The 135,495-nt window shown below is 45.6% G+C and overlaps 3 protein-coding genes and 1 long non-coding RNA gene across 5 annotated transcripts in view; 2 read left to right on the forward strand and 2 right to left on the reverse strand.

The window, feature by feature from the left end:
• Positions 1-31,308: 31,308 nt before the first annotated feature.
• LEO1 (LEO1 homolog, Paf1/RNA polymerase II complex component) lies at positions 31,309-55,812 on the reverse strand. Its single transcript, XM_083586561.1, has 12 exons — positions 55,570-55,812; positions 51,313-52,089; positions 50,345-50,449; positions 47,158-47,252; positions 45,928-46,073; positions 44,726-44,810; positions 42,771-42,865; positions 41,468-41,602; positions 39,920-40,055; positions 37,315-37,501; positions 36,898-36,995; positions 31,309-31,593 (listed from the first exon to the last, which is right to left on the reverse strand). Exons 1-12 carry the CDS (start codon positions 55,625-55,627, stop codon positions 31,486-31,488), a joined length of 2,025 nt encoding a protein of 674 aa, XP_083442687.1. The 5' UTR covers positions 55,628-55,812; the 3' UTR covers positions 31,309-31,485.
• Positions 55,813-58,770: 2,958 nt separating this feature from the next.
• LOC310749629 (tropomodulin-3) lies at positions 58,771-117,047 on the reverse strand. 2 transcript variants are annotated; one of them, XM_083586914.1, is made up of 10 exons: positions 116,935-117,047; positions 98,535-98,740; positions 95,264-95,420; positions 77,978-78,100; positions 77,490-77,579; positions 73,773-73,903; positions 72,754-72,861; positions 71,733-71,876; positions 69,539-69,683; positions 58,771-63,088 (listed from the first exon to the last, which is right to left on the reverse strand). In XM_083586914.1, exons 2-10 carry the CDS (start codon positions 98,658-98,660, stop codon positions 63,054-63,056), a joined length of 1,059 nt encoding a protein of 352 aa, XP_083443040.1. In that variant the 5' UTR covers positions 98,661-98,740; positions 116,935-117,047; the 3' UTR covers positions 58,771-63,053. The 2 variants fall into 2 exon arrangements, with proteins under 2 accessions (XP_083443040.1, XP_083443041.1); XM_083586915.1 differs by lacking the exon at positions 58,771-63,088 and adding an exon at positions 66,800-67,192 and having other exon boundaries at positions 116,935-116,968.
• Positions 99,524-100,267, forward strand: LOC310749064. The gene is made up of 2 exons (XR_014541474.1): positions 99,524-99,935; positions 100,144-100,267. It is a non-coding gene; the product is annotated as an uncharacterized lncRNA (long non-coding RNA).
• Positions 117,048-127,588: 10,541 nt separating the features above from the next.
• The window catches only part of TMOD2 (tropomodulin 2), a 55,897-nt gene continuing 47,990 nt past the window's right edge, over positions 127,589-135,495 (forward strand). Inside the window, exon 1 of the mRNA XM_083586930.1 lies at positions 127,589-127,772. The gene's annotated coding sequence lies outside the window, so the exon portion shown is untranslated. The remainder of the gene's footprint in view (positions 127,773-135,495) is intronic.

Raw genomic sequence — 135,495 nt, forward strand, 5'->3', positions numbered from 1 at the left:
CACACACTTACAGAAAATCTAGAGAGAAAGCCTAGAACTTTGGCAATCCTATAATTACCTACCTTGAATTCAACGACACTTAATACCCTCCAACATTTCTCCAACAAGCCCAAAGCAGAAAACATGATAACATTATTAATGTAAAGACCTGTCATTGGGGGGGAAAACAACATGGATTGGATTGTGATTTGTTATGAGAAATGCAAGAACAATGAACTGGTAGAAAGACCTTTCCTTAATAGATACACATTGCGTCAAAACTGACAAAAAAATTACATCCCTACATAGTAATGGGAGTGAAATCTGAATAAATTCCTATTCAGAAGCACTTTCTGAAACATTAGGTGAACTGAAACAACAGCCAACCTTCAAAATTCACACTTCTCCAAATTTGGCAGTCAAGTTTTCTGGTCAAGTAACATGTACATAAATGGATATACTAGGATAAAATGTGCATATAAATGCATATATTTGTGAAAATAATATAAATAAATGCATTATATTAAAGAAAATGACTGCAAAAAATCTGCACATTAGGCAAAATTGCATGTGCACATTGAGATTACACTAAAATGCCGAAGAATTTTCATGAAGATTTTTTTTTTAATGCAAACTGATATGGTAATGTGCAGAACTGAACTTAATACTGGGAAAAATGAGAAAGGGAGACAAACAGAAATTGATAGATTCACTCATCCCTAGAGTTGCAGTTCAACATGTGGAGAACATCACTGGCTACCCCTGCTACAAATTCTACAAAACCTGCTGCCATCCATCTTTGCCATCTGCCTGGAAACAAAGCGAAGCAGGATGAAAAGAGTTACACTCAATTGTTGGCCTTTCGGTCAGATGCGAGTGATGTATTTGTTCAAACACGCCGACGTGTGTCGCTCCCAGGCAGTGACGACATACGTGTGGCTTTCTGTGTTTTCTTTTTGCTCTTCTGCCTGCACACTAGAGTGAGCTATTTATGAGACACCAGGTGTTGCAACAGACAGTGTTTGCTGTTACTGAATTAAAAAGGAAGAGTCCAGGGTAGGTTTGGACATGTGACTGGGCAGAGGGAATGCTGCTAGCTGACTTGCTGGCGTCTTGCCTGCCCAGGCAGCCTCCTTCCCTGTCCAATAGGAAGAGACATGACCTTGTGAAAACCTGGCACCAGGAATCGTGCACATCATTCATTTTATTATTTAGGCCCTATATTTCTATACTGCTTTTCTCCCCAAGCCCTCAAGGCACTTTCACAATTTTTTAAAGGATAGCATTCAAAATGAGAAATGCATACCCAGTACCAGATTTACGTATAAGCTAAACAAGCTATAGATTAGGGCCCCACTCTTTTGGCCCCCCCCCCAAAGGAACCATATAACACTGGTGCTAAAGGATCTTAGCTGGCTCCCGGTACTTCTCCGAGCACAATTCAAAGTGCTTTTGCTGACCTTTGAAGTCCTAAACGGCCTCGGCCCAGTAGACCTGAAGGAGCGTCTCTGCCCCCATCCTTCAGTCCGGACACTGAGGTCCTCCTCCAAGGGTCTTCTGCTGGTTCCCTCCCTGCAAAAAGTGAAGTTACAGGGAACCAGGCAGAGGGCCTTCTTGGTAGTGGCACCTGCCCTGTGGAATGCCTTCAGATGTCAATGAGAAAAAGAACTACACAACTTTTAGAAGACATCTGAAGTCAACCCCGGATGTTTGATGTTTTACTGTGTTTTTATATATGCTGTAAGTTGCCCAGAGTGGCTGGGGAAACCCAGTCAGATGGGCAGGATATAAATAATAAAATTTGTTGTTGTTGTTGTTGTTATGTACTGAAGTTCTCACCCTGGGCCAGCAGGGGGATGCTGTAGATAGTTATGCAAATGAAGGATCGAAAGTAATGTTCAGTGATTGGATAGTTTTAGAAAGTTGCAACAGTTACGCTGTTCTGGAGCTCTATATAAGCAGGCTGACTGAGCCCTTCAGTTCAGTTCTGTTCTGGCCTCCGAATAAAGAAGAGCTGTTGAAGAATCGCTGTGTCGTCTGATATGTTCGCCCACAACTTAACTACTATTATTATTATTATTATTATTATTATTATTATTTTAGCCAGCTCAAATGAATCCCTCCAGTCATCGTTGGCATTAATGGAAGGCGAGGAAATAAAGCTTCCCACAATGTCAAAATTCTCTTAAATAAATAAATAATACTCCCCTGTTGTGACTAGAAGGTTGGCTGAAGATAATTGATCATAGGGAGAAACAAACAGGAAATTACCCCGCCTGGTATAACGGATACTTGGTGTCTAGCATATTCAAGCATAAATTATATATGTGATGAAGCACTTCCTGTCTTCTATTAGAACAATGAATGGCTTCTTCTCCCACGGTGTTTTCTAGAGACGGCAACTCACATTTCAGCCCACTGTTATTATTACAGTGGTACCTCGGGTTAAGTACTTAATTCGTTCCGGAGGTCTGTACTTAACCTGAAACTGTTCTTAACCGGAAGCACCACTTTAGCTAATGGGGCCTCCCGCTGCCGCCGGAGCACGATTTCTGTTCTCACCCTGAAGCAAAGTTCTTAACCTGAAGCACTATTTCTGGGTTAGCGGAGTCTGAAACCTGAAGCGTATGTAACCTGAAGCGTATGTAACCCGAGGTATCACTGTATCTGGGATTACTTTGAGGTGGGAGCAGGCAGAAAAGAGTTATCCAGGATCAAGACTGTCTTCAAACAGCACCCATTTGATCTGGAAACCCTTTTAAGTGCTCCAAGGTGAACATGGAATAAGAAAATCCCCACAGGATTAGACCAAAGGCCAGCATTCTGTTTTCCAGAATGGACTACCAGATAGCTCTGGAACAGAGGAGGCTCCTAAGGCCGGCCTTTCCAACCATTGACCTCCTCCAGTCGCGCACGTGACACGCATTGCCACATGTCCACCGAAGGCCCAGCACTCTGTCACAACCCCTGACAAGCCCAGAGCACCAGTGCCAGATGGCAAGGCGCATGGTGCTCATCAGCAGGGTCCTGCCACAGTGCTAGACCTGCCTCAAAAGCGGGACAGCCTGTTGAGGACCGAGTATGCTCACGGGGTGCAGAATACTGACTGTTGGGGTGTGACTGGCATGTGAGGGAGACACACACACACACACACACACACACACACACACACACACACACACTAGAGCATGGGTAGGCAAACTAAGGCACGGGGGCCGGATCTGGCCCAATCACCTTCTAAATCTGGCCCGCGGAAGGTCTGAGAATCAGCGTGTTTTTACATGAGTAGAATGTGTCCTTTTATTTAAAATGCATCTCTGGGTTATTTGTGGGGCCTGCCTGGTGTTTTTACATGAGTAGAATGTGTGCTTTTATTTAAAACGTATCTCTGGGTTATTTGTGGGGCATAGGAATTTGTTCATTATTTTTTTCAAAATATAGTCCGGCCCACCACAAAGTCTGAGGGATAGTGCCCCCTTGCTGAAAAAGTTTGCTGACCCCTGTGCTAGAGCATGGGTAGGCAAACTAAGGCCCGGGGCCGGATCTGGCCCAGTTGCCTTCTGGATCCAGCCCGCAGACAGTCTGGGAATCTCCTCGTGGATCTGATCATTCGGGCTGCTTCAGTGTGCACGTTCGGCAGCACCTCCTCCTGGCTTTTCCCCACCTTGCCTAGAGCCGAAATAAAGAGGCTGGGCTTTGTTGGTGCCAGCAGCAGCAGCATTAGCGCTCGAGTGGTCGCCATTTTAAGCAGGCTCAATTCGGGCTTTGTTGCTGCCAGCCCCTCTCCGGAGCCCTTTCACGTGCCTGCTTATTGTCCCCCCGCCACCAGCCCTTGCCACTTGCAAGACACAGGTAAGCAGCCACCAGGGCTTGTCTCGTGCTGTGGAGAAGGGAGGGGAGAGTCGTGGGGTGGGGTGGCTTACCTAAGTACAGGTAGGTAGCAGCGTTGGTCTGCCGTAGTTGAAACAAACAAACAAACAAAAATTCCTTCCAGTAGCACCTTAAAGGTAAAGGTAAAGGGACCTGACCATTAGGTCCAGTTGTGGCTGACTCTGGGGTTGCAGCGCTCATCTCGCTTTATTGGCTGAGGGAGCCGGCGTACAACTTCCAGGTCATGTGGCCAGCATGACTGAGCCTCTTCTGGAGAACCAGAGCAGCGCACAGAAATGCCGTTTACCTTCCCGCTGGAGTGGTACCTATTTATCTACTTGCACTTTGACGTGCTTTCAAACTGCTAGGGAAGGCAGGAGCAGGGACCGAGCAATGGGAGCTCACCCCGTCACGGGGATTCGAACTGCCGACCTTCTGATCGGCAAGTCCTAGGCTCTGTGGTTTAACCCACAGCGCCACCCGCAACACCTTAGAGACCGACTAAGTTTGTTTTTGGTATGAGCTTTCGTGCGCATGCACACTTCTTCAGATACCATCAACCTAACAATGAACCAATCTATGCAAGAAATACATTTTTTTTGGACACTACTATAAAAATATAGGATGGGCGTATAGACAAGTTACCTAAGTAGAATGTGTCCTTTTATTTAAAATGCATCTCTGGGTTACTTGTGGGAATTTGTTCATTTTTTAAATCAAAATATAGTCCGGCCCCCCACAAGGTCTGAGGTGCAGTGGGAAGACCCCCTGCTGAAAAAGTTTGCTGACCCCTGCGCTGGAGAGAGAAATGGCACCCTAGGGAATGGAGTATCCTGGAAACAGGCTAGCTGGCATCCTGTCAGAAGCACTCCATGCTGCGACTTGTTTCTTCACTGCTACCCTAGCTGTCTTCCGGCACAGCTTTGGGAATTACTGCTTTCACAGTTGCGCAGAGGAGAAAATTCCAGCAGATGCTGCCTTTTGCAAGTCTCCGTGACAAACGGTGCCTGCCAAAAAAAACCCCCTCTTCTCAACATGACTGTGAACAAGGCACTGGGGGCTCTTGCCCACCTTGACATACGGGGAACACTAGGAAGTAAATCCCCTTGTCGCAACAATTCGCGCCACCGATGAGAGAAATCGCAAAGAAAGTGCTGTTAAAGCAGCATCTGATGTTGAGTACCCTCCTGTACAGAGTTGCTGGGAGAGCCATGTTCCCCTCGCGGATGCCTAGTTCTCCAAGTGCCAAATCCCCCTTTCCAGAGAACTCTGGAAATTGCGAGGGGACGAGGTCTCCTAGCAAACCCTTAACAAACTACGGTTCCTCTCATTTTGGGGAGAACCTATGACTATCTGAGAATTGTAGCTATTTGATTCTCTGGAGGAAGCTGTAGCCGTTTAAGGCAACATGATACTGCTTTAAAAGTCTGGTGCCGATGGGTCTTTGGTTAATTGTGCATCCGCTCAAGGGGTTTTCAAAATCACCTTTGCAAAAATTGCCCTTTATTTGTGTCCCCCCCCACCATTTTTTAAAAAAAGTTGGTGGGGATGAATAGGGGGACAAAGAAAAGGGGGACCCTCTTGGCCCATACAGGAATTGAAACTGTGGCTTTGGGCTCATGCTCTAACCCATGGAACTACTAACCAGGCCTCATTTCCCTCGCAGAGGCCTTATTTTACTAAACAGGAAGCCTCTGTAGGTGAACCTGTTGCTAGGCAACACAGGCTCATACTGAGCATGTACCACAGCATACCTGGTCGCCAACCATAGGTTAGAATAGGCCAATATTATTATTATTATTGCACTTAGAAAAAAAAGTTTTTATTAAAGGTTTTTTTTGTGTTACAGAACAAACAGATAAACTGGGGAAGGTATACCTATCACCTCTACTTTCAGTTATAGAGTCTTTTTCACACTTTGTTTACATTTAGTGAGAGACACTTTTGTCATAGGCATCTTGAGGTTGGGGGAAAAGGGAGGAGGGGAGGCCCGTGGTGTGTGCAAAAACACAATTAAAAATCATACAGAATTTAGCACCACATATTACAATTACTGCGAGGCATAAAAAATGATTAAGTTGTCCCCCAAGACCCTCAGCAGTTTTCAAGCAGCGCAGGCAGCAAAAAGTTTGAGAACCACTAACTACACGAAGAGCATGTTCACAGGAAACAGAAGTGCAGGAGCAAGATGGAGAGAGGAGCAGGGGGTGGGAAGGCAGAGAAATGCTATTCCATTTCCACGTCAAGGTGAACCTACCTGAATTGCACATCCCAAACTGAAACACAGCCAACCCTTCAAGAGTCGCATGTCACCGAATTTTGCAATACAGTTCTCCAACCAAGCAACATGTACAAAAATGCATCTGCTAAGGTAAAGCGTGCATTAAAATGCGTAATATATTTTTTTAGAACGATGTGTAAAATACATAAAAGGTGTTATATTAGGCAAAATTGCTTTGTAAAAAATGAGTATATCATACAAAATTGCTTACTAATGTGTATGTTAGAACAATGGCATAGCATGGGGGGGCACAAGGGTGGCTGCTATGGGTGCAAAATTGTTAGGGGCCCAGATTTCAACATCTGGTGCTACCTCAATACATTTCCATCGCTGGGCTTCATTGAAAACAGCTTCTCCATTCGAACCAGGAAGTGACCTCTCCACACAACAGAACCACTTGTATTTTCTTATCTCTGTGGCTGCTATCTCCTGGGTGACACTGAAGCCATTAGACAGTTGAATGCGCTTGTGCATTCTGTCCATTTCCCTCCCTCCCTCCCTCTGCACGGCCCTGGGCTCTTGCAACCCATGCTATACCACTCAGTGGCGTAGCGTGGGGGGTGCAGGGGGGCCCGGCCGCACCGGGCGCAACATCTGGGGGTTAGGGTTAGGGGGTGCAAATCCATGGGTTAGGGGGCGCAAATCCACGGGTTAGGGGGCGCAAATTACTTGCCTTGCCCCGGGTGCTGACAACCCACGCTACGCCACTGATACCACTGGGTTAGGATAAATTTTCACTAAAATGTTAATGAATTTTTAGGAACGCAGGCCGATGAGGAAACATGAAGCACCTATTTTAAGACTGAGAAAAAAGAGAAACTGCAAGGAACCAAAGCTGAGAGAGCCACCCATTCCTGAGAGAGAGAGAAATTGCAAGGGTTCTCAGGGATACACACAAATAGAAGCAGGAAGACTTGGGGAAATGCTCCCTAATTGACTTCAGTGGCCGGACTTAACGTTGCCTTTTTGTGAACACAATAGCGGGTGTGAGATGTGGACATGCAAACAGTTCTCAGCTAATCAAAGCGTCAGCTTTACTTTACCCACTGAAGAAGCTCTAAAATTAAGCCAGCTGGTCCGTTTCCAAAACCATGCTGCGGGCGAGTACATTAGCCGAAGTAGTCAGGAAATGAAGTGGCAGGAAGCAAGTCCGTTGATACTGCAAGGATGGATTCTCAAAGAAACAGGAGAGAAGAGTCAGAAGTCCAACAGGGGTTGGTGTGAGAGCCAAACTAGTTATTAAAATGAATGAGTGAACGGTCACATTTAAGGATCCGAGGGGTTGATTCAGTAGACCTTTAACGGTGACTATCTAATCCACACTTTCAGAAACAATATGAGAACCCTACACAGAACCATCCTTCAAAAGTCACACTTACTGAATTTTGCAGGGTGGTTCTCCCCCTACCCCATGTTTACAAAAAAGCATGTATTAGGGGGAAGCATGCATTTAAAAAAAATAAATGGGACACGGGTGACGCTGTGGGTTAAACCACAGAGCCTAGGACTTGCCAATCAGAAGGTCGGCAGTTCGAATCCCTGCGACGGGGTGATTTCCCGTTCTTCGGTCCCTGCTCCTGCCAACCTAGCAGTTTGAAAGCACGTCAAAGTGCAAGTAGATAAATAGGTACCACTCCGGTGGGAAGGTAAACGACATTTCCGTGTGCTGCTCTGGTTCGCCAGAAGCGGCTCAGTCATGTTGGCCACATGACCCGGAAGCTGTATGCCGGCTCCCTCGGCCAGTAAAGCGAGATGAGCGCCACAATCCCAGAGTCAGCCACGACTAGACCTAATGGTCAGGGGACCCTTTACATTTACCTTTATGCATAAAAATGAAGATATAAGCACAAATGACTAGGTAGCCTTTGAGGCCCCTTCAACTAGAGGATTCTCTGTCTCTCTCTTTCAGTCTCCATTCATTGAATGGACTGTTGATCAGTTTCAAAAGCTGCACTCTGGAAAGCTGGAGGGAGCAGCTGGTACCTCAAAGCGATTCACCTGGCCATTACCACACAAAGCTTCCTTAATGTCAAAAGTTCATCCCTCTTGCATGCAAACAAACCTTTCAACTCCACTTGATATTTAAAGGGCACACACCCTGCTAAATTCATTTATCCCTTGCAGATTGAAAACAACAACAAATGAAAACTTAATCTGCAGGGGGCGGAGGAATAGCTGATGGGGTAACTCTTAGTCATTGCCCAGACACCACTCCTAGCAAAGACCACAGGTTTTGTCTCCATGTGCATCTACACTAACGTGCCCGATTGCTTTCCGGTGAGGCAGCGGCAAGCCACGTGACAACTTTCTGTTGCACTGAGCATCTGAGTTTTTGCCTGGAAAGTTATTTTCCCGTGCAGTTTGCTTTAAGGCATTCATTTGTTTCTGTGACTTCATTATTCTTGGCATATTTCTGGAGACTAGGTGTGGCAATTATCCTTTCCCTCTCTTAAATTCTGAAAGCAATTGTTTGGAGAAACTGTCAGTCAATCGTCAGTTCTTTATCCATTAAAAAAAGAGAAAGCTTTGAGCACAAGCTGGATGAGACCAAAGCCTACCTCAGGTGAACCTGAGATCTGAGGCTGTCCTCCAGACCTATGTGGCCATTGGGACTCTCCCCAGACCACATCCCCTCTCCACATTGGCCCAGCCCCACAACCACCATGAGGGTTTCGGCCTAGCTGGAATGTGTCCTTACACCCTGATATTGCCTCCTACTTGCCGAGATGGAGAGGGTATGAAAGTCTGTGTAGAAACCAGCCTGCTATACAGAGGTAAAATTTACATTTGTTGCTCCACCCACTTTTGCTCCTGGCTCCACCCACTCCACTGCACAGCCAATCAGAATATGAGTTACCTCCGCAAGGCTCATGGCATTCTGACTAGTTGGTGGCCACAGCTCCTTGGTTGGCTGTCAACAGAATTAACCCTTAGGATATTAACTGAATGATCCCTGCTGCTGTTCTTTCAACGGTCTGCCCTGAGACTTTTAAGTATATAGCAAGATCCCTGTCTGTATTCCAAGCTCATGCCTGACCAGTCACCCAAGGTCCTTTCCCTATTTTTTAGCGAGGGGTTGAGTTCAGAAAATAGGACGCCTATTTACCTCATTCAGTCACAGCATGACCTTTGTTACTGGTGTATGCAAGATTGGGGTGGAGAGGTGTAGATAGGAAAACAAGATCAGCTGCAGTGGGAAATGTGACATTTCTGTCAATTGACCTCATCTGAGTTAATGACATCCACTAGCAGCAGTGCTTAAGTATGAATAAATAAAGCCACCTGAGAGCTACTACTCTGGGCTGGTATCCGCCAGTTCAAAACACCATCTATCTTGTTTTTTTAGGGATTCAGAAAGAAACAAGGCAGAACGTTGCTGTCTAAGTTATTACCCACCCATTACCAGCAGATTCCAGAACAGGCTAACATAATTTAAGGTTCAGTATTAAAAGCAGTGAAAACAAATGAGTCACAAGAATAGGGTGGATGCCTCTTTAGTATTCTGTCCATCCCAAACCTCCCATCATTCAACATCTTTGGACATCCAGCACTATGAGCAGGGCTGGCCCAAGACATTTTGGCACCTCAGGTGATCCACAAAATGGCATCCATCTCCACCACTAGGGAAGGAAGAGTGAAGATCTACACCGGGAACAAGGAACGGAATCAGATCAACCTCACCAGGCGGCTGAAGTGGGAATCAAAGGCCGCCGCAGTGGGAGCGGGAAGGGATCCACTCTGAATTATGCCGGGAAGGTGTACACCCCAGCAGAAGCAGAGCTAGCTCCTCTGGCACCCAGAGCGGTGCACATACTGTGCACCCAGGGGCAGGGCCATGGGGACGGGACGAGCGTCCCGGGGGGCACCGTGGCAAGTTTCCCAGGGGGTGAGACGCCCATGGGGGGTGGAGCGAGCTGCCCATGGCATGCTGCTTCCTGGGCAGGGGGTGAGAGCCGCACCACTTTGCCAGCAGCCTTCTTCCCTTCCCTCTTCCTTTTGACAGCAGGGAGGAGGCCTTCTTCCCAGGAAACAGTCCAGGAGTGGGGGCGGGGGGGGCCATTAGCACACCGCCCGCCCACAACTCCCAAGCCTCCCCTGAGCTGTCAAAATGAAGGGGGAAGGGGGCAAGGCAGCACAGCTCCGTCACTTCCCCCGATGGCTCGGGGTAGGCTTGGGAGTCGTGGGCAGGCAGGACGCCAAATGTCACCCCTTCAATGACATCTGGGGCAGAACGCCCCCACTGCCCCCTTCCTCAGCCCCTGGACCCCAGGAGACCCCAGAAGGAGCTGCTGAGCAGCAGACAGATCTGTCCTCCAAGGAGCACATCACAGCCATCACTGTCATTGCGGCAGCATCAGCATCAGTAGGAAGTGCATTCCTTGGAGGTTGGATCTGCTGCCCCTGTGGATTCTGCCACCCGAGGCGGTCTTCTCGCCTTACCTCATGGGTGGGCCGGCCCTGATTATGAGATTAGGGAAGGCAGAACGTTCTTTGTCTTTGTGAAACCTTTAGCGTCTTGTGTCCAGTTCTCTACCCCGCCATAGCAGGGAAACGTTGGTCTTTTGTTTAAAATGGTTTATATGAAACTCTCCACCTCTCTCCCCCCCCCACCCTAGTTTTTCCTCAGCCTCAGCAAAGACTATGAAACCTGCCCTTGACAGATACTGATCTGGGGCGACGCCAGGTTGCTCATGCAGATGGAAGCTGCCTTCACCTCTCAGAAGCTACTGGCTGCCTTCCCTCCTTCTCATGTGCAACAAGGCATAACTCCAGCTGCTGACATCAACTGATTCAAAGGTCCCAGTTTAGACGCAGAGAGGAACGCTGCCAGAGGTGTCGTGGCAAATGTTGAAACGCAGGAGCTCACCATGACAGCTCCTGTTGTCATGTCCCCAAGGAGAATCTATAAATGCAGGTAGCTATGTTCATCCATTTCTGACTCTCCTTCATCATACATACACACCCTGCCAAAGAGAAGTAATACATATCATAATACCCGGTGTGTTAGGATAAGAATGACCACAATCTCATGCCTAGTTTCCTGGGAGTAGACTACGTTAACCTCTGTGGCACTTTCTTCTGTTCTGGCTGGAGAAGTTCCACTTGCAAAACACACCGAGCTTTAGGAAAAGATTTTCAGCCAGCTGAAATACAAACTTTAGAAATGCAAATGACCTTGCAAATAAATGTTCTGTGAAGTCGGACACCCATCAAAGAAAATGAAAGAATTTCCCTGCCTCTGTTTGATTGTTTCTCTCCCGACTTCCACTATGCTAATTTGCCACAAACAGACTTGAAAGTCTCATTATCATCACATTCATTTGACAGATCAAGGAGGAGCCATCAATCACCGTGGAATTCTGCAAAATGATGTCATTACTCACCTGACCCACTCACCTGTTTCTTTTCCACTATACAACTGAACACTGCAAGTTCTTTTTTATTATTATTGATATAGCGAGAAGGAAAAAAGAGAAAACACAGATACAGAATTACACACAGGAATAACAATAAACACAAAAGTTTCTTAAACTATAAAACATAAGTTGGTCTTAACACTATAGACCCGACCTCCCGTCTATTCCTTATTTCAATTTCATATTACTTAATACACTGTATTATATACTGTATACACAGTATATAATATTATATACTGTATATTATATATTATATATTATACAGTATATAAATACTGTATACACACTTTTATCATAATCTAACTTTTTCTTAATATATCTTAACTCTTATGTCTAACTTGCAGCTATTACTGAAGTTCCTTGAATGCTGTAACAGAGTTTAAACTACTATATTTATATTTCAAATATTCTTTGAAAACCTCCCATTTTCAGACAAATTCCTGTTTTGATTTATTTTTTATTTTTTCTGATAGACCATCTAATTCAGTCAGCTTTTGGATCCATTCATGTATAGAGGGAATTTCAATACTCTTCCATTTTGCCGCGATAAGAACTCTCGCTGCCGCCGTGGCGTATAAAAAGATACCCTTCATTTTTTGCGGAATATCCAAATCTGTAACTCCCAGGAGATAGGCCTCTGTGTTTTTTTTATTAAAGAATACTGCAAGTTCAAAGGCTGGTTAGGAATCTATATTAGCCCATCTGTGTGACAAAGAGCTGAAAATTAAAATACAAGTTCCTGGAAATGTGGAGAGATGAATCAAGGATGCTGGCAACTAAGAGTGTGCAGCAGTGGTTAAAATTCCCACAACTTGGAGTTTACTTGGAGACGACATAAGGAATACAGAAAGCTGCCTTCTACAGAGTCAAACTAATTGGTCCATCTAGATCAGTACTGTCTCCTCTGATTAGCAGCAGAATGCAGGTTTTCAGACAGGGTTCTTCCCCAGCCCTACCTGGAGATGCTGCAGATTGAAATTAGGAACTTCTGCATGCAAGGCAGATGTTCTACAGAGCTATGGCCTTTCTCACTCACTAAATCTCACCCCAGCCAAACTCCCAAGGTTGCTAGGATAGAACTGGGTAAATCCATCTACCATGTGCTGCTTCTTCGGAGCAGAGCAGGATATGGATAGATGCAAGGGAATCAGGGATAACATAGATCTTTTGAGATACTCAAGTGGTACCTGCAATGAAAGGTCACTTTGTGGAGTGTTCCTATTCAGGATAGGCAGGTGGCGCTGTGGTCTGAACCACTGAGCCTCTTGGGCTTGCTGATCGGAAGGTCAACGGTTCGAATCCCCACAACGGAGTGAGCTCCCGTTGCTCAGTCCCAGCTCCTGCCAATCTAGCAGTTCAAAAGCATGCCAGTGCAAGTAGATAAATAGGTATCGCTGTGGCGGGAAGGTAAATGGCATTTCCATGTGCTCTGGTTTCTGTCACGGTGTTCCGTTGCGCCAGAAGTGGTTTAGTCATGCTGGCCACATGACCCAGAAAGCTGTCTGCGGACAAACACTGGCTCCCTTGGCCTGAAGCGAGATGAGCGCCGCAACCCCATAGTTGCCTTTGACTGGACTTAACCGTCCAGGGCTCCTTTACCTTTACCTATTCAGGATATTATACAGGATATTCCATTCCACCCCCACATCCAATTTTCCATGGCTCCCTCTCAACAACCAGTTAGCACTCAGTGGCCACTGAGAATGCTGCTCAGTCCTCAATAAATGGATTCCAAGGGCATTGTTGTATATCACAAAAAAAACCCAGCTCATTGAAATCACAGTGGTCTTCTGCAATATTCTAATACAGTGTGCCTACTTAAACCACATCCAAAATGTATGCACATAAATCATATGCAGGACTCCATCTGCCATCAGACCCAGCTAGCGTGGCCAATGTTCGAGAATGGTAGGAAATGTAGAATAGAAACATCTAGAGGGCCACAGGTTCTTCACCCCTTATTTAAAAATTATTTCCAAATTTTAGTCTAGTGTATGGCGATTTTTGGAAATTAGCGCTCTCCTTTCCTGTAAACCATTTTGTATTTTCTTGGCAATGCCTATGACAGTCATCCCCAACCTGTGCCCTCAATATGTTTTGGCCTACAACTCTCATGATCCCTAGCTAACAGGAACAGTGGTCAGGGATGACGGGAATTATAGTCCAAAACATCTGGAGGGCCAAAGGTTGGGGATGCCTGGCCTGTGTGGCCAGCCTGTAACCATCACCTCAAAGGGGGCCTGAAAACATTGGAAACCAGTGCGGTCAGTATCACAAGATAGTTATCTGCTTAAGGAAACCCACCACCCTTGTCCCCAGCCCCAAATTCTTGCTGCTGCTGTCGTATGTGACACTGCCCCAGTTATCTTGACATATTTGCTTTATGATCTAAGAAGAGGAGTGAATCTGAGGGCAGGGAAAGAGGAGATCAAATGCTGAGCAATCAAGAAGTCCTGGGGAGAGAGGAACACAAGTCAGTTTCGCCTACGGGGAAAAACAGATTAAGGATTGGAAAACAATATTCAGAGAGTTGGCAGGGATTCCACCCACAGTGGAAAACAAACACATTTTCAGGGATGGAGGCTAGAGATAGAGCTGGCCCCATCCAACCAATCCTGCAGCCTCGGAATGATGACTCGCAGAATTGGGCCGGTGGAAGCAGCTTAGGAAACACGCTTCAAAGGACTGACCTACTAAGCAAGGTGTGCATTTCCAAGTGGGTTAGATTTGCATTTCGGTTGCGTTCCAAAGGGAGCTGCCCAGGCTTCGAAGTTGGGAAATCGGAACGGATTCAGAAGAATGGGAGCAGTCATAGAGGCTTAACCAGCCAACCAGCATCCCCAAGTGACTCAATGGTTGTTGGCATCCATCTGTCTCGAGAGACAATGGAGTGCACCTCTGAGGGTGAAGTCAAACTGCTGCATTAGCTGCACTGAAGTGACCTCCTTGGGGCACAAACCTGGGCAGTGTGTCTGGAGGTCCTGGGCTGTCCAGACAACAAGGCCCCCCTCTTGGCTTCACTGATGTGGTCAAAAGGAAAGCAGAGCAATACGTTTGGCACCAGCTTGGCTGCAGGAGTTGCCAGAAAGAGGCGCACCAGGCGCCACCCAACCATCTTAGGAAATCTATTCCAGATTTGTGCAGGGTTTAGTCCTTAGCCTTCTCTTCTCTTAAAGATAGCCCACAAGGCAGCAGCAGCACAACTCAAGGGCAGGGAATCTCATTTTTCCAATATTAAGTTCTGTTCTTCACATTTCAACATCAGTTTGTGATTTGTTTTTTTAATGTCCTCATGAAAACCAGCATCTCCTCATATACACATTTTGTGTGCAACATTGCCCAATACAGTGGTACCTCGGGTTACATACGCTTCAGGTTTCAGACTCCGCTAACCCAGAAATTGTGCTTCAGGTTAAGCACTTTGCTTCAGGATGAGAACAGAAATCGTGCTCCGGCGGTGTGGCAGCAGCAGGAGGCCCCATTAGCTAAAGTGGTGCTTCAGGTTAAGAACAGTTTCAGGTTAAGTACGGACCTCCGGAACGAATTAAGTACTTAAGAAGAAGAAGAGTTTGGATTTGATATCCCACTTTATCACTACCCCAAGGAGTCTCAAAGCGGCTAACATTCTCCTTTCCCTTCCTCCCCCACAACAAACACTCTGTGAGGTGAGTGGGGCTGAGAGACTTCAGAGAAGTATGACTGCCCCAAGGTCACCCAGCAGCTGCAGGTGGAGGAGCGGAGACACGAACCCGGTTCCCCAGATTACGAGACTACCGCTCTTAACCACTACACCACACTGGCTCTACTTAACCTGAGGTACCACTGTATACACAATTTTTACAAAAAAACCCCTCTCCTATAATGGATTTTTGCATGCTGCTTTCACCCATATATGTATTTTTCTACACATTGCTTGGCCGGAAAACTGCCTTGCAGAATTCAGAGAAGCATATGGGCAATACCTGGATCACAAGAGTGATCTACTCACCCATTGGACTAAATGAGCAGTGTGACTTTAGAGAATTACAGTGGCTACTTCTCTGAGCGGAGCTTTTCGTTCCCTTATTTTTCAGTTATTTCTACCCCACCCATAAAACAAGCTTCCCCAGATCTCCTTCACAATAAAAATAGAGACACAACGAAACAAAACAAAGATAATAAAATTCATGCAGCTAAACAAGATCTGTAACGAAAGCTGAGCATCTTAAATACCAATCAGCAGAGACTTTAAAAAGCCTCACAGTTAAAATGTCTGAGGAGAACAAAAGCAGCCCTTGGCACTGAAATAACCTCACGACGCTACAGGTGTTATACAAGTTTCACCAGGAAGCCTGTTCCACAACAGGGGGCCATCATTCTCTTTCCAAGACTCTATTCATCTGCGACAGAGGGGGCAAGAAAATCTCAGTGCAGAATAGAGATATATATTGGCTTTCAGCGCTTCCTGCTCAGAGAAGTATTCCCTGGCAGTCTTCCACGAGTGCCTTCTCTGATACTGACATTATTCAAAATATCAGTGAATACCTTTAAAGACCCCAATAGCTTGGTTTCAGGGTACCCGAAGGATTCCATTCTGCCTGCTCCCTAAGATCAAGAGAAGTCTTTTTTTGTGTTTCTCCCTAGGGTGGAGGCCAATTGTTAAGTTGTGGGTGAACATATCAGACGACACAGCGATTCTTCAAACAGCTCTTGTTTATTCACAGGCCAGAACAGAACTGAACTGAAGGGTTCAGTCAGCCTGCTTATATAGAGCTCCAGTACAACGTAACTGTAACAATTTTCCAAAACTATCCAATCACTGAACGTCACTTTCGATCCCTTATTTGCATAACTATCTACAGTATCCCCCTGCTGGCCCAGGGGGAGAACTTCAGTACATAACACCAATGATGATTAGTAACGCCTGAACCTAGTGGGGGTGGCTTGTGGCCAAGCAGTTCCTGTGGATTCCTGTCTCTGCTCTGTGTATGTTTCTTCCTTTTCATCATCCATCACATTCCCAGCCTCCAGTACCTCCCAGCTCATTCCCTCCTCTGGGGTGCAGTCAGTTTCCCACCACTAGGAGCCTGGGTCCAGATCTTCTCCCTCTGACCTTTCCCAGTAAGGTCACATGGGTGGGACGAAGGAGGTCCCATGGGTGCAGCCAATTTGCTCTGATTTTCTTCCCCTCCTCCGTTGCAAAGGGGTTGACTCTTTGACACCATCTGCGCTAGGCAGTGGCGTAGCGTGGGGGGTGCAGGGGGGGCGGCCGCACCGGGTGCAACATCTGGGGTTAGGGCAAATCCACGGGTTAGGGGGCGCAAATCCACAGGTTAGGGGGCGCAAATTACTTGCCTTGCCCCGGGTGCTGACAACCCACGCTACGCCACTGGCGCTAGGCATTTGAAGCATTGTGCTCCGAACAGTCGCGGCTTCGCTCAAAGAATCATGGGAACTGTAGTTTAAGGGTTTTGAGAGTAAATCAATCCCTCTTCCCAGGGAACTCGGATATTGTAGCTCCGGAAGGAAAACAGCGATCTCCTGACAACTGTCAGCTCCCTTAGCAAGCAACAGTTCCCAAGATGTTTCGACTGTTCATGTGATATAATACTGCTTTAAATGTATGGTGCAGATGTGGCCTCTATTATTCAAGCAAATGAAGCTTAGCCATCAAAAGATTGGACTCAGGGATAGGTCCAAATAGAATTAGGATGTGTGTCATTTGTCTGTTTCTTTCCCTGTAATGTCAGGTCGGTATTGAAAGAGAGAAGGTCAGACAAGGATGGTCAGCTAAACACCAATTCATTCACAAGACAAGAAAGCATCCTTTTAAAACCAGAATATATTTTGTTCAATAAAAATAAAATAAAAATCCCTTTTAATTTGTCTGGCTTAGCCTTTGCTTTCACTAAGATTACTACATAACCCTTGTTATTTTCATTCAGCTTTTCCAACTGTTACATAAATGAAGCCTGAGAAAATCCTGTATGAAAGCAGCCAAGCCAAACTATGTATATATTGGCCAAAGGATTAGCCCTGTGCTCAGCAAAGGCTTACATTTTAAAGCTTGAATAACTGATTGCATAAAACGTTTTTCTTCCATCCAACCCGGTGAGAGGGGGAATTAAGGGCATCTGACGGAACAGACAAACAAACTGAAGCAAAACCCCAGTCATTGAGGATTCCAATATTTCCTGGGCTCAGGCCTTTTTGTCATTCAGGGGTCGAAGACAAGGGCACTCGAGTTGAAACAAAAAAAAAAAAATGAAATAAAAATCCACCACTTCCAGCAGCTGGGTTTATTTTCTAAATTATTATTATTAGCTGCAAAATGGCTAGGTCAGCTTTGAGCAGCTGTACCTGAATAAAGGAGAGGTTCTGTAGTTCAAGATCCCTGACTTCAGCATCTTGAGCTGAAAACTGGGGCATCAAAGCAGCAAGCAGAGGTTTTTGGGGAACTGGGTGTCAAAATGCTCTTCATTTCAAACAAAACACTCTCTGCACCTACAAACCTTTGCCTATAAGTGAAACACCTAATCTAGAACCTATATGTTTGTTTTCATATGGAATAGTACATGATCCCTCCTCCCCAAATTCAGAATGCAGCAATAACTGCACCACCCCACTCTGCAAAATCCCGACTGTAGATTTCCATTTTCGTTTTCTGGTGCTTTGGGACATGACAGCAATGAAAAGCTCTAGCAAACATCAGGTCTTGATCACGGCTGAGATGTTGCAGAGTCAAGATGCCTCAAGGATATCCTGCCAAGGTGGCAAGTCTAACAGCTGGGGCAGAAAAGCGACCTACTGCCAGAAGTTCCTATTTGGAGAAGAGAGTTTAATGGATTTTTGGTTTGCCAGTACTGCTTAAAAACAAAAACCAGACCCAAAAGGTGCTGTGTGTTTGCTGCAGGAACCTTCCCTGTTCTGCTGCCACCCATTACGATACACTGAGAGTCCCTGCACACTTTCTCTCTGTACTCTGAACATAATGTTCTATTGTTAGATCAGATATGAGCAAGTTAAACCCTATCTGGGCCATTTTAAACAAGCTCCCCTCTCTCGCTGTTCAGAACAAACCTTTCCCATATGGAGCAAGGCCAAGCCGATTTGTAATCATGTGAGACAGAAGCAAGTTTTCTAACTTCCCAACAGCCGGCCTGCGACCCTCTTTCGCCTTCCAGAGGCTGTCAGCTCCACCTGCAGTGCAAGGTAGAGCAAGAGGAAAATCTGCTCTGGGATTGGTGGTATCAACCCCACTTGCTGCATTTGGAGTGGCAAGAAGCCAAAGACTCGCCCTGTAAGATTCACAATTTCCAGATGCATTGCAATCACTTCCAGAAAGGCATATTTCTCAGGAACCCACCCACAGCTGTTTTTGTTATTGTTTAATAAGGAGCAGTCCATTTCCATCTAATCTAGTTGTTATAAGAACCTTGAAACATTAAGGATTGACACCCTAGTTTGCTTTCTTTCTTCTTCCCTCCCCATCCCTTTTTCCTTTTCTGCTGTGTCTTTTTATTTTGTAAGCCTGAGAACAGGGATACTGTTATTTTCATTGATCTTTTTCGCTGGTTGAAAAAGCGTTTATTGCCCCTTCTGCCCAGTCACGTACACCCCACTTGACTGTTGATATACTTACAATGGTTTACATTTTTAGTGAATCATGCTGCAGGATTTATGTATGTCTAGACTGACCTTCCCCCTCCCCAAATGCTATTTTCATGGAGGCTTAATCTCAAACCTGAAACTGAGCAATACCTCATGTGGCTTCGAAGTCTAATTTGCAACAATTAAATTAAAGCCCTTGGAAAGTATGCATAACCTGAAATTGCTGTGCAATTAACTTTCTACTTTCTCTTGGTAATGCAGAGTTATCTGTGGCCCAGTTACAGGAGAGAAGAAAGGGAAATGGGTTCAATTAAAGCCTATTTTGAAAACAGCCTCAGCGGTTTCCCAAGAACGCACACCTTCTGAATGACAAAAAGAAAAGAAAAAAGTCGTGAACGCTTTAGGAATCTCATGAGATCAGGTCTGCTTAAGCTCTCTCAACATTCAGTTGTATGTTTTCAAGGTAACATTTGCTCCTATTTCCAGTGCAGGGGGAGATTTAAAATTATGATCTGCCAAAAGGTGATTTTACAAAAGCCCCCAGCTTGGAAATGAGCATCATTATGTGCCCATATCAATTAGGAACAGAAACACTTAAGAAAATGGAAAGCTGTTTTATATCACATGCTTGGTCCATGTAGCTCAGTATTGTCATAAGAGGAGCCCTGCTGGATCAGACCAGAGACCCATTGAGTCCACAATCCTGTTCTCACTATAGCCGAACAGATGTCTATGGGCAGCTCAAAAGCAGAGCCTCAGCACAAAAGCATCTTCTCCACCTGCAACTAGTATTCAAAGGCACAGTGCTGTCTCCAACAGTGAAGGTAGAACACAGTCTCATCCACACTGACTTCTGTTGTCCAATAAAAATTGGCCCAGTATACCTGAAGGAGCGTCTCCACCTCCATCGTTCTGCCCGGACACTGGGGTCCAGCGCTGAGGGCCTTCTGGCAGTTCCCTCCCTGCGAGAAGCCAAGTTACAGGGAACCAGGCAGAGGGCCTTCTCGGTAGTGGCACCCGCCCTGTGGAACGCCCTCCCACCAGATCTCAAAGAGAAAAACTACTACCAAACTTTTAGAAGACATCTGAAGGCAGCCCTGTTTAGGGAAGCTTTTAATGTTTAATAGTTATTGTATTTTAGTGTTCTGTTAGAAGCTACCCAGAGTGGCTGGGGAAACCTAGCCAGATGGGCGAGGTATAAATAATAAATTATTATTATTCCGCTTTAATACTAACACAAAAACTTCCAGAGGCCAGATTATGTGTTTTGCATGACTCCCCGAGAACCATTGTTTGGGGGTGACTGATAAACAGAACAAATATTTCTCCGATTGGCCTTCCGCAATCCTGCTTTCTGCAAGTCTGCTGCCAGCTGCTTCTGGTGAAGGGACTTCAGAGATGCAGATTCCTGCTTGAATACCTTGCGATTTCTTGAGAAGGAATCATAAAAGCAGGGCCGTCTTACGCATATCCGGTGCAGTGGTGCAAAGCTCCCTCTGGCACTGACCCCCCTCGTTTCCCAGAGTCTTTTTAGGGAGGACGGCGCTGCCGGCAGGGCTGGAGGAGGCGGGCAGCGGCTGGAGGGTGGCTCCTCCGGCGGGGAAGAGGTGGAGAAGGCTCTGGGCGCAGCGCTGCTTCGGCGCGGGCGGCATGGCGGAGGCAGGTGAGGGTGGCGAGCTGATGCCAGCTTCCGCCTCTTCCTTGGCACCCTCCAGGCCCTGGCACCCTGGCGCCACTAGCCTCTGTGGGTAAGATGGGTAAGACACCCCTGCATAAAAGCCACAAGGGACTCCACCACTTCTGCCTGAAGTTAACCGGATCAACTTGCTGTCCTACAGTCACTCGATGGGAAAGGGCCAAAGTTCAGGGGTCAAGCATCTGCTTTGCACCAAGGAGGTCCCAGGTTAAATCCCTGGGTTCTCCAGCTAGGGCTGGGAGAGATCCCTGCCTGAAACCCTGAAAAGTATCCAAACAAACCCGTGTTGCAAAAGAGAACGTCAACAGTGTTTAGGCAACACGATGACCGTATACATACGTAATAGACAATCTTTATAGAATTCCTTCAAACAATAACAAGTTCAAAATGAAATCTTAGACTTAAAGTCTCTGAAAGTCTTTGAATGAAGGGAGGCACCAAACTTTGTATGATGAAAGATAAGCTGTGAAGCTTTGTGTGTTCAGCAAATACAATGTCCAACACTGAACAGAGATTCCGGATATTGACTGCTGTTTTGTAGATCTTCGTCAGCGTGGTGGGAGACTATAGAATTGTTTCATGAACCCATCTTATTTTGAATGAACATATGTGAATGAAAATATCAAATGCTGTGGAGCAGTGCTCATGTAATAATGTACCACACTGACAGAGATCTACTTGGGCTGCAGGTAACCGACTCTGCCACTGTCTCATGCCTGATTTTCAGCTGCTTTGCACCAGGAGGTTGGACTATATAACCCTTGGAATCCCTTCCAACTCTACTATCCTATGATTCTATGGTTTTCATGATTAAGAATAGCCATTCCCACATGCCTGAAGTCAGCCCATGCCTCCTCTAGAGCACGCCCAAGTCCTCCACAGTCTTGCGGCCCAATGGGGAAGATCAATAGTGGCAGGCAGGCTGACTTTTAGGAAAACTCACCTGCCATTAGTGATCTCATGGAGGAATCTCCAGTCTTCTTCTTCTTTGGCAATCACTCATAGCTGAGTAAGATGGTCTTCCATGAACTCAGTTTTAACAATGAGTCCGTAAGTGACTGTGGAGACCAATTCTGGATCCACACGTCCTTCTACAGTGGGGGGACACTGGTTTCCAGGTGAGAGTTGATCACAGTATGGATTTGCCAAGCGTGCCTTCTTCTTAGCACGTTTCTCCCTTGCGTCCTGAGTTCGAGTGTCTTCAAAGCCCATGAGTCCTTTGGTAAAGGCTGTTCTCCAACTCCAGTAGGCTTCTGAGGAACACCAGGTTTGCTCATTCAGAGAAAACCACATACAGTTGGAAAACCAGTGTGTTAGGAGATCTGGAACTGGCGTGACGAACTGTTTCAAAAGGACTGGAGCAAATTTATATTTTATATGAAAGAAAACTGTAAACATTTGAAAACGTTTGTAGGTTTGAGTTGAAATGTTTGCTAATGTGAAAATAAGGAGCTGATTTACATATAAGGAGGTGAATGTCAAAAGAAGCTATTAGGTAAAAAAGTGGCTATAGAAATGTGAAGAATTTGTAAAAGATGTTTGGAAGTCAGAAAGAGGGAGGGAAGGAGGTTGATGCTTTGTTTGAGCAATGCTTTAAGTTATGGGTTTGTGTAATGAAAATGTAATGAAATATGGAAAAATCAATAAAAAATATGTTTTTTTTAAAAAAGGAAAACCAGTGTGTTAGAAAATGTCGTCCAATCTTTCCCCAATTGCTCACATCAGTACAGAGATTCTGTGAGTTGAAAGATTCGTGAAAGATTCGCTAGTGTCTTTTTCAGCTCTACAAAAGGCCCACTTGCTTGTGCGGAACTGGAAAACATCCTTATTGGGTTGTGTTATGTACTGAGTTGAATAGGATCCAAACTGCAGCAGTCTGATTGGTCCTAGAACAATAGGCTCCAAAATGCAGCAGTCTGATTGGTCCTAGAACAATGCAGCAGTATGATTGGTCGGCAGGAGCCACCCAATCCAGCTCCAGATAGAAGTGAATCCACAACCTGATTGGCCTACAGGAGAATTCCGGAATTAGCCAATCACGTGCAGCCCATAGTGTAAATAATGTATATAAAGCAGATACTTTGAGGGGACTTTCATTCATTCCTCCTCACCACTATGAGCTGAATAAAGAGCATGAAATCACTTTGCGACTCTGAGTATATTTCAGGTTGACGACCTGGAATTCATGCAGCTGAGCTCCCCAGAGTAAGTTTTGCTTTGGCATTTGCTCTTTTTCTCCCATCCCAAGCGATCATACAAAGGGGGAGGGGGACAGGGAAGCTGGGCAGGGCAGGGGGAGGCGGAGAGAATTGCCATAGTTAAGTTGGCTTGTCAGCGCCTTTCTTTCTCCAAAGACGCACAACTCCTTGTTCAAAACGCAACATGACCCATCAGAATCTGAACAACACAGGGAGGAAAATGGCACCTTTGTACACTTCTTAATGGCAAGCATCGCACGGTTGGGACCAAGGTGCCAAGACAGAGGGAGCGTTGAACTTGTCTGGCGCTGAAATTCAACCCGATTCAGTGGGGCTCGGAGATACTCCAGCAGCCTTAAGCAAATAAGCTTCCTGGAGACTTTTTATCTTATCACTGCAGAAAGCATCATAGATGGCTAATCATTATGCTTTAATTTAGATAGGATGTTCTGCCATCCAAATGTCTTGGACAAAGTGCAGATTTCTTCACTTTAAGGAAGTTACCTTGATTTTTCTTATCGAAAACAATGCTGTTGGAACTCCTGATATGATATGATACCCGCAGCCATCCTCTGTCCCATCAAGGTGCATCACCTTTATACAATCACCTGACAGGCCTTCTTGAATGCACATCTTGAGTGAACCCCTACACTGGTTTCTTGTCCACTTCAAAATCCTGCATTAGGAGATTGTGTCCAATAAAGGGATGGAAAGATCCATCAGTTTCGGTTTTCTCAGTTTCTCATTTTTCTAGTCATGATTTCAGTTGTCCAGGATTTCTGCAGCAATTCACAATTATTATTATTATTATTATTATTATTATTATTATTATTATTATTTTATTATTATTATTATTATTATTATTATTATTATTATTATTATTATTATTATCATCCTCATGGAAACTCATCAGTGTTTTGGTCAAATTTCCGCAAATAAACACATTTTTGTATGCAGTTTTGACTAACGTACACATTTTTGCAAGCAATTTTCTTAATGTGATGCATTTTTGTATGTTATTTTCACTACTACATTCATTTCCATGCACCCTTTCCCCTAATACATGCATTTTTTGTAAACAATGGTTGGTTGGAGAACCAGATCGCTAAAGTTGGGTGACGGTGAATTTTGAAGAGTGGCTGTGTTTCAGTTCTCATTTCCGAAAGTGCAAAGTTGATAGATTTACCTTTAAATGTGAACTAATCCATCCACCTGGATAGCTCAGTTGGTTAGAGTATGGTGCTGAGAATGCCAAGGTTGCAGGTTTGATCCCTGTACGGGACAGTTGCATATTCCTTCATTGCAGGGGGTTCGACTAGATCAGCAGTTCTCAACCTGTGGGTCCCCAGATGTTGTTGGACTACAACTCCCATCATCCCTGAGCTCTGGCTTTGCTAGCTGGGGGTTATGGGAGTTGTAGTTCAACAACATCTGGGGACCCACAGGTTGAGAAAGGCTGGACTAGATGATCCTCATGGTCCCTTGCAACTCTCTGATTCTATGCTCTTTCATCCCTAATCGTCTGTTAGTCCTACTTAGATTGTTGTTGTTTAGTCGTTTAGCCGTGTCCAACTCTTTGTGACCCCATGGACCAGAGCACGCCAGGCACTTTTATATGCCTGTTGTCTTTGTCCATGGAGTTTTCTTGGCAAGGATACTGGAGTGGCTTGCTGGTTCCTGCTCCACCTACTTAGATTAAAGGTAAAGGGTAAAGGGACCCCTGACCATTAGGTCCAGTCGTGGCCGACTTTGGGGTTGTGGCGCTCATCTTGCTTTATTGGCTGAGGGAGCCGGCGTACAGCTTCCAGGTCATGTGTCCAGCATGACTAAGCCGCTTCTGGAGAACCAGAGCAGCGCACGGAAACGCTGTTTACCTTCCCGCTGGAGTGGTACCTATTTATCTACTTGCACTTTGATGTGCTTTCGAACTGCTAGGTTGGCAGGAGCTGGGACCGAGCAACGGGAGCTCACCCCGTTGCGGGATTCGAACCACTGACCATCTGATTGGCAAGTCCTAGGCTCTGTGGTTTAACCCACAGTGCCACCCGCGTCCTACTTAGATTAGACCCACTTAAATTAAAGGACTTGACCAACCTAGATTTTAATTTCACTAGGTCGACACTGCCCAGGACTTATTGGCATACAACCCAAGCTCCTCACCCTTCATTCATCCTTAATAGATAGCGACTGAACGAGGGCACTCGTTTGCATGCAAAACATGTACTCCACCTAGGGATGCTCATTTTGTTCCTTCTGTATTTTTAAAGCAAACTGACCCGATTTGTCCTTCCCGAACAAATGCATGGATTGGAATGCAGTTGTTATCCTTCTCCAAATTTCACAATATCATCGTTGGCTCCAAAATGCATACCAAAACGTGTACCAAAAATGCGCGCTCTAGGACAAAATGCATACGAAGGTGTGTATTTCAGAATAAAAAGCATTAATAAATAATGCAATTTTTTTAAAAAAATATGCACCCCCCCCTTGAGACGGACGTATGCATGAAGTGGGCTGGACTTACAAACACATGTGGAAACCCATCAAGCCCTACCTTAAATGTCTTTCCTCTACCCAATGTGCAGTGTCACTCCCCCAGCTCATTTAAAGGCTGAATAGTGGGTTGCCTCCAATGTTAACTCCTGCTCAGATAATGGATGGATAGTTGGAAGTCACTTCTATCGATCTTTCTCTCTCACTCTGTTTTGTTATTATTCTTATCTTCCCAACCTTGGTATTCTATTATCATTTTATCTTACTGTATTTGGGTAAGAATTGTGTGCAGATGGAAAGGGATGTACAGACCCTGTGTGAGAGACAGGGAAGGGGAGATCTCTCAGTGCAGGAGGCTGGGAGATGAGAGAGAGGCTCCCAGGTGAGAGCTGGGAAGACACACTGTATGCGACAAAAGTTAAGATTTATTTGTTAGAGACGATCCCTGGATTCTTCTATCTTTTTCCTTTTTTTATGATTCTTTGTGTCAATTAGCTTGTCTTTTATAATAATAATAATAATAATAATAATAATAATAATAATAATAATAATACAGTGGTACCTCGCAAGACGAATGCCTCGCAAGACGAAAAATGCGCAAGACGAAAGGGTTTTTCGTTTTTTGAGTTGCTTCGCAAGACGATTTTCCCTATGGGCTTGCTTCACAAGACGAAAACGTCTTGCGAGTTTGTTTCCTTTTTTCTTAAAGCCGCTTGAAGAGGTGCAGTTGCGACGGACCGTGCTTCGCAAGACGAAAAACATCGCAAGACGAAAAGACTCGCGGAACGAATTAATTTCGTCTTGCGAGGCACACTGTAATAATAATAATTAATAAATTTATTTATACCCCACCCTCCCCAGCCAGAGCTGGGCTCAGGGCGGCTTACACCAATAAAATCACAGTAAAAACAAAATAGGGGGAAAAGAGAGGAGAGAAAAAAAACCAATTTAAAATACAGGTTAAAATGCAATTTAAAATGCAGCCTCATTTTAAAGTAGTCGATAAATCAAGACCATAAGGGGAAGGAAACATAAGGGTCAAACCGAGTCCAAACCAAAGGCCAGGCAGAACAGCTCTATCTTGCAGGCCCTGCGGAAAGATGTCAAGTCCTGCAGGGCCCTAGTCTCTTTTGACAGAGCGTTCCACCACGTTGGGGCCAGTGCTGAAAAGGCTCTGGCCCTAGTTGAAACCAATCTAACCTCCTTGAGGCTCAGGACCTCCAAAGTGTTGTTATTTGTGGACCTTAAGGTCCTCCGCGGGGCATACCAGGAGAGGCGGTCCCATAGGTAAGTGGGTCCTACGTGGGTCCCATAGGTAGGTGGGTCCTATTGTATTCTGAAAAGTGTTAATAAAACTTTATTAAAAAATACAGGGAAAGGAGAGAGAGAAGTCCTGCTCAAAGAAGATCCACTGAAAAGAATGGGCATTAGAAGCTCAGCTCCATTGGGTCGCATTCGACAAAGACATCCCGTTTACACCGTTTACCCCTTCTCCTCCCCCTGCAAGCCTGCTCCCTAAATCTGCTCCAGAAGGTTAGGGGAACCCCCAGAACAGATCTGGGTGGTGCACAGAGGGAGGAGATGTTCAGTTGTACAAGCAGAAGCCTTTGCGCAGATGGGAGAGTTTCACGGGCTACAACACAGTGCCATGAACGAACTGACTGGGCACCCTACAGTGCACCCCAGAATCACCTGCAATGTGCAAGGTTCCATCGCAAGCAAGCATTCGCTGAAGCTATAAAACGATTACCTGCTATAAACCAGGCAAGCCAAATACTTTGAGAGAAAAGGGACTTTCTCCCCCCACACCAGCTCAGCTTACATAAGAGTTCAGAACGCCCAAGCGTTGGCAAACGCAGGCGATCGCTACCCTACTGACCAAGACTGGTCTGCAGCTTTCTGTAAGCTTTTCATGTTCAGGCAAGTGTGAAGAAATGTGGCCTGGAATAAACTAGGAAAACATGTTCCTTGGCCCTTCCGCCAGGGATTAGGGAAAGAAAGCAACAGTCAGACGCTCCTGCCACTCGAGGCAAGAGAGAGAAAGAGATGGAAAAATGATTGATCGAGTCTTAGAGTAAGTTCTCTGCCAAGCAACAGCGGTGGCAGCAGCCAGAGCCTCTTTTAAACTCTCCAGATTATTCCACTGTTTATTTCTTCAGCCGTGGCTTGGCAACTTCATTTTAAATGCACATTATCTAGACACCAGGGACACAGGTGGTGCTGTGGGTTAAACCACAGAGCCTAGGACTTGCTGATCAGAAGGTTGGCGGTTCGAATCCCTGTGACGGAGTGAGCTCCCGTTGCTCGGTCCCAGCTCCTGCCAACCTAGCAGTTCAAAAGCACGTCCAAGTGCAAGTAGATAGATAGATACCGCTCCGGTGGGAAGGTAAAGGGCGTTTCCGTGCACTGCTCTGGTTCGCCAGAAGCGGCTTAGTCCTGCTGGCCACATGACCCAGAAGCTGTATGCCGGCTCCCTCGGCCAATAAAACGAGATGAGTACCGCAACCCCAGAGTCGTCCATGACAGGACCTAATGGTCAGGGGTCCCTTTACCTTTATCTAGACACAGGTGCCACATATCACCCATTTTGCATTTACTGGAACTCAATCTTTTTAGTGCAGTTAGCACCTAAACTGTGGAACTCCCCGCCGATTGATGTCAGGCAAGGCCCCTTCACAGAAAGTGGATGCGAGTTTTAATCTGTTTTAAGTTTATTGTTATTTTAACTTTTCAAAAGTTAAGGGGTGGACTGTCTTTCCGTGGAGGTTTTTAAGCAGAGGCTGGATGGCCATCTGTCATAGATGCTGAGATTCCTGCATCGCCGGGGGTTGGACTAGATAACCCTCAGGGTCTCTTCCAATTCTATGAAATTATTGTCCCTCATTCTTATTGATAATTGTATTGTTTTATCCTTTTTGTAAACTGCTTTGGCTGCCCCTCTCCCAACAAGCAGTGTGTGAAATTTATGAAATTACAGAAATGGCAAAAACCCAGGCTTGCCACCACCGAAAGGACACATGACTGGAAAGTATCACTATGATCCACCTTTATGCAAACATAAGGGTGCCCCCCCAACTTGTCCATATTTTACATATACTAGTATACATTTACTATTATTATTATTATCATCACCATCATCATCAAAGTGTAAAATCAGGGCCTACGCAATTGCGAGACACAGGGTGGCACTTTTGTGTTCAATTGTGCATGCAGCAGTCGATTCAATTTAATGTGAAGCTTAAAATTGGAGCAGGATTAAATCTGTAATAATCAGAACCTATTGCTACCTTTGCATTCCTAATTTGCTGCCACTTGAAAAGAACCTCAGGTTCACTGATTTACCGATGTGTTTTGTGTAAGCAACTGTAAGTCATCTTCCTGTATTTTTATTAACAATTGTATTTTATTTTTTTAAGAAAAGCTAAACAATGTTAACACTGCGGTTTTCAACTGATGGGAACACACCACTGGCAGATTTGTCTATTTTATTTTTAAAAAGAGAGAGAGAAAGGAGAAAGATTTGGGAAGGGAAGGAACACTGCAATGTTATAATGGTTTGCATACCCATTTGCTATCTGTACATGGGAGGAAATGCAATAAGTAAGTCAGAAATTAAATCGTTGTAACAGAAGAAAAAAATGCTATGGAAAATAGCATTTATTTATTTTTACTCTCTAGCGCATACTTGGTGTTGCATGTTTATAACGCATTCAAAACACTGTTTTTTTTTACTAATGTAGCTGAGTCCTAAGTCAACCGTCAGGGCTTGCGATGAATCAGTCTATAAGTTTAGTGTAGGTGTGGAAAACCCTGCTTTGGAAGATCCCCACAACTACAAACATACACACATGGCCTGTACAATTGTCAGGGATCCTTACAGGGCAAAATAATGGCTATTAAACCAATATGTCTGCAGTGACGAGATTCCCTGAGAAAAACAGGAGGAAAGCAGAGAGGTGAAAGTGGGGCACTTGTATTTGAAGAAAGTAAAAGGGGAGCCCATTGATTCATTGGGGCTAGAGAGTGTCTGGCTTCTAATGCACTTGGGAGCATACCTGTAAACCAGAAACAGAGAGTAAGTAGCAGACTCAGCATCACTTTGATATGCTGTGCCATATTAATATAGCCTCACCTGTTGTAAGAATCGCATCCAGGTGATTAGGCAAGAGCTGGTTCTGTTTTCTTTTTCTTCTGAGTCACAGTTGGCAAACATTGGAATACATGGACAGATGCAAATAAAAAGAAGACATGTGTGGGTGACTCCCGGGTCCTTTGGGTGCTGCTGCTGCTGCCACCATCTTCTGTTATTATGGTTACAGGCCCCTCCGTGTCTGCACTTGCTTTACGGAGCACTGTGTAGAAAAAGTGGGTCTCTGCACCCAAAGTACTGACAATCTCAATTTAGAAAGTGAGGTTGGGTTTGATAGCCGGGCAGGGGGGAGCTGGTGAATGTGGCAATCGCAGCACAAGAAACCAGCCCTCACTGAGAAAGAAGTAAGGTGTTAAAGAGGACAAAGGATTTTTAAAAACGTACAGTACAGTCGTACCTCTTAAGTCAAACGAAATCCGTTCTAGAAGTCCTTTCGACTTCCAAAACATTCAGAAACCAAGGCACGGCTTCCGATTGGCTGCAGAAAGCTCGTGCAGCCAATCGGAAGCTGTGGAACCCGCGGTGGACATTTGAGTTCCAAAGAACGTTTGCAAACCGGAACACTCACTTTGCAGCGTTCGGGAGCCAAAATGTTCATATCGCAAGGTGTTTGGGATCCAAGGTACGACTGAAATTTGTTTTTCCCCTCTAGTGGCAGTAGTCTAGAACTGATGGCTCTAGGAAGAAAAGTTAAGAGTGTATTCTATGAATCTAAAATAAGTATAGAGTTTTGCTGTTAGGCACAATACTCCCTGTCATGACAGTCAGAGTGTAAACAAAAACGGGAGAGAGAGAAGTTTCTGGTCCTCATGGTCCTGAAAGTGTGTGGGAAATGTCTACTGAAATCACAGTAACCAGAGTTCAAGGGTTTGAGAAACCGAAAATATCCAATTGTCCTGCATAGGTTGAACAGTGTCCTGTGAACATACACAAACAAAACGTACGAGAAAACGTTATTCAAAGTTAAAATCCTGAGAGATCATAGGAAAAACTGAAGCACTCTGCAGGCCATTCAAGTGCGCGGAGCAACTGTAATATTCCACTGAGGTCAAGCACTTGCCCTCTACACTCCCAGCAGAATTTCAACACGGATATGCGCTGGGGTTGCTCCACGACAAAGCAAAAAGGCTACATTAAATCTATATTACATAATGAAGCATCAGCCTCTTCTGAGCTGGCTTCTGTTATGTGAAAAGACCAAAGTAATACCTAAGTAACCTCACTAAGGGGATCAATGCCTCTGCTGATGTCACGCTGCTAAGAAGATTAACAGGTCAAAATTCCAGCAAGTTATAAAGCAGCATTATTTTTGAGGGAGGGGGGAATAAAACCCTAGTGGAAAACGCATGAATTTTATTAGACGGCGTTACAATTACACAGAGGAACGTCATAAGGAGAGCTTCTCAGGTGTCAACGGATCACAAGTTTAGGGTAAATTAACAATATATTTCCCCCCAAAACTAAAGGAAATAAGGTATGTGGAACCACCCAGCTTTGATGCAGTCAACGATCCAGCAACAACCTAGCATTTGCCGAGCCCAGTGTTTGACGATGAAATGGGTACAGATCTAAAACAAATCTGCCACAACATATACCAGCGGAACAAAGCAATCACCTTTAAAAAAAAAAAGGAATTTAAAAGGGTCCAACAAAAATCTTTATTCATTTTAAGACTACAGATCTGAATGCAAGTTTCTTTTGTAAAAAATAAAATAAAAATCCTCATTAGGTTTACTTACATCCTGGCTGCAAAAAGAACAGTGCAGTCATTATATATATTTACACGAGTCTTGTAGACTCTCAGGCTTGCATTATGCATCCTCGTCCTCGTCTTCCTCATCACTGATCACGTACTTCTTGTGCTTCTTGCTTGCCTTCTCATCGTCTTCTGCTTTTCTTTTACCAGATGGCTCACCCTCCTACAGGAAAGCAGATCGATTTTAAGCCAAAATGAGCATTTCTCTAGGTGTAAGTGACTAAATGTAGGGACGCGGGTGGCGCTGTGGGTAAAACCTCAGTGCCTAGGACTTGCTGATCACATGGTTGGTGGTTCGAATCCCTGCGGCGGGGTGCGCTCCCGTTGCTCGGTCCCAGCGCCTGCCAACCTAGCAGTTCGAAAGCATGTCAAGTGCAAGTAGATAAATAGGGACCGCTTACTAGCGGGAAGGTAAACGGTGTTTCCGTGTGCAGCTCTGGCTCGCCAGAGCAGCTTCGTCACGCTGGCCACGTGACCCGGAAGTGTCTGCAGACAGCGCTGGCCTTCGGCCTATAGAGTGAGATGAGCGCACAACCCTAGAGTCTGTCAAGACTGGCCCGTACGGGCAGGGGTACCTTTACCTTTAAGTGACTAAAACTGCAATTTGGATCATCCACGCACTAAGAAAAAGGCATTTAATGCTCCCAAAGAAAATTATGCTCCCTCCTTGGTTAATAACGAGGCAACATTTAGAGGAAAAAGAGGTTGGACTAAGGAGCAACGAATCTTGCAACTGTTTACGCTTGGCTATCTAAAGATGCAAACAGGACAGAGGACAGCTGAAAAAAAACAGCCACATCAACAGTACCCGAATCACGTTTACGCAAAAGTTAAATTTCCTAGAGCTAAACCCACCAGGAGTGACATCTCAAGGCCTTCCATATGTGCTGTGCCAGGAAGATTTTGGGCATAACACAGCAATAGAGTCTCAAACAAGCCCACATTCCCAGCATGTTCACACACTTGTCTCAGAGACATCTACGCTGGCTTGGTCATGTGCACAGAACGGAAGATGGCAGGATCCCCAAGGATGCGCTCTACGGGGAGCTGGCTTCAGGAACAGGCCCACTGGCAGACCAACTCTGCGTTACAAAAATGTCTGCAAACATGACACGAAGGCTGGCAAAATCAACCCTGCCGTGTGGGAATTCCTTGCAGGCGCCTGGAGACAGTCAGGTCATGAATCCATAGCGGTGACCAGAGGAAAAATGACGGCTGGGAGGAGCGCAGAGAGAAGAAATGCCATGGTCCACCTGTCCCAATGAAACAGGACATCGCCATCTGCAGTAAAACATGCCTCTCCCATCTCTACAGTCACAGCAGGCACTGTAACCTTCCAGCGGTTTGACACCCCCTGCCCCGCCATGGCACACTCTTCCATTGCCTCTCAAGACAGATGGATACAAGCCATTTGCTGTTGGCATCTGTGTTCCCCAAAAATTTGCTTTGGAGGGTTTCCCAGCCCTCTGGAGCAGACTTTGAGGGTGCCCAGGGGGCTGCAGATCAACTGCACAAGCAAAGTCTGTTGTGTGAATAGTACAGCAGCACCAGATGCAACCTAATGTTTGTTGGGGCTTCCAAAGAAGGGACAGGAAGCAAGTATCCGAATGCTTCCTGCATAAAATCTACTGCAAGTCCCCCAAACTAGGCACTGTTCATTGTTGTGGAAATTCACATGGTTCCATGATGTCAAGACATGAGTGTCACTACACATCACAGAAGGTGTGAACTCAACACAGCGATGCCCTTTTCAGTGGCAGCCTTACATCGCCCAGAGACTCTTGCCTTGCCTGATGGGCATATTACAGTAGTTATGATTTCAGCCTAGATCTCAGCTAATTGCTTGTTGTTAGCAAAAGGTAACGCATCTTGTTTGTTTTGCCAAAACATAGACTGTGTGCAAAATCTGGGGGAAAAGCAAACAATGTGATAATTATAATTTGCTCTTAATTTTCAGGTAAGTATCCTGTTCTAATTTACAATGAAACCACTTCCCATTTTAAGACAGAATGCATTAACAGTGATGAGCTTAAAGATTTCTCTTTTTTCCCCCCAGAGAAGATCATGTATCCTAGTACAAAATACTTCAGCAAATGGCACCACCTACCCGCAAAAAAACAAAACCGACCCAAATGCATTCAAGTTTAATATTTTTCCTTCAGCTATAAGAAGCCAGAAGTGCTACTGGGTGATTTGGGACTTTGGGTGAAAGCTAATTGCAATCCTCTACTCCCTGACTATTAACACAAATCCAGGTTTTGTGCAAATGAAAGATCAAAATGAAGTCCTTGAGAATTTCAAAGTCAGCCTCTGCAACACATGCTTCAAAATAGGCTGGTAGTTATTTTAATGAAGTAATCCATAATGTGTGTCTCTCGCAGTGAAGTAGAATTTCAACAGCTTTCTACCAACTGGAAAATTACTTGCTTTTTTATTAATGAACCCAATTACTTGATTCATTTTTCGCTATAAAGCTTAACATAACGGAACCTAGGACACCCATTCAACGTGGGTCCAGATTCATGGAAGTGCCTGGGGTGCTAGAATTTTTTTGGGGGGGTGAGCAGGAGTGGCTTCTGGGTCAAGGGCGGCTGATTCAACCATCTACTCAGAAGCTGAAACGACTAGTGCAAACAGTTCATAAGGCATGGACAAAAGTTGAATTCATGCATGCAAACAGAGCATCCATGTCGTGAAATGATATGACCACAATAAAAAAGGCTTTTAAAAGAGGGACAAATTGAGGGGATGCCGAAAATGCTTCCTTGCCTGTGGGGCTGCTTGGTCTGGGTCAGGGATGAGGAATCTCAGGTGCAGGGTGTGAGAGTGCGTGTAGAAACTAGCCTACCATTCAAGATAAACTTTCCATGCATTGCCCCTCCCACTTTTGTCTCTGGCTCCACCCACCACCAGCATGTGGCCCTCAGAAGGCGGTCCAGAAGAGAATTGCGGCCTGCAGGCTCACAAAAGTTCGCACCTCTGGTCTAGGCACAAATTAAATGCTGACTTTAATAAGCCTGACCTCCTAAATAATGATGAACCTCTACAGATTGAATTCAGCCAAGGTTTCCCCCCCCCCACACACACACTATGCATGTCAACGGATCTCAATGCAGTACAGAATTCTTCTTTTGGACTTCTACCCTAATTCACTTCTCTACCTCTTTCTGAAAAGTTCTGCTGAACTCCAACATCACTAGCGCAAAGAGAGCGGTCCTCTGATCATTTTTTTAGAGCAAGGGCAGAAAAATGGTTGCAATGAGATGCATACTAAAGTACAAGTCTGTGCAGCCCATAATTTGTGGTCCATGCAGATGTGCTACTCTCTCTTTTTTTAATGCTTAAGCGCCACCAAGTGGTGAAGTTGAAGGTTAGCAAACTAAATTGCTTTTAAAATGGAAAGCGGGGGGGAGTAAACAGAAGTCATGGTTTCGTTGTCTTTCACCTACACAGAAATGATAAATTTGTGGCACCAGACAGAATTCCGCTTGTAGAAGCCCTTTGATTGGAGAAGGCTTGGAGAAGGCTTTTCTTTGACTGGAGGCTCCCTTCTTCAATGCCATGTCACCAACCACTTTTGAAACACAAGACCAAAGCCTTTTGGGGCATGCTGGATACTCAGCCACTTAAGTAAAAACATGCAGGCATCTAAAATCACAGCATTAAACAGATGCTTTCCAGCTACGATCTTAAGAGACAACAATGTTTTCAGACTAGAATCTGTGCGAGTCTGAAGGATGCTAGCAGGCTTTGTGATGCAACTTTTTATCTCAGTACATTACCCTCAAGAAGTTGAGCCCTGACTCCCAAGTTCTAGTCCAACACTCTAAACCACTGCGCTACACTGGTTTTAAAATGACATTAAAGCCAGAGTATTCTGACAAACCTAGACAGCATCTTAAAAAGTAGAGACATCACCTTGCCAACAAAGGTCCATATAGTTAAAGCTATGGTTTTCCCAGTAGTGATGTATGGAAGTGAAAGCTGGACCATAAAGAAGGCTGATCGCCGAAGAATTGATGATTTGAATTATGGTGCTGGAGGAGACTCTTGAGAATCCCATGGACTGCAAGAAGATCAAACCTCTCCATTCTTAAGGAAATCCGCCCTGAGTGCTCACTGGAAAGAAAGATCCTGAAGCTGAGGCTCCAATACTTTGGCCACCTCATGAGAAGAGAAGACTCCCTGGAAAAGACCCTGATGCTGGGAAAGATGGAGGGCACAAGGAGAAAGGGACAACAGAGGACGAGATGGTTGGACAGTGTTCTCGAAGCTACCAGCATGAGTTTGACCAAACTGCGAGAAGCAGTGGAAGACAGGAGTGCCTGGCGTGCTCTGGTCCACGGGGTCACGAAGAGTCGAACACAACTAAACAACTAAACAACAACAACATTCTGGGTGAAACAGTAAAAAAAAAAAAAAAAGTATGGCAAGTCTCAGGAAACATTAGGTCATAGAAGAAGTCCAAGGTAAGAGAGCTTGACTAGTCTTTGGCATTTCAAACTAACATGTACAGCAGAGACAGATGTTGTAGGACATCACCATCCCTGACTTTTGGCCTCGATGGCCAGGGATTCTGGGAGCTGAAGTCTAACAACCTCTGGAGGGCCCTTGGTTCTCCACCCCAAGGTACAGAGTGGTCTATATTTCAAACCAATTAAAGTAAGCCTGGGAGTCATTCTGGACTCACAGCTGTCCATAGAGGCGCAGGTCAATTCTGTGTCCAGGGCAGCTGTTTATCAGCTCCATCTGGTACGCAGGCTGAGACCCTACCTGCCCGCAGACTGTCTCGCCAGAGTGGTGCATGCTCTAGTTATCTCCCACTTGGACTACTGCAATGTGCTCTACGTGGGGCTACCTTTGAAGGTGACCCAGAAACTACAACTAATCCAGAATGTGGCAGCTAGACTGGTGACTGGGAGTGGCCGCCGGGACTACATAACACCGGTCTTGAAAGACCTACACTGGCTCCCAGTATGTTTCCAAGCACAATTCAAAGTGTTGGTGCTGACCTTTAAAGCTCTAAACGGCCTCGGTGCAGCATACCTGAAGGAGCGTCTCCACCTCCATCATTCTGCCTGGACACTGAGGTCCAGCGCCAAGGGCCTTCTGGAGGTTCCCTTGCTGCAAGAAGCCAAGTTACAGGGAACCAGGCAGAGGGCCTTCTCGGTAGTGGCACCCACCCTGTGGAACGCCCTCCCACCAGATGTCAAAGAGAAAAATAATTACCAAACTTTTAGAAGACATCTGAAGGCAGCCCTGTTTAGGGAAGCTTTTAATGTTTAATAGATTATTGTATTTTAGTGTTCTGTTGGAAGCTGCCCAGAGTGGCTGGGGAAACCCAGCCAGATGGGCGGGGTATAAATAATAAATTATTATTATTATTATTATTATTATTATTATTATTATTATTATTATTATTAACACCTGAGCCACTCAAAATAGACCCCTTCACCATTTCTCTCACCTCGTCACTGTTGAGTTTCTTCGCTTTCAGTAATCTCTGCGTTTTATCTTCATCTGAGCCCTCATCGCTGTCTGAAGAATAAATCCTAGCACGCTCCTCTGAAAGGGAAAAATATATACAGTGTATATGCATTTCTCTTCAAGAGCTAATCTAGAAAAACTGACCGTAACTTAGAAACTGGCCGCTTAGAAGTGACAATCCTTTCCCTCCATGAAGCACTATCAGCATTATTTGCTTGTCATCACTGGCCATTGCAAAACGAAACAAACAAAATAATCACATATTATTTCCAAAAGGATTTCCCACCATCCTCCTCTTAGGTATTAATGCTCCACTTTTCCTTTGTGTGATAAGCCTGAAGCAGCTCCCTGGACTTAAACCAGATAAATCCAAGACTCCGCGCTAAGCCGACCATACCTCTTATTCCACCTTTATATCTGTTTTTAATTGCTGCCAGGCTGATGGCTTCTTCTCCTTCGTCCTCTTCATCGTAGCGGTCAGGCTCCAAGTAGCTGGCGCTCAGTCCCCGCTGGTGCTGCTTCTCTCGCATTCTCCTCTGCTGGGACTCCCGGCGAATGGAAGCTCGCAGCCTCTCCTCCTCTTTCTGCAGGGGGAAATGGCAACAACACAGGGGTGTGCCAAGGATTTCTCAAAACAGGGCTCAGACTGTGCACTGCCCTGCACATCACCCATCACTAATTTACACCCCTCTTATCGCCCAAGCAGAATTCAAAGTGGTTTTCAAAGTACACCAGTTACATGAATATTAGAATAGAAGCATCCATAATTAAAACACCCAGTAAAACAATCCTATTAAACAAAACATTAAAACAGGTCAAGATCGTAGGGGTGCCTGTGTAAACAGGTGCATCTTCAGAAGCCGGTGGAATGCCAATGCAAATGAGGCTTTGGCATTCTTGCAGCAGTTAAGTCTCACTCCACTTTTATTCCAGGTTCTTTTTCTGCTACATGCTGCAGCAGAGAGCAATGTTGCACAGGTTTCATGTGCTCTGTTTCATGACTTGCTCTGGCCTGGATTACACACCTTGATCAATAGGTTAGAGAGGGAGGAAGAAGGATCCAAGTAAGGTTTTTTGTTTTGCTTCAGGCTAAATTAACTTGAATGGGATGCAGGTGGCACTGTGATCTAAACCACTGTGCCTTGGGCTTACCAATCAGAAGGTCAGCGGTTCAAATCCCCGCGATGGGGTGAGCTCCTATTGCTCTGTCACTAACCCTAACCCAACCTAGCAGTTCAAAAGCACGCCAAAGTGCAAGTAGATACCGTATTTTTCGCTCTATAGGACGCACTTTTTCCCCTCCAAAAATGAAGGGGAAATGTGTGTGCGTCCTATGGAGCGAATGCAGGCTCCCTGGCTTCAGCGATAGCAAGGCAAAGCCTCCAAAGCCTGCGCTCCGGAGGCTTTGCGTTGCTTCCGCTGAAGCCAGGAGAGTCTGCTCTTTGAGGCTGGCGGTGGGGAAAGCAGCGCTTCCCCCATCGCCCGCCCCAGAGGATGGGGGGCAGCAGGAAGGCGCGCAACGCCTTCCCGCTACTCTCCAACCCGGCTTCGAGGCTGGCGGTGGGGAAAGCAGCGCTTCCCCCATCGCCAGCACCAGAGGATGGGGGGCAGCAGGAAGGCGCGCGACGCCTTCCCGCTACTCTCCAACCCGGCTTTGAGGCCAGCGGTGGGGAAAGCATCGCTTCCCCCATCGCAAGCCCCAGAGGATGGGGGGCAGCGGGGAGGCGCGCGACCTTTAAAGAGCGTGCAGCTCTTGGGGGCTTTTCCCCAAGGAGGGAGAAGGGACTGACTGGCCGAGTCAGTCCCTTCTCCCTCCTGCGGGCTTTTGCGGGAGATGGGGGAATTCCCCCACCTCCCGCAAAAGCAGGTAAAAGCTGTGCGCTCTTTAGATGGGCTGCACGGCTTTGCTGGCTTTTCTAGGAGGTGGGGGAATTCCCCCACCTCGCAGAAAAGCCCGCAGGAGCCGCGCAGCCTTTAAAGAGCGAGTGGCTCTTGGGGGCTTTTCCCCAAGGAGGGAGAAGGGACTGACTGGCCGTTTCAGTCCCTTCTCCCTCCTGGTCGAAAAGCCCGCAGGAGTCACGCGGGGCTCCTGTGGGCTTTTGCGGGAGGTGGGGGAATTCTGCCCCCTCCCGCAAAAGCAGGGAGAAGGTCTTGGAGTAGCGCACAGGCTGCGTGCAGCCTGTCCACTGCTCCCAGAGCTGCGGGGGGGGGGGGGAATCATATTTTTTCCTTGATTTCCCCCCCCTGAAAACTAGGTGCGTCCTATGGTCCGGTGCGTCCAATCGTGCGAAAAATACGGTAAATAGGTACTGCTCTGGCAGGAAGGTAAACGGCATTCCCATGCGCTGCTCTGGTTTCGCCAGAAGCGGCTTAGTCATGCTGGCCACATGACCCGGAAAAACCATCTGTGGACAAAACGTTGGCTCCCTTGGCCAGTAAAGGGAGATGAGCACCACAACCCCAGAGTCATTTGCGACTGGACTTAACTGTCAGGGCTCCTTTACCTTTTTATATTAACTTGGCTCCCAACTCAGCTCCACCATTTCACCAAATAGGGGGAAAATGTATTTTAGTCCACTGGCAACATAGCAGCGAGCCACTGCCCATTCTGACCTAGCAGTGCTGGTGATACCATAAAATGGTTTATAAAGACTGACTGCCAGATTCCGATACAGAGTTTTGTAGGATATGGCAAATATAAAGTTACTCTTATCTCTTCTGCTCATCCCCTCTTGTTCCATTCTTCTCCCCCTTTTCAACTGTTTGCAGGCTCAAAGAAGCTCCCTGGCCACGCACAGAGATGCCAAGGTAGGTAAGGTTGTTTTCTATGGCAATTCAGACTCCTGACGAGCGAGAGGCTAGCTGCATTGAGGGCAGCAAGTCTAAAGATGCTGCTGAGTCATGCATACAAACAATATTTTAAGATTTGCATATAAGGGACACATTTAATAATGGCTTAGAAGGCAAATTTTGATTCCAGCTACCCCACCCCAAATCTGTACCTTAATCATTTCTGTTCGTTGGGACTCTGGATCACGGCCAGCCATGGGCAAAATACGAATCTTTTGTGTCTTGGAACATCTGTCTGCGAGCGAGAGAGTCATCTTTCTGTGTGTGGCACTGTCTGTTGAGTGAGGCCTGCGGTAAAATTGTTACTGGGTTAAAAAGCACTTCTTTCAGGGAACTGCAGGTTTGAGAAAACAACTGCATGTGACTGAGCTGATTCACACAACACGCTATGCCAACCCGTAGCCAAGACCATCTTGTGGGTTGATCATCGGCTGCAGCAACCTCCTTTGAAGAAGCCTTTTCAGTGCCACGGGCACTAGGAGGTTGCCTTCAAAGAGGCTCCCTGTGAGGAATGACCAGCTGATTGTCAGTTACAGGGAGCCCCTTTGGAATCTCTGCAGAGGGGGGAAACACTCCTAAAAGTAGAACACTTCTCCCTCTGCAGAGAAAGCACTTTGTATCCCTGGAAAGAACAAAATCTCCATTTTAAATTTCAGCAATTTTCTCTCTCTCTTGAGAAAGTGAGAGGTACTTCAGGGGACCTCCTAACACATGATTCCAGCTGACTGCCAGGCCTTCAGCTGTGCAGTGCTCTCTTGAAGCCAGGCCTTCAGCTGATTTGGCTCCTGGGGCTGAGGTTCCCTACCTGATACTGTTAGAAACTGAGATATAAAAGCTATTCGGCATACGGCCCTTTAAAGCTAGGTTACAGGCACACTAACAGAATGTTTGGATGCATATATTTTATCAAACAAGATTACAAAGCTGACAATGAATTGTGTATATTCTCAGCTTCAGCGAAAATCTGACTCGCGCCATAGCATGGCAACAAAAAACCAACAAACGCTACTGTCCGCTAGCCAGTCAGATGGTGATGTCAGGTGCCAGCCTGTGCCCAGGTATCTTCACTTGGTCGCAAGTGGCTGATAGCCAGGTGCAAAATGTGCCTGGCTAATTCCAAATACTGCTGCCTGCTACAGGCCATAGACCATAATAAAACGATTCAAGAGTTTTGTGGCACATTAAAGACTAACATATTTAGTATAGCATAAGCTTCTGTAGACTAGAGTCCACATCATCAGATGCATTACATATTTTCCTGAATTGGAAGGTAGAGAGAGAGGGGGGGGGGAAAGAGAAAGAGAAAGAGAAAGAGAAAGAGAAAGAGAAAGAGAAAGAGAAAGAGAGATATAGATAGATAGATAGATAGATAGATAGATAGATAGATAGGATTGAGGGTGGGTGGGAACTGTAAGATGTGAAATTAAGAGGGCAGAGAAGTAGATTCTGAGCATTATGTTAAAGTTTAAAAGGTATGTAAAATCGTCAGTGACCACAGCAGCACTGATGACAATAATCTAAACATCCTGATGCTGGTCAGTTAATTAATGCCTGTAATTACTGCAAGTTTCTAAGTTCTTGTTTCAACATGGCTACCCTCCTTGGAAATAATTAGGCAAATCACCTTGTATCCTCTTTCACATTCACTGTGATGCTATTACATGTAAGTATTTTCAACTCAATGGGATCCACGTGCTTACCTGAAGGTTAGTTTTGTTTTGAACACGGCTTGCCCCTGAAGACCTGTTCCTTGCCTGATGAAGAGATGGTTGTGATCCCCCTGCAATGGTGCTTTGTACACATCGAACACTTCATTCCCCAAATGTAGTGACATGCTTCAAAAGGAAGGAGGATTGCTTCGATTAGCACACAAGCCAAGAGCCTTATTTGCTTTGCTTATACAAGTACGTTAAGCCAACTGAGTACTTCGACTGATGTATTTACAGGCCCGTGATGCCCATATTGTGCACTCTGCCATTTTGTCTCAGCTTTGTCCTTTTTCTCCAGTCTCCTTTCCTTGCTCCCATTTTACTTAGGCAGGAAGCCTTATTGCAGCAGGCAGCCTTCGAGTTATTTTTCTGTTTAATGGAAGGGGCCCAGCTGATACAAGCGAACTAGCTATAGGATGTTATTATCTGTTTACAGAGCAGTGAAGACAGAGTTATCCCACAACATTCTGACGACTCCTTACATCATGGATTATTATTTTTTTACAGGTGTTACAGAATTTGTCAGTGCCTGTGTGAAACTTGCTAATTCTCCCAATCTATAGTTATGCTCTCCTTGGTTCTGTTCCTAGCCTGTCTTTTATCGTTGTTTATTGTCAGCTTTCTTTAACGTGCTGTATGGATATGTTTTTCTATGTATTCTTGCCTACTGCCTCCAGGCCCTCCTGCCATAACACGGATGCCCTAACAAAATTGGAAATAGCAAAGGAGAGGGATATGGGGCTTCTTAAGCTTCACTGACAGCACCTTGCACTTTCCTCTTCCTGTGGGTTTTCATACAGGTAGCGACATCAGCCATCGAGCAGCACTTCCACCAAGGTGTCTACCACTGGAGCCTTCTCTGTTCCAAAGTGGGTGGAAGGCATTAGTTATTTTGAGCTACCTTGGTAGCTTTTTCTGACCTTTAGTGGGGCAGCTCATTTAGCCTGGATCACAGCAATAAAAGCAGCCGCAATACGAACAGCGGTATATAGATATTTAAATAAATAAAATAAAAGGCATCCAGAAAGGTGAGATGCAATGAGGCTGAATGAAGCGGTAGGGCAGAGCTCTGTCCCAGGTAAGGCACTGAACTGCTTAAAAGCTGGCCGCATGATTCCTTGCAGGAAGACTCAGCCCCTTCATGGATGCATGCCCTCTTTCACTCACCTCAGAAAACAGAACAATAATAATAACAACTGGGTGAACGAGACCTGAGATAGAACTCTATGCTACACAACATGTTTCTTTCTACAGTTCAGAAGAATGGGTCAAGCAGGATCAGGCACAAACTGACCTCCCATCAGACCATTTGACTATCCGCGCATTGCTTTCTCGAACCTCGCTCCCTTCTTCATCTCGGCGAGTTCGCCAGCGTATCGTGTTCTCCACCTGTGGGGACACAAAGTTGCAGGAGGTCTTTCTTGAGAGAAATGTCACAACGCTTGCAAGAAATAGAGTGTGGGGAGTGGGGGAATAATGCTGGTGGGAATGTCATACACTGGTATTCTGAATTGCTGAATTCATGTTTAAAATATTAACTTGTTTAACGCATTAGTGTTGTGAATCAATGAGCAGCAAGACAGCTCAGTGTAGCATGAGGGATTCAGCTGGGGGGCGGGGAGGAGAGGCCACCACTGCAAGCTCAGACCTTTTCTGCTAAAACTTTAGTGTAACATGCTAGTCCTCACATATAATATGCATGCAAACCTGAAATTATCTTTCTCTCCTCTCCATTCCCACCGTTGCTTCCCATGTGCCCCATTTTAGAAAGTAAGCCTCTTCAGGAAGGAACCTATCTCCCTCCCTGTTATGCTGAAAAGTAATAATCCCATATACAGTGGTACCTTTGTTCCCGAACTTAATCAGTTCTGGGAGTCCGTTCGACTCCCAAAACAGTTCGAAAACCAAGACGCGGCTTGTGATTGGCTGCAGGAGCTTTGTGCACCCAGTCGGAAGCCACGGAAGCCGTGTCAGACGTTCGGCTTCCGAAAAATGTTTGCAAACTGGAACACTTACTGCTGGGTTTGTGGTGTTCGGGAGCCAATTTGTTCGACAACTAAGCCATTCGGGAACTAAGGTACCATTGTACATTGACGGAGATATAAATAAACAAAAACCAAGGAAGAAACCCCAGGTGCTCTAACTGGCAGAGAGAATGTTATTGTGCATATACTATGGTGGTGTTCTAGAGTCAGCCCTATTGATGTTCCATAGAATGTCATATTTTGTGTTTAAATAGTAATTTGATCACTTTCAAGAACTTCACATAAGTTATCGTGGTCATCATCATTTATTTATTTCATTTACAAATCACTTCCCAGAGCGATGGATGTTTTCCTAACAATGGCGTTGTAAGGTGGGTCGGTATTCTTGTCCCCCTATTGCAGATGGGGACCCACAATTGGCTGGAGTGGGTGGAGAAGGCTTGCTTAGGGCCACCTACTCACTGCTCTTCCTGGGAAGAAGTTTCTTGCAATGCTCAGCTTCATCTGAACCCTCCTGTAACTTAAGCCCATTTAATCTAACGGGCATCAGTTACAGTAGGGTACCTTTCAGCTGAACGTTATGAGAAACCTCTTGATGGAAACAGGAGTTGGACCATGAAACCAATTGCCGGGCCTCTTCGACTTCACCGCAACAGTGGATTTGAGCTGACTTCTTGGTGCACTGCTCCATCTCTCAGAACTATGCTACACAAGCTCTCAATGTTTAAAGAAGGGATGGGGAACCTCTGGCCCTCCCAATTCAGCTGGACCACAGCGCTCACCATCCCTGACCATTGGCCATTCAGACTGGGGTTCAAGGGAGATGGGAGTCCAACAACAGCTCGTTCCCCAACCCTGATCCAAAGCATGAGGCTTGACAGAATTGTGTTCCAAGACAGAGCAAGGAGTGTCTAATAATAATAATAATAATAATAATAATAATAATAATAATAATAATAATAATAAATTTTATTTATACCCCACCCTCCCCAGCCAAAGCCGGGCTCAGGGCGGCTAACACCAATAAAATCACAGTAAAAACATAATGGGGGGGGAACCAATTTAAAATACAGGTTAAAATGCAATTTAAAATGCAGCCTCATTTTAAAAGTAGCCGATAAATCAAAACCATAAGGGGAGGGAAACATAAGGGTCAGACTGAGTCCAAACCAAAGGCCAGACGGAACAGCTCCGTCTTGCAGGCCCTGCGGAAAGATGTCAAGTTTGCATGTTGTGTGGAGGCAGAATTTAAGGTATACGGTACCTTCAGTTTTAACCTTGTTCTACCTTCTTCATCCAGCATCTCCTCATCTTCAAATTCATCCTCATAGTATTGTGGATCAAAAGGCCTGCAATAAACCGGAATATGGGTTACCGTGGATGTCTTCCTTTCCTTGCAAAACAATTTGGTACCAGGACTGGAATTCTCACACAAAAACCCAATTATGGGTTTGTGGCTGCAGTTCCTTTGTACACATGGTAGGGGGTGGGAGAGAGAACAGAGAAGGCGAATGATTATTGGAGAAGGGCTGTAGAACATCTGCCTTGCATGCAGAAGGTTCCAAATTCAATCCCTGGCATATCCAAGTAGGGTTGGCAGCAACACCTGCGGGACACCCTGGAGAGCCACTGCCAGCCAGTGTAAACAGTGCTGATCTAGGTGGACCAAGGTGTGATTCAGTATAAGGCGGCTTCCTATGTCCCTAAGGTTTGCACGTTGTGCAACAACATCACAAACAGCTTGCTTGTGCATGCTATTGTGCAACAACCTTCTTCTGGTGCAAAACATTTCGCCAGTGGAACAAGTGCACTGCTAAGTGACTTTCACTTCGCACTACATTAAATACCACCCTCAGTTACTATCTTCTACCAAGACAGAGGGTTTCAAAGTCACACCTGAGTTTTCCTAGTACAATTCTGTTTATTTAAAATGCTTATATTCTCCCTTTCTTCCTTATAATAAAGGTGGTTTATAATAAAACCAAACACAGAATTAACGTGTTAGCATTATTATTATTTTTTGTAGAAAACCTATTTACAAATGTTTCATGACTAAAGGTGGGGGGGCAAGGACTTATGTTTTTTTACATACAGTGGTACCTCGGGTTAGGTACTTAATTCGTTCCGGAGGTCTGTACTTAACCTGAAACTGTTCTTAACCTGAAGCACCACTTTAGCTAATGGGGCCTCCTGCTGCCGCCGCGCCGCTGGAGCACGATTTCTGTTCTCATCCTGAAGCAAAGTTCTTAACCTGAGGTACTATTTCTGGGTTAGCGGAGTCTGTAACCTGAAGCGTCTGTAACCTAAAGCATCTGTAACCTAAAGCGTATGTAACCTGAAGCGTATGTAACCTGAGGTACCTCTGTAGTTGCAACTCATCTGTGGATAGCACTACAGATTGGTTTTCTGTTGTTGTTTTTAAGACCCTGGAACACTTGTTTCCCAAACTGAGCCTGTGACTTTTACCTGGGCTCCACGCTGAGGAAGTTGGGAAGCTTCACAAAATATAAGTCATTTCCCAAGTCTGTGTTGACTTTAGGAATTTCGACTTCTATCCGCGTTTCAGGAATAGGTTCCTCCTCCTGTTGATCCTCGTTCAATCCATTCTCGTCCTATTCAGTGGGGAGGGGAGAGAAAATCACGTAGGAAATTATTGCTTTTAAATATAATTCCATCTCTTCCATTTATGCATATGTGTGATTTAACCATACAGAGAACATACATTTTATCAACATTATGCCTGCTCAGGACATCAGCATAAGGCAAGCGTGGGGAACTTTTGGCCCTCCAGATGTTGCTGAACCACAACTCCCATCATATCCAGCCGTTGGCCATGCTTGTAATAGAATGGAAGTAATAGTGCCACTGTATTCTGCTCTGGTCAGACCTCACCTGGAGTACTGTGTCCAGTTCTGGGCACCACAGTTCAAGAAGGACACTGACAAACTGGAACGTGTCCAGAGGAGGGCAACCAAAATGGTCAAAGGCCTGGAAACGATGCCTTATGAGGAACGGCTAAGGGAGCTGGGCATGTTTAGCCTGGAGAAGAGGAGGTTAAGGGGTGATATGATAGCCATGTTCAAATATATAAAAGGATGTCACATAGAGGAGGGAGAAAGGTTGTTTTCTGCTGCTCCAGAGAAGCGGACACGGAGCAATGGATCCAAACTACAAGAAAGAAGATTCCACCTAAACATTAGGAAGAACTTCCTGACAGTAAGAGCTGTTTGACAGTGGAATTTGCTGCCAAGGAGTGTGGTGGAGTCTCCTTCTTTGGAGGTCTTTAAGCAGAGGCTTGACAACCATATGTCAGGAGTGCTCTGATGGTGTTTCCTGCTTGGCAGGGGGTTGGACTCGATGGCCCTTGTGGTCTCTTCCAACTCTATGATTCTATGATTCTAACTTCTGGAGGAACCAAAGTTCCTCAATCCTGGCATCAGGAGAGACGGGGGAAAAGAGACCTTCAACTTTCAAAAGTCCTGAAAGGAATACACTTATCTGCAACCCCTTCTAAAAGGATCACAAATCATTATCCCACTTTTTTCCTAATACCATTTGAGAATACAAATCTTAACATATGCGCAAGCATTAAAATATTAGTGGCCAAGTTGTCAGGTTAAATCCAACACTGATGCAAAAGCAGGACCGGGTGACATGCGCCACCCTCTGACCTCACAGACCAACAAAGGTACTTACAATAGGTTGCCCTGGAGTTGGGGGCTTGTCTTCCCCATCGCTCCCCGAAGATATGTCATCTGCTCCTCCAAACAGATCCATTGCATCTTTATTACCTTGCCCAGAAAATAAGAAACAGAAATCATACTTAGAAGGTTGGAAACTGGAGGTGGGGAAGAACTGGCTTTGTTTTTAAGAGACACCTTATTTATAGAAAATATACTCTACAAGGGGCATAAAAATATATATTAAAAATAAAATAAAATTGTCCAGTAGCACCTTAGAGACCAACTAAGTTTGTTCTTGGTATGAGCTTTCATGTGCATGCACACTTCTTCAGATTCTTCGTTGAATGTAGAGGGCTGGTTTATACCTGGCGTTCCCTGTGACGAGAGATTGGTTGTTAAACCACTCTGCAAATTGCAGCTTTGTGAGGGGAATGGGGGTCTCCTGACAATTCTCGGAACCTTTGACAATTTGCAGTTCCTGGGATACTTTGTGGGAAGTCATGACGGTTAAAGTGGCACAATAGTGCTTTAAATGGATGGCTCAGGATGCGGCCCGAGAGGGTGGCAAGCGGAGAATGACATTCAAACTCCCAGCCAGCCATAAAGCTTATGAGGCTTGGTGTGACTATTTTCCACCTAGTCATTTTGACACTTTGGCACACCCCATTTGCAAAATTTGACAATTCCAAAATACAGACGAGCTTTCACTTTTGCAAGATTGAGTTTACTGCCTTCGGCTGTACTTGAGGGTCGATTTCAAAAAACCCCACTGGAAAAATGGTTATGTCCCTGTGGAGATGGGAGTATTGAGTCAGTGACTCATGTGCTTCTGGCTTGCACTCTTTATAAAGATTTGAGGACTGAGGTTATGACCCCTTTATTACTGTCCATGCCGGGTTGCTCAACCATTCCTACTGTGTCCTTTCTTTTAGCAGATCAAGATGATCAGGTGACAGCAAAAAGTGCAAGGTTTTTAGCGGGGGCAGTTAGAAAAGATCTATTATTTGATTATTGATGTAAACCCCCAAAATGTATTTTCTATAGTTAAGTTTTCACCTCTATCTTCAGCACATTTTACTTTCTTGCTACGGCTTCTGGCTGATGCAAATAAAGATTGTTCTAATTCTGATTCTTTTCTCCTCTCAGACAGGGCTGTTGTGAGGATTTATTTAAAAGGGTGGGGAAATCAAGCATTCCCCTTTTTAATCTTAATATTTTGATAATTTTATTACATTGACTTCTTTTTAAAATCTGTTGGTTTTATTGGCATTTTCTTATGAGTATTTTATATTATTTCACGTAAAGTTTTATATTATTTCATGTAAACCATTTATTATTAAATTGTTATTTCTTTATTATATGTGTTAAAGTCACTTTTCTTACAAGGTGGCCCAAAGTGCCTTACATCCCTGTTTATCCCTTCCTTACAAACAAAGGATTTAAAAAAACAAAAAACTAACTACCAAGTTTGCCCTCCAGCATTCCTGGAGAGAGGGAGGCAGGCAAAGATTTCCTCAGAGCCTCCTGCTCCAGCTGGACTCCTTTGCCCTACACAGAAACCTTCTTCCAACAACTGGCCTGTGGGAAGGTGTAACCAAGTTATCAGGTAGACTTGGAAGATGGACCTGAGGAGCTGTGCATCTAAAGGAGCCAGTTCTCATTAACAACATCCAAGAAAGAAGGAGAAGGCACAGCTTCAGTGGCAGTTGGAACTTTGTCAGTTGGGAGAAGACAGTTAGATCTCCGGGGCAAAGAGTCACAGCAACCGAGAGAGTGTCAGAGAGGGAATGAGAGCGAAACTAGCTGATCTCAGCTAAGCCTGCCCTGGTCATAAAGATGTCCTGTCCTTTAAATAAGAGTTCTTCCACCTTGGGGGTCCCCACCTGTTGCTGCGCAAGACCCATTGTTACCAGCCAGGGTGGTCAATGGAGAGGGCATGATGGGAGTTGTAGTCAAATGGGGACCCAAGGTTGAAGAACATTGCTTTAAATAATTTTAGTGATAAGGAACGTGTAGCTAGACCGGAAGCAAGTTTCTTACTTCTTAGTCTTTAAGGTGCCACAAGAATCTTTGTCATTTCAGAAGCAGGTATGTTTCTTTTGGTTTTGAGACTTTGCTCTGTATGCCTTGCCCTTGTTTTATTTCTAAAAAAAACCTTGCCCTTGCTTATCAATGACGTAAACCCTTCCAGGTATTTAGTGGTGTGCTTCAGATGCCTTTCTACTGGGGATTTTCTTTTGAAACTTAAGGATGGTCCATTCTGACCATGTGGGAAATCAGGAAGTGGTGCCAATGAACTGATCTGGCAAAAATTGACCTTATCTCCTAAACTGCTCTTACAATGAGACCTAGAAAATTATATGCACCACAGAAGAATACCAGGAGAGGGTGCTCACTTCGGCAGCACAGATACTAAATTTGGTTTCCAGAAGAGGGAGCCAAACATTGTTAACACTAGGGACCTGGCGTTGGATTATTGCAAATTGTTCAACTTGATTTTAATATTGTAATTCTAAATTTTTATACCCAATTTTAATTTTGTATTTCTGTAGTGTTATAACTTGCAAGTGTAATGAAAGCCAGTGTAAATTGTTTTAACTCATTCTAGCAACGTACGTTTATTTTGTTGTAACCCACCCTGGGACCTTATGACGAAGGGTGAAAAAAATCCATAAATAATAGTATTTGGGGCAGAAATAAGTAAGTATTAGGTAGCTCTAGACCAGATGAAATTGTCTCAGGTACCAGATCCAGTCCATGGAGCAACATGGAGCCAATCCTAATTTATAGGAACTTTCCCACTGAAGCACTTGACCTCCTTTGAACCCTATAAAACAGGGACAGGGGAAATGTGGACTTCCAGCTGCTGTTGGGACTAAAAACCCCATAATCCCTGGCCACTGGCCTGCTGGCTGGGGGGTGATGGGAGTCCAACAGTATCTGGAGGTCTACAGGTTCTACATCCCTGCTCTAAAGCAAGTGACAAGAGATGACCCAAAATACTGAAGTCAGAGCTACCATGAAAATAATCAAACATGCAGATTTGTTGTTAAACAGTTGCTTAAATAAACTGTTGCGGTGACAACTTTTGATCTATTGCAGTGGAGGATGTGAAGGGGAGCTTGGCACTGCAAACTGCTCAGATGAGTTTTGGTTTTTGGTTTTTTTACTCCCAAATGACAGGAAGAGGGGCTGCTTACCTTTTTGTCCTTCCACATCACTGTCCATTTCGGAATCCGATGCAATTTGTTTCTTACGTTTCGTTTGCATGACTTCTTCATCACTGTCACTGCCTCTTGCCGATTCTGCAAAAGCAAATATCAATCTTGAAGCCCCCTCATCACTTTCTATTATTATACTGTATGTATTTCCATTAATGTATTTCCATTAATATATTATTATATATTACACAATCCAGACACCCTGAATAAAACACAGCAGAGCAATGTCACTTTGAAGAATGGCATTCGTACCAGTGGACTTCCAAAAGTATTGTTGATGAAACCACACGGGTGCTAAAATAAAAATGACCAAGCAATGCAGTGGGCATATATAAATGGAAGATACTCATATCCCTACTTGGCCTTGAAGTTCCCTGGGTATGCATTCAGCAATTTTTTTAGCTTTACTGCTATCAAAGTGAAAAACAAACAAACCCCCAAAACATTACAAGCCACCCTGAAATTTTGGGGGAGTTTTAATTTTTTATAAAAAGGTAAATGGCGTTTCCGTGTGCTGCTCTGGTTCGCCAGAAGCAGCTTAGTCATGCTGGCCACATGACCCGGAAGCTGTACGCCGGCTCCCTCGGCCAGTAAATCAAGATGAGCGCCGCAACCCCAGAGTCGGTCACGACTGGACCTAATGGTCAGGGGTCCCTTTACCTTTAAGTGGAAAAAAGTGTGAGCAACTATTAAACCCAAATTCCAAGAGATTATCTAAAGGGACAACTGCTCTGCAAACTAAAGATGGATTGTGCTAGACTTGTTGATTTGGGGTGGATGAAAAAGAGCAATCGTAGCCTTCAAGATATGACTACGAGGCCCAAGCTCAGTGATAAAGCACATGCTTTGCATGTAGAAGGCTGGGAAAGAATCTTGCCCAAGAGCCCTCCAGACCTAAGGTTTCCCCAGCCCTGCGACTAGACATTTGCACCCTCGATTGTCCATACCCGATTTATGCTCATGCTCTTCTTCATCCTCCGAGAGCCTTCGGTCTTCATCATCGGAATGCTGGGGCCTCTCTTCGTCAGAGTTCTGCATCTTTTCCTCGTCTGAATGCTGCAGCCTTTCGTAGTCATCATCCGAGTTCTGCATATTCTCCTCATCAGAGTTTTGGGGTCTTTCCTCTTCATCAGAAACCTGCAACCTCTCTTCGTCATCATCCGAGTTGTACATTTTCTCCTCGTCAGAGTTCTGCAGCCTCTCTTTGTCATCAGAAGCCAGAGGTCTCTCCTCATCGTCCGAGTTCTTCTCATCATCATCCAAGTGCTGTGGCCTTTCTTCGTCATCCGAGTTCTGGAGCTTCTCCTCATCGTCTGACTGATCACTTCTGTCTTCCCTTTCCCACTTCTCATCCTCAGAGCGTGCTTTGTCAGAGCCTTCTGCCTCAGAGTGGTGGCTGCCTTCATCTGACCTGTGATCTTCTTCATCCTCGTCCTCCTCGTGAGCAGCTTCAGAGCCACTGTGCTGGTCCATATCTGACTGGTCATTATCCTCATGTTCAGAATGCCCTGAGCCTTCCGAGCGATTGTAGGATCGCTCAGACCGGTTATCGCTCCCACTGTGGTGAGAGGCGCCATCATCCTCGCTGTCGTCACCAAACAATTCTTTGTTGCTGGGTTTCAAAGCCTCTCGGTCGTCATCTCTGTCGCTCTCGCTACCAGAAATATTACTGATGGAGCCAACAGGCTCCTGGTCAGAGTCTGAATCTGACCCAGAATCAGAATCTGTGAAAACCAAACAAACATAAAAGGACAACGTTAGCAAGAGGAAAAGAGTCAGATAACATATATAAAAATCAACTGACCAATACCATTTTACAGTGGTACCTCGGGTTACATACGCTTCAGGTTACAGACTTTGCTACCCAGAAATAGTGCCTCGGGTTAAAAACTTTGCTTCAGGATGAGAACAGAAATCGCGCGGTGGCAGTGCGGCAGCAGCGGGAGGCCCCCATTAGCTAAAGTGGTGCTTCAGGTTAAAAACAGTTTCAGGTTAAGAACGGACCTCCGGAACGAATTAAGTACGTAACCAGAGGTACCACTGTATTTATGTTCACCTAGTCAGAAGGAAGCAAATCCATCAGATATATGCAATTTGAAGAACTAGTCACTTTGCTGAAAACACTGACAGCAGTGAAAAATCATAATTAAGTAGTAGTCCAGGAACAATCATGACTGAAGTACTATACAGAAGTAAAGCAAATGTTGACTGAAAATGGGCAAAACAGTAAAAACAGGTTCAGGTGGATAGCTGTGTTGACCTGCCATAAATAACAAGATGAAAGATGAAAAAATCTTTTTTAATAATTCCAGTGGCACCTTTAAGATCAACTAAATATAAGCTTTCAAGGTATGAGCTTTGGTGTGTAATACACACTTTGTCAGATACTCTGAAGCAGAGGTCGCTTCAACCTTATAACTGCTGATGGCTGTTACAGCAGTTGGTTCCATAGGGAAGGGCAAGGGATTTTTAAAGCGACAGATGACCAAAATTAGCTTTAGTATGTATAATGGGACATGAATCCAATATCTCTATTCAGACCAGGTCTCTCCATAGTTTTTAGTTTGGTAATGAGTTGTAATTCAGCAACTTCTCTTTCAAGTGTATTTCTAAAATTCTTTTGCGATAAGACAGCTACTTTAAGATCTTGTATAGAATGTCCTGGGAAACTGAAGTAAAAACAGGATAGCCTGAACCCTTATATCCCAGCTTGATCACTGAGATCACCTGCTGGAGCGTCACTTTTAAACTGTCAACTTTAAATTGCCTATACAGGCAATTAAGATGGCATCTTTCCGCAATGGTTAATTAACGTCCATTTTAACTTTTTAAATATGATTTTTATTGTATGTTGTATGTATTATTGCTGTAAACTACTTGGGTATTTTTCTTTTTACCGTATAGTGTATAAATATTTTTATAAATAAATAAAACAATATTTAAGGCGCTGCTATTTAGTCCCATTATGCCATTGTTTCAGAAACACTGCTATAAACTGGCCCATAAATAGCAGCTCTCCTGGTCATCTGTGCAAAGCAAGAATCACCACCAGGTGACCACATAAGAAAAATATTATCCAAACTGGCTTACCCCCAGCTTTTAAGCCACATAAGACTGGCATCAGAATGTGACAGATAGGTAAACTGGCAATTACTGTTATTGGCTAGTAACTTTTGTGGGTTTATTTATGAGGATGCTATAGACTGACTTGACAACAAACAACACGGTCACAGCATTTTGGTGCTGGCGAGGGCTGACAATAGTTGTAGTACAAAACACCTGTAGGGAATCAGAGGACGGGTGACTTAATGATATTTGCATTTGGGCAGAGATTACATTTTTTATCTTGCACTGCACCACTCTGCTTGCCAATATGACAACCACCACACATCGAACCCTAAACAGCCTGTCTAAAAAAAGGTCTCCCTTGCCTGTTTTCTTCTTCTTTCTTTCTTCTTTAAAAGACACCAAGACCTTAGATCCAGTGCACAGAACCAGGTACTGAACAGCTTGGAGATCACCACAATAAAAATCCCTTGTTTGATAGTGGCCTCTAGTTTAATAGATGGTGGGTCTGCCCAAAAATTTTCATCACCAGATTTGAAAGAGTAGGAAGACACGCACATCTGTTTCTGAGAAAATCTGATTCAAGGTCCACAAGTGCGTCATGGAGTACATCAGTCTCCTGTGATCCGAGAAAAAACCCCACAGCAAACCACTATGTAAAACAATATACACTAGCAGCATTGTTTAAGATGTTCTTGCAGGGTACCTAAAATGAGGAAGAATTTCAGAATAGATGTGCATGCATGAGAAGGGGGATGGAGACGAATGAACAGACAGAGACCACAACATTGTGACCAGATGAAAAGGAAATTACAGTCGTACCTTGGATCCCAAACGCCTTGGTACTCAGACGTTTTGGCTCCCGAACGCCGCAAACCCAGAAGTGAGTGTTCCGGTTTGCAAATGGTCTTTGGAACCCTGAAGCGGCTTCCGTGGCTTCCAATTGGCTGCAGGAGCTTCCTGCAGCCAATCAGAAGCTGTGCTTTGGCTTCTGTTTTGGAAGTCGAATGGATTCTACTTCCAAGGTACGACTGTATTGTATCTTTAACAGCGGCACATAAGGATTACAGTGTTTCTCAAACTTCAGTCCCCAGCTGTTGTTGGACTGCAAATCCCATCACCCCTGACCCTTGGTCCTGCTAGCTAAGCATGATGGGAGTTGTAGCTCAACAACAGTTGGGGACCCAAGTTTGAGAAACACTGGATTATAGTAGCCATAGCTTGTGACAAAAGCAAAAGAAAAGTTCCCCCCGTTGTCACGCAGCTGTTAAAAGGTACAGAAACCGTGCCTTCCTCTGCACTTGCCCCATTCACATATTGCGAGTTTTGATGTTTCAGACCCAGCGGTGCCTGGAAGCAGTCTCACAAGCCCCAACTTCCAGAAGGATGAAAAAATGAAACTGGGAAGGGGGGGGGAACAACTGAAATCTGATTGCAGGTAAATCTGGGGAAGAGCCACTCAGGTGGGATTCAACCCATCGCTCACTGTCAGCCTAGCCCTCCCTCACAGAGTTGCAAGAATAAAAAACGGGGCAGGGGTGGGAAACAAACCACAACACACCGCCCTGAGCAACTTGGAAGCATCCAGTCCCCTTCTCCCACCTCATCCCAGCTGTGTGCGAATATGGCACTATGCTCATGTTCAGAGGAACTCTTTTTCTGCATGGCACTTTGCTCATGCTCAGAGGAACTCTTTTTCTGCGTGGCACTTTGCTCATGCTCAGAGGAACTCTTTTTCTGCATGGCACTTTGCTCGTGCTCAGAGGAACTCTTTTTCTGCATGGCACTTTGCTCATGCTCAGAGGAACTCTTTTTCTGCGTGGCACTTTGCTCATGCTCAGAGGAACTCTTTTTCTGTGTGGCACTTTGCTCATGCTCAGAGGAACTCTTTTTCTGCATGGCACTTTGTTCATGCTCAGAGGCACTCTTGTTCTGCATGGCCGCTTCTCGTGCACTCTGGTACCAAAACGAGGCGTGGGGCTGAGCTCTGGGCGCGAACAAGAAAACAAGGAGAGACTTTCAAAGGAATCAAAAGGCGGGGGGGGGGAGAGGTTAAAAGCCAAGGCCTCCTTCCGCGCATGCGTGACACAATGCGATATGCCCCCCCCCCGGCGTCCGTTTCTCCCCTCCCCCGTTACCTTTTTGCTCCGGCTCGGTGTCAGCATCGCTGCCGAACAGCTCCTCCATGTCCGCCATGGCGAGGGGAAGCCCAATTTCCTCAGGCCACCTCAGCGGACCCGGCGGCAGGGCTAGCGGAAGAGGGCGCCTTCTCGTGACGTAAAACAGCTGCGACTGAGGGGGGAGGAGTCGTGCCTAGATTTACAATAGAAGATGACAGATGGAATATAGAGCGGTGCAGGGCCTGCACTTCCGGTTTAAAATGAAAACCTGTACAGTAGCCACTTGCGTTAAACCGGAAGTGTCCGCGTGGGCGGGCGGTAGTGGTTCGCATAGAGATAGACAATAAACAGAGTCATCTCAATCTATATAGAGATAAAAATCTGTGCTGCAATGGGTCAGGGCGTCTGGCTGTTAACCAGAAGGCTGGTGGTTCGAGCCTACCCAGGGATGGCTGTGGGCAGGATTCCTGCATTGCAGGAGATTGGACTACATGACCCTTAGGCAGTGCCGGATTTACGTATAAGCTAAACAAGCTATAAGCTTATGGCCCCACTCTCTTGGTGGCCCCCCAAAAAAATTAAAGGGGAAAAAACCTGGATGTACATTTCCAAAATATAAGATAAAAAACAAATAAAATAAAACCTACATACAGCAACAGTGTTTTGTGTTGTGTAGGCTCTTATTTGTTACGTGCAAATGGTTTTAGATGCCTATTAGGTCCATAAATTCATGGGTGGCGCTGTGGGTTAAACCACAGAGCCTAGGACTTGCCGATCAGAAGGCCGGCGGTTCGAATCCCCGCAACGGGGTGAGCTCCTGTTGCTCAGTCCCTGCTCCTGCCAACCTAGCAGTTCGAAAGCACATCGAAGTGCAAGTAGATAAATAGGTACCGCTCCGGCGGGAAGGGAAACGGCGTTTCTGTGCGCTGCTCTGGTTCTCCAGAAGCGGCTTAGTCATGCTGGCCACATGACCCGGAAGCTGTACGCCGGCTCCCTCGGCCAGTAGAGCGAGATGAGCGCCGCAACCCCAGAGTTGGTCACAACTGGACCTAATGGTCAGGGGTCCCTATACTTTAAACAAGCTATAAGCTTATGGCCCCACTCTCTTGGTGGCCCCCCAAAAAAATTAAAGGGGGGAAAAACTGGATGTACATTTCCAAAATATAAGATAAAAAACAAATAAAATAAAACCTACATACAACAACAGTGTTTTGTGTTGTGTAGGCTCTTATTTGTTATGTCAAATGGCTTTAGATGCCTGTTAGGTCCATAAATGACCGTATAGCATATATTCAACACAAAAAACAGCGGCAATTTGTTGTTGACAAAGGACAGCTGGACATATAAAGGGCCCCATTACCTTCAGTAGCTTAAATCCAGCCTTGTCTGTGCTACCTGAGAACGTGTGAAATATAATTGTTTAATTGCACTGCAATGGAGAAAAATGCCTGTGTGTGTACTGCTGAAGCGTTTAACAATGGAAAATTCCACTGGAGTATACTAAGCTAGAAAAGAGCTCTCTGGGATCTAGCTGGAGTGATCCTTAACTGTTGTTGTTGTCTGCTAGCTTTCACGTGGTGTTTAATTTTAGATTATGTGAAGATATTGCAAATCTGTGGCTTGAAGGCAGTTGCCTATTAGCCTTCCTCTGGACGCCACAGAGACAAGGATGTGATAATGAAGGCTATCAAGATAGGGTTGCCATCTGTCCGGAATTTCCCAGACATATACAGAATACTGCTGTCTCTAGCATTGTCCGGGTGCAAATTTGTAGTTATCTGGGAAAATATGTATGGCAGCCCATGTCGGCAGTGCCAATTTTCCATAAACAACTTTGGGCAAGGCTCAACAACTTTTCTGTCCGGATTTTCACTCTTTGAAATATGGCAACCCTATCTCATGGAACTGGATGCAGGCTAATGCAAGCTAAGGGAGAGAGATTTGATTTTTACTCTGATCGTAATTATGCTATGTATATTTAAGAACATATGCTCGAATATGCTTATGCCTTATACAACTTTTTGGATGCATCATTTGTTTTTGTACCTGTTTTTTAAAGAAGTCCTGGTTAGTAAAGCTTTGAATTGTAATTATGGGTCTGGACAATTTTTCTTCCAAAAGGGGTCAGCTTCTATGCACCCATGCTGCACAATATTAATACCTGCAGTAGAACCACCCTGCTAGATCAAGCCAATGGCCCATCTCTTCCAACATCCTGCTTTCATGGTGCCAAACAGAAGCCTACAGGCAGCTCACAAGCATGGCCGACAGGCAAGCACCACCTGTGGTCCCCAGAAACTCAGGGCCTATTCAGAGCTTTATGGCCATTATTATTTATTAAATTTCTATAAAGTCCTTCATCTGAGGATCACGGAGTTGTTTATAATATAAAAACACAAAAATACGTAACATAGTAACAAAGAGCAGTAACTCCACTCCTTGCCCCAGTTTAAAAGGCCATATTTCTTCTATTAGTATTTCTACTAGTCAAAAACCTGGGAGAAGACCAACAGACGTCTCCAACATCTGTGGAGGGCAACATGTTGACTGCCCCTACCCTGATGCCTTAAAAATATCTGACCAGTCCTACCGTCTTCCCTCTTGTCTGATAGCCCAATGCAGCTCATGTGCTTGGTAGCTGTGAATGCAGCCCCATGGAGTAAAAGGAAAGGAAAGCTTTGATAGCTGGTTAGAGCATGGCGCTGATAATGCCAAGGTTGTAGGTTCGATCCCAAATGGGACAACTGCATATTCCTGCATTTCAGGGCGTTGGACTTGATGATCCTCAAGGTCTGTTCAAATTCTATGATAAAGGGGGAATGTATGTCTTCTTTCTGCATGGTGAGGAAGGGGAATCCCAATGGTTGGTTATGAAAGTTTTGTCTGACTTTATAGATGCTGAATATCTCCCTTAGCAATTTAATAACAAAGCGGTAGTGGGGTTGGAACGCAAGAAGATCCACAAGGTCTATGTGCTTCTTTTTTGACCCATCCAATCCCCAACTGAACCAAGTTGGTCACCAGAGTGACATGTACATTTCAGGGTGAGAAAACCACTGCAGTGACTACTTGGGAAACACAAAGATGCAGACCATGGACCTCAATTTCTTTCTTTCTTCCTTACTTGGACCTCAGTTTCTGATATAAAGGAATGCCTTCCGAATCACATGAAACAATAAACCTACTTAAAGCGGGAGAAAAACCACCTTGTAATAATACTTTGAAAAAATCATTTGGATATTTTTATTACAATAACAGCAGCATACAGCGCTGGCATTCCTATATATTCCCATTCATGTTTTTCCCCCACAGAAACTTTGCCCAAAGATTCGAGAAAGTTTATAGCTTACAAACAGTATTATCTGTATCAAAAATAGTAAGAGAAGATAACATTTGTAAACAGTATTAAGTGGAAACACATTATTTTGTCATATAGTATGAAAACATTCTGTTCAAGATAAGTGGAGCCTAAAGCCAAGGGTTGTTTGTTGTTGTTGTTTTAAAAAAAGGGTAAGTGCATATATTTTAAAACATAAAGCAGTCTCTCACCTCAGCAAGAACCATTAGACTAAAAATGCACAAAACCTTCACCTTTTCGGGAAATGGCCCAGTTCTACAGTCATTTCTGAACCATCGTTGTATGTAGACTTTCATGATATGTGCCCTTAACAGTAAGCTTAGTGAACCGGAATGAAGTATGAAAAGTCAGACAATTGCACTGTATTATAGTGTGCAACTCAGAAAGCTTTACGTTCCAAGGAGTAGAAACAGGAATGCATACAGAACTAGAAAGAGTTAAAGTATCCTCAGAAGTCCTATCTCAAAAGGACAATTTGATGGCTTAGACCAAGTTCCCTGCCTCTTTTCTCTACTCATAGATTGCTTGGCATTAAAAGGATGCCTGCTTCTACTCCACTAGGACAATGATCGCTGGACTCTCTCAGGCTAGCTACCAGCTCACACAGACCTCTAAATTTAGGTGCTGCTAAATGCTCCTATCACCATAATACTGATGGTTCATCTGGGCCAAGCGGAGCCAACGTGATTCTCTCCAGGTGCTTCTTAACTCCTGCCACCTCCAGCCAGGGTGGTCAATGGTCATCTTGGATGGTCAACGGCCATCAATGGGAGGTGCTGCCCAAAGCATCTACAGGGCACCCCACTGACCGCTCCTGGTCCGAAGCACAAGAGAGCTTCACACTTTACTGCCTTCCTTCATCTTTAATTGAACATTTTCTGACGGTCATCGAGGCACCAATGAACTCTGCACCTGATCTGACAAACCAGCTCAGTTAGTAATACAGAACCCTCCCTGTAACAGAAAAACAGAGAAACATTTACTCTGTGTGTGTGTATGTGTGTTTTGACAACTTTTATATTGTATTAGGCACTACAGAAATTGAAAACCATCCACGCCACAACACCTCTGGATCCTAATGTGATGTAGGCAAACTCCCATGCAAGCCCTATTGAATTGAATGGAGGTCATGAAGTAGCAGTGCTTTCTGCACCCCATCCCTCGAGTTTCAGACAGTGCAATACTGTATAAGTATTTATTATGTTTTGGTCAACTTAGTATAGCACCACTTGTTGAAAAACACCCGTGGACCATTTCTGCCCATGCACTGTGGCTCGTGTGAGCCAAGTACCCAAGTACGTACAGGGCTGCAGTCTCAATATGCAGATGAGGGAAACACCTCTTTAAAAAGCCTGCCAGTCTGCAATCTCAGCTCTCTTATAAAAAGCCATTCTTGTTTTGTGGCTCTCCATATGTCTGAAGCAGGCTGTTTCGGAAGCCCCCCCCCCAAACTAAACTGGGTGTATCAGCCGCCTGGCAGGCTGTAAACCTGACAGGCATTTTGTCAAAAGACAAAAAAATAAGGGGGAGATAAAGCTACTTAATCTTTGATTTTTCACAACAAATCTACACGATCTTCTTAATAGGTGCATTGTATTTACACACTGAAACTTTAAAAATGCGTATTTTTATACGGAGGCAACTACCTTCTCTCTCCCCCCCTCCATTTTTTTCTTGTTGGGACTGTTTTAAAGCTTTGCAAGTGAGAAAAGAGATTTGGATTTGTTTCCCAATTTTTTTTTTAAAAATGCATGTTTCTGTTTTACACACCTAAGTGCCAACAGAAACAAACATATTAATATGGTTTCTTTAACACAGTCTTTTCATACAATGCAAAAACGAACAAAAAACCCCACCTCTGCCCTATAGCACCCTCCAGGTAGCATGTACTACAACTCCCATCAGCCCTTCAGTATTGTGGATGATGGGAGTTTTAGTCCTAACATCTGGAAGACACCTGTTTTAGGATGACTGCCCTACAGAAACACACTTTGGTATTCTCAGTGCACTGACTCGGAAAAACATATCACTGATTTCAACACAACTTCCTTTAAGGTAAAATGTTTGCAGTTATGGTCCATATTCAAAGAGACAATGATGTGAAAAATAGCACATCCGTCCTGCAACTTTAATCAAAATGCTTTCATCCTGTCCTGATGCTCTGCTCTGTGCCATTTAGTTTTGCACTCAACAAATCAAAGAGCCAAAAGATGTCAGAAAAATGAAGGAAAAACAAGATTGAACCTGGCCAGAGTTGTTTCCAAGTTTTGCTGAAGATAGAACCCTGAATTAAAAAATGAACCTGGAGTATACTCTGTGAACCTATTCCATATACTACTACTGCTTGTGCTCCATTGACTTTTATCATGGTTTGCATAGGAGAAGCCTGACGGGTTGTGTCCAATATGCATGATTATTCTCTGTACCACGTGAAACTGGAGCTGTGAGTCAGCATCAGGTATTAACATAGTGGCATTAAAATGTTCCTTATTTCACAGTGAGAACCAAGCTCAGGTCACAAAACCATCCTGTTAGTTGTAGCTGTTGTAAGGTTAAAAGTATGTGTTGTTATTAACAGATGTTTGAAAACTGTGGGTTTTCCTTGCCAGCTGCACCAGAACTGTGAAAGAATACAAAATTTCCTATGCATATGATGGATGTAGCAGAGTAAGGGCTGGAGCCAGGGTTGGGGGGGGGGGGGCTTAGTAAAATACCACTTGGTATTTTAAGTCAGCGAACCCCTAGTGGCAAGGTTGGACAACTGAGAAGCAGCTACTAAAAAATCCCCACAGCATCTCAGAGCAGTCAATGTATTGCCCCACAGCATCGTGGGAAACTAAAAGTGGTGGCGCCCAACTGGAAGCCATTTTAATTCCTCACGATGCCCAAATGATGCTCCGTTGGCTGCCCTAGGGCATTGTGGGTAATTTAAAATGGTGGCCCATGGGAGGCATTGGTGAAAGTGGGGCCTGTTGAGGTGCTCAGAGGCAGCAAGGCCGCAGCAGCTGTCTGGGGGTGCTGGTAAGTACAGGAAGCCTGAAGTTTCTAAAAACGTGCCATGTCACACTGGTCAGAACTCACAGCCAAAGAGCATAAAACTTGGTTGCCGTGTGTTTCGGCCTATACAAAATAGCATACCAGCGGACTGCTACTTGATGCTGTGCTATGACTCAGATGCCGTTTGTGTAGGTTTGGCATGCTGCCACTGAAAAGTGTGTGTGTGTGTGTGTGCGCACACGTGTGCACACACACACATATATATACTCACACAGAGAGATTCCAAGGAATATAACTCAAGACGACGTGGATGAAACAAAAACACCAAAAGGTCTATAAATACATCCAGTTCAGCCATAACAGAACAAAGGTGCCGAAACGTCATGTTCTGTAAGTTGACAGAAAAGGAAGCCAACCGAACACCAGATATTGCAAAGGCCGTGGGCTTAAAATTTCAATCTCCATTTCTGTCGGCTTCACTTACCTCCAATGAGGTAAGAGAGTAGAAGCAGCCCTTAAAAGTGGGATAATAATCTCTTATAAAAAGAAGTTTCAAGCTTAAATCTCCATATCAAGAAAGCATTCTACATGGTCAAAGCACATTAAGAACCGGAGGAATAACTGCGGCAGCAGTGATTTATCCACATCACATACGAAGTTGAAGTAAGTGGTCAAAGTCCTTTGTTTTTTCTTGGAAGGGTCTCTTTCTCTCCCCCCACCCCACCCGAAACATTTGTTTTCTAAAAATATGGAGTCCGTATTTTAAATAAGGACTCCGGGTTTCCTGCCTGAAAACTTGCTCCCTGCGGGTTTAAAACTATCTGCCGATCCTTGACTGCATGTCATGAAGATACTCCGCAGATGTGGAAGACACACACCCAAGTTCTGAAATGAAAGGCTGTTCAAGAACTGATCTTGGGCAGATGTAGTTACAAGGCTTTGAACATACATGTGTTGGATATCACGCATACAAATATACATTTACAACACAGACACACAAAAACAGAACACCCGACAACACGAGGAATGGCGATTCCAGTCTTTTCCCTTCTACCCAGGTAAGAAGTAATCTTGAGGTTGCCGAAGAAACCATCTAAGCAGATGCTCCAAATTCTCCATGCCACACACATCTGGCAGTCGCGAAGGTTTATTGATGGTCTCCTTCCACTCTTCTTTTGCGAACTGTGCCCACAGAGGTGGGGGAAGAGAAACAAGACATGAGACAACGCTGGTGTAAGGCTATCATGTTTCAGTTACTGGAATGACGTCTATTAACAGCCAAGAACTAGGAGGACTAATTGCAGCATCTGTCACGCACATTAAAAATGGTGGCCATGACCGAATTCTCCTACCCTTCAGCGATTTTTTAAAATTTTCTTTGTTTATTATGGGTTGGATCCAAAGTTCCCTTGAGTGAGCACAAAGGCACTTCTGCTTACACAACTAGTCCCCATCCCCAATATGCTGATGACACTCAGCTCTATCTGCTGATGGATGGCCACACCGACTCAGCCCCGGGAACACTGACCAGATGTTTGGAAGCTGTGGCTGGATGGTGTCGTGGGAGCCGATTGAAACTAAATCCTTCAAAGACAGAGGTCCTCTGGCTGGGTCAGGATGGTTGGGGATGAGGGACCAACTCCCTTCTCTTATGGGGGCCCAATTAGTGACATTGCCTTCCATTAAGAGTTTGGGTGTAATCCTTGAGGCCTCCCTTTCCATGGAGGCGCAGGTTACAACAACAGCCAAGGTGACATTTTTCCACCTTCGCCGCATCAAGCAGTTGGTCCCTTACCTTTCCCGCCCCGACCTGGCCACAGTGATCCATGCGATGGTCACCTCCAGGCTTGACTACTGTAATTCGCTCTACGCGGGCTGCCCTTGAAGCTGTCCCAGAAACTCCAGCGGGTGCAGAATGCTGCAGCGAGGCTCCTCACGGGGTCTCTGCCATGGGAGCATATTTACCCAGTGCTTTTCCAGTTGCATTGGCTCCGGGTGGAGTACAGGGTCAGATTTAAGGTGCTGGTTTTGACCTTTAAAGCCCTTCACGGCCTAGGACCCTTGTACCTACAGGACTGCCTCTCCTGGTATGCCCTGCTGAGGACCTTAAGGTCCATATATAGCAACACCCTAGAGGTCCCGGGCCCTAAGGAAGTAAGATTAGCCTCGGCCAGGGCCTTTTCAGCCTGGTAGAACACTCTGTCTCATGAGACCAGGGTCCTGTGGGATCTGATCTCTTTCCGTAGGGCCTGTAAGACAGAGTTGTTCCACCTGGCCTTTGGCTTAGAATCAGTTTGATTCCCTCCCCCTCTTTCTTTTTCCTTTCTCCTCCTATGAAGAGACTGCATCCTAATGTTTTAATGTTGTACCTTAATCTTTTAAATTGTATTTTAATCAACTTGTTTTTATTATTGGCTGTTAGCCGCCCTGAGCCCGGTCTTGGCTGGGGAGGACGGGGTATAAATAAAATGTTGTTGTTGTTGTTATCATCATCTCACATTCCACCCATCCCTCTCTCTCCCACTGCACTGCTCCAAGCCACATCCTATGTCATTCCAAAGCATCCATGACTGATGGATGGTCCATTCTCAACATCCAGCAAGGCAAATTTTAAAAGCCCCAGCGAACCTGAAGAACAGCTTGTAATGTGGCAGTGGGTATGCGATGTGGTTAACAAAACAAAACCACATCCTTGCTGCAGTGCATTGGGACTGCGGAGCTGTCGCTGCAATTACTCTTCCTGTGCCTTTTGCCTGCATAGCAAAGATACTTGATGTTATTCAGCACTTTTTAAAATGGGTCTGGAGTCTTTGCTGTACTGGCACAACTACAGAAGCACAGCACAAAAACACAATTCTTAGCAAGCAGGTAATGTTGACCTGAATCGGTAAGATATTAAAAACACAGCATATTATTGAACAGTTCAAGGAGGTCTCCTACTGCAAACCTTCTTTTGTTTTTTTCAAACCAGGCAGGGAAATATTCATTCCAAAACAGTTAATTTGATAAGCCAAAGATTTAACTGGTCAATTCTGCACACACAATTCTCTGGCCTTTTTGTTAGATTAAGAAAACACGTTAGTCCATGAAGTCAACAGTGGAGAGAGTCCAAACAGTCTTGTAAATATTTTCAGAAGGTTACTGAACATGTATATTAAGCAAGGAGGAAAAAATATGTTTCAGCCCGGTATTTTGAAAAGAAACAGTTATTCAAAACTTCTAAGTTTAAATGTACTGTAAACTCATTTTTTATAAGAATCAGTAACTAAGAAGCTCACTCCATTGGCGCAGGCAGACCTAGGCTTTGAAGAATCCAATTTGCTTTTTCTAGAACCAGCTGGAGTGCAAAACAGCAGCTCAGAGGCACAGACACACTTATTAATTTAATGAAATTTATATACCACATAAGACATTAACTACATATCTGTGCCTTTTAACTGCAGCTGCTGGTTTGATTCCACAACTTGCAGGCCCAGGGAAAGCAGAAGAAGGTAGAGCCCACTTATACTAGGATCCTCCTTTGGACATCCTGCACAGGCAATTCATGTTTTTAAAAAGCCCTTCACTTTAACCAATGCAGAACTCAATGGCGCAGTTGATCCCAGTTGGTTTGCGCAGCTGATTGGTGGATCAATGCACAATTGCGAGTGATGTCATGGGACATCAGGAGAGAGCATTTGTGGGAAACAGCCTCACAGGCCAAAGTGGGACCTGTGCTGGGTTCAGTTAGGTTTGTGGACCAAATGTCCCCCCGCCCCTGACTTAAAGGCAATGATAAGCCATTATTGTAGTGTAGCTGGGCCCAAAGAATTAAGGAACAAGGAGCCTCTGAGCACATGGCCCAGTACGTTTCTTAATTCAGTACTGGAAATGAGCTCACAGTCCTTTCACCTCAAAATCTGATGCCCCTCTCCACCTTTCTTCATTGCAGCGTCCGAACTGGGAAAGAACAAAATTCCAAAAAGACTGGATTATTGGAACACTGCCTCATCCCCTACAGACCGCTTTGGGTGTTAAGATTGACAGAGGAGACCCTATTGTTTTCCCATCCTCAGAAGCTTGGGGCAGAGGCGGCTCGGAAGACGGCCTTCTCTGTGGCAGCCCCAAAGTTGTGAAACTCTCTCCCAAAAGAGGTGCCCCAGGCTTCTCCATTGTACAGCTTTCAGTAAATACCAAACACGCATCTTCACCCTGGCTTTTGACATATATTTAGGACCCACCTCATTCTGTGTTTGCAAGATGGTTTGAACTGTTTTTAACATTGTGTTTTAATTGCTGTAACCTGCCCTAAGACCTTAGAGTGAAGGGTGGGTAATAAATACATAATAACAACGTATTTTGGGTGGTGAATATAACATGAATTATGGGAATTACACTAGAACTTAGTCCAATGTTGATTTTATTTAACTGGATCAAGAAGGGTGAATATAACATGAATTATGGGAATTACACTAGAACTTAGTCCAATGTTGATTTTATTTAACTGGATCAAGGAGGGTGAATATAACATGAATTATGGGAATTACACTAGAACTTAGTCCAATGTTGATTTTATATAACCGGGTCAAAGAGGGTATCCCAAAGGAAGTGAAATCTTTTAATAATAAATTATTATTTTATATCTTTAAAAGACATCTGAAGGCAGCCCTGTTTAGGGAAGTTTTTTTATATTTAACGCTGTATTGTTTTTAACACTCGATTGGAAGCCGCCCAGAGTGGCTGGGGAAACTCAGCCAGATGGGCGGGGTATAAATAATAAATTATTATTAAATTATTATTATTATTATTAACAACAACCTTGTTAACAGCAGCACCCAAACGTGTTGACATGCAAGTGGAAAAGTCCACTTGTTACATTTATTTTGTATTTTTCTTTATTCCGCACCCTATGCTTTTGAGCCCAACCAGCTCTGAGCCTGTTCTTTAAAAACAGCGACCCATTGTGACACTATATATTGCAACCCATTGCTGCATGAAACTGCCTCAAGAACAGAATTGTACAGGATTTTGTTTATGCCTCCCTAATTAATCATGCTCTTAGAGAGGAATTCCAGAGCCTCCACGAAATGAAAAAAAGCATGCAGAAGAGTGTGATGGAAACATGGAGCAACAGTGTGCACACGAAGAGCTGTTAGGAGACTCATACAGAGGCAAGGAGAGGTTTTAAGAGAGTTTCTCTTGCAGTGTTCAGTACCCAATTGGGCGTTTGCAATAACCTGTCTCAGAAGCTTCAGGGCTGAAGAGATGAAAGGGCATTTGATGACATTTTTACTCCTATACGCCAGACTAGGAAAGCAAAATAAAAAAGCAAGATATAAATAGATGAGAAAAGATAAGACCATCCAGCAATGACATATCACAGCTGGAATTTGGGGCAGTGGTGGAAAACAGGAAAGTTTACAATGTGCTGAGCGGCTTTTTGAAAATGAAAGTAAGAAGAGGCCAAGTTATATTTCCTTAGGAGCCTAGATTCTTTTCCTGCAGTGTTGAGGACACCTTTTGCCCTCCATCCCACAGGTGCTTTGCATGTACAGTGGTACCTCTGGTTACATATGCTTCAGGTTACATACGCTTCAGGTTACAGACTCCGCTAACCCAGAAATAGTACCTCGGGTGAAGAACTTTGCTTCAGGATGAGAACAGAAATCGTGCTCTGGGGGCGTGGCGGCAATTGGAGACCCCATTAGCTAAAGTGGTGCTTCAGGTTAAGAACGGACCTCCGGAATTAAGTACTTAACCCAAGGTACCACTGTACTCTTTGTTAGTAGCTCTTCAAGCAACTCTTAAGCTCAGTCAGTAGAGCATGAGACGCTTCATCTCAGTACAGGGTCATGCGTTTGAGTCCCACATTGGGCAAAAAGATTCTTGCATTGCAAAATGCCCTCGGCCAGCTCTCTACCCAACCACCTTCCTATTTACAAACAGCTGGTCAGTTCCGCCTTAGCCTCAGTGCTGCCCTTTGTAGAACTCAGCGGGGAAGAGGACGGGGCCAAAACTAGAATGGGGTTGGCTCTCCTTGTCAGTGGCTCAGGCACAACAGACTGTTTGGCCTTTGGCCCTGCCACTCCCAATGGGCAACATCTACTACCAAGGACACTTGTGATTAAACTTGCTTGCTTTCCTCCCCATTCCCTCCAATTCCTCTTTCCTTGAGTTTGTTGTAAGTCTCAGGGGAGCCACTCTGGAAAACTTTACAGTTAAATAGCAGGATTTTGTGGGAGGGGGCATTACTTGTTTACTTCTGTTTTCTTACATACAGTGGTAACTCAGTTCTCGAACGTAATCCGTTCCGGAAAACCGTTTGACTTCCGTAACGTTCAAAAATCGAGGTGCAAAGGGCAGTCTGCAAATTGCATTGAGAAAACTGAAAACAACCAACCCTGGAAGTCAAATACAACAATAATATTTCGTTCGTACAGTAACAAACAGCATTTAAGGCTACATGTAGTTAATTCTTACTACATGATTGAATTTATTTTTTTGTATTATTTTATGCTCTTCCTGTGCTCGTTGTACAAGTAGCAAGAACTGTACTATTGTTTGTTAACTGTATTTTGTTAACTAATAAAGTATTATTTTTTTAAAAAGAGAGAAAATCGGAAAACATGCAGTGGAAGCCGTTTGACTTCTGAGGTGCATTCGAAAACTGAAGCATTTACTTCTGGGTTTTCGGTGTTCAGGTTCCGAAACGTTTGTCAATGCAGACGTTTGAGAACTGAGGTACCACTGTATTTTGTGTTCTCATTTTGTATTTTTCTGTTGTGAACTGCCTTGGGATCTTTGGATGAAGGGCAGAATATATTATTATTATTATTATTATTATTATTATTATTATTATCCCTTAACTAAGTAAATCAATGTGGTTGGCCATGATGAGAAACTAGATGCAGGATTCAATAGGCCAGAGGTGGAGAACATTTTGCAGGCAGAAGGCCATATTCCTCAGCAGGCAACCTTCTGAGAACTACACACAAGTAGTATGTGGGGTCCTGAGGCAACTGAAGGATGGAGCAATGCACGTGACTCTTAACCTTTGTTCGGCAGGTTATATTCCAATTACAGTGGTACCTCGGGTTAAGTACTTAATTCGTCTGGAGGTCTGTTCTTAACCTGTAACTGTTCTTAACCTGAAGCACCACTTTACTAATGGGGCCTCCTGCTGCTGCTGCGCCACCGGACCACAATTTCTGTTCTCATGCTGAAGCAAAGTTCTTAATCTGAAGCACTATTTGTGATTTAGCGGAGTCTGTAACCTGAAGCGTATGTAACCCGAGGTACCACTGTATACAAATCCAGCAGTTTCACACCCACCTTCATCCAGGAAAGTAAGAGGCGTGATCAGAGTTGAAGGACACTTTCCAGTCAGGCAAAAGCACGAGGAGGCAAGATAAGAGCAACCTAGAGGGCCGCATTTAATTTGAGGTTCCCCACCCCTGAGACAGGCCTTAGGCCTGATCCAACAAGGCTCTTGAAGAGGAATCAATGTGTAGAGGGAGGATACCAGCTGGAGGGGCTGAACTTTTGGTGTCAGTTTTCCTTACAGGCACATTCTTAAACAAATTATGCCAAGTAGCTGCCACCATGCTCGGTTGTGACAGAGGCCTGCTCATTCTGCGGCAGAAAACGCCTTACCCAAATCGTTGTTTTTCGTAATTGCATCCGCTGCTCTGGCTCGTGGTCCCTGCTGAGTGAAGTGATATCCGAACTTGAGGATCTTTGTGTTCTCCTCCAGCATCTTCACAATCTCCGTTTCTACAGGGGTTCCCAACTGCTGCCTCTGGTGGAATCAGCAAAGCATTAGAAATTCAGCAAATGTCGGTCCAGGGTTGTCCAAAATAAAGTCTCCTAATAATAATAATAATAATAATAATAATAATAATAATAATAATAATAAATTTTATTTATATCCCGCCCTCCCCAGCCGAAGCTGGGCTCAGGGCGGCTAACAACAATCAAAATAATCCAACATTCTAAAAACATTCATTATAAAATTAATTAAAATCAAATTAAAATCAAATTGATGGCAACCATTAAGCAAAATTCTGTGCAGATTGCCAGAGGAGGGGGTCAGGCTGCGCCCTGACCAAAGGCCTGGTGGAACAGCCCGCAGGGCCCTAGTCTCTTGTGACAGAGCGTTCCACCAGATTGGAGCCGCGGCCGAGAAAGCCCTGGCTCTAGTTGAGGCCAGCCTAACCTCTCTGTGGCCTGGGATCTTCAGGATGTTTTCATTTGCAGACCGTAAATTTCTCTGTGGGACATACCAGGAGAGGTTGTCCAAAATAAAGTCTCCTAAGCACCTTGGGATTTTTAGATCAGTAGTGGGAACACTGAGATGGGTGATTTGACCCTAAAAGGGTCAGTTAAGAGGAGTTATGTTTCGAATTCAGAAACTATTAAACTTTCAGGCACCAAATTAAACCTCGAGGCCAATCGTCTCCTGCTTTTAATAAGAGTCAAATAGGGTAAAAATAAAATTATTATTATCATTATTAATGCTTTGATACTGCACTGGCAGCCTCACAACTCACAGTAAGAGCTGGTTGGCAGGCGAACAGACTCCCACGAGAGGTGGTGGACTCTCCTTCCTAGAAGGTTTTTAAGCAGAGGTTGGCTGGCCATCTGTCATGGATGCATTAGCTGAGATTCCTGCATTACAGGGGTTGGACTAGATGACCCTTGGGTCCCTTCCAATTCTATCATTCTATGAACTGACACTGCTTGGGAATTTTAAAAGACTAATAAAAACTCCAGCGATTTTAAGAAGTCAGTGCCATTTTGAAAGGCTCGGTCTGTCATCTTGATTCAGAATGGTGCTCAGTTTTATCCAAACAGATGAAAACCAGCTTTCAGAAACCATCATGCGCATTTGGTTACAGTATCTTAAGAGGTGTCCAAATGCACAGAGAGAAGACCAGACAAACCATTTTGTAAAATATAAGATATAAGAGCATATCTAATTAGTTTTTTAAAAATTGTAAGCACAGGACAGATATGGACTATGTGTGTGCAGAGATTGCAAACTGCATGTTAAAAAGAATAACCATAACATCCCTATCTCAACTGTCAAAACTAATTTGTTTAATAACTAGTATGTAAGTAGTAGCTAATGTTTTGGTTTTTTTAAAACAGCTATTTTTAGTCTCAGCAATTAAAGTTACAGGGCAATTACTGTCATTGGAAGGTGGCTGTTCAAGACCAACACAGAACTAAGCGAGGGAGAGTTAAATTCATGCTGTAGATTTAAAAAATGTTACAGGTAGGTAGACGTGTTGGTCTGCTGTAGTCGAAACAAAATAAAAAAAATTCCTTCCAGTAGCACCTTAGAGACCAACTAAGTTTGATCTTGGTATGAGCTTTCGTGTGCATGCACGAAGAATCTGAATAAGTGTGTATGCACATGAAAGCTCATACCAATAACAAACTTAGTTGGTCTCTAAGGTGCTACTGGAAGGAATTTTTTAATTTAAAAAATGCTTTAGGAAAGGAGTGATTACTCCAAAGGCATCACTCCTCTGAAGAATAAATTTGCCTAATTTGTCCCACTACAACATTCAGGCTGAAAGGAGACATTTAAAATGTGTAATGCAGCCAACAGGCCCTCACTTTCAATCTCTCAGCCCTCTGAGTGTTCGGCAGAAGGCCTGAATGCAGAATCTATGCAGTTACAGCTTCCACCAAACAGTGTCATTTGAGAGGGGGACCAATAGCTCAACCTTCAGCCTCACCCCCACCAAACTAGATTTATGTATTTTTCACAACAAAGCTTTGGATCCTGGCTAGCCTGCACTTTGACAGTTAACTTAGCATAAGAAGCAGCTGAAGTTACCTGGTTATCGATCTTTATTTCGGTCAGGGTTTCGTTCTCCTTGAGTGCTTCAACCAATGCCAATATGCCCACACCGGTGATGAAGTTGGATTCAATGTTTAGACTCTTCAGTGTTTTGTTCACCCTCAACATGTCGGCAAAAGCCTTGAAATACAAGAGGGGTCAATGAAAGAAGCCCATATGGAAAACCAAGGCAGAGTGCGACCATATCAGGCATGAATGAAAGCCTACACCATAACGGTCAATAGTCAAAAGGTGATGAGAGTGACAGTGTCCTGGTTCAAGACTTCCCTCCCACCAACATCTTACAACGCTTTCAGTCTTGCCTCATCCTGCAAACCTGGCTAAATTCTACTTCACAACAGTATATCTAGGCTTCAGAAACTACTGGAACGCTATCAGCTGCCCAACCCCTGGCCAATCAGGCCCTATGAAAACCCAAATATCCAAGTCAATTTCTCAGTTTGAACAACTCATTATTGTGAAAAGCTGCTGAAGAGACTAGTCTTGCCTCATCTCCCCCTCATTATCATTTTATCATTTTTCATTTGTATACCGCCTTTCTATCGTACAATACTCAAGGCAGTTTACAAGCTGAAGAAACAAAAAATGTACATCTTATAACAATCTAATGCAATACAAAAATGTGATAATAAAACAGGCAACCTTTAAAATAGGCAACCTCCATCAGAAAAGTAACATTCAACAATCATTAGAATAGTATCAAATAATAATATCAACGTATAAAAGTTAAACAGAAATCCACTCAACAGTTACAATAATATCTAAACTATAATCAATAAAACAACCCTCTCGTGCCCCTGACCCTTCTGACGATGTCCTCTGGCTCTTGCACCAGAACGAGACCCCTAGTGTCAGTCTTAGTCTGAGCTTATCCAAGGCATGACAGGTTTTGAAAGCATATCTCCCTCATGCACCACCTTTTACCTTAACTCAATTGTTTTGAGTACCTCGTGTCAAGACAACACCCTAGATTAGCGAACCCTGGAATCTCACTTACGACAGCAACAGGGTCGTTGCTCCGAGTGGCCGCAAGGCTGAAGCTCTTCACGTAAGTATTTCTTTCCAATGCCTTGGCAAATTCTTTCAGTGTTGGAATGGGGATGTTCTTCAATCAAAATTAAAAGAGAATAAAACACAATTAATATTATAATGGCAGTTCCCTCCTTCCTTCAACTTGGGAGCAGTGGGGCCCTAGGTCTATTTTCACGAGGGAGGAAAACGAGGGGAGAGGGTGGCAGAAAGAGAGATGCCCCATCTGCACTAAACATTTAAAGCAGTATCATACCACTTTAAACAGTCATGGCTTCCAGCAAGTAATCTTGGGAGCTGTAGTTTTGTTAAGGGTGCTGGGAGTTGTTAGGGGGTTCCTTTTCCCTTTCAGAGAGCTAAAATTTCCAGAGTGGTTCACAGTGAATCCTTCTTCCCAGGGAACTCTGGGAACAGCGGTTTCCTAGCAACTCTCAGCAAGGACAGCATGTGCCACTGTAAATATCCACAGGTAAAAAAACCAAAATAAAAACAATACAGTCGTACCTTGGATCCCGAATGCCCTGGAACTCGTACGCTTTGGCTCCCAAATGCCGCAAACCCGGAACTAATTGTTCCGGTTTGCAAATGTTCTTTTGGAACCCAAACATCCGACGAGGATTCCACAGCTTCTGATTGGTTGCAGGAACTTCCTGCAGCCAATCAGAAGCTGCAATTTGGTTTTGGAAGTCGAACGGAATCCAACGTACGACTAATTAAATAACAATTTGCATTGTAGTAAGTTAAGCACACTATTTGCCATCATAAAACACTGGAGCCACATTGCCATGGACACAGAAATTCCAGTCATTTTGAAAGCTACATTTCTGGACTCCAGGAACAGGCACCTGTACCCCACCGGATGCTGTTGGACTCCCATCAGCCTTGGCCAACGTGGTTGAGTCAGGGATCATGGGAGTTGTAGTCCAGCAACATCTGGAGAGCCACTGGCTTTCCATCCCTGCTGTTCTCTGTATGCTTCACAGTTACCTTTATGTTGTTCAAGTTGACTTCAACAAGGCGCGAATCGTTGTCTTTAATCCTTTGCAAACTCTCCTCTACGTTTGTGGGATTTGGTGGCTCATTGAAGACGGGCATGATCTTTTCGCCTTTGACCACATCTGAATCGAGAGACAGGGAATGTGAGAAACACGAACATTGAATTTTTCGATCACACACCCCAAACGGCGCCGGTACTAGTTTTAAAATGCAGGTTCAGGTGTTGCAACATTTTTCTGTCAGGGCAAACTGTCAACTACCATCAACAAAATTCCACAGGGAGAAGTCTGTAGTATGGAAACATAGGGATAAACCAACGTACACAGCACAACCTCCCATATCTTGAGTTCTTTAAAAAATATATTGCCAGAGCCCATGCCAATCCAATGCAGAAGGAAACTCAATTCTATTCCAATTTAATTGTAAAAAACTAATGTTTAAAATGTTTTAATTTGAAAGACAGTTACATTGATCTTTTAATTTACTCCATGATGGTATCTGATGGTTGCTTATTTTTATATGTTTTATTATAAATACTGTGTGTGTGTGTGTGTTTTAAATTTTCCTTCTCTGACTATTTGTGGGAGGTTATTGAGTCGTTCTTGTTTTTATTTTGATTATGTATTTTGTGTTTTAATATTGTGATTTTATCTTGTGAACCGCCCTGAGACCTGTGGATATAGGACGGTATATAAATTTTAATAATGATAGTAATGGAAACCCTTCACTGGAAAACAAAATTCTTTACAATGCCCCACCGCTTCCTCAAGATGTCATGTGTTACTGATATTGGGAGAACTTTAAATGAAAAATCTGGAATGGTAAAAAGATAAATTACAGGTTGTATCCCACTAAATTGTACTCGTAGTGGACCAGCTGAAATTAGGGGGTCTGCTCTGAATGAGTCTGATACAACCATACAAACAAATCATTACATCCCTTTATGAGTACAGTGGTGCCTCGCAAGACGAAATTAATTCGTTCCGCAAGTTTTTTCTTCTTGTGAGTTTTTCGTCTTGCGAAGCACGGTTTCCCATACGAATGCATTGAAAATCAATTAATGCGTTCCTATGGAGACCGCTTGCCAGGCTGGCGGTGCGGAGAAGGGCTTTTCTCCCCACCGCAAGCCTTCAGGACAGGTCCGGGAACAGAGGGGAAGGCGCGCAGCGCTTCTCCTCTGTTCCCGGGGCTTGCGGTGGGAGGAGGGTTTTTCCTCCCCACCGCCAACATTCAGAACAGCATTCTGAATGTTGGCGGTGGGAAGAAAAACCCTCCGCCCCACCGCCAGCCTTCGGAGGAGCCTTCTGAAGGCTGGCGGCGGGAGGCTGGCGGCGGGAGGAGGTCTCTACGCCCCACCGCCAGCCTTCGGAGGAGGTCCGAGGACAGTGGGGAAGACGCGCTGCGCTTCCCCACTGTCCTGGAGATTTCCCTATGGGCTTTCGTCTTGCGAAGGAAGCCCATAGGGAAATTCGTCTTGCGAAGCGCATCGAAAAACGGAAACCCTTTCGTCTAGCGGGTTTTTCGTCTTGCGAGGCGTTCGTCTTGCGGGGCACCACTGTATTGTCTTGGACCGCCAATGCGTTGGTGCCCCCAAAAAATCCTTCCTCCAACAGAAAGAATCTTGAGGAGAGTTCCCTGGAAAGAAGGACTGACTGTTAAATCATGATGAGCTCTGTTGCATTGTGGTGGGGAAGCCCTGACTATGTAAAGTGGTATGACACTGCTTTAAATGTATAGTGTTTATGGGAGGGAGGGGTGATTGGAAAAAACCCAGTGTCGGTGCTGACCTTTAAAGCCCCAAATGGTCTCAGCCCAATATCCCTGAAGGAGCGTCTCCACCCCCATTGTTCAGCCCGGACACTGAGATCTAGCATGCAGGGCCTTCTGGTGGTTCCCTCACTGCGAGAGGTGAGGTTGCAGGGAACCAGGCAGAGGGCCTTCTCGGTAGTGGCACCTGCCCTGTGGAACGCCCTCCCATCAGATGTCAAGCAATTAAAACAACTATCTAACTTTTAGAAGACATCTGACGGCTGCCTTGTTTAGGGAAGTTTTAATATTTGATGTTTTATTCCAGGCTTTCTCAACCTCAGCCCTCCAGATGTTTTGAGACTACAATTCCCATCATCCCTGACCACTGGTCCTGCTAGCTAGGGATCATGGGAGTTGTAGGCCAACAACATCTGGAGGGCCGAGGTTGAGGAAGCCTGTTTTATTGTGTTTTAATATTCTGTTGGGAGCTGTCCAGAGGGGCTGGGGAAACCCAGCCCGATGGGCGGGGTATAAGTAAACTATTCTTATTCTTGTTCTTGTTCAGTTGGTGGGAATTTTAACTTTGTGAGAGGTAAACTTCAGTGCCCAGGATTCTCTGAGGGAAAGCAGGTGGGTCAGACGCTTGGCAGCTACCTGAGGTTGCCCAGGTGCCATGGGCCTGGCAGAGAGAGCGTTCCTGCAGCCCAGAGCCCATTGGCTCCCGTCCTTGGCCAGGCTCTGATCTCACAACCAGCTGTGGAATCCTGGGGAATGTTTTGTTTCCTAGGAGGCCAGGTGAGTTGCTTGAAAGAATCCCTGGCTAAGCTGAAAGCCAGTTGGATCAGTTAACAGCCCATAAAGCAGCGATCCTTCTTTTGTGGTCTTGAAAGCAGTTTGACTGACTTTCTGGACCTTTTTGGTTCTGAAGATCTTTGTGCCACTGGTGGCGTAGAAGGTAAAAGTCATGGGGGGGGGCAAAGTGGTGGAGGAAGGGGGGTGCGGTCCGCCCCAGGTGTCATCACTGGGGGGGACAGGACAAAATGATGTTTTTTTAAAGGGCTCACGAAACTTTTTAGGAGTGATGTGGTGGCTCAGGTGCCTGCAGGTTCCGTCTGCCTGAAACGGCAGCGTGGGACTTGCGTTTGCCTACTGCCTCTCCCTCAGCCGCCCTACAGCTATGGGATCCTGGGGAATGTTTTGTTTCCTAGGAGGCCAGGTGAGTTGCTTGAAAGGATCCCTGGCTAAGCTGAAAGCCCAGTCAGTTGGTTCAGTTAGCAGCCATTCAGGTCACTAATTCTGTTCTTGTCTTGTCTTGAAAGCTGTTCAGATGGATTGACTTGACTTTCTGGACCTTTTCGGTTTTGTACCCCAATGGCACAATGTGCCGCTAGTTGTGAAGAAGGTAAAGTCATGGGCAAGGGGGGAGACATTCTGAAGATTCGTGCCCCCACCACATGCCCAGTTTTTAAAGATGCTCCTTGGACCAATGTTGATGTTTTATCACATTATTATTATTATTATTATTATTATTATTATTATTATTATTATTATTAAAATTCTGTTGGGAGCCGCCCAGAGTGGCTGGGGAAACCCAGCCAGATGGGCGGGATATAAATAATAAATTGTTGTTGTGCAGATGGGGCATAAAACTGCAATTAAGCCTCACAGGAATATTATGACGAGAAGAGTCTCTTGGACCTCCTTAACAAAGGCATGAGAGACCCACCAAGTCACCTCTCACAACTGAGTAGCCTTGGGACTCCGAAGGAATCCTATTAAGCTGCTGCCTTGTCCAGGACAATAGCTTACGACACTTTAAAATAAAAATGGCACACAAAAATAATCCACCATGCGTCTGCATGTGCTCAATTGCATTAGGAAACCCCAATGCAATCAGCGAGGCTCACTTTCAGTCGAACCCACAATGTTGCATTTCTGGACTTTCAGCATGAAACTCACTTGAGAAACTTTCATTGGCGACACCGTTGCTACTTCCCACAATATCACAAAACTGAGAGTTGCTTATCAAGTTGTGCATTCCCAGGATAGCTGTTCAGGAGAAAGGAGAAACAAACAGCGGTTAGGTTTTGCAGCTGGGCCCTTAAGGCGACGGAAACATGAATCTGCAGCATAATTTCCCAAAGACCAAAGTCATTATTACGACTCCTTGTACAGTGCCACTAACATGCATGCACTCTTCTGAGATATGGCTCATACCATCAGAATCTATGCCAGAGACCAGAACCTGTAGCTCTCCTGATATTGTTGGGACTCCCCACTCCCATCAGCCCCAGCCAACATGGCAAATGGTTAGGGATGATGGGAATTGTAGTCCAACCATTTGTGGCTTCCCATCCCAGGGAAGAAGCCTTAAGAATACTTGTATGCAGGATCATGCTTTTAGAAAAGCTAAATCAAACTCAACACACACATACACACAAACCAACCTGCAATGTCACATAGTTCAGTGTCTGTAGCACTTGTCAATGCTTCCTCCAGTTCAGGATCAAGACTCACTTTTTCTTCTGTGTAAGACTGTACTGGCTTTGGCTTTGGAATAAATACTTTCCCTGTTCAAAAGAGGAGGACAGTTGTTTTAGGATATTATCGGTGCTCAGCTTTCGACAACCTTGCAGGATCTTGAAATCACATTGCATGATGATCAGTAGCTTACAAAGTCAATACAGTGGTTCCTCAGGTTACAGACGCTTCAGGTTACAGACTCCGTTAACCCAGAAATATTACCTCGGGTTAAGAACTTTGCTTCAGGATGAGAACAGAAATCATGCAGCGACAGCGCAGCAGGAGCAGGAGGACCCATTAGCTAAAGTGGTGCTTCAGGTTAAGAACAGTTTCAGGTTAAGAACAGACCTCCGGAACGAATTAAGTTCTTAATCCAAGGTACCACTGTATTCACCAAACCAAACCACATCGCTAAAGGGGTAATGCCTCAGTCCTGTATACCTGGAGTGTCTCCACCCCCATCACTCAGCCCAGACACTGAGATCTAGCATGCAGGGCCTTCTGGTGGTTCCCTAACTGAGAGACGCAAGGTTACAGGGAGCCAGGCAGAGGGCCTTCTTGGTAGTGGCGCCCACCCTGTGGAACGCCCCCCCATCAGATGTCAAGGAAATAAACAACTATTTGGCTTTTAGAAGACATATGAAGGCAGCCCTGTATAAGGAAGTTTTTAATGTTTGATGTTTTGCTATGTTTTATATGTGCTGGAAGCCACCCAGAGTGGCTGCGGCGACCCAGTCTGATGGGCAGGATACAAATAACAAAATTATTCTAATGCTTATTATTGAATAAGGTAAAGATAAAGGGACCCCTGACCATTAGGTCCAGTCGTGGCCGACTCTCGGGTTGCGGCACTCATCTCGCTTTACTTGCCGAGGGAGCTGGCATACAGCTTCCGGGTCATGTGGCCAGCATGACTAAGCCGCTTCTGGCGAACTAGAGCAGCGCACGGAAATGCCGTTTACCTTCCCGCTGGAACGGTACCTATTTATCTACTTGCACTTCGTGCTTTCGAACTGCTAGGTTGGCAGGAGCAGGGACTGAGCAACGGGAGCTCACCCTGTTGCGGGGATTTGAACCACCAACCTTCTGATCAGTAAGTCCTAGGCTCTGTGGTTTAATCCACAGCGCCACCCGCGTCCCTTGGACAAAAGATCCCTGCATTGCAAGGGGTTGGACTAGATGACCCTCATGGTCCCTTCCAACTCTACAATTCTCTGATTCTAATCACAGCACCTAATGAGCATATCCAAGCCCTCAGGAACTACCCCAAAGGTACTTCCTTGGATCCTGGCCTAGATCATTATCACCATTACCGTGCATCATAAAGGCTGCATTCCACAACAAACGTGTCAGCCTGTCTGCCTGTCAATTTGCCAAATTGAACATGAAAATTCAGCTATTGCATTTAGATCAGTGAGTAGCTCGGTAATCCGACAACATAATTGGCTTCAGTCTTTTGATTGCAATGCATCTGAGCAATTTAAATTGCAGGCAAAAGCTTAAATCAGCATTTGCCAGATGTTCTGTATGGATGCCTGATGGCACCAGGCTGGCACAGCCAGGCTTGATGGGGGCTGATGGGCTGTCAAATTCCAGGACATCAGATTGGGAAAAGCTGCTGGAAATGGTGCTTCAGACATCTCTCTGAGGGGGAGGAGTTAAGATGGCGGCAGGCTAAGCAGTCAGCCCCAGAGCTCCACAAATTTTAACTGAGTTTTAATTGATTTTATCTCGTTTTAACTCGTTTTAGACCAGTATTTTATTTTTCTTTTCTTTTATTTTTCTTAATTACAACTGTTTCCCTTAGCCGGAGCTTGAGAGCAGAAGATTGTAGAGCTGTGAGCAGAGAAAGTGCCGGATGAGTCAGCGTCTTGAAGATAAGGAACAATAGACGACACCATTAATCTTGAAAGCCTGTGACTCCCACGGCGAAGGAGCTCAGCAATTGGTTTTAATTACTTGCCTAGAGCAGCAGCAACCTTGACGCTGCTCTGCCCCTCCGTCACTCGCTCGCCGAGTCTCTCCACAGTCTCACGACCACTCAAGACTGAAAGAAAGTGGTGAGGCAGAAGCAAGGAGGCGACGAGGTAAGACGCATTTTGCCTAAACTTTGTGCTGCGGCTCCCAGCCCTTCAAGCTCTTGCTGAAGATTGTACCAGGGTGTTGGAGCCCATGCCAGGAGCTCACATTACTGATAACTGATAACTGTAAGCCTGCATCGTAAATTAGCTTTAACGAGCAGATAACTGTGTTCTCCGGCAGTCTTGGAAGCAACCTTTGTCTCTCTGGCTTTGCGCCGGCCCACACCCGGCTGTATTTCTATTTTTACCACTTTTATTACCTTCTAAGCACTGCTATTTTAAAAGACTCACAACGATGGGCCAAGGCAAACGCCGAAGGGATTGTGACGAGGTTTCGCCCTCCCCAAGAACTAAACAATCAAAAACCGACCCCCCCGTGTCTGGCAAATGGAGTATCCCCACTGATCACTGCTATAGGGTGAAAACTCAGAACCGTTTCTATCCTCTACCGTCTCCTGAAACAACGTCAACTCCAGAGGAATTATTTTTACCCCAGACTAAAACTGCGGACGGCAAGCTCGGAGGAAGAGGGAGCCCCCCACTGGGGGTGGTGCAGGACGCCAGAGCCGAGGACTGCGCTAGACTAGAACAACATGAACATCTCCATCTTGTGGTCAGAACCCTTAATTGCATATTCAAGAAGATTGATGTCCTATCCTCCCAGCTATCTAGCCTTGAACAGAAAATTGACAACCTCGGGTCAATGTCTAAACCAACTGTAGATACGGGGGAAATGAAGTGCCAGAGGACCTTACACTCAACCAAAAAAGGAAGTGAGATCCCTAAATATAAACCAAATACTGCACTGAAACATCAAGCATTGTCCCTGCAACCTAAGAAAATCTGCCTAAATATCGGGGTAGGGTCAGCAAGGTGGCTCACCTTGGGTGGGGTTAAAAAGCAACTAAGCAACCTCCTAAACATAGAAATCACACAATGCGATCTCATTGCAGTATTACCTTTGAACCAGCACCTCAGGCAACAGAGAGTGATGCTTGCGTTTTACTCTCCAAGGATCCCTTCAGCTATCATCAGGCAGAAATCACTCTTGGCTAGGTACGATATCATCCCAACAAGAGTTTTTATGGATAGCATGATCCATCCCCTTCTACTTGCCGACTACGGCACGGAGCGGACCCTGTCGGAGAGGTCGGGAGCATCTCGGGATATTGAGCCTCCTTTTCCGGAGGATACCCATCCGTACCGAAACTGGACTTACCCTACGTCCCCACGAGCTCTAAAGGAATCCACTGGCGCATGTAATTCTCTGACCCCGCCGGAGGAAAGAGAGCTTTTAGCCACCTTTGGCAACCTTCCACCGAGGGAACAACAAGAAATAATTGATAGATTAGAAGTACTTAACCATCAGCTCATATATGTCCAGAAGAACGGAAAAGTCCTGCCCACTTCTCAGGATAACCATGCCAGCTTTTCGGAGTCGTGTTCTAAGGAAGCAGGAAGACTTCCACACCTCAGTCCAGCTCCTAAACCCATGCCTCCCCCACCTGTGGGCAAAGCCCATCAACGCTTGGCAGACCCAGGTTTTGCCTCACAAGTTGGCCTTTCATCTCAACTCCTGATAAATTTTGACTCGCCCTCCAAGAGTCCCCCGCTGAAGAGTGTAATTCAGAGTCCCCTCCACCAAAACAATTCCTTACCATCTAATCCATCAATGCCGGAATTGGAGTCCTCATATTCTCCTGAGCGGCACAGACACGACATACAAATGGTATCTGTACGTCGAGCACCCCCAGTACCTTCGCTAGCATCAGGTCAGGGGAGCGTTCCACCTACATCAAAAAATGATCCGGATTTGACTGAAGACCCGGCCGGACATATAAATCAAATGGTTTCATTGGCGACCTTCAGACCTCGCGGTGGGGCAGTCTCTGCAAATCCTGTGGAGCCTCCTAATGAAGTGGCCACCCTTGGGTTAGCCAGCGGGAGACCCGCTCTGTTGTCCCAGTCTGAACACCCCACTACCAACTCCAAGATTAGGTACCTCCAGCAGGTGCCTGCCATGCAAAGTAAAATAACTGACTTTTTTGTGGGGTCTGCCCTGCCTCCAAAGGACCCACTTCTCTCCCCGAAATGACAGCGAATTGAACACAACAGGAACTCCCCCCTATCAGTCCTCAGCTGGAACATTGCGGGCTGGAGGGGAAAAAAACATGAGCCAGAATTCTTGGAGTATATCAATCAGTTTCATATCATTTTGTTCCAAGAATCGTGGGAAGTAGAAAAAATTGTGCTAAATGGCTTTGAGCTTCTAGAACTCCCTGCCTGCCCCTCCCTGAAAGGAGGCCGCCCTAAAGGGGGCCTAATAATAGGCATCTCCCTCAACCTACATTCCAAATTTACTCTAGTACAGGCCTTGCCTCCCTACGCCCTTACCGGGCTGATTGCGGGGGAAAAGATCTCGCTCCTAGTTACAAATGTTTACTTGCCACCTGGGGGTTCTTCCCTTGAACTGGGCTCTAAATGGGGCTCGCTAGAAGAGCATTTGCTTTCATGCTATGTTAAGTTTCCTAACACCCTGGCCATAATTGGTGGTGATTTTAATGCCCGTACGGCAGCAAATTGGGACTCGTTGACCAAAGCCAAATGGTGGGTTACCCCAAACCTTGATAATTATGACCTGGAACACATCATGAAGAGAACTTCTAAGGACCACAGAGTAAACGAGGCTGGAGTACTCCTCTATCAAATGGCCATCCGTTTGAATTTGGTCCCCTTAAATGGCACATGCCTCCCCGATATTCCAGGGGATTTCACCCACCTGAGCGTTAAATCAAACAGCGTCCTCGATTACCTGTTGGTCTCTAGGGATCTATTTAAGCGTATTTCCACTTTTAAGATCGAGAATGTACAATTTAGTGATCACCTTCCCCTTGTTGCTAAGCTTTCCCTGAACTGGCAGCCGGAGGCTCATAGACATGCGACTCAGATGGTAACCAACGAATCTTTCCAAGTAAGAGGAATCAAATGGTCGGAGACACAGGCTCAAAAGTACCTGGAATTCTTTCAAAAAGAAATCCTCGGGCCCTATCCCAACATAGGCTCTGCCTCAGACGAGCATAGCATAGTATTGAAGCGCTTCTACCATCATATGACTGATCTTACGTCCTTCTTCAGGTTACCACCCAAAAATTTAAATCGAAACGAGTATACTCACGGTGCTCCCTGGTATAATTCTCAGTGCAAACAAGCAAGACAGCGCCTCCGTGCTATATATAATGCATACAAGACCTCTGATGCATCTACTCTGCCAGCTAGCTATGCACAAGCCAAGCAAGTTTACAAATGCACGCAGATAATTGCCAAGCGTGAGTGGCAACATAATCGTTGGCAGGCTCTGATTACTGCTTCAAAACCACACAGATCCAGGGAATTCTGGTCTTTGATTAACAGAAGGGGGAGGAATTCCCCAAGGACAGTCATCTCTGCACCGACATGGGAACGGTTCCTGAAGAAATGCTTCTCACAGGCAGATGCTCCCTCCGACCATCTGATGCACCTGTTTACCCACCTACCTATTTGGCCTCCCACCGATCCTGATGAAATAGCCAAGTTAATAGCTCAGCTGAAACCGGGCAAAGCCCCTGGGCCCGACCTGATCCCTGCTGAAGCCATCAAACTACACCCACAATGGTGGGCCGGCATCTTGGCCAAAACCTTCGATGCAATCAACGCTTCCGGTCTCATCCCCAAAACATGGAAGGAGGCCATTATTGTACCAATTCATAAAAAAGGTTCTCCAACGGAGCCGGAAAACTACCGTAACATCAGCCTCCTTTCGATTATAGGGAAAATTTATGCCAGCTTTTTGATGACTAAATTATTGCGATGGGTAGATGAGACTAACCAGATTGGCCATGAACAAGCAGGGTTCAGAACTAAACGCTCTACAACCGATCATGCGATAGTTCTTTATCATCTGGCACGGAAGTACTCCTCCCCCCCCCGGGGCTACCTCTGTGCTGCCTTCTTAGATCTAAAGGCAGCCTTTGACAGCGTTCCTAGAAATATTCTTTGGGAGAAACTTGCGAAACAGGGCATTGATAGAAGACTCTTATGGCTCATAAGCCAGCTCCACGAAGGTACCCTTGCCAGAGTGAGATTCACTCCAGCGGGCGACCTTACAAACTCGATACCAATAAACAAGGGAGTGCGCCAAGGATGTATATTGGCTCCCTGCCTATTCAACCTATTCATCAGCGACATGCGAGCACCCCTAGTCAACTCATCTCCAAGTACACACGCGCCTAGACTAGCGGATTACCGCTGCCCACTCCTTTTATATGCGGACGACGCGGTAATTCTATCCTATACACGTGTTGGACTAACCAGAGCTCTGAAGATCTTTGCCACGTATTGTCAACTCAATCAATTAACCATCAACCATGCCAAGTCCAAGATCCTGATCTTCTCCAGAAGCTGGAGATTATACAAATGGAAGCTTGGTGGGGCAAAAATAGAGCAAGTCCTAAAATTTCAATACCTAGGAGTCATTTTTCAATACAATTTGGGGTGGAAAGCTCACATTCAACACCTACTTAATAAGGCCAAAACCTTGTCATATGCGCTCCTCCGATTCTTCTTTTCGGACGGAGCTTTGCATGTTCCCTCGGCCCTAAAGGTGTTCAAGGCAAAAGTGGTTGCCGTGCTTGCTTATGCTGCCCCGCTCTGGGCCGTGATGACAGATCTTGCTCCCCTTGAGACTCTGCAAAGCCAATTCCTACGTCGGCTCCTAATGCTCCCCCTGTGCGTAAGCAACGCAGCCATGCGACTAGAATTGAAGGTCGCATCCCTAGAAACTTGCCTGTGGAAGCAAGTCTTCAATTACTGGTTATCATTGTGGCATAGATTACCAAACCATTACCTTGCCCAATGCTTATGGCGAGATGAATTCTCCAGCCTTTGGACTAGCAGAATTCATGCCAAACTCCTGAGTTATGGAATCTCTCCCTCAGATTCCCTAAAACTAGACCAAATCACTGCTCAGAGACTGATCCGCCAAAGACTGGATGACATCGATTTACAGCGAAATTATACGCTGGGGGGAGGTGTTTGTTCGCCCCAGAACATTGGTATCACTTTAACTTACTGCGTTCCATCATACCTCTCCTCCCTTTCGACTGTTGCACATAGACTGGCCTTCACCAAAGCGAGGTTTAACGTTTTTCCCTCCAATGTCCTGAGACATAGGTTCTCAAAGGGTCAAGCCCCCGCCGTGTGCGAATGTGATAAGGTGTCGCCGGAGTCGCTCCAGCACATTATGTTCACTTGCCCCTTGTTTAATGTGCTACGGGCAAATTTGTTGGGATCAATCATACAGAAACTAGAGGGTACCCCACCAAAATTCCACCTTGCCCAAATCTTGCAGGACAAGGATACCCACACGACCCTGAAGGTGGCTAGGTTCCTAGTTGCTGTCCTTTCCCAAAAGCGACGCCAAGGAGCTCTACAAGCTAATTAAGGCGTAGTATGCCTTTCCATTTTATAGTATTTTATTGTTATAGTAGTGTTTTAGCGATTGCTTTTTTTTCTCCTTACGGCACAAGCTGTTATTTATGTGTTGTTTTTACCTGTATGGGCCTATGGCCGTAATAAATGATATTCTATTCATCTCTCTGATGGATGCCTGACAGCAGCACTTGAATTATTTCTCTGCTAAGGCATTCTGAGTAATTCAGTAGATGGCACTCCTATCCCAATTTGCTGCTTCCTATGAGAGCAAACACTGGAGCTGAATATATGTGTTCAGTATGAGAAAGTTGTGAATCCACATAGATGCAACCAACCTGTGCAACAGGAAAACCCAGAGGAGGGGTGGGTAACCTTTGGCTCGCCAAACGTTGCTGAACTACAACTCCCATCATCCCCAGCAAGCACGGTCAATGGCGATGGGAGTTGTAGTTCAGCAACATCTGGAGGGCCGAAGTTTCCCTACCCTTGAGCTAGAGGATTGAGAGATGTGCAGGAACCTAAGAAGAAGCCGTAAGCCAGCTCAGACTAATGTCCACCTAGCCCAATATCGCAGACTCTGACTGGCAACAGCTCTTCTGGCAGAAAGGGTCTTCTTTCTCTTCGCTACCTGATCCCCATTACTGTCGAATGAAGCCTTGAACCGTCTGCATGCAAAGCACATATTCTACCAATTAGCTATCAAAACAGAAGTGAGGAGCCTGTAACTTCAATTCCCATCAGCCCCAGTTGCCATGACCAATAGTCAGGGATGATAGGAGTTGTAGGGCACTTCACTAGAGCAGACTGGACCATACCTCCAGACCATAGTCAAGGCCCCTGCTCTGTGTTTGCCCACCATACAGAGAGTGGCAACCCAGGCACCGAGATTATGGGACTCCCTTGCTCTGGGACCAATACTCTGCTCCATCCCTTCTTGGCTTTCAGATCCCAGAAAAAGCTGTGATTCTGAGGGCTTCTGCAGACCCTGAAGGAGACTCCAGAAGGTTCTGAAAGCCTGTCTCCACCCCTAGAGACCCTCTTGGGTGTCAAGGTCATCGGAGGGGGCTCTGTCAGTAGTTCCACCACTCCCATAAGTGTGGGGAATGGCGGTATGGGAAAGGGTTTTCTCTGCGGCAGCCCCTAACTTGTAGAAATCCCTCTTCACAGAAGCATCTTCACTGCATATTCCCCTATACGCTGAAGACACACTTATTTATTTACTTGAGAGTTAAGGTATTTTGTTTTGTGGGACCAATCCCTTTTGATGAATCTATACTTATTATGTTTGATACTTAGTCATGTTTTTAATTTGTAGGAAACCACCCAGAGTGGCTGACACAGCTCAGTCAGATGGGTGACATATAATAATTATTATCATCATCAACAACAACTTGGTTGGAACAATTTGACTTTTTAAAATAATTCTAATCTTTCAAAATTACTGTATGGTTACCGTGCTGCAACCCGTCCTGACACAATATGGAGGGCAGGCCAGAAATCTTATAAGTAAATATAGATAAGTAATTGCTGCTTCTCCTAGCCATTTCACTTGGACCAAGTGCTTTTATTTTACGTTGTGGATTCTGTATATTTTAAAAAACAAGACAGAGAACAAGATACAGCAGCCTTTCTCAATCTTGGGTCTGTAGATGTTGTTGGACTGCAACTCCCATTATCCCTAGCGTGCAGGACGAGTGGTCAGGAATGATGGGAGTTGTTGTCCAACATCATCTGTGGACCCAAGGCTGAGAAAGGCTGGGATACAGGCATAATAATGAAGCAAGAAAGGGGAGCATCTTTTGCTGAAAAGTGAATCTCGCCAAACAGTATCTAGCCTCCCTTTCCAGCTCATCACCATCTGGTTCTGTTTTCCTTGAATTCACTTTCACGTTGTCACAAGTCTTGGCAAGAGCCAACTCTGATCTTCAAGATAAAAGGAAATGAAACTGGGTGGGGGGAATCAAATATGTCTGGAATCCATCTTAGCAATATTACAAGCAATGGAAGAGTAAAGGGTCAGAGTTTTTATGGCACAGAAAACTTGGACGTAGATCTGATGGGATGACTCAAGACCCACTTTTGCCCTGGACTCGTTTTATAGTCTTTAGAGGTCCATGTCAAAAAAAATACGACTGATATTGAACTTGATTCTGCAAGGCCTCCAAGACACCATGTACAATAGGGCCTGTAGGTTGCAGCCTATTAAATCCTACTTAAGAGTAAGCACATTGAAATCAACGGACAATAGCCAGTGGTGCCCATTAATTGTAATGGGTGTGCTCTGAATAGGCCTGAGAATGGGTTCGATCCTATGAACCAAAAGTTTTCGGAACCAAAATGGGAGACAGAAGATTTATCACAACTATTTGAGAGCTGCTTTCTTCATATACAGTGGTACCTCGGTTTAAGAACTTAATTCGTTCTGGAGGTCTGTTCTTAACCTGAAACTGTTCTTAACCTGAAGCACCACTTTAGCTAATGGGGCCTCCCACTGCCGCCGCACGATTTCTGTTCTCATCCTGAAGCAAAGTTCTTAACCTGAGGTACCATTTCTGGGTTAGCGGAGTCTGTAACCTGAAGCGTATGTAACCTGAGGTACCATGTACAGGGATGATCTCATCAACGATGGAGTATATATCATCATCTTCAACTGGTAGACTGGAACACATAACTGGGCCACTACGCAGCCTATAGTGGTTTGCACCAATGGCAACATCACTATTTAGTGGTGCGTTGTTGTTTTTAATGGGTTGCTGCCTTCTTTTTTAAAAAAAGATGATAGGAAAACAAGTGCTGAAAAGTAAACACGTACATTTAAAAGCAGACCTCATGCTGCTGGTTGGATATGATAGCGCATGGGAACATGTGAAGTTGTCTCCTGCCACAGATCTATCCACCTGATGCCCTCCAGATAACAACATAGGATGAGGCTGCTAGATCAGGCCATTGGTCCACCTAGTTCAGCATCCTGTCCTCACCGCAGCCAGCAAGATGCCTTGGGGGCAGCCTGCAAGCTGGGCATGAATACAACCGCCCTCTGCTTGCCTGCGATTCCCAGCAATTGGCCATGAAAGACATTTGACAATGGAGGAGGTAGAATAGGGATAGGCAAACTAAGCCCCAGGGGCCAGATGTGGCCCAATCACCTTCTCAATCTGGCCCGCGGACGGTCCAGGAATCAGGGTGTTTTTACACAAGTAGAATGTGTCCTTTTATTTAAAATGCATCTCTGGGTTATTTATGGGGCATAGGAATTTGTTCATTCCCCCCCCCAAAAAAAATATACAGTGGTACCTCGGGTTAAGAACTTAATTCGTCTGGAGGTCTGTTCTTGACCTGTAACTGTTCTTAACCTGAAGCACCACTTTACTAATGGGGCCTCCTGCTGCTGCTGTGCCACCGGACCACAATTTCTGTTCTCATGCTGAAGCAAAGTTCTTAATCTGAAGCACTATTTGTGATTTAGCGGAGTCTGTAACCTGAAGCGTCTGTAACCTGAAGCGTCTATAACCCAAGGTACCACTGTAGTCCGGCCCACCACATGGTCTGAGGGACAGTAGACCGGCCCACAGCTGGAAAAGGTTGCTGACCCCTGAGGTAAAACATCATAGCTAGCAGCCGTTGACAGCCTTCCCCTCTAAGAAATTCTCTCACCCTCTTTTGAAGTTAGTGGCCATCACTGCCTCCCATGCTGAGGACTGAATTTGGGACTTTCTGCACACAAGGACAGTGCTCTACCACAGAGTTATGAATGCTCCCCAATTATATAGCAAGTCTGAAAAAGCTGAAAGCAATGGATATACATTACACGCTCCCTTTTCTCTTTTACTTTTCTCTGCCTGCTATAGCCTTCACAATTGCATTTCTGTTCCTTCTGATTAGCATTATTCTTCATGGTATGCAACAGGAAAAGAACCCAGTTATTAAAAACAGAATTGGCTCCACAAAAGAGGGCTCTGAGGCAATCTGCCGAAAATGCGCAAGCTGCCACCCCCCTCGGCAACACGGCAAGCGCGCAACTGGGGAAAAGCACCTCCCTCCTGGTTTTTTTCCAGGGGAAAAGCTGCCAGTTCCCATTCTTGTGCCTTTCCTGTCCATTTGTTCCCATTATTAAACCTAGCACTGCAGAGCTGCACGTTAAGAATTGAGGCGGCTCAGCCTTCTCCCGCAGCTGCAAAGCATTCTGGGTTCTGCAAAGGCCGCAACACTACACAGGCGATGAAATCTCCATGAAAAGCACAAAATGGGTACTTATCCAAAATTCACTGTGAGCACCTAACCTGGATTCCCCATGGCAGACTCTGCAGAACAGCCATAAACGTACCATATTTTTCGCTCCATTGGACGCAGTTTTTCCCCTCCAAAAATTGAGGGGAAATGTGTGTGCGTCCCATGGAGCGAATGCAGGCTTGTGCCATAGCCGCGCACAACCCCAACAGCAGGGAGAGGCTGCACGGGGCTATGGCTTCTTTAGCCCTGCGCAGCTTCTCCCGGGAGGGAGAGGTTGCATGGGGCTAAAGAGGAAGCCAAAGCAGCCAGCAGGATCCATCCCGCTGGCTGCCTTGGCTTGTAACATAGCCGCGCGCAACCACTCCGGCAGGGAGAGGTTGTGGGCAGCCTGTACACTGCTCTTTGGGGCTGGGGGGGGGGGAGATCTTTTTTTATTGATTTCCCCATCTAAAAACTAGGTGCGCCCTATGGTCCGGTGCGCTCTATGGTGCGAAAAATACGGTACTCCTTTGAGAACGTAAAGGAAAGCCCTGCTGCTCCAGGCTAACAACTCATCTACCTGTAGTTCAACACCGCCTCTGAGAGTAGATGTAGACTATGAATAATAGCATACTTGTGACAGAGGAAGCCTGGACGGCCAGGCAATGGCCTTATTATTATTTATTGAATTTATATACCAATGTATAAGAGACGAGGGTGGCGTTGTGGTCTAAACCACAGAGCCTAGGACTTGCCGATCAGAAGGTCGGCGGTTCAAATCCCCCCAACGGGGTGAGCTCCCGTTGCTCGGTCCCTGCTCCTGCCAACCTAGCAGTTCAAAAGCACGACAAAGTGCAAGTAGATAAATAGGTACCGCCCTGGCGGGAAGGTAAACGGCATTTCCGTGCACTGCTCTGGTTCGCCAGAAGCGGCTTAGTCATGCTGGCCACATGACCCGGAAGCTGTACGCCGACTCCCTGAGCTAATAAAGCGAAATGAGCGCCGCAACCCCAGAGTCAGCCACAACTGGACCTAATGGTCAAGGGTCCTTTTACCTTTTAACCACCCTATACCTGGAGGTCTCTGGGCAGTTCAAAGAAAAGATCACAACATATATAATCAGAATAAAAACAACAACCCAATAACACCCCCTGAAGAAAAGAGCCACATTTTAAAAGGGTATAGGATGTCAAACAGATCAACCAAAGGCCTGGTTAAAAAGGAACGTTTTTGCCTGGTGCCTAAGGGTGTATAATGAAGGCGCCAGGCGAACTTCTCCAGGGAGAGAGCATTCCACAAACGGGGAGCCACTGCAGAGAAGGCCCTGTTCTCGTGTTGCCACCCTCTGGACCTCTCAAGGAGGCGGAACACGAAGAAGGGCCACAGAAGGTGATCTCAGGGTCCGGGTAGGTTCATATGGAAAGAGGCGGTCCTTGAGGTATGGCGGTCCTGAGCCACTGGAGCACTATTTCCCTTCCATTGCAGCTCCAGGGGTGCACTTTGGCCAAAACACATATACAGAAACTTTCTCACACAGCTTTGAAGAACTTTTGAAGTACTCAAAGATAAGGAGTGTGAGAGTCACCGGACGGCAACTCCCCACAGACCATTGGCTGTGTTGGCTGAGGCTGAGGGAGTCCCCATAACCGACCCAAATTTAAACACTGCTGTGTTCTTCCCTTTTAAACACTGTGATCAGTGCCACAGTTTAGCTGCTCCCTCGTGCAATCAATGACAACAAGAGACCCTCACACAAATGCAAACTTGGTCTCACTGGAGCTCCCAGCGAGTCTCGTCTTGCTCAGACCCACCCTTATTTCTGTTCTGAGAAAACTTCCGAGATTCCTTTCCAGGTAATGAGCAAATGTGCTCAAAACTCAAGCTCATTGTTCAGTCACTGCGAGGGCAAAACTCTGCACAGCCTTTGGAAACAATGACATAACTATACAGGCATAGAGCCAAGTGAGAGCTTTTCGAGATTCCTCTCGCTCGACACGCACCAACACAAACGTTGTCGAAAGGACACATCTGCACTTGAGCTTGCAAGGGCCACAGGAGTGTTTCTGCTGATAATCTGGGAACATTTCATTTAGTTAAGGAGATCACATGGTGGAGTGATTTTTTTGGGGGGGGGGAGGGAATGCACATATCAAAACACTTCCACACCCAACAGCTTGGCATAAGAGTATCAGAATGGTTATGTGTGCTGAGTATCACTGAAGTGTGTACAAACCCAGGTGGGAAAAATATGGTTTTCTAGACACTGGCAGACTCCAGCTCTGATACAAAAAACTGAATGGAATCAAGGCTAAGACGAACATGATGCATTTATGTATCAGAAATCATAGAGAGCCATTGTGGTGCAGTGGTTAGAATGTTGGGCTAGGACCTGGGAGACCAGGGTTCAAATCCCCATGCAGCCATGACACTCATTGGGTGACACTGGGCCAGTCACGTCCTCTCTGTCTAACCTACCTCACAGGGTTGCTGTGGGGATTAACTGAGGAGAGGGAGAACCACCTTGAGCTCCTTGGAGGAAAGGCATGATATAAATGCAATCAGTTCAATCAATTTATTTCACATACTTGTGCAAGAAAAAAAAAGAAGCTGTGCCAAAATCAAACACAACATCTGGTAGCTAATTGAATTACATGGAATTGTAATGCAATAAAATACAACAGATCTGAAATAACAGAGGCAATAGAGAATCATATAGCATTTACACTGCATTTGCTACAACAGGCAGAAGAAACGTTAAGTGGTTCTTCATGACCTTCAGCAGTTTTCGACTGGGCTGTGCAAGGGAAAAGTCTAGGAACCCACTGTTGGCTTACAATGGACTGGCTTTTGGCTGAGCAATCCTGGGTTGCAAAACAAGGTAATCAGTGCAAAATGCACTTCATCGCCTTGTGGATGTCCATAGGTGATTTCCATTCTAAAGGTAAAGGTACCCCTGACCATTAGGTCCAGTTGCGGACAACTCTGGGGTTGCGGCGCTCATCTCGCTCTATAGGCCGAGGCAGCCGGCATTTGTCCGCAGACAGCCTCCGGGTCATGTGGCCAGCATGGCTAAGCCGCCTCTAGAGAACCAGAGCAGCGCACGGAAAGGCCGTTTACCTTCCCGCCGGAGCGGTACCTATTTATCTACTTGCACTTTGACATGCTTTTGAACTGCCAGGTGGGCAGGGGCTGGGACCGAGCAACGGGAGCTCACCCCGTCGCAGGGATTCGAACCACCAACCTTCTGATCAGCAAGCCCTAGGTTCTGTGGTTTAGACCACAGCGCCACCAGCATCCCCTGATTTCCATTCTAGTTGAGTCTAAATACACCCTCAGTGATTTGACCAAGGTAGCATAGGAAGCCAAAACTGGCCAAGTAGACGTCAAGCCACAAAGGCTTGGGGTTCTCAGGCAGGTGAAATCAGATGAATCAAATCAAGTGGGCAAACGAAGAACGGTTTGCAAGCACTGACGGTCAGCTGCAAAACCACACTTCCTTTACCAGTGCCTGCAAAGCCTGCTTCTGGCAAGGAGTCACATCTTTCTTTATCTGCCTTACACCCAGGGACGGATTTAGGTTTGATGAGGCCCTGAGCTACTGAAGGTAATGGGGCCCTTTATATGTCCAGCTGTCGTTTGTCAACAACAAATTGTCACTGTTTTTTGTGTTGAATATATGCTATATGGTACTTTATGGACCTAATAGGTATCTAAAGCCATTTGCACGTAACAAAATGTATTTTATCCAAGTGATTGTTGAACTTATATTTTGGAAATGTATATCCAGGTTTTTCCTCCTTTATTTTTTTTGGGGGGGGGCCAAGAGAGTGGGGCCATACGCTATAGATTGTTTAGCTTATACCTACATCTGGCACTGCTTACACCTGACAGCAAATATATAGGGCAGATGGGTGTGGCTTCTGGAAAACAGGCTTGCAGGTCAATTTAGGACTCCCGCTTGGCCCAACCTCACCACCTCTGAAGTAGGGAATCAATTTCCCAACCCTTCTGGGTCCTCGAGCTGTACGCTTGCAGCAGACAACAATTGTTTGCATGCCTTCTTGATGGTCACAGTGCTTTTTGCCACAAAGCTCCCATTGTTACGTGGATGAAATCTCTATTTTCTTTCTAAATGTCATTCCGCGAAAGAAAGTTTTCTTGCATCAGCCCTCTCCACCAACAACAGTGGCTCATTGTATGTTCACCAACAGCTGGGACAGGGTGAGACTTTCAAGTTTTAGCAACCGCTTACGACAGGGGAGTGCTCTATTCATTTTGGAGAAGCAGCCCTCTCCGCTTCAATACTGAAATGCAGAATTTTCCGAGGACCTCAAATTCATGCAGGCAAGTGCACATCTGAGGCCCAGTTCATACATGTGAAGGAGTCAACACACACACACTACTGCCTCTCTGTTACATAGTAGGTCCTTCGTCTCATTCCTCGGAAGACAGACGGGGCTATAAGGTTTAAACTGGATCTTTACAAATGTTTAAAATATTTTTTTCTAAAAACAAAACAAAACCCAGAGGCCTTTCTTTTAGGACTTCTAGGTGCCGAAATCCCAAAGAAACAGAAAATACTATTTACGTACGTGAGTACAGCTGCACGGATGCTACTAGCCCAGAGATGGAAAGAAGATAAAGTTCCTACCAGAGAAGAATGGCAGGTCAAGTTGATGGACTATGCCGAAATGGCTAAAATGACCGGAAGAATCAGAAATGTAAAGTATCTGAGGGAAGGTAAATTAGTAAGGAAAGATAATAAAAATATATAGAAGATTTGAGAAGATTGTAAATGCAAAGATAAATGTAATCTCAAGATGTAGAGGAAATTGAGTGGGGGCGGAAGGAAGCAGGGGGAGGGACAAAAGAATATTAGGTTTGATTGATGGATATATGGGGGTGGGGAGGGGGTGTGATGGCTTTGGTTTATTTATATTGTGATGTAATATGGAAAAACCAATAAAATATTGTATTGGAAAATAAAATAATAATAATAATAAAGAAATCAGGAAGACCAAAATTTTAATAAGGGGGGGATTTATAATCTATCTTAAAAACCATTGTAGACAGCTAAAATCGTTAGTAGGATTGGCAAAACACTTGTAGTTTAATGGTGAATTTGGGATATAATGGAGATGCGAAAGTTTTGGATTATTATAAAAGATGCAGGGGGAAGTCCAGGAGATTCTGAGGATTCTTGTTTTTATATTGTATGTTGATACGTGATTGCAAAATTTTAATTTGCAAAACCTAATAAATAAATTTACTTTAAATATATAAATAAACAAACTGGATCTTTACGTAAAACTGCCAAGCCAAGCATTACCAGTTACAGCAGAAGCAAGGAGAAAGGTGAAGAAGTAAACTCACACCAGTTAGCTCTCAGGGCGAGTTTGCGCAAACCATTGTGCCTGGTGTGGAGGTGTGGCTGGGGTGAGGCGCCCTTACCTTTCTTTTCTCCCGTGAACGGGACAAAATCTTCAACGTCTTTATGCTCCAGCGCTTGCTTCTCCAGATACGAAAGGAGTTTCTCCCTGTCGAAAGCACCGGAGGGCTTTTTGGACGTCTGGTCCTTTTGCCGGAACCCTGCGGGCAACAGTGCATTCTGCAAAACGAAAACGACAAGGCTTCTACCGCTCTTATTCGTCAAAAAACAACAAACCGCGGAAGCGGTCCATTAAAATACACGCAGGTATCTTAGGAAGGGGTTGAAAAGGCCAAATCCTCCCGGGTCCTGTCTCGGGAACAGAACCATCACCACTATCATGTTTCCTTGCATCAGCCCTATCTCCTGGGACAGGATGAGACTTGCAAGTTTGAGGACAGATCTAACACAATGATAATATCTGCATTTATTCATCACATCCTACTTTTGGTGCACGTACTTTTAGATCCCTCCCTGTGCACACACAAGTAAGGCTCTCTTCCACTTGGCAGGGACTGGGATACATCCCGATGCTGATATTAATTATTTTATTTTATTTTATTTATACCCCGCCCTCCCTGGCCAAGACCGGGCTCAGGGCGGTTAACATCACGTATAAAAACAATTGACCAAAATACAACTTAAAAACAGGATTAAAGTACAACTTAAAATGCAGCTTCATTTCAGTGGAAGCCCAGATCAAAAACTTGGGGGGAGAAAACGTCAAATCTTCACGAAGGCCAACTATCCAGACTGGTCCTACGTGGGCCAGAAAAGCCAGTAAAGGTAAAGGTAAAGGGACCCCTGACCATTAGGTCCAGTCGTGACCGACTCTGGGGTTGCGGCACTCATCTCGCTTTATTGGCCGAGGGAGCCGGCGTACAGCTTCTGGGTCATGTGGCCAGCATGACTAAGCTGCTTCTGGCGAACCAGAACAGCGCACGGAAATGCCGTTTACCTTCCTGCCGGAGCGGTACCTATTTATATACTTGCACTGGTGTGCTTTCGAACTGCTAGGTTGGCAGGAGCAGGGACCGAGCAACGGGAGCTCACCCCGTCACAGGGATTCGAGCCGCCGACCTTCTGATCGGCAAGCCCTAGGCTCTGTGGTTTAACCCACAGCGCTACCCGCATCCCTTCTAGAAAAGCTAGGGAAGTCCCGAAATAGGGGTTCCATCACAGAAGGAAAAGGAAAAAGAGGGAGGGGATCAGGCTGATTCAAAGTCAAAGGCTAGGCGGAACACCTTTGTCTTACAGGCCCTGTGGAAAGAAATCAGATCCCGCTGGGCCCTGGTCTCATGAGACAGAGCGCTCCACCAGGCCGGAGCCAGTGTTGAAAAGGTCCTGGCCCTGGTTGAGGCTAATCTGACCTCCTTAGGGCCTGGGACCTCTAGGGTGTTGCTATTTGTGGATCTTAAGGTCCTCAGCGGGACATACCAGGAGAGGCAGTCCTGTAGGTACAAGGGTCCTAGGCTGCAATGTGCATACATGTATAATATTTTGTGCTGGATTTATTCTGAAACAAAACTGTTTTTATTTTGGCATTTTTCTACTGAACCAGATCCATTCTGCGAGCACCCTATTTCTTGCTCACGGACAGGCCATTTCTGGGTGTGAAAAGAGTGCTACGTGTGGAGAGTGAACCAGAGATGATGTTGCAGCACACAATCTGCTGACTTTTTCCCCTGGAATCCACACCTGTTAACGTTTATAGCTTAAAATCCATTGCGCCTGCACACCCAAGGCACGTGCCGTTCCAGATGTGGCCATCCAGATGTCGCTCTCACCATGCTGTACTTCAGTTTCTCCCAAACTTGTATCTCCAAACTGTTGTTGGACTACAACTCCCATCATCCCTAGCTAGTAGGACCAGTGGTCGGGATGATGGGAATTGTAGTACAAAAATTAGCTGGATACCCAAATTTAGGAAACCCTGCTCTACCTCCATTTCTGTATACAGGTTGCTGGGAATCACGAAGTGGGGAGAGCACGGTAGCATTCATGCTCTGCTTAAAGACTTCCCATAGGCATCTGGTTGGCCACTGTGAAATGCTGGACCAGATGAGCATTTGAGGGTTGTCCACATGGCACTTATCCCTGACCACTGGCCATGCTGCCTGGGGCTGATGGAAGCTGAGAATCCAGCAACAGCCAAGATGCCCCAGGTTTCCCTAGGATTTGCTTTCCATTGAAAATATGTTTGCACTCTTGTCACTGAGTGTCTGGAGGTGGTTGGAGGATAGATGGCGGCTAACAGATTGAGGCTGAATCCTGACAAGACAGAAATACTGTTTTTGGGGGACAGGAGGCAGGCAGGTGTGGAGGACTCCCTGGTCCTGAATGGGGTAACTGTGCCCCTGAAGGACCAAGTACGCAGCCTGGGAGTTATTTTGGACTCACAGCTGTCCATGGAGGCACAGGTCAATTCTGTGTCCAGGGCAGCTGTCTACCAGCTCCACCTGGCACGCAGGCTGAGACCCTACCTGCCTGTGGACTGTCTTGCCAGAGTGGTGCATGCTCTAGTTATCTCCCACTTGGACTACTGCAATGCGCTCTATGTGGGGCTACCTTTGAAGGTGACCCAGAAACTACAATTAATCCAGAATGCGGCAGCTAGACTGGTGACTGGGAGCGGTCACCGAGACCATATAACACCAGTCTTGAAAGACCTACACTTGCTCCCAGTATGTTTCCGAGCACAATTCAAAGTGTTGGTGCTGACCTTTAAGGCCCTAAACGGCCTCTGCCCAGGATACCTGAAGGAGTGTCTCCACCTCCATCGTTCTGCCTGGACACTGAGGTCCAGCGCCGAGGGCCTTCTGGCGGTTCCCTCACTGCGAGAAGCCAAGTTACAGGGAACTAGGCAGAGGGCCTTCTTGGTAGTGGCACCCGCCCTGTGGAACGCCCTCCCACCAGATGTCAAAGAGAAAAATAACTACCAAACTTTTAGAAGACATCTAAAGGCAGCCCTGTTTAGGGAAGCTTTTAATGTTTAATAGGTTATTGTATTTTAGTGTTTTGTTGGAAGCCGCCCAGAGTGGCTGGGGAAACCCAGCCAGATGGGCAGGGTATAAATAATAAATCATCATCATCATCATTATTATTATTACTGGGACTTGCAGTTCGTGCAACAGCACTAACACATGGACTCATTCCATTCAGGCTTCTTGTGGTGTCAAGCCACTGTTTTTTGCACTCTCTTGCAGCATTAGCTACCCTGAATGTTTGTACAAGAGAAAGCAGGATAAGCACTTTTTTAAACAGAGGGAATCGTCCCGCTGACCCAAAACACACCTCTGGATCCAGATCATCCAGGACCGTTTCCAGTTGTTTCAACTCTTCTTCCGATAACTTGCCCAGGATTTCATCCTCATCGAGGTCCTTGTATTTGTCCAAGTCTTTTCGGAAGGGGAGAGCCATCACTTCAGCTTGTGAGGGGATAAGCAGCTTTGTCAAGTGTACGGCAAGGCTGGCAACCTGGGTTTTATTTTTAACCGGAACTGTGGAAAGAGGGACAAAGAACTCATCAACAAGGGCATTTTGCACTGTAGCGGTGTGTGCAAACAGAAGGCAGTTCAAGAGAGTTCGGATGGTGAATAGCAGCCATTCCAACTGCAATGGCAGAATATAAACTACAGGCAACGAGCGATTTAGGCATGTCCGAATGGCGCACATGAGCTTAACCCAGAAGTAGCCCCCAAACGCCATAAATACATTAGGAAAAAGGGTGGAATAGGGCAGAACAGGGGTGTGGCAGGCACAGAACGGGGCAGGCTTATGCGCACTCTTATGCCAATGAGTGAGGGAGTCCGGAACATAACCCCTGTGCAAAAAGAGCATTGCCTGTATTGTTGTTAGGTAAAGATAAAGGTAAAGGTAAAGGGACCCCTGACCATTAGGTCCAGTTGTGACCGACTCTGGGGTTGCAGCGCTCATCTCGCTTTACTGGCCAAGGAAGCCGGCGTACAGCTTCCGGGTCATGTGGCCAGCATGACTAAGCCGCTTCTGGCGAACTAGAGCAGCGCACGGAAACGCTGTTTACCTTCCCGCTGGAGTGGTACCTATTTATCTACTTGCACTTTGACGTGCTTTCAAACTGCTAGGTGGGCAGGAACAGGACAGGACAACGGGAGCTCACCCTGTCGCGGCGATTCGAACCACCGACCTTCTGATCGGCAAGTCCTAGGCTCTGTGGTTTAACCCACAGCGCCACCCACGTCCCTCACCCACCCGCGTCCTTCACATATTGCTGTTACTAATACCTATTGTTGTTATTATTATTATTATTGCTGCTGCTGCTGCACTGGCTGCCAGTGAGATACAGGGGCAAATTCAAGGTGTTAGCGCTAGCATGAGAAGTCCTAAATGGCTTGAGACCCAAGTACCGAAAAGTGTGCCGCCCCACCACCCAAATACCATCTCAGGTCCTACATTTGGCTGGGGAGGACATCCTGAACAAGGAAATTCAGAGTCAATCAAGGACTTTACAGGAGGTGATGCTGAAGACCTGTTTAGACCTCTGCATCATCATCATCATCATCATTATTTAAAAAGATTAATTACCGCCATGTACCCTCCCTCCCAAGTTAGATCTGGACTGCAGCACTAGGAGAGGCAATTAGACCTTTCTTTGTACATCACTGTCCTAACTGAAACCTCTCTACACCCCCTAATCTGTGAACCTAAAAGATACTGGTTCAGGCTTGATATCTGCACTTTCTGCTTCGTGGTGCAAACAGAAGCTTGAGAGGGGCAGCTTCAAGCAGCAAAACAAGGCCCAGGGCAGGGGGAGAATCAGGACCCCCATAGTCTGCTGTGCATGCGCGACCCCCACCGCCTTCTGCACATCAACGCACCTGCTATTAATGCTCCTTGAAAGAGCCAGGGGAGACCCCAAACACAGCTCTCTTACAGCCTATTACATTTTATTTTAAATCTACACCTCTGCCTCCTCTCCCGCCTCCTGCCTTTTGCCCTTTAATTTCAAATCAGAACTGGGGGAAAATAAAGAGAAATAGTTTTCATCAGCAACGTTATTGTTATGGTTATTATTCTTATTCTATTGACACTTGTCCCAAGAATTAAGAAGGTGGGGGTGTCCAATCCCTGCCCAACTACGATGTCATAATATTTTAAATCCACACACTTTAAAGACATGTACCGTATTTTTCCCTCTATAACACGCAGATTTTTTCTCCTAAAAAGGAAGGGGAAATGTCTGTGCGTGTTATTGAGCGAATGTGTGGTCCCTGGAGCCAAATGGCAAAAAAAATCAGGCAAAAATCAAATCGCGCGTCTCGGAGAAGGGAAACCTGAAAAGAGGAAGTGGCTGCTTTCCTGCATTCTGCCTCAGGGTCTTACTGCCCACCCTTCTCTGTTTCCTTGCTGTGTTTGCTCAAACGGAACAAAGAGCAGGGAAAGCCCCTCCCCTCCAGGCAAGCAGAGTGTCGTCTCTGTGCTCCGGTGCTGCTGAAAACATGCAGGAGGGAGAGAGAGAGAGAGAGAGAGCTGGCTGGCTTGGGTGGGTAGGTGAGGGAAAACTTTTGCCTTCCTTTCCTCCCTCCCGTTATACCCCTCTCCTGCATTCTTAGCCAGCTGCTTCTCTGCACACCCCTCTCGTGCTCCTTGTCCATTCTGTATTTTTCCTTCCTTCCCCACTTAAAATGTGGTTAAAAAGCATGGATCCACATGGATCCTCAGGATCTTTGCATTGGGTCACCCCAAATTCACCATCAGATCACATAGCATGTCCATGGCTACAGCCTGCCCCCCCCCAAATCACGCACCCACTGTTGCCTGGGGCTGCAATGGTGCAAAAACGTGGTTACAAAGCATGGATCCACAGGGATTCTCAGGATTTTTGCATTGGGTCACCCCAAATTCACCATCAGATCACATGTCTGTGGCCACAGCATGAAGCACAAAAATGATACATCCACTGTTTCATTCAGAATGTTTTTTCCCTTGTTTTCCTCCTCTAAAAACGATGTGCGTGTTATGGTCAGGTGCGTGTTATCGAGCGAAAAATACGGTATTTAAATGTGCCCATTTGTAAGTATTTTCATATGTTGTTTAGGATCTGTTTGCATTACTGATTGTTCTTTGCCATCCAATGATCCTTTGGGAGGAAGAGCAAGTTATCTTTAAAAAATCTAATAAACACAAAACTCAACAAACTGATGTTACGTTCATCCTGCTTTGCAGTAAATTTCTTTGAACAGGATGATATACAAGAAAAAGCAGTATATGTATATTGATAAAACGCCAGCAAGAAGTGCACATTTCGCTTGAGAGGCTCATGCATTTTGTATTCAGACATCCATACTCTTGAGGGCAGAAGGTCAAGTGAGAAATGACCCTAAGGAAGCTTAAGGGTTAAGTTTGAGATCTGCTGTCCGAGTTTAACTCAGGTCGCATCTCAGATTTCTGTTTAAAATCTAGTGCCTATCTGCATTGCTGGGCATGCATTGCCCAGAAAATGCACAAACCCCTTTCCCCTACTATATCATACTGCTGCATTTAAGAAGAAGAAGAAGAAGAAGAAGAAGAAGAAGAAGAAGAAGAAGAAGAAGAAGAAGAAGAAGAAGAAAACCTTTGGCTTAACTGAATACACAACTTTCATTGTTAAAACAACAATGGAAACTCCAGAGACATTATACTAGGCAAAAACAGAGAGGAGATAATTTATCTACTCTTCAAACACTAGTTACAAATCCCAGGACCTTGGAGTCAGCTGCGCATACAGAAACTTTGTGAAACCATTTATTAATTTTGTTCACGCTCAAGGTCACCTTCACAGTCTGAATCTGGAACGCGCACAAAGGAAACCTTGGCTGCATTCAAAGCGGATCACACACAAGCACAGGTGCACGAGTCAGCAAAAAATGGCAAAACATTTCCCCCGCTGAGTCGCTTGCATCCCAGTGCTAGCTACTGGTTCTATCAGCCTCTCCCAACTCCTGTATGTTTTGGACTTCAACTGCCATCAGCTGCAGCCACCATGGCCAATGCCCAGGGATGATGGGGGTTGTAGCCCAACATTTGGAGGGTGGCAGGTTGGCTGTAAGATGGTAGGCAGGTGGCAGCTGGCTGGGGGCAAATGGAGGTTGGTGGGGCACTGCCCCCCTTTGTCCGAATGGACCAGTCTCTACTGCTAACCAAGGGAGGGAAGAGATGAACTACTCCCCAGAGACAGCTCAGTCACTAGAGCATCTTAATCTCAGGATCATGGGTCCAAGTCCCACATTGGGCAAACGTTTCCTGCATGGCAGGAGGTTGGACTAGATGACTCTGGTGGCCCCTTCCCATTCTATACTTCTATGATCCTAGAAACCTTTATAGGGAGAGGTGGGGAGATCTATGGCCCTCCCAATGCTGCCGGTCTACTTCTCCCATCATGGGCCTTGCTGGCTGCGGCTGATGGGAGTCAGAGTTCCAAAAGCACTCATAGGATAACTGGTTCTCCATGTCTACGTTATGACAAGGATGGCCAGCTGAGAACTTGGGGTTAGATGTGGCCTCCAAAACAAATCTGGGGGATGTTCCTCAGCTCAGTACAGTGGTACCTCGGGTTACATACGCTTCAGGTTACATACGTTTCAGGTTAAGAACGGACCTCCAGAATGAATTAAGTACTTAACCCGAGGTACCACTGTAGTAGACAATACAGCCATGTTCTTATATAGCCCTCAAGAACTTTTTCATAAAATGTGTTGCCTATTTGAAAGAAGAAGAAGAAGAAGAAGAAGAGTCTGGATTTGATATCCCACCTTTCACTCCCTTTAAGGAGTCTCAAAGTGGCTAACATTCTCCTTTCCCTTCCTCCCACACAACAAACACTCTGTGAGGTGAGTGGGGCTGAGAGACTTCAAAGAAGTGGGACTGGCCCAAGGTCACCCAGCAGCTGCATGTAGAGGAGCGAAGAAGCGAACCCTGTTCCCCAGATTACGAGACTACCGCTCTTAACCACTACACCACACTGGCTCTCGAAATAAACAAACCAGCTTGTTCTTTTCTGCACCAGGTTCCACATCTTTTTCTACGACAACCCTTTTCTCGCTGCAGCTGAAATAAGGAGTGGTTTCCTGCATGCCACAGAGTAGGAGTAGCCACTTGTCTTTCCCTTCCACTGTTTTCCTTTGCAACCCAAAGAGTCAATTCAGCTATCAAGAGCAAACACACTTTATTTATCACAGTTTCCCTTATGTGCCAAGATGGATCCCTTTGTTTTTGGGTGACTTTGGGAGAATGCAGAATTCAAGCCATTCGGAAACAGGATCCTAAACTAAAGGAAGGGGATCTTAAGCCACCAGACAAGGAGACTTCATTTGGAAAGCATATTCTTTCCAGCTATTACAGGATTTGGGAAATCTCTGGCCTGCCAGGCGCCGCTGAACTACAACTCCCATCCTCCCTGGCCATTGGTCATGCTTGATGGTGCTGTAGCAACATCTGGTAGGCCAAAAGCTCGCCACCACCATAGATAAGTTACCCAATTTGACTTCACTTGACTTTTTTTTTAAAAAAAACAACACAACACACCTGCTATAAATAACCTCCAGCTTCGTTAAAAGCTGCCTACCTTCTTTTTATTCCTGTTTTTCAGCTACAAAAGAACCTGTGCATTTAGCCTAAGGTGGAGATGGATCTGGGCAACAGCTAGCAGTGCTTTTCCCCAATGCTAGTCCTGCTCAGAACAGACCCATTGAAATGAGTGGACACAACTAACTAAGACCCATTCATTTCAGTGGGTCTGCTCCAAGTCGGACTTCGTTTGGGTACAACACCTATATGTTCAAAGATGGTGGAACAAGCACTGTGTGTTTCTCCTCCCCAGACATCCCAGGTACAACCTGAAACTTACACAGCATTTAATAGTGCTGTGGGCAAGACTCCATTGCTCTAACCCCACCCATTTTAATTACTCTTGATTAAGAGTCCCGGAGAACTCAAAAGCTTGCAAATCATTCTGTGGCATTTTGATTGGCCTAATGAAGGCATTGCCCTAATGTGAATCTGGGAGGTTTTCATCATTTTATCACTTCGCTCTTATTTGATTACACAGTTTCCCTTACATCCTGCTCACTCAAGTCCAAAGCTGCTTTCTTACTCGATTCCATTAGAGCTCGGCTTACAGATTTCTTTGAACGTCATTGTTTACTTTATAGGAAGTGCCTAACTATTTGATCTTGGCAATATGTCAACCACTGGGCCATGTTCTCTTTGACTCCAGGGATCAAATGTCGGAGCTTTCATTCGCTTGCTCCAAAACGTAAGATTTCATATCAACGTATCATACATAAAGTAAATATCAAAAACTGCATCGGTTGCCGGTAAATTCCTTATATTTTGAGAAGGGGGCAGGAAATATCAAGATTGTGACATCTGCTTGCAAGTCAAAGACCAGTTAAGAACGTAAGCCAACGATCAGCATTAACCTAACATCTATGTTACACACATGTGCTTACTCACATCCTGCTATTTTTCCATTAGCAGCAAAAATAAATCACTGCTGCGTCCAACTTCTATACAAAGTGAAAGTCGGCAGCTCTCTAAATAAGGTGTCAGGTATACAAACAAGAATTTGAGTCTGAACCAGGGACAGCTGTTCAGTGGGAGGCAGAGGTCTGGGCATGGAGAAACAGCTGTGAGCATGGCCAGTCAAAGCAAAGTGATAATTGCTCAGGCAACACCCTAGCCTGAACAGGAAGCTGTTATAGCATTTCCTGTTAGGGAGAGCCAATGGCCAGTGTGGTTGGGCAGAGTCACTCCAGCAGCAGCTGATGATGATGATGATGATGATGATAATGATAATGATAATAATAATAATAATAATAATAATAATAATAATAATAATAATAATAATTTATTTATTTATACCCCACCAATTTGGCTGGGTTACCTCAGCCACTCTGGTCAGGTTCCAACCGAACATTAAAAACAATACAGCATCAGACATTACAAAATTTCCCTAAACAGGGCCGCCTTCAGTTGTCTTTTTAAAGTAAAATAGTTGCTTATTATTGCCTTGACATCTGCTGGGAGGGCGTTCCACAGGGCAGGCGCCCCTACCAAGATGGCCTTCTGCCTGGTTCCCTGTAACCTCACAGCGAGGGAACCGCCAGAAGGCCCTTGGCGCTGGACCTCAGTGTCCGGGCTGAATGATGGGGGTGGAGACGCTCCTTCAGGTATACTGGACCGAGGCCATTTAGGGCTTTAAAGGTCAGCACCAACACTTACTAAGAGCCAATGAAGATCTTTCAGGACCAGTGTTATATGGTCTCGGGGGCCACTCCCAGTCACCAGTCTAGCTGCCGCATCCTGGATTAATTGCAGTTTCTGAGTCACCTTCAAAGGTAGCCCCACGTAGAGTGCATTGCAGTAGTCCAAGCGGGAGATAACTAGAGCATGCACCACTCTGGCAAGACAGTCTGCGGGCAGGTGGGGTCTCAGCCTGCGTACCAGATGGAGCTGGTAGATAGCTGCCCTGGACACAGAATTGACCTGCACCTCCATGGACAGCTGTGAGTCCAAAATGACTCCCAGGCTGCATACTTGGTCCTTCAGGGGCACAGTTACCCCATTCAGGACCAGGGAGTCCTCCACACCCGCCCACCTCCTGTCCCCCCAAAACAGTACTTCTGTCTTGTCAGGATTTAACCTCAATCCTTTACTGTCTTTGGAGATGCCTCAACCCAGGGGTAGCCAACAAAGCACCCTGCAGATACTTTTGGGATTACGACTGCCATCATCCTTTACCACTGGCCATGATGCCTGGGGGTACAGGGAACTGTAGACAAACATTATCTACAGGGCCACAGGTCCCCCATCCCTGCTTTGCATTTCCATCACCTTCCATGTTCGCTAGGTATCGCCTCTTTCCACCCAGTGGAGATTCTGAGATGAACGACAGGTCTAAAGTCAAGGCATCCACGTTATTCCTCTCTTAGTAACATGCAATCTCTTTTTCAGATGAGTGAGACTCAGAATTATTTCTTTCGATCTCCCTGCATTCCTTCCCACCATCTTCTTAAAACTTTGCGGCCGTGGAGACTGGGTTATACACTTAAACATTGTCACCGAGTCCCACGCCACCTTACTCTGTCTCCCTCTCCAGGATGCTGCACTGCAAGGCACCCGTTTGCAGGCTTCTGAGCTGTGTGCAAGCTGGGGAGCCAGGATCCTGGCCTGGATCCCCACTGAGGGCGCTTGTAGAGTTCCTTGGGAGCCTTGTTTACATCAGCAGGATTGCATAGGAGTACCGACCTACCTCACAGGATTGTTTGTGAGGATAACAGTGGGAGCAGCGGAAATCCCCCCAAACCACCCAGAGCCCCCTGGATGCAAAGGATAGAAATATAATAAGATATCGTGGGAGGAATGGAAATTCTATTCTGTATTGGAAATGGGCTTGAATTGGGCCAGGTTAGTCTGGAATGGTGCGCCTTGTGAAGGATGGAGCGTGCGTTATTATTATTATTAATTACCCGCCATTCACCATAAGGTCTGGGACGTGTTATATACAGTCATACCTCGGGTTGAATGTGTTTCAGGTTGAGCACTTTCGGGTTGCGCTCCTCAGCAACCCGGAAGTAACGGAGCGCGTTACTTCCGGGTTTCGCTGCTTGCGCAGACGCTCAAAATGATGTCACGCGCATGCGCGGAAGCGGCAAAACGTGACCCACGCACGCGCAGACGCGCCATTGCGTCTTACGTTCTATTCAGGATGTGAACGGGGCTCCGGAACGGATCCCGTTCGCATCCCGAGGTACCACTGTATAAAAAAGGCAAGATTAAAAATCAATTTTGAAAATTTACAAGAAGAACATCGAACCAAGTTAAGTCGCTGGTAAGTTCCATCTGATAACAGGAACTTATTTGTCCATCTCACTCTGTATTGTCTACATCATGGGTAGGCCAACTAAGGCCCGGGGGCCGGATCCAGCCCAATCGCCTTCTAAATCCGGCCCACGGATGGTCCAGGAATCAGTGTGTTTTTACATGAGTAGAATGTGTGCTTTTATTTAAAATGCATCTCTGGGTTATTTGTGGGTCATAGGAGTTTGTGAATTCCCCCCCCAAAAAAATCTAGTCCTGCCCCCCCCCAAGGTCTGAGGGACTGTGGACTGGTCCCCTGCTGAAAATGTTTGCTGACCCCTGGTCTACATTGCAAGGCAGCAGTTGCCTCCAGATTTCTGGGACTTTCTGCATGCAAAGCAGATGCACTAACCACTGGGCCACGGTGGTTCTCCATGAGCACTGCAACACTGTGGTACTGCTGCCATTGCAACATCCCTGTCGTATTTTTTTTGGGGGGGGGACAGCTTAGAAAGCATTTGTTAAAAAACCTGAAGCATTTTTATTAGGGATTATAGGGAAAGATTTGCCAAAAAAGCTGAAAAACATCTTCATGTATGCGACAACGGCCGCGAGAGTTTTAATAGCACAAGGATGGAAGACTGAAGAAACCCCAACTAAAGAATCATGGCAAGAAAAATTGATGGACTATGCAGAACTGGCAAAACTGACATATAAGCTACGGGACAAGGATAACTGTGACTTTAAAGATAAATGGGAACCCTTTACAAAGTATTTGAAGACGCAAGAAAGCGAACTGGACTCCTTGGCTGGTTTTGAATAAACATTCACAAACTTTTTATTGATAATAATCAGCTAAATAGCTTGAGGATTTATACAACTGTGTAACATGCAGAAAACAGCATTTTTTGAGAAATCAAAGACTGGAACTGAGGGAAGTCGGGGTGGGGTGGGGTGGGGGGGTCTGTGGGGGGAGGGAGGATATGTTTTTGGATAATATGTTTTGTTTAAATTTTGAATAAAAAGTTATTTTAAAAAAAGGAAAGCAAACACAAGTTCCTGCTCCCCTCAGAGGAAGGGCCTCTCCCCACCTCCCAAACCCCCATTCCAATGTGAGCCAGCATCTTAAAAGGGAAATGGCTTTCTGCAGCTAATGACCACAGCACTGCTGGCTGCCAAGCTGCCTATCCATCTGCCAAGTCAACACTAGGCTCTGTTTTTGTTCCTTCTCCCAGCGTAGTGCAAATCTGTTTATAATCAGACCAGACCACAATACTCTGGAAGGAGAAGGGAACCTTTTCCAATACGAGTGCTGGGGACTAGAGACAAACAGCCAACTTTTTATTTATTTATTTATTTAAAGGAAGATTGGCACAAAGGCCTATTTATTTTCTCTTATCAAGCATTGGTACAGCTGGCCAGACTGTCACAGGAGGACCTAGTTTGTTTCTGAGCTCCATCACAATCTTACACCTGCATCATTCTATTCCAAAGAATCACTAAACGTCCCAAAGTGAGTCATGGTCCCCATTGTTGCTTTTTTTATTATCTGGAAACAGGTGGAATAACAGCATCTCTTGCGCTACAATGTGATCTGGTCATCAGTGCTGCCATCATTTTTGCTCCCTCATGTGCCTCGTCTGTCAGCATCCCCTATCCTATGAGATGCCCATTTTAAGCAGCTTGAACACACTGCAAACGCTAGACTGGTTCAGGATGCATGTCACACTGAGATGCAGCCAACAGCACCCCCCCCCCAGAAAATCCTGATTAGGTGATGCTTTGCTTACAAGCTCTCTTGCAGGAACTTAGGGCTCCTCTGCACTATAGGCAGTACAGTGGTACCTCGGGTTACATAGGCTTCAGGTTACAGACTCCGCTAACCCAGAAATAGTACCTTGGGTTAAGAACTTTGCTTCAGGATGAGAACAGAAATTGTGCTCCAGCGGTGCGGTGGCAGTGGGAGGCCCCATTAGGTAAAGTGATGCTTCAGGTTAAGAACAGTTTCAGGTTAAGAATGGACCTCCGGAACGAATTAAGTACTTAACCCGAGGTACCACTGTATTAGTCATGGCTTCTCCACCCCCAAGAATCCAGGGACCTACATTTAGCAGGAAAGGGACTGACTGTTAAAGCACTCTAGAAATTGTACCTCTGTGATAGGGAAAGAGGTGACCTACCAACTCTCAGCAGCCTTAGTAAACTACACTTTCCTATGTATGCAACAACAGCAGCAAGAATACTTATTGCAAAGTATTGGAAGACACAAGATTTACCCACTTTGGAAGAATGGCAGGTGATGGACTATATGGGATTGGCAGAAATGACTGGCAGAATCCGAGACCAGGGAGAAGAGTCGGTGGAAGAGGATTGGAAGAAATTTAAAGACTATCTACAGAAATACGGTAAAATTAATGAATGTTAGAATGATGTTGGATAGAAATTAAGTGGTTTCCAGCTGTAATGCTTTAAGAATATGGAAAAAGGGTATAAATAGGTAAAAACATAATTAAAATGATGTTGGATTGGAAATAAGTGGTATTAGCAACAAAGTTAATAAGAATATGCAAAAATGAATTGATAATGGATGAAAATACTGAGTTATAAAATGTTAAGTTATAGAGATAAGATAAATGAAAGAGGGTAAGGATTTGCTGATTTGATTATTTAAATGGGAATACAAGAAGGGGAGGTGTGAGGAAGTCAAAGAAACAAGCAAATGAGTTTTAAGTTATGAAAAAGCATTGTTTTTAATTTTTCTTATTTTTTCTGTGTGTTTATTCTTTTTTTTTTGTTTCTTTTATTATGTGTTTTTGTATATTTGTTTTTGTAAAATCTTAATAAATATTTCTAAAAAAAAAAAAAAGGAAATTACACTTTCCCAGGAAGCGGCTCTGTGATCTTTCCAAATCCTACAGTACTGTCTGTACCAGACTTGATTATTTTTTTAAATGTGCTTTTAGCATCAGTGACTTCATTGTTAAAACACTATGGTAAGCAATTCATCAATGAAAATGCTAATAATAATGACCAAGTATGCCAGGATTCGAACCTAGGGCCCTGGCGTGAAACGCATGTGATCCACCTGCGGCCTTTCATCCAAAAGCTAAAGATACCAGGGATTCAAACGGCGGCCTGCATGCATAGCACATTCAAGTTTTTCCTCTGCAACGATGAGGGATAGAAACTTGCTTTAGATAAACATATTTGTCTTATACCAGGCCTGAGTCATTAGTACATCTAACTCATGTAGAGTGAATTTTGACTGCCAGCAATGCTCCAGAGTTTCTCGGTCCCCTGCCTGAAAACTTGAGAGCTATCTACCTGCAGCAACGGAAATGCTAAAAGGTAAAGGTACAGTAAAGGTACCCCTGCCTGTACGGGCCAGTCTTGACAGACTCTGGGGTTGTGCGCTCATCTCACTCTAGAGGCCGGGAGCCAGCGCTGTCTGCAGACACTTCCGGGTCACGTGGCCAGCGTGACGAAGCTACTCTGCCGAGCCAGCACCAGAGCAGCACACGGAACGCCGTTTACCTACCCGCTATAAAGCGGTACCTATTTATCTACTTGCACTTAAGGGTGCTTTCGAACTGCTAGGTGGGCAGGAGTTGGGACCGAACGACGGGAGCTCACCCCGCCGCGGGGATTCGAACCGCCGACCATGCGATCGGCAAGTCCTAGGCGCTGAGGTTTTACCCACAGCGCCACCCATGTCCCGAAACGGAAATGCTATTTCTCCTGAATTAAGACCTAAATAAATGTTTTAGCAGAGGCATGCAAAATACATGCACTCAGGACCCCTTGACCTCAGGCACTAGCAAGGCTACAAAGAGGTTACTGGAGACGAGTGACCTGCAAAGTTACAGAGTCCTAATTGTTTTCTCTTTTGAAGGCGGGCAGGGCTTCCAAATTTACTGAGGATCTTTGCAAAACAAAGCCCCATTGCTGAAGTTTTAAAATAGAAAATGACATCAGAGGCAAATAAACAAGAGCTGGTTTGGAACTAAGAAGCCTTAAAACATTGTCCTTATTTTTGGTCCGCCTCTTATTCCAATCAGCCTCTGGATGAACCTCAACAGGAGAAGGGAGGGTCTTTTGTAGGCAAAGTTTATCAGTTTTCCACCATCAATCACAGGCTTGAAAATGTTCCAGCTGCTTAAGGGAGACCAATTCCAACCTTCTCACCAGAGAACCCTCACATTGGCAGCAGCATTAACTCTTCACCAGCCGGGAAAACAGTTCAGACATCCCTGCTCCAGTTGTGCCATAAAAATCTGCCTTATTGATTCAGCAAAAACAGTCTCCTGTTCAGTCTTCCAGCCAGCCAGCAATCCCCTTCCCATGACACTCCATTGCATCTTCCCACCCACCCACAGTGGTTTTCCATTTCCTCTCTCTAACCACAGTCTGCCAGCATTCTTTCGCGACTCTCTATTCCAGACACGGACACATTTTGTACCCTCCCCAGGTCCAAGAAGCTGGTCTACGCTGGCTGGGGCCATCAAAAGTTGTAGTCCGGCAACACTGGAAGGCCCGGAGATGGCCTAATCCTGTTGTGGTGCAATTGTTCTCTGCTCAGTTTTGGTTTGCGCAGGCTAGGAATGGGGAACGCTTTTCAACCTGGGGGCCATGTTCTCTTCTGGGGGACGCCTGCCAGTGGTGGTTGGGGGCTCAGGCAAAAGTGGGTGGAGGAAGATATTTTATCTTGGTACAGCTGGCTGGTTTCTATGCACAGCCACCCATCAGAAGGCATTATCAGGTACAGAACTGATATTCGGATGGAAATGACACAGGAAATGGACTGGGATGCAAACGAAGCTTATAAAGCGACTGAACTACTATGTGTTAATATACCAACACAGATTTTTAAAACCGCAGCTTTTCTTTTGGAGAAGGAGATAAAAGAATAAAGAGGGAATGTTTTATAATGGCAAAGGCGGTAACTGGAGAATCTTCTTTACACTTTCGTAAACAAACTGGATAGTACGAGGTGGAAGGATGAAAAAACAACTTCCAGCAAAGGAAAGAATAATTGAATAACCTAGATTGAGTATTTGACGATTTTGAAGAAATATTGCATACATAACTGACAGATAGCTAGCTGGATGTCTTTTCTTTTTCCCTCTCTCTATTTTTCTCTCCCTTGGTAGTAGTTTGTTGTTGTTGTTGTCTCTCTCGTATTTTGGTAAGAACTCTATACAGATGAAGGAGAAGGAGTTTGAGGACCACGTGTGAGAGGCGGGTAAGGGGAGATCTCACAGAGTGGGAGGCTGTGACAAGAGAGGGATGACCCCAGGTTAGAGGTGGGGAGAACACACCTTCCTCTTTAGGGGGTGAAAGTTAAGATATAGGGGTGAAAGAGGATTTTGTAGTTTCTTTTTCCGTTTCTTCTTTCCATGGGTTACTTTCTTTAATTTTTTGTAATTGGTTTGTTCTTTCTAATTGTACTGTGAAAACTTCAATAATAAAATGCAAGTGGTACCTCAGGTTAAGCACTTAATTCATTCCAGAGGTCTGTACTTAACCTGAAACTGTTCTTAACCTGAAGAACCACTTTATCTAATGGGGCCTCCTGCTGCCGCCACGCCACCGGAGCACGATTTCTGTTCTTATCCTGAAGCAAAGTTCTTAACCTGAAGCACTATTTCTGGGTTAGCAGAGTGTGTAACCTGAAACGTATGTAACCTGAAGCGTATGTAACCCGAGGTACCACTGTAGAATGAAGTATTATCAGGGTTCAGAGATGCATTCCAGCTAGAGGGGAGACATTTGCCGAGTGTGCAAACAGGTGTGTGACAGGTCCATGGAGAGTCACGAGCAGGAATCGGCAAAGCTTTTGTTGTTTGGGCCAGTTCACGGTCCCGCAGACGCCGTGGTGGGCCAGAGTGCGCGCGCACGCATGCGCAAACACTATTTCCTGCACTCCTTCTGGCGCAGAGGAGGCATGTGCAGCTTCCCATTGGCTGCAGGAAGTTCCTGCAGCCAATGGGAAGCCAGCCAGCGTCACGGAAGGCAGTCCCCGCTCTGCTCGAAGCCGGTTTAGTCCGGCGCACAGGAGCCGACCGAGCAGTCGGTGAAGGTCCATGGGCCGGTTAAACGACCCTCATGGACCGCTTGTGGCCCATGGGCCTTAGGTTGCCAACCCCGGGTCATGAGGGCCAGGCTGAAAGGGCTCGAGGGCCACATTTGGTCCCTGAACATGAGGTGCCACATCCGTGGTGTGGACTGAGCTACCGGTAGATTGGGGGAGAGTGTAAGCCTAATTGATATTTCTGGTTGATCATGGTTCCCTCTCAACTCAGTGATTCTAGGTATCCCAAGCCAGATTTATTTATTTTTTAATTTGTATTTTGGCCTGAACCAATTTTTCCCTTTTCCCTTTCCTCCAGCAGCGACAATTTGTCCCCTTTGGGAATCAGCTCGCAACTCCTCACATCTGCTTTTGCTATAAGATTTCCCAAGAACGCACCACTCAAAAAAAGCCTCGTGAGGGACACATCCAGCATCACAAGGACTAAGGTTGGGGTGCTTTGCCTGCCACCCCGTTCTCTTCCCACTGTTTGTTTACCTTTAAAAGAAGAAAGACAATCGCTCTGGTTGTTTCCACAACCGTCCCACTGCTGAACTTTATATCCCGGAGGCCAAAGCAAACAAACTGGTCTAGGAGATGCCCCAAGCATTATGGAAACATTTCGAGTATGTACACATTTACATAGCAAACAGAGCCTAGAGACAGGAGGGAGCCCTGCCATTCAAAGTACCATTTCTAGAAGCCAAACATACCTTTTGAATGCTCTTATTTCCTGTTTCTACTCAGCTCAGCACCGGAACTGCTTTGCATTAATAAGAGTGACAGTGCACACCTAACATTTTATTAGGCACACCACATCAGGTGAGCATTCCTGAGTCGAGATACCTTTGGGGGGGACGGACACATACCTGTGCAGCTTTTTAAAAAGTCCCATGGAATGTAAAACGGCTCGTTTGAAACTGTAGCACAATAATACAAGCAGAAGAAAAGGATAAGTAGGAGATCTCGAGGTTGTGTTGAACCAAGTTCTGCTCATAGTACACCCAGTGAAATTCCTGGATGTAAGTTAGTCATCTGCTTGAACAGAAGTTAGTCATGTTCATTAACTTTGGTCCCATCTGTACAATACACTTGAAGCAGTGTCACAGCACTTCAAATTTAGTTTGTCAAAGGTGCTGAGAATTAGGAGACTCCCTTTCCCCTCAAGGAGCTATAATCCCCAGAGTTCCCTGGGAAGAGGGACAGACTGTTAAACTCCTCTGAGTTCCAGCTCTGTGAGGAGAATCGGGGTCTCCTAGCCGCTCTCATCACCCATAACAAACTACAGTTCCCAGACTGGAGGAAGCCATGACTGTTTCAAGTAGCATGATACTGCTTTAAATGTTTAGTGCAGATGGGGTCTGGACTAGCATTGGATATAACCCCAATTTCTGAAAGCAACACCTTACAAATATGGGAATACTTCAATAGACACTGCTGACATTCTTTGAACTCTTCTAGTCCGCTAAACAGATGCCAATGACAACTCCATCAGCAGAGCGTGAGACTCTTAATCTCAGGGTTGCGAGTTCGAGGCACGGCTTGGGCAAAAGGAGCAGGGGGTTGGACTAGATGACCCGCAAGATCCCTTCCAACTCCAGAATTTTGTGATTCTATGATTCTAGGACGTTGGTTGGTTTGTTTGTTTAACTGCCACCGTGATAGACCAGTCTTTTATTTAAGCACAGGCCTGATAGCCATGGGCTTGGATTGTTTATTTGCTGTATTTTTCAGTCGCCTCATGCAATGAGCCTTTAGCCTGGTGACCTGCTTGAGAAAGGTCTGATGCCAACGAGGCATACATGATGGGTTTCCACGGCACATTTCCCTTTAAGACCACCTGACCATATTTCAAAGAGACATTCTTTACGCAGATTATCATGGAACATCGGTACTATTTTCATTTCTAGCCAATCAGAAGGTCGGCAGTTCGAATCCCCGCAACGTCGTGAGCTCCCGTTGCTCGGTCCCTGCTCCTGCCAACCTAGCAGTTCGAAAGCACGTCAAAGTGCAAGTAGATAAATAGGTACCGCTCCGGCGGGAAGGTAAACGGCATTTCCGTGTGCTGCTCTGGTTCACCAGAAGCGGCTTAGTCATGCTGGCCACATGACCCAGAAGCTGTCTGCGGACAAACGCCGGCTCCCTCGGCCAGTAAAGTGAGATGAGCACGCAACCCCAGAGTCAGTCACGACTGGACCTAATGGTCAGGGGTCCCTTTACCTTTTTTACTCTCCCGAAAGCATTTTCAACGGCATGCCAGCACAAAGCCAATCCAAACATTCAGACAGGCATGTAGGACAGCCCTCCTTCACCCAATGGGAAATGAAATAAAAATAAAAATAATGTACTTCTCTGAGAGGGGCAGGGGCAGCTCCTTGTCTTTAACCTCACACCTCCAGATGGGCATGTCAATCCACACCTACGGATGTGCCCAGAAAATTTGGTGGGATCCGAATGACCATTATAGGGTGGAGATATAGGAGCATCAGTTGCACAAGGTGTTCCAAAACAAGGCTATGCAGACACCGCACCTTTAAAGCACAATCTGAGCACATGCTTTTCCTTAAAGGATTCTGGGCCCTGTAGTTTACCCCTCGCAGAGTTGCAGTTCCCAGCAGCCCTTTGCGAACTACAGTGCCCAGAATTCTTCGAGGGAAAGAATGTGTTTCAAAGATATAGTGTGAGTCACTTCCTAGTTCCTACATTACCACCTCGGCCGGCACTGGGGAAACAGGAAGGGCATTAAGGTTAGTAAGTCCAGAGTCTAAATTAAAAGTTGCTCACTCTGGACCTCAGTGAGAAAGGATTCTCTTTCCATTCACCCTGCACACCCAGAACAGATGTAAAGCAAAGAGCGATCTTTTGTTGCATGCAACAGGAACGGAAAACACCGAAAAGCAAAAGAGGACTTGCTTGTACCAAGATGTTGGGCATAGTACAAAATGTTCCACAGCCAAGGGGAGGCAGGCACCATGGCAAAACAAGGCTCACTCTCACCTGCCATTAAACTCCTGGCCATTTTTAATCAGCTGCGGACCAAAAGTGACACATACGCCCTCTTTATGGGGAAATCATACTGGTGACAAAAAAACAACAGCCACCCTAAGCTCTGCACGCTGCAGCCCTGAGCAGAAAAGCCCAAGGTGGGGAGACAAAAGCATCAAACAGAACACCAAACCCCACTTGCAAAACATTTTCCCCCCTTCTCCCCCTCAGAGAGAGAGAGGAAGGAAGTTTCCTTGAGTTGGAGAGCCGGCATGCAGTCAGAGAGGGAGGAAATCCTTGCAGAGCAGACGGATGGGGGGGGGTGGATAAGATTCACGATGCGACAAGGGGTGGAGCTGAGCTTCCTGGGTGCGAGTTTGTCAAGTTTGCAGAGGAAAAGAGCTGTGGGGAAGGGAGGCACGGGGGAAGAACTGAAGCGGGTGTGGAAGTGGAGCGACTCCGGATCCTACTCCGCGTTGCTGGATCTGCAGAGCAACTGCTCCCCCAAAAGAGAGCTTCAACTGACTCTTTGTCCTTGTGCATACCACCTCTTTAAATAATCAATCATCATCATCATCATCATCAACTACGCCTGCTTTCCCACAACGGCAGCTGGCTCCCTCCTCTTTCCGCCTCTCCTGTGCAGCTGGAAGGGGTCCCCCGCGGTCATCTAGTCCAACCCCGGCAAGGCAGGACTCTTTCCCCCCAACTTTTCCCAAAGTGACAGAAGTCCCCTCCAGATGCAAGAGCCTCACCCGGGTCCGGCTAATTCCACCACGCCCTTCCCGCCCCGGCCACCCTCGTCGCTCCCGGAGGACTCACCCAGCCAGGCGGCGAACTTCTCCCAACCTTTTCGAAGAAGGAGAGGAAACGTACAAGGCTGCGGCTGCCGAGTCTCCGCCCGGCCACTGCGCCTGCGCGCCCCTCCCAGGACGGGCTCCGAGGAGGCGCTCGCGTGGGATCATGGGAGGCGTAGTCCGCCATTGATTGGGGCTGTAGTCCGGAAGCCTCTCGCTCGAGGGATGGAGCGGGAGGAGAGAATCCCGGGTGTGACGCCGCCGCCCCATCTTCGGTTGCGCGCACAGACCTGGGATTCCCCCAAAGAAGGAATCATAGAATTATAGAGTTGGAAGGGACCACGGGGGTCATCTAGTCCAACCCCCTGCGATGCAGGAATATTTTGCCCAACGTGGGGCTCGAACCCCCGACCCTGACATTAAGGGTCTTGCACTCCACCGAATGAATTACCCTCAGCATTCCACTTCTGAGAGCCATTAATATAATATAATATAATATAATATAATATATAATATAATATAATATAATATATTTGCCTACTTGCTTGAGCCATTTAAAATAAACCACTAAAGTGGATTCATAAAATAATTTATATACAGTGGTACCTCAGGTTACATACTCTTCAGGTTACAGACTCTGCTAACCCAGAAATAGTGCTCCAGGTTAAGAACTTTGCTTCAGGATAAGAACAGAAATCGGGCTCAGGCGGTGCGGCAGCAGCAGGAGGCCCCATTAGCTAAAGTGCTGCTTCAGGTTAAGAACAGACCTCCGGAACGAATTAAGTACTTAACCCGAGGTACCACTGTACAGTGGATGCTCGGGTTGCGAACGTGATCCATGCAGGATGCACGTTCGCAACCTGCAGCGTTCGCAACCCGCAGCTACGTGTCTGCGCACACATGGGTTGCGATTTGACGCTTCTGCGCATGCGCAAAGCGCAATTTAACACTTCTTTGCATGCGCGACCACCGAAACTCGGAAGTAACCCGTTCTGGTACTTCTGGGTTTTGGCGGTCTGTAACCCGAAAAAACACAACCTGAAGCGTCTCTAACCCGAGGTATGACTGTACTAAAAGATAATAATACTGACATTTTGAGTGCAGATTTTGAGTGCCTGTGTTTATTGTTATTTTTAAAATAAATTGTTTCATGAAATTGTTTAGAGGGGGGTGTATTCTTCACCAACACTGGGAAGGTGTTGGTGTAACCTGGTCAGTTCAAAATAAATAGCAGCAGCAGCAGCAATAACGTCAACCAATATATGTAAAAAACACACAATACGTTTGTATAAAACAATACAAATAAAACAACTTAACAGCTTAAAACTAGATGGGAGAGAAAATACTGCCTAATGCAGAAATAAAAAAGTAGTATGCAAAACATCGACATGCTCCAGATGATGTACTGTATCTTATTTCCAGTAATTTGGATGCAAGACTCAACCTTCAAGCATCCATGTCTCACCTAGGGTACTGCAGACACTCCCATTCCAGTTCTTACCCAGAGAGGCCTTATGGACACTCTTATCATGGGCACACACTCCACCCAAAGGCCAGTAATTTCTTTTCCACATTCTCCTACCAATTCATCCAGGCTGGGGTGGGGGTGTAAACAAAGGTTTTTTGAGTGGCAGGGATGGGGGGGTAGGACCTACAAAGCAATGACTTTTTTAAAAACTTTTATTTTGCTTTAAACAGGTACATTTAAATATAGGGTGACTTTTACAGCCCTTTCTCCGAATTAAAGTTCATAGAATCAGAATTGTAGAGTTGGAAGGGAGACCATGCAAGTCATCTAGTCCCAACTCCTGCAGTGTAGGAAACTTACCTAACCTAGAGCTCAAACTCATGAGCCTGAGATTAAGTGTCTCATGCTCTACTGACTATCTGAGCTGACATAAGGGGAACAGGGGAGAAACATACGGCACATTTCAAAGTGCATGTTTCTTAAAGAAAAAAAAAACAGTTTCTAATGATCAAGTGGGCTTTAGATATTGGGAAAACCATTAACTTAACAGCATGGGAAGAAGAACTATGGAGAAAGAACTGGAAATTTACAGCCTGTGAAGTATTGAGGGAAAACCTAATCAATATGTTTTATAGATGGTACTTAACACCTACCAAAATAGCTAAAATGTGTAAGACAAAAACAAATCTGTGCTGGAGGTGTGGTAAAACAGAGGGGACACTTATGGACATGTGAAAAATTCAAAAGCTTCAGGAACACAGTGTATGATGAGCTTAAAAAAATGTTTAAGCATAACTTTATGAAAAATACAGAAGCTTTTCTACTAGGGATAACGGACACAGGCATAGCAAGAGAAGATCAGAAAATATTCCTCTATGCCACAGGAGCAGCAAGGATCCTAACTGCTAAAAACTGGAAAAAAGAAACTGTGTCAACAAAAAAGAAATGGCAAGATAAACTGTTAGAGTATGTTGAACTGGCTAGATTAATAGAGGCAATTAGAGATCATACTAGACAAGAGTTTTAAAAAGCATCGGGGAAATGCAGAGAATACTTCACAAAACAGTGCCTTAAAATACATACCTAGACTTGTTTTGGTTAATGTCTGCAGGAGACTTTGTGGATATTTAAGTTATAATTAGAAAAATCTTAATAATTATTCATAAAGGACACAGTTTATAAGAAGTAAATAAGGAAGCCAGATACAGGATAAAGGAAGTCTTTTATTTGGTTGTCTGTATTGTTGTATGTCATGTTCACTGTATGTTATGTTCACGTTTAATGTGTATTGGGGGTGGGGGGGTTGTGTTATGTTGTAAATAAAATTCCAATTAAAATTTAAAATTTAAAAAAAGAAAAGAAAAATAAATAGTTTCAGCTTAATATAAAAGGTAAAGGGACCCCTGACCATTAGGTCCAGTCATGACCGACTCTGGGGTTGCGGTGCTCATCTCGCTTTCTTGGCCGAGGGAGCCGGCATACAGCTTCCGGGTCATGCGGCCAGCATGACTAAGCCGCTTCTGGCGAACCAGAGCAGCGCACGGAAACGCTGTTTACCTTCCCACCAGAGCGGTACCTATTTATCTACTTGCACTTTGATGTGCTTTTGAACTGCTAGGTTGGCAGGAGCAGGGACCAAGCAACAAGAACTCACCCCGTCGCTGGGATTCGAACCTTCTGATCGGCAAGTCCTAGGCTCTGTGGTTTAACCCACAGCGCCACCCGCGTCCAATATACTATGCTCTGAAAAGAAGCAAGCCATCACATTGCTTAGCCTTGCAAGTTAGAAACAGAAATTTTGGAACTTGTGTAGCAAAGCAATAAAGCAGCACCTTCGACTTAACAGTCAGAAATGCCTCTGCCACTGAATGTCACTGAAATGCCAGGTCTTCTGTATCCATCCAGAGCACTGCCAACTTCAGTTCACACCACCACCATCCACGATAGTGGACAAAAACAGGATCATCATTTTTACTACCTCTCTCAAACCAGGTTCAGTTTTGATCAACCACTCACCTTAGCACATGAATCAATCTGTTTATAGTGTTGGCAGGACAAGAGAGAGTTTGCCCAGAGATGGAAGGCCTTTGATATCATTTGCCATCAAAGCACAGGATGATCAGGAAGGCACACTTGAAAGACTTGTTCAAGGATGCATAAAGGAAAGGATTTGGTCCCGAACTGATGTACTACTAAGAATTGCATAATGCAGGGGAGAGTCTATTACATTTTTGATAGAGAATGGTGCCCAGAATAAGCAGAAGCACCACATGGGAAACAGAGTTCTGCATACCTAGGTGGTCCATTGCCAAGACAGCAGGGCACAACCTATTTTGCCATAGGTCTTAACATGGGGAGGAAAAACCTTAATAACTTTCAAACTGCTGATCAGAACTTCCATCAGGCCAATGAAAAGGTCAGGTTGACTACAAGCCTGAATAAAATGCACCAGTGGTTCCCCCCAAATTGTAAATAAAAAAATGATAAAGGTAAAAAAGGTAAAGGACCGCTGACAGTTAAATCAAGTCGCAGACGACTCTGGGGTTGCAGCGCTCATCTTGCTTTACAGGCCGAGAGAGCCGGCGTTTGTCCGCAGACAGTTTTTCCGGGTTATGTGGTCAGCATGACTAAGCCGCTTCTGGCACAATGGAACACCAAAACCAGAGCAGCGCACGGAAACGTTGTTTACCTTCCCGCCAGAGCAGTACCTATTTATCTACTTGCACTTTTGGGGGGGGCATGCTTTCGAAATGCTAGGTTGGCAGGAGCTGGGACAGAGCAATGGGAGCTCACCCCATTGCAGGGATTTGAACCGCTGACCTTCAGATCGGCAAGCCCAAGAGACTCTGTGGTTTAAACCACAGTGCCACCCACGTCCCCTAAATAAATGATATGCTTTCTTAATAGGGAAAACAACGCCAAAGTGTCACTTGTCGCTTTGGTGGCAATTATTATCGGATCAGTTTGGAATCTGGCACTTTCTCAGACCTCATGTGAACATCGGGTAGTTCACATACGCCGCATTTCATGTTATTAGCCCAACTAATGTCGTTTTTGTAAGCTGCAGAATTTTACAAGGCTTTTCCATGACGTAGCCTTGCTTTTACCGCTTGCCTTAACTATACTTATGGTCCATTGTCATTTCCCCACTTCTTTGGGGCTCGGGATGGGAGAGTCCCACATGAAAGACAATGCTATCTTAGAGCTCTTTGTTCCATCCCATGAAAAGCACCCTCTATGCTAAACCGGGAGTTTTCTGCTACTGATCTGCTTGAGTTGTATAATGGCTGTGACAGTTTCCTCTGAGTGTGATAGGCGGGAAGGGGGGTGGCGCTGAGAGATGCCACCAAGCCAAGTTGAGTACTTCTGGCACCCTGCCCATGGTTTGGATGAAGAGAGGCTTTTGTATGCTCAAGGGTATGCCTGCCATTGAGCAGAGGTCTATTATAATTCTGCAGTGCTCCTTAGAAGGCGAGTCTTTTCCCAAACTTGCAACTACATGCTTGAGCAAGAGAGATTTTTAAAAAAATATATAGTAATAGTAAAACTTCCTTTTCAGAGGAGTAGCCTAACTTCTGACATCTACCATGAAATAGAAATTTAAATTGTACCAGCTCTTGGGGAAACGCAAAATGTTTAAAACACACACAGAAGAAATGAGCAGTTGGCGGTGCTTATGTCTTTAAGAAATATAAAGAGAGAAAGAAAGAAAGATGAACAAAGACAGAAAGAAGCTCTTTTCTTTTTGCAGAAACTCAAGCAAAGAGCCCAATGAAACATTGCAAGAGGGAATCTGTGATTTGTTAATTAGAACAAGCAGGACCTGCTGCAACAAAACGCAGCGGTGCACAGTGTTCCTGTTCACATTCCTTTCCAGAATACTCCATTCCACCATTTATTTATTTATTTATTTACTAGATTTATATCCCACCATTCCTCCATAGAGCTCAAGGTGGAGTACACGTTTCCGCCTCTCATTTTTCCCAATACTTTTAATTGTCAACTCATATTTGTGCAGGTGAATAAAGTAGCATAGAATTAATTGACTAAGATTTCTGTAAATGGGGGTGGGCGGGTTCCACATTGACCCAATAAATTGTTTGATTGACACAATAAGTGTGTGTACAGCAGCAGTCCTATCCCATCCTTGCCATTCGTGGCGTGGTTGGGAAAGGGCCACAGCTCAGCTCTGTGTTTTTCTACTCTGTGACTGGCAGCAATGGCTCTGTTGGGGACTGAGCCTGGAGCCTTCTGCATGCTGAGCCCCACAGCTGAGTATTTCCCCAAGAGAAGTGTAGAGTGTGGTGCAGTCTCCTTCTTTGGAGGTCTTTAAGCAGAGGCTTGACAACCATATGTCAGGAGTGCTCTGATGGTGTTTCCTGCTTGGCAGGGGGTTGGACTCGATGGCCCTTGTGGTCTCTTCCAACTCTATGATTCTATGATCTCTGGGCCATTTTCCTTTTTAGGAGGACAGAAGGGTTTGCTCCACAGAGCTGTGACAGCATCCCCTTACCTGGACTACTGCTCTCAGGTGTAGTGGAGGATACGATTCTATCACAAACTTGAAGAGTCAGCTGTCAATCCAGTAGGCTTCTATTTATGGCAGTTGGTGGGGAGGAACGACCTCATCCTTGGCCTCCACATGTCTTGAACTAGCCCTGATTGTCTAACCTGGAATTCCCATCATAGAATGGCTTGAGCTTGGGAGAGGAAAAGAGAAAAAAATAATATGCCTTGGCAGATATAGGTCTACAGCTTCCTCATATGTCATTGAGCATTCATCCTGATTTGCTTGCACAAAGCTTATGCAGAGGTTAGACTATGCCTGGTCTTTGCTGAGCATTCATCCCAATTTATTTGTGGGAACTTATACAACAAAGAACATTCATCCTGATTTGCCTGTGTGGTGTTTAGATGTCTTCCTGTTAATCATTAGCTCATCCTTCATGTTTGAATTAATTTCCCCAGTGTGGTGTAGTGGTTAAGAGCAGTAGACTCGTAATCTGATGAACCGGGTTCGCTTCCCCGCTCCTCCACATGCAGCTGCTGGGTGACCTTGGACTAGTCACACTTCTCTGAAGTCTCTCAGCCCCATTCACTTCACAGAGTGTTTGTTGTGGGGGAGGAAGGGAAAGGAGAATGTTAGCCGCTTTGAGACTCCTTAGGATAGTGATAAAGCGGGATATCAAATTTAAACTCTTCTTCTTCTTCTTCTTCTTCTTCTTCTTCTTCTTCTTCTTCTTCTTCTTCTTCCCCATCTCTTTCCTAATGGCAAAAAGTCTGTTTCTTTTTAAAGATGGACTTGTTAAACTACGGCAATCAACAGAGTGTTTTGATCCACTAATTGTGCAAACCTACATTTGTTGGAGTACACTTGCACCCTTCCTGTGAAGAATTATTATTATTATTATTGTTGTTGTTGTTGTTATTTATTATTATTTATTATTTATTATATCACAGGGTATTTTACAATATACAAGTACAGAAAATACATACCATAGTAACAAAAAAATCCACAATACCCCTACCTCCAGTTTAAAAGGCCATCGATGGTTTAATTAGCCGAAGGCCTGGGAGAAATAAAATATCAACCAAACAATGTTAAAAATACTTCAATGGCTTTGCTAGGTGAACAGATGCACAATCACGATCTGAATCTTGGTGCTGTTTCAGTATCAGGAATAAGGTGCACTGAAAGAGTGCATTTTTGAGTGGGGAGCCAGCCCCAGACATGCATGCCCTTTGATGAGTGCATATCTTCACGGGTGGTGACAGAAATGAGCTAAGCATCTTGGAATGACATGTTCCAATTTCTTCCTCATAATTAAGTCATCTATATTGTGTCACTGCAAAGAGGCACACTGTTTAATTAAATGAGCGCATGGTTCATTATACATCAGTGATAGGGGAAGATTTCTTTGATGCTTACCAGACTGGCTTTTCTGGTGGTTCCAGTTTAGGAATCAAGATTGCTGCTTATGGTTACGTTCCTCTTTAACAAGTGCTTCCACATGAACCTGGAAGGTTGGTGCTCTGCTATAATTAGAACTTGTGGTCAAGATAATTTCTAAGATTGCCCCCAAGGAAAGGCTGGGACAGACAGGTGTGTCCTTCAGGGAGGAAGAGAGGCAGTCCCCACCTTTCAGTCTCGGTGAGTTAGGATATTACTATTCCTCCAGAGGGGACGCGGGTGGCGCTGTGGGTTAAACCACAGAGCCTAGGACTTGCCAATCAGAAGGTCGGCGGTTCGAATCAGCACGACAGGGTGAGCTCCCGTTGCTCGATCCCTGCTCCTGCCAACCTAGCAGTTCGAAAGCACATCAAAGTGCAATTAGATAAATAGGTACCGCTCCGGCGGGAAGGTAAATGGTGTTTCCGTGTGCTGCTCTGGTTCGCCAGAAGCGGCTTAGTCATGCTGGCCACATGACCTGGAAGCTGTATGCCGGCTCCCTCGGCCAATAAAGCAAGATGAGCGCCGCAACCCCAGAGTCTGCCACGACTGGACCTAATGGTCAGGGGTCCCTTTACCTTTACCTTTATTCCTCCAGAAGGACCCAGTTCTCTGGTTATGATGAGATAATAAAAAGTTAACAATCAAAAATTCTCTGAGGCAGGGGAAATCTACGGTGCTTTATGGGAATTTAACCTTGAATGCATGCAAGAGTGTGTTATAACCTTACTTGTAAGTAATCTGCCCCACTCCCACTCGAGATCACTCTTCTGGGAGCTAGGAGGACTGAGATCTATCTACATGATCCAAGCTTAGGGTTCCTTATGCCCAGTGAAGGATCTGCTAAACATTCTGTTTTAAAACTCAAAGATAGGTTCGCCCATTAGGAACCACCGGCCCCCTGCAAAAACCCACAGTTGGGCAATACTTTGATATTGGGGCTAACCAGAATGTCACAAAAGAGTGAGCAAGCTTTCTGAGTTTTCCGTAACTCTTGCCAGGCAACAAACCAAGGGATTGAGGGGAAGGGAACAGCAACAAAAATTAGGCTGGATGTTGTATGCATGAGGTCTGGATTTTGACTTACTGTAGGGGAAGAGCCATAGCTTAGCGGTCGAGCATCTGCTCTGCACACAGAAGGCGCCAGGTTCAATCCCTAGAATTGTAGAATTGGGACCCAAAGGGTCATCTAGTCCAACCCCCTACTGTGCAGGAATGCCCTGGCAGTTCCAAGTAGGGCTGGCAATTTCCCAGTGTGACCTTCAGCCCGAATCATGATGAATGAGAGCCATGCCTCGTCCTCCTGAACAACCTCGGAACTTGTGTGCCAGAATTTGGGCAAATGCCTCTGAGCATATGCAGAATGTCGTTCTGCTAACCACCAAAAAATAACCCACAGTTGCAAGGCTACAAATAGGTGTAGAGGAAAAGAACGGTGGAAATTGAGGCATCCTGGCCTGTTAACACAAATTGAAATAACGCGAGGAAATCAGATTCTGTTACGTGTTGCAGTAAATCTATGTTTTATTATTTTGAAAGTTTATGTTGTGGTTTATAGCATTGTTTTGATTTTGAATTACATATGGGGGGGGGAGGTACCATAATCTTTTCAGAGCTTGGGGCCTCTAAAGGCCTTAATCTGGCCCTGGACTAATGGCCAGGGGTGATGGGAGTTGTTGACCACCAACGTGCTGAGTTCACAAAGTTGGCTGCCCCTGGGCTAGATTGTCAAGATTAGGAGCTAGGAGGCAAGGGTTCAAATCCCTTCTCAGCCAGGGAAGGCCACCAGGTGACTGTGGGCCATTGACCTTAACCTACCTCACAAGGTGTTTTTATATTGTTATAAGGATGAAACGGAGAGGTGGGAGGAAGCCTGTACACTCCTTGGAGCAAAAGGTGTCATGCAAATGAAGTAAATAAATATACTGTTCAATGACTAGATGACTCTTTGGGTCCCTTCCAATCCTATGATTTTTCTATACAACTAAAACAAACATTAAAAAACCCATTAGGTGCGCTTCCCCAGCCCATCAGGCATATAGAGGTAGCAGTGTGGACAGCCACACCCACACTGCCTCTGATTCAGCTGCCAAAGGCACAGGAGAGGGAGCCAGACAAAGTTGGCCACCTCAACCTATCTCACAGAGTGAAGTAGACAGGCGAACTAATGCCAGTGTGCAGTGGAAGAAGCAAAGATCACCAGTGTCGAAGCAATGATTCTTCAACATCAACTTCATTGGACTGGTCATGTTGTGCGGATGCCTGATTACTGTCTTCCAAAGCAACTACAGTGGTACCTCAGGTTAAGAACTTAATTCGTTCTGGAGGTCTGTTCTTAACCTGAAACTGTTCTTAACCTGAGGTACCACTTTAGCTAATGGGGCCTTCCGCTGCCGCCACACCACCGGAGCACAATTTCTGCTCTCATCCTGAAGCAAAGTTCTTAATTCGAGGTACTATTTCTGGGTTAGCGGAGTCTGTAACCTGAAGCAACTGTAACCCAAGGTACACTGTACTCTATTCCAAACTTAAAAATGGAAAGCGTAATGCTGGTGGTCAACAAAAGAGGTTCAAAGACTCTCTCCAGGCAAATCTAAAAAAAATGTAGTATAAACACCGACAACTGGGAAACAGTGGCCTGCGAGCACTCCAATTGGAGAACAGCCTTTATCAAAGGTGACACGGGTTTTGAACACTCGAACTCAGGATGAAAGGGAGAAACATGCTAAGAGGAAGGCATATTTGGCAAACTCTCACTATGATCAACTCCTGCCCAGAAACTTATGTCCCCACTGTGGAAGGACGTGTGGATCCAGAATTGGCCTCCACAGTCACTTATGGACTCATTGTTAAAACTGTGTTTATGGAAGACAATCTTACTCGGCTATGAGTGATCGCCAAAGAAGCTGTGAGGGTGAAATGGAGAGGGGGAAGGAAGCCTGTGCTGTGCGCATAGCTGTCAACTTCTCCCTTTTCTTGCGAGGAATCCTATTCGGAATAAGGGAATTTCCCTTTAAAAAGGGGGAAAGTTGACAGCTATGGCTGTGCGCCCCGCCTTCAGCTCCTTGGAGGAAAAGATGGGGTGCAAATGCAATAGGTAAATAGACTCCTGCATTGCAATTTTTTCAAAAAAATGCATTAGCTGCGGTGCTGGACCGGGCAGACCCCGGCCAGGCAAGGGATGCGTCGGAGTCCCAAGAACTACGAGTCCCAGAGTGCTCAGCAGCGGCGCTGAGGCTGCGCAACCGCCTTGCCTGGCTTGGCTGCAGAGAAGGAGGGAGCGCCTTGCCTGTTGACAGCCCTCTGGGGTGGGCTTTTCTCTTTTTTGGTGGGTGGGTGAGAGCGCGCGGGCGAGAGAGGAGCGCACCATGCAGAGAGAGGCCGGCAGGCGGACGGGATAAATCGTGCGTCCGCCCAGGAGCAGCGGGCAACGGTGCAGCAGCTGGTAAGCCTGCGGTCGTCATCCCCCCCCCCCCATCCCGACCCCCGGATCTCTCCCACCTCGGGATGCGTGCATGCAGGCACGCGCGCTCGCTGCCACCCCACCCGCCCTGCCCCGAAGGATGGAGCCGAGCATCCTTCACCAGCCAAACTCCCTTCTGCAAGGAGAGCCCGGAGATGATGGCATGGGGTACATAGCAGCCAATTCCTGGGAGCCGAGGTCCCTTGCCCCCCCCATAAAATATTTGAGGGGTCCAGGGATCTCCAAAGTTGATGGGCATTGCCATCCAAATGGTATGTGCGCCCCGCATCTTGTGATCGATTATGCGGGGCTTCCTTTCCCCCACCAATATTTTATTCAGGTTGGCACCCCTAATGGGGTGCAATGGTGCATTCTCACCCCACCTCTCCTGGATCTGCCTGGGGGTGAAGCCACTCATATATCTGAGCCGCGGATGGGACAGAATGGTCCCCGCGTCGCCTGCTGCTCGCATACATCTCCTAAAGATGTACTATGCAATGATGCTCCGTAGAGGCTCAGCCGCCTCTGTTGCCAGGCGGTGCGGGCCGTGTGTGTGGGTTGCGGGGGGGGGGACGGCGCTATGGGGAGGGGCGATGTATTGGATGTGGGGCCTTCTCGGGTCTTTTCCCAGGGGGAACCCGCCCGGGAAGCAGAGGTGGGGCACGGAGGAGCGGTTTCCAATAATACAGCAGATCTTTGCCAAAGGGAGCCACTCGCCTGGGAAATGGGCAAAGGGGCAGAGGCGAGCGGGTTCAAGAGGAGCAGGACCAGGGATGCCAATCTGAATAAAATATATGGGGGGGGAGTCCCCCAGGTAAGCCTCGCCCCTGCATAATCGATCGCAAGATGCAGCATGCACACACCATTTGTTGGCAATGCCCATTAACTTGGGGGGGGGGGAGGCAGGCCCCCTCAATTATTTTATTGGGGGGGTGCGAAGGCCCCTATGAGCAGGAATCCGGATTAGAGCTTTGCCAAAGGGGACTCGGTCAGAAAAGTGCAGAGGGAATGGGTACACATACAAATAATAGTAAAAAAAATGAATAATAATAGCAATAATTCTCCTCATCCCAAAGAGGTTTCACTTTGATCTTGCAGCACTGGGTTCCTTGGTGTTTGTGTGTGTTTTAGGATAATAATGGATTGCTGTTGCTATCGTGTGTGTGTGTGTGTGTTTTAAAATGCTTCTATCATGAGAAGTGGGCGTCGTCAGGTGGTCGGTGAGAGAGCAAGGGGCTGCTCGAACTCTGAACTTCCTGCCCTGACCAGGATGGGGCTGGACTAGATGACACCTGGAGAGCCCTCTCTCTGACTCTTACGATTCTGTGGCATGTGGTGGTTCTTTAATAGGTGTGTGTGCACTTAAGATATTTATAAAGCCCTTTGCTAGTGGTCCTCGATAAACGGCTTACATAGAAATGCTAAAACAGTAGGCACCTGTTTAAAAATAGTATAAAAATAGCAAACACAAGCTACAAAGGACAGGGTGGGGGCTTTTAAAAAAATCTCTATTTCTCCTCTGCTCAGGGCAAGATGGTTCTTGAGTAGGCTCTCTGGTGGCGTGGGAGAGGCAGAACGAGATGATGGAAATAGACTGTTCTGCCTCTTCTTTCCCCTCCCCCTTTAAGCATTTTAAGGTGTCCTAGGGATGCTGGTGGCGCTGTGGGTTAAACCACAGAGCCTAGGACTTGCTGATCAGAAGGTCGGCGGTTCGAATTCCCGCGACGGGGTGAGCTCCCGTTGCTCGGTCCCTGCTCCTGCCAACCTAGCAGTTCAAAAGCACGTCAAAGTGCAAGTAGATAAATAGGTACCACTCTGGCGGGAAGGTAAACGGCGTTTCCGTGTGCTGCTCTGGTTCGCCAGAAGCGGATTAGTCATGCTGGCCACATGACCCAGAAGCTGTACGCCGGCTCCCTTGGCCAATAAAGTGAGATGAGCGCCGCAACCCCAGAGTCAGTCATGACTGGACCTAATGGTCAGGGGTCCCTTTACCTTTACCTAGGATTCTTTAGGTGGGTTTCTAGAAAGCTGCCTTATACTGAGTCGGACCACTGGTCCATCTATCTCAATATTGTCTTCACTGGCTGGCAGCTGCTCTCCAGGTTTTCAGGCTGTGAAAAATTCCCAGCCCTTATTTGGAGAGGATGGAACCTGGGACCTCATTCCTGCAAAGCAAACTAGATGAATTTATTGACCCTTGGGGTCCATTCCGACTCTACAATTCTGTGATTCAAACTGAGCTGCAGCCCCCTCCCCAGCTGCTGCAAGAGATGAACAACACAACCCTGTGTGTGTTTCCTCAGAAGTAAAGTCCCATTGTGCTGAATGGCGCTTACACACCCTAGTCAGTGTGTTTGGAATTTCAACCTAGCATAGTTAACCTTTCAGAATTGCCTTGATTCTCCCCAGCGCCGCAGATGTAATAGATAAGAAGAAAGGGAGGTGGTTGTGCTATTTAGTTCTGAATGGGTGGGGCACTGAAAAGAAGAGCAATTAAAAATATTACTTTAAGTGTCCTGTATTTTTTTTTTATAGATTTGACAGGGATTTTTTCAATAAGATAAATGCATAACATAAAACAGTACCTGGAGACAGGATGGTGCATTAAGTAAAAAATACGAACGAATAAATAAAATAGGTTCCTGTATGCTAGTAGATAAAATGCACAGATTCCTTCCGCGAATATTTCACAGTGCTCCTAACACTGTGGGTGGATTTGCATTTTCTTGCGCCAACATGTGATAGAAAGACCCAATTTTCCAACAAAAATGACTGCAGGGTTGCTGACCCTTTCCCCTTAATATGCATTTTTTAAAATGCAACAATAACAACAACCAGATAACATCCTTAAGATAGTTCATTAAAAAAAAAGAGATTAAAATGGACCCAGCTGCCCGAGTCAAACAGCTTTTCTCCCGCATTATCTTTGACTGAGCATCCCCTGCAGAGGACCTCCCTATAATCCAGCTGTGGTTGTGTAATCAGCAGAGGCTAAGAACAAGGAAAGTCATCTTGCCAAATGCTCATGCCAAAAGAAGCAGAATAAGGGGAAAAAATTACAACAAACCATTTCACATCTTTGCTTCAGGACAAAGCAAGAAGCTTTTAGGATCATCAGCCACTGTACCCAAGAGCTAAATCTCCTTTCTCTCTCTTTCCCACAAATCCTAAACATGGCAACCAGCTGGATCCTGAGAATGGAACTGCCAAGCAGGGGTGGTGAGCCTCAGACCTGGGGGTCGTGGCCCCCCAGGCATCTCTGCCTGGCCCTCGGGACTCTGCTGACACCATGCTGCCCCTCCCTCCCAGGTCACACCCAGCACGGATCCTGCTCCTCGCCTACCTCTAGTGATTTTTACTTGGCTGAAATGTGTCCTTGAACTGTGACAATTCCTCTCGTTTGCCTGGGCATAGGATGGAAAGTGGTTGTGTGTTTGCCAACCCCAGCCTTTGCCGCACTTGCCACTGGCTTGCGGCCCCCCGGATAGGAGCTTCCCCACCCCTGCTGCTGAGCCTTACCTAACAACACCCCCTTTTTCTTGAGAAGTCATGTGCAGATGAGATGATCTGAGTGCTAAGTAGTGCTGAATTATCTTCGTTCTACATGCTTTGAAGCTGTAGTCCAGGGGTCAGCAAACTTACCGCGCCTCGGGCCGGTGTCTCCAGCGCCGATCGCGCGACGGGCCAGAGGGCGGGGAAGCGAGTGCCCAGACGTGTGCACACACGCTATTTCCGACGCTCTTCCGGGTCAGAGGAGCACTGGAAATAGCTTGTGCGCATGTGCACGGGCCTCCTCCGACCCTGATGTGCACCGGATAATGCTTGCGCATGCGCAAATATCACTTGTGCATGCGCAAATAATGCTTGCGCATGAGCACAAGCTATTTCCGGTGCTCCTCCAATAAGAGTGGGTGGCAGGGGTCACTGTGGGCCAGATAAACAAGTCCCTTGGGCCTTATCCGGCCCGCGGACCCTAGTTTGAGGATCCTTGCTATAGTCGCATTTCAGGTCCCAGCTAGCAGAGACTGGGAAATCAGCCCTGTGGGAGTAAGCTGGGATAGCTCAATCCACAGAGCGTGAGGCTCTTAATCTCAGGTTGTGGGTCCGAGAGCCTTGTGTTGCGCAAAAGATTCCTGCATTGCAGGGGGTTGGAATAGATAATTCTTGCGGTCTCTTCCAACTCTATGATTCTACAAGACGCCCTGAAGAGATGCTGCCCTTCAGAATATACATGACTTTTTATCAATGAGGAACTTGACTCAATACGTGGGCTCCTCCAGATAATCCCGTTTACTGAGTGTTTGTCCTGATTTGTTGGCCCAAAGCTTACAGAATCATAGAACTGGAAGGGCCTAGGACCCACGTACCTATGGGACTGCCTCTCCTGGTATGCCCCGTGGAGGACCTTAAGGTCCACAAATGACAGCACCTTGGAGGTCCCAGGTCGCAAGGTGGTTAGACTGGTCGCAACTAGGGCCAGGGCCTTTTCAGTACTGGCCCCGACTTGGTGGAACACTCTGTCACAAGAGACTAGAGCCCTGCGGGACTTGACATCTTTCCACAGGACCTGCAAGAAAGAGCTGCTCCGCCTGGCCTTTGGTTTGGACTCAGCCTGACCATTATGTTTACCTCCCCTTATGGTTTTTATTATGGGCTATTTTTAAAATGAGGCTGCATTTTAAATTGCATTTTAACCTGTATTTTAAATTGTTTTTTTCCCCTATTATGTTTTTACTGTAATGTTATTGGTGTTAGCCACCCTGAGCCTGGCTCTGGCCGGGGAGGGCGGGGTATAAATAAAATTTATTATTATTATTATCATCATCATCATCTAGTCCACTCTCCCACAATGCAGGAATATGCAGCTGTCCCATACGGGGATTGAACCTGCAACCTTGGCGTTATGAGCACCACGCTCTAACCAACTGAGCTATCCGCCCCCTCTGCGGAGCTTAGACTATGTCTGGTCTTTGTTGAGCATTTGTTCTGATTTGCTGGTGGGGAGGTTATACAATAATGAGCACTCAAGCAGACTTGCCTCTGGGGTGTTTATGTGCCTTGCTGTTCATCATGTGTTCGTCCTGAGCTCTCCACTGTATTTTCCTAACAGCGAAAACACTGGGTGCGTTGCAACACAGCACTTTCATCTACTTCAGTTGCGCAAACCTAAATTTCCGGCATGCGCTTGGATCTCTCTCTCATGAAATGCTGGCGGGCTGGAGGTGACCTAAGTTAGTTCCACATGTTGCCAGGTGATGTTTGGAGAGCCTTTTAGCACCGCTTTTGGCACAGAGCAGAACATCATGTGCCAGACTTTTCATTTTGTATTAAGATCTGGAACTGGCTGGAAGGCAGATTTATATTTCCAGCTCATGAGTGATGTGTCTTTGAGAGTACCTTTAATACATGACCTCTTTTGGACGTGCATCATCCATTATCCAACCTGCTTCTTTCTTCTTTTTCTTCTTTGGCGATCACTCGTAGTCCAGTAAGATTGTCTTCCATAAACACAGTTTTAGCAGTGAGTCCGTAAGTGACTGTGGAGGTCAATTCTGGATCCACACGTCCTTCCACAGTGGGGACATAAGTTTCTGGGCGGGAGTTGATCATAGTGAGAGTTTGCCAAGCGTGCCTTCCCCTTAGCACGTTTCTCCCTTGCGTTCTGAGTTCGAGTGTCTTCAAAGCCTATGACACCTTTCGTAAAAGCTGTTCTCCAATTGGAGCCCCCTCAGGCCTGTGTTTCCCAGTTGTCGGTGCTTATACTACATTTTAAAAGATTTGCCTTGAGAGAGTCTTTGAACCTCTTTTGTTGACCACCAACATGTGGAGGAGCGGAGACACGAACCCGGTTCCCCAGATTACGAGACTACCGCTCTTAACCACTGCACCACACTGGCTCTCAAATGACTGGACCTAATGGTCAGGGGTCCCTTTACCTTTACCTTTAGCCCCGATGGATGCAGGTGGGCATGGTGAATCATTTGAGCCTGACTGCCTGATCTGGAGCCATATGGTGTAGTGGTTAGTGTGTCAGACTTGTACAGTGGTACCTCGGGATGTGAACGGGATCTGTTCCGGAGCCCCGTTTGCATCCTGAATAGAACATAAGACACGACTGCACGTCTGCGCGTGCGCGGGTTGTGTTTCGCCGCTTCCAAGCATGTGCGTGACATCATTTTGACCTTCTGTGCATGCGCATTCGTGAGCGGCGAAACCCGGAAGTAATGCGCTCCATTACTTCCGGGTTGCCGCGGAGCGCAAACTGAAAATATTTATCCTGAAGCATATTTATTCTGAGGTAAGTGTACCTGGGAGACCAGGGCTCAAATCCCCACTCAGCCATGAAACTCACAGGGTGACCTTGGGCCCGTCACTGACTCTCAGCCCTACCTACCTCACAAGGTTGTTGTGGGGGTTAAACGAGGAAGGGGAGAACCAGGTATGCCCCCTTGAGCTCCTTGGAGAAAAAGTTGGGATATAAACGGAATAAAGCAATAAATAAAATACAGCGCTGCCTGATCCCTGAGATTATGGGGGAAATATCTGTTGGCAGTCCCCTGTGGCTCAGAGTAGCTATTAGGTAAGCCATGTATTCAGTGTTGTGGCCCAAGGTGGATCTACACATGGGGGTGGGGGGATCGCTATAAATAAGTCAGAAATTAAATTGTAATAATAATAATAATAATAATAATAATAATAATAATAATAATAATAATAAAAAAAAAATAATAATTTTATTTATACCCCGTCCTCCCCAGCCAAGACCGGGCTCAGGGCGGCTAACAACCAATTATAAAAACAAGTTGATTAAAATACAACTTAAAAAACAAGATTAAAATACGACATTAAAACATTAAGATGCAGCCTCATCACAGGAGGAGAAAGGAAAAAAGAAAGAGGGGGAGGGAATCAAATTGATTCTAAGCCAAAGGCCAGGCAGAACAACTCTGTCTTACAGGCCCTGCGGAAAGAAATCAGATCCTGCAGGGCCCTGGTCTCATGAGACACAGCGTTCCACCAGGCCGGAGCCAGTGTTGAAAAGGCCCTGGCTCTGGTTGAGGCTAATCTTACTTCCTTAGGGCCTGGGACCTCTAGGTGTTGCTATTTATGGACCTTAAGGTCCTCCGTGAAGGGCTTTAAAGGTCAAAACCAGCACCTTAAATCTGACCCTGTACTCCACCCGGAGCCAGTGCAGCTGGAAAAGCACTGGGTGAATCTGCTCCCATGGCAGAGACCCCGTGAGGAGCCTCGCTGCAGCATTCTGCACCCGCTGGAGTTTTTGGGACAGCTTCAAGGGCAGCCCGCGTAGAGCGAATTACAGTAGTCAAGCCTGGAGGTGACCATCGCATGGATCACTGTGGCCAGGTTGGGATGGGAAAGGTAAGGGACCAACTGCTTGATGTGGTGAAGGTGGAAAAATGTCGCCAAAAGGGGGGGAAACCCGCTATGTAAAAATTGCATAGAAATTTCTTTTGCTCTCCGGCGCCATCTAGTGTTACATTTTTATAACACATTCAAGGCATTGTGTTGTTGTTTTTACTAATGTAGCTGAGTCCCTAGTCTGTGGAAATCCCTCCCAACTGAGATCTGACAGGCACCCTCCTTGCTTAACTTCTGGTGCATGACAAAGACTTTCTTATTCCAGCAGGCACTTCCATGTAGTGTTGGATCTGATGATGTCTTATTGGTTCATTCTCTGCATTTT

The sequence above is a fragment of the Podarcis filfolensis genome (assembly GCF_964270895.1).
Source record: "Podarcis filfolensis genome assembly, chromosome: 14".
In the NCBI taxonomy this organism is placed as follows: domain Eukaryota; kingdom Metazoa; phylum Chordata; class Lepidosauria; order Squamata; family Lacertidae; genus Podarcis; species Podarcis filfolensis.

Bases quoted from the DNA above. Each gene is read 5' to 3' on its own strand.
- LEO1 (XM_083586561.1), bottom strand. From the start codon at position 55,627: ATGGCGGACATGGAGGAGCTGTTCGGCAGCGATGCTGACACCGAGCCG. The intron at 40,056-41,467 runs GTAAGCACGTGG...ATTTTACCGCAG, and splicing joins AAAACAAAACTAACCTTCAG to GCCTCACTCAACAGACAGTG. The intron at 37,502-39,919 runs GTACAGATTTGG...TTCCCCCTGCAG, and splicing joins AACGAACAGAAATGATTAAG to AAAGAGGAGGAGAGGCTGCG.
- LOC310749629 (XM_083586915.1), bottom strand. From the start codon at position 98,660: ATGGCTCTCCCCTTCCGAAAAGACTTGGACAAATACAAGGACCTCGAT. The intron at 95,421-98,534 runs GTGTGTTTTGGG...TTCGTTTTGCAG, and splicing joins TGGATGATCTGGATCCAGAG to AATGCACTGTTGCCCGCAGG. The intron at 78,101-95,263 runs GTAAGGGCGCCT...TCTTTTGAACAG, and splicing joins GTTCACGGGAGAAAAGAAAG to GGAAAGTATTTATTCCAAAG.